At 41.0% G+C, this 138,785-nt stretch overlaps 19 protein-coding genes and 1 long non-coding RNA gene across 31 annotated transcripts in view; 4 read left to right on the top strand and 16 right to left on the bottom strand.

The window, feature by feature from the left end:
- Nucleotides 1-18,292, bottom strand: part of LOC6731634 (protein numb) — a 25,575-nt gene extending 7,283 nt beyond the window's left edge. Inside the window, exons 1-2 of one of the 2 annotated variants that reach the window (XM_016179850.3) lie at nt 17,812-18,292; nt 8,942-8,971 (exon numbers count right to left, since the gene is read on the bottom strand). The gene's annotated coding sequence lies outside the window, so the exon portion shown is untranslated. Of the gene's footprint in view, nt 1-5,705; nt 6,290-8,941; nt 8,972-17,811 lie in introns of those variants that run through there. The other variant, XM_016179851.3, reaches the window with a different exon arrangement.
- Nucleotides 14,904-15,909, top strand: LOC6731633. The gene is made up of 4 exons (XM_002078737.3): nt 14,904-15,138; nt 15,199-15,354; nt 15,430-15,597; nt 15,667-15,909. The coding sequence occupies exons 1-4, from the start codon at nt 15,076-15,078 to the stop codon at nt 15,820-15,822; spliced, it is 543 nt and encodes a 180-aa protein (XP_002078773.1). The 5' UTR covers nt 14,904-15,075; the 3' UTR covers nt 15,823-15,909.
- Nucleotides 18,293-18,572: 280 nt separating the features above from the next.
- LOC6731632 (40S ribosomal protein S28) lies at nt 18,573-19,065 on the bottom strand. The gene has a single exon (XM_002078736.4). The coding sequence runs from the start codon at nt 18,936-18,938 to the stop codon at nt 18,708-18,710; it is 231 nt and encodes a 76-aa protein (XP_002078772.1). The 5' UTR covers nt 18,939-19,065; the 3' UTR covers nt 18,573-18,707.
- Nucleotides 19,066-19,079: 14 nt separating this feature from the next.
- Nucleotides 19,080-20,530, bottom strand: LOC6731631 (cytoplasmic dynein 2 light intermediate chain 1). The gene is made up of 2 exons (XM_002078735.4): nt 20,268-20,530; nt 19,080-20,047 (listed from the first exon to the last, which is right to left on the bottom strand). Exons 1-2 carry the CDS (start codon nt 20,469-20,471, stop codon nt 19,145-19,147), a joined length of 1,107 nt encoding a protein of 368 aa, XP_002078771.1. The 5' UTR covers nt 20,472-20,530; the 3' UTR covers nt 19,080-19,144.
- Nucleotides 20,531-20,787: 257 nt separating this feature from the next.
- On the bottom strand, nt 20,788-24,558 carry LOC6731629 (vacuolar protein sorting-associated protein 54). The gene is made up of 2 exons (XM_002078733.3): nt 24,063-24,558; nt 20,788-23,699 (listed from the first exon to the last, which is right to left on the bottom strand). The coding sequence occupies exons 1-2, from the start codon at nt 24,248-24,250 to the stop codon at nt 21,065-21,067; spliced, it is 2,823 nt and encodes a 940-aa protein (XP_002078769.2). The 5' UTR covers nt 24,251-24,558; the 3' UTR covers nt 20,788-21,064.
- Nucleotides 24,559-24,873: 315 nt separating this feature from the next.
- Nucleotides 24,874-27,351, top strand: LOC6731628 (alpha-(1,3)-fucosyltransferase B). Its single transcript, XM_016178587.3, has 4 exons — nt 24,874-25,250; nt 25,524-25,930; nt 26,395-26,572; nt 26,634-27,351. Exons 1-4 carry the CDS (start codon nt 25,017-25,019, stop codon nt 27,147-27,149), a joined length of 1,335 nt encoding a protein of 444 aa, XP_016024312.1. The 5' UTR covers nt 24,874-25,016; the 3' UTR covers nt 27,150-27,351.
- Nucleotides 27,318-28,159, bottom strand: LOC27206676. Its single transcript, XM_016182482.3, has 2 exons — nt 27,590-28,159; nt 27,318-27,535 (listed from the first exon to the last, which is right to left on the bottom strand). Exon 1 carries the CDS (start codon nt 28,002-28,004, stop codon nt 27,591-27,593), a length of 414 nt encoding a protein of 137 aa, XP_016024311.1. The 5' UTR covers nt 28,005-28,159; the 3' UTR covers nt 27,318-27,535; nt 27,590.
- Nucleotides 28,160-28,185: 26 nt separating this feature from the next.
- Nucleotides 28,186-29,177, bottom strand: LOC6731627 (fat body protein 2). Its single transcript, XM_002078731.4, has 2 exons — nt 28,771-29,177; nt 28,186-28,711 (listed from the first exon to the last, which is right to left on the bottom strand). The coding sequence occupies exons 1-2, from the start codon at nt 29,092-29,094 to the stop codon at nt 28,265-28,267; spliced, it is 771 nt and encodes a 256-aa protein (XP_002078767.1). The 5' UTR covers nt 29,095-29,177; the 3' UTR covers nt 28,186-28,264.
- Nucleotides 29,178-29,671: 494 nt separating this feature from the next.
- Nucleotides 29,672-39,557, bottom strand: LOC6731626 (L-ascorbate oxidase). 2 transcript variants are annotated; one of them, XM_016179848.3, is made up of 5 exons: nt 39,416-39,557; nt 35,144-35,506; nt 32,541-32,722; nt 30,390-32,474; nt 29,672-30,324 (listed from the first exon to the last, which is right to left on the bottom strand). In XM_016179848.3, the coding sequence occupies exons 2-5, from the start codon at nt 35,355-35,357 to the stop codon at nt 29,920-29,922; spliced, it is 2,886 nt and encodes a 961-aa protein (XP_016024308.1). In that variant the 5' UTR covers nt 35,358-35,506; nt 39,416-39,557; the 3' UTR covers nt 29,672-29,919. The 2 variants fall into 2 exon arrangements, with proteins under 2 accessions (XP_016024308.1, XP_016024309.1); XM_016179849.3 differs by having other exon boundaries at nt 39,428-39,557.
- A 1,299-nt stretch (nt 39,558-40,856) lies between these two features.
- On the top strand, nt 40,857-82,509 carry LOC6731623 (potassium voltage-gated channel protein Shaw). 5 transcript variants are annotated; one of them, XM_016178590.3, is made up of 12 exons: nt 40,857-41,274; nt 49,807-50,214; nt 68,178-68,327; nt 71,214-71,346; nt 71,414-71,593; nt 71,655-72,158; nt 72,287-72,583; nt 72,708-72,917; nt 72,984-73,236; nt 74,842-75,147; nt 78,189-78,293; nt 79,374-82,509. In XM_016178590.3, exons 2-12 carry the CDS (start codon nt 50,171-50,173, stop codon nt 80,003-80,005), a joined length of 2,814 nt encoding a protein of 937 aa, XP_016024304.1. In that variant the 5' UTR covers nt 40,857-41,274; nt 49,807-50,170; the 3' UTR covers nt 80,006-82,509. The 5 variants fall into 5 exon arrangements, with proteins under 5 accessions (XP_016024304.1, XP_039154532.1, XP_016024305.1 ...); XM_039298598.2 differs by lacking the exon at nt 78,189-78,293 and having other exon boundaries at nt 40,859-41,274; nt 79,374-79,511; XM_016178591.3 differs by lacking the exon at nt 74,842-75,147 and having other exon boundaries at nt 40,860-41,274.
- Nucleotides 58,054-61,613, top strand: LOC6731625 (28 kDa heat- and acid-stable phosphoprotein). The gene is made up of 2 exons (XM_016178588.3): nt 58,054-58,229; nt 58,292-61,613. The coding sequence occupies exon 2, from the start codon at nt 58,299-58,301 to the stop codon at nt 58,872-58,874; it is 576 nt and encodes a 191-aa protein (XP_016024307.1). The 5' UTR covers nt 58,054-58,229; nt 58,292-58,298; the 3' UTR covers nt 58,875-61,613.
- On the bottom strand, nt 61,523-65,737 carry LOC6731624 (aldehyde dehydrogenase, mitochondrial). The gene is made up of 4 exons (XM_016179847.3): nt 65,253-65,737; nt 63,208-63,356; nt 63,049-63,145; nt 61,523-62,940 (listed from the first exon to the last, which is right to left on the bottom strand). Exons 1-4 carry the CDS (start codon nt 65,373-65,375, stop codon nt 61,747-61,749), a joined length of 1,563 nt encoding a protein of 520 aa, XP_016024306.1. The 5' UTR covers nt 65,376-65,737; the 3' UTR covers nt 61,523-61,746.
- Nucleotides 82,510-84,544: 2,035 nt separating the features above from the next.
- On the bottom strand, nt 84,545-85,373 carry LOC6731621. The gene has a single exon (XM_002078725.4). It carries the CDS (start codon nt 85,309-85,311, stop codon nt 84,700-84,702), a length of 612 nt encoding a protein of 203 aa, XP_002078761.1. The 5' UTR covers nt 85,312-85,373; the 3' UTR covers nt 84,545-84,699.
- Nucleotides 85,374-95,953: 10,580 nt separating this feature from the next.
- On the bottom strand, nt 95,954-97,501 carry LOC120285025. Of its 2 annotated transcripts, XR_005544258.2 has the most exons (3): nt 97,262-97,501; nt 96,483-97,125; nt 95,954-96,393 (listed from the first exon to the last, which is right to left on the bottom strand). It is a non-coding gene; the product is annotated as an uncharacterized LOC120285025 (long non-coding RNA). The 2 variants fall into 2 exon arrangements; XR_005544255.2 differs by having other exon boundaries at nt 96,483-97,501.
- Nucleotides 97,502-102,037: 4,536 nt separating this feature from the next.
- On the bottom strand, nt 102,038-102,600 carry LOC6731620. Its single transcript, XM_002078724.4, has one exon. It carries the CDS (start codon nt 102,504-102,506, stop codon nt 102,105-102,107), a length of 402 nt encoding a protein of 133 aa, XP_002078760.1. The 5' UTR covers nt 102,507-102,600; the 3' UTR covers nt 102,038-102,104.
- Nucleotides 102,601-103,095: 495 nt separating this feature from the next.
- LOC27209403 (papilin) lies at nt 103,096-103,535 on the bottom strand. The gene is made up of 2 exons (XM_016184836.3): nt 103,445-103,535; nt 103,096-103,386 (listed from the first exon to the last, which is right to left on the bottom strand). Exons 1-2 carry the CDS (start codon nt 103,515-103,517, stop codon nt 103,220-103,222), a joined length of 240 nt encoding a protein of 79 aa, XP_016024301.1. The 5' UTR covers nt 103,518-103,535; the 3' UTR covers nt 103,096-103,219.
- Nucleotides 103,536-108,652: 5,117 nt separating this feature from the next.
- LOC6731619 lies at nt 108,653-110,347 on the bottom strand. The gene has a single exon (XM_016179845.3). The coding sequence runs from the start codon at nt 110,147-110,149 to the stop codon at nt 108,833-108,835; it is 1,317 nt and encodes a 438-aa protein (XP_016024300.1). The 5' UTR covers nt 110,150-110,347; the 3' UTR covers nt 108,653-108,832.
- A 906-nt stretch (nt 110,348-111,253) lies between these two features.
- On the bottom strand, nt 111,254-119,641 carry LOC6731618 (excitatory amino acid transporter 1). 2 transcript variants are annotated; one of them, XM_016179844.3, is made up of 11 exons: nt 119,386-119,641; nt 114,912-115,244; nt 114,681-114,776; nt 114,447-114,614; nt 114,341-114,383; nt 113,619-113,661; nt 113,372-113,555; nt 113,179-113,309; nt 112,687-113,116; nt 112,535-112,631; nt 111,254-112,475 (listed from the first exon to the last, which is right to left on the bottom strand). In XM_016179844.3, the coding sequence occupies exons 2-11, from the start codon at nt 115,094-115,096 to the stop codon at nt 112,413-112,415; spliced, it is 1,440 nt and encodes a 479-aa protein (XP_016024299.1). In that variant the 5' UTR covers nt 115,097-115,244; nt 119,386-119,641; the 3' UTR covers nt 111,254-112,412. The 2 variants fall into 2 exon arrangements, with proteins under 2 accessions (XP_016024299.1, XP_016024298.1); XM_016179843.3 differs by having other exon boundaries at nt 114,912-115,216.
- A 1,532-nt stretch (nt 119,642-121,173) lies between these two features.
- LOC6731617 (cyclin-dependent kinases regulatory subunit) lies at nt 121,174-122,370 on the bottom strand. The gene is made up of 2 exons (XM_002078721.4): nt 122,009-122,370; nt 121,174-121,938 (listed from the first exon to the last, which is right to left on the bottom strand). Exons 1-2 carry the CDS (start codon nt 122,062-122,064, stop codon nt 121,770-121,772), a joined length of 225 nt encoding a protein of 74 aa, XP_002078757.1. The 5' UTR covers nt 122,065-122,370; the 3' UTR covers nt 121,174-121,769.
- A 348-nt stretch (nt 122,371-122,718) lies between these two features.
- LOC6731616 lies at nt 122,719-125,950 on the bottom strand. 4 transcript variants are annotated; one of them, XM_016179842.3, is made up of 6 exons: nt 125,157-125,297; nt 124,763-125,037; nt 124,422-124,704; nt 124,118-124,356; nt 123,343-124,041; nt 122,719-123,212 (listed from the first exon to the last, which is right to left on the bottom strand). In XM_016179842.3, exons 2-6 carry the CDS (start codon nt 125,014-125,016, stop codon nt 123,110-123,112), a joined length of 1,578 nt encoding a protein of 525 aa, XP_016024297.1. In that variant the 5' UTR covers nt 125,017-125,037; nt 125,157-125,297; the 3' UTR covers nt 122,719-123,109. The 4 variants fall into 4 exon arrangements, with proteins under 4 accessions (XP_016024297.1, XP_002078756.1, XP_039147977.1 ...); XM_002078720.4 differs by having other exon boundaries at nt 122,727-123,212; nt 124,763-125,104; nt 125,157-125,488; XM_039292043.2 differs by lacking the exons at nt 122,719-123,212; nt 123,343-124,041 and having other exon boundaries at nt 124,216-124,356; nt 124,422-124,521; nt 124,611-124,704; nt 124,763-125,104; nt 125,157-125,470.
- Nucleotides 125,951-138,785: the final 12,835 nt, after the last annotated feature.

The raw sequence follows: 138,785 nt of genomic DNA, 5'->3' as shown, positions 1-138,785 counted from the left end.
CGCATCTAAGCCCATAAATTGCAGGTTAGCCCCCACGGAGTCATATAAGTTAATTCCAATGAGCTTTTCTAAATAGTATCTGTAGCCCCCAGCAAGCAGCTCTGGGGAAAAGTGGAGAGGTATCCAGGCAGACAAACATATGGGCAACCTAAAATGTTCACCTTATAATAAATCTTCAGAGAAAACAGCTAGCATTGCTTTTTTGCCTGGTTTGTTTGGTTACTTTAAAGGAAGTGCGCAAAGAATTCGCAGCCAAAAAGCCGAAAAAGGTTTAACGCAAATAATGAGACACAGCAACAAAAGATCGCACAGCATCTGGCAAAAACTTGTGGAATCTTAAGGGAAGCATGCGATTTTTTTTCCCCCCGGTGACGCAATTTAGCTGTTCAAATTCAGAAACGTCTTCTCGTACTTAAATCCAAAAACAATGACAATGGGTATATATAGAAGCCAAGAAAGGGTAAGAATTATTTTGCTAGGATAAAAGAGTTTCTTGAACGCCGTGGGATTTCGCATGAAGGATTCTTCGATATCGAGAATCCTGGTTCGCTAGCTTGGGTTACTTTACGCACGGATGCAAAGGTATTTCACACGCTGACCCAAATGCACCCCTAAAACGTTAAAGCACTAGGAGACTGGGGGGAGGGAATTCCTATGCACCCATGTCCTATGCAGGCAAGGCAGGGTTCTAATTGCACAGGGGTTTCTGTCATTGAGCGAAATACTATAGGGTATGCTGCGCATAATTATTAGCTGTCAATTGGGCGTTGATCTGACCATTATGTCTGTGCCATACATGGTTCTATATGGGAAGTATCGAAAACTTGGCGGGGGGTGTGGGAAAAGGTAAGTGTGAGAAAAAAAAGTGACTAGGGATGCTGGCAAGATGCAAATATTAGGAAAAATGCGACTGTCTGGTAAAAAGTAACAACAAAAATCATAGTATTATTGTTTATAAAGCAGGAACACAGAAATGCATCTCAAAAAGTGCATTTCCAAGTTTATACTTATCAGAGTACAAGAAAATGGGAAATCGATATGTGGAATATGTATACATACAATCCTAACTGTTCCACCACATCCTTTAACAAAACAAACTCCAATACGAGTATTTCCAGCACAAAAACACTTGAGAGAAACCTCAAAAACCCGACGAACGGAAGTAGAAATGCAGGCACAAAAATGAAAATAAAAACAATAGGCACGCCTGCGAGCTATACACATGTGAGTTTGTGGAGCGGAGGTAGCCATATACCATCCATATACCTTATAAGAAGTGTTCTGTCCTGGCGAACACGAGACATGCAAGCGGGTCACAATTCGAAAGACTTCGAAATGTTTTGCATCTGTCGTTTGAATGCAGCCCCTGCCAGCAGTTGTTGTTCGGCTCTCTGTCTCTTTCGTTCCTTTTACCAGGATCCTGCCATATGCTCGTTGCACGTGGCGAAGGATACTCGAAGGATTCTCTGGTTAAGTGGGTAATCGGACTCGCGCACATGCCGCCGTCTGTTCTCAACATAGTGACTTCGATTTGCCACGATTTCCGAAGTTCCAGGTAGACAGACTCTTTTGGTTCGTGTCGCAACAGGACGATCGAAGATCCTTGTTATCCTTTGTTTGTTCGCCAGCCGGCAGATGCGACGGTAATTACAATCGATTTCAGCCACTTTTATGAGCGTACGATTTTTTCTGCGAACCACGCTTACAAACTTTGTTTACACTCATTATGCAAATAAATATTTCGATGACTCAACTCGCTGTTTCAAAGTTAACCGAATTTTTCGGGGAACCTGTTTCTGAGCCGTACGGCACGTTATAGCCATTAAAATATGCAATTCAATGAAGACAAGACCAAAGGTGAAAATAACAGAGAAATTTTCAACTACCAATCATTCATCCAAAGCACATTTACCATTACGCATTCATAACTCATAAAGCGAGGGAAAACCGGAGAGAAAAATCACTGGGGAATACTAAGAACTAATTTAATATGCACAAGAATGTATAATGCGTTGAAAACAAATTCCTAAGACAACTTCCACACCAAAGCTTATTTGAATTTATTCAATCCTTATGCTGAATTTGTAATGACCCTGGAAACTTGATACAAATGCCAGAAAAATATTAGATTACAAACAAGATTTTTAAAGTCACTAGTTTCCTAAGCATATATCCAAATGTTGATCTACAGCAAAGCTCGTGTAATCAAAGTACACAAGATGTAATATTTTTCTTTCCCAGACAGAGGCAAACGAAAAAAACTGGCTAAAGAGCTCTTTTATCTGACAGTTTTAAAATGGGAAAGGGATTTTTCAAAATGTGACTTTGCGATAAGCGAAAAAACAGGAGAATTTGTTTGCTTACAAGTTTCGTGGAAAGTTACGTGACATCACAAGCAACTATGTTTAGATAACTGCTAAGTTTAGACGATTATCCAACCGATTTATGGCGGTAAAGGTCGTCGCGGAGGCACCGTGGTCCAAAATCCGAGGCGATGGAAAGTCAGCCAAGCCTGACGATTTTCCAAACGGTTGTCTCCCGCTATTTTCCAGTGGCATTCTCTGCTCTGATTGTCATAGTTGGTCGTCAAATCAATTTTATGGCGCACAAAAGTGTAACCACGTTAGTTTTCTCTGTTCCCATTGTCAACGCTCTTCAACGTTGAGGCCAGGCAAATAGACATCACACGAAACAGCTGTTGGCCAATTGGTTTAGAAATTTCCGGGTGCCAGCGCCCAAAAGTAGGCAGTGCAAACACCCAATGAAAATAATCGATAGGAAACTAAACAAACAACCCACATACTTGCCAAAAGAAGCCATCCTAGTGTTTTGTGGGGGCACAGTAATACTGGGCCAAATAGTCCCCTATTTGCCTAATAAGCCAGGCGAACGAACAGGTGTGCCACGGTATTTGGAAACTTACTAGAATTTGGCGTAGGTAAATAAACGTTCTATTTCGATAGAATTTTATATCAGAGCTAAAGTAATTACATTTACGTGTACAAAGAATGACTTGTAAGTATGCAAAATAGCATTAACAATTGTTTGGAATTAGTAAAGTGGGACAATCCGAAAATAACTAAGTGTTCATATATGTAGTTATATTCCCTAAAACATTATTAGGCTTTTCAAATACTGCTTCAACTATTTAATAACTTATTCCGTATTGAAGCTGACAAGTCATTTTCTTCATAAGTAAAATTAGCTGAAATTCCTATAAATATATATTATTAGCAAATCTGACAAACTATGTAGTTTCTATTTAAGATTAATCCTTTATCAGAGCGCAACCAACTGACAGACCGGAAATTGAACTGGCTCATTAAAGGCAATAAAAAAAGAGCTAGGAACGGAAATTCGCGTAATCATATCCAAGCATGCCCTTTGACATTCTTAAGGCGCTGCGGTTTTGGGCCAACTTAGCCCAGCCAAGGCCAAGTTATTACCAAGTTGGCGTGTCGACTTAGTCGGGCCTTCGAGAGGCGAGAAAACTTCTTGGCATTAATGCGAAATGTTTGCTTTACGGCTAGTTAGCTATTGGCAGGCAAGGAAAATGTCAAGAATAAACAAACAGTTACAAACTCTCTAATACCCTTTAAGTTTCATAATTGCAAGTGGTTTTTATAAAAGAAAGAAATACAGCTAAAGGAATCTCCTTGTGTTCCCTGCCGATTTAATATTAAAATCTTTTTTTATATAAAAATTTAATATTCTATTAAAATCTGCCTGTTAATCGCCGCAGCATTTAAGTATCAACTTAATGACAAAACGTTTACATGCATAATTATCCAATTTTTTGCATTTTTAATTTCCTGCCTTAGATGCAGAATGCCAGGTGCCCCATGCCCGCTTTGTCCCGTCTCCAGAGCCAAGTTAATGGCCCAGAAGTTGAAGTTCTAGCTGGCAGCCATGACTTGGAGTTAGACTTGGTCTTGGACTTGTTCCCGTGTTCTTGACTTGTCCAACGTCTCTCTTTGTTGGCAGTTGGCTGGCTCGATGGCTGGCTGCTGCTGTTGTTAATCATCGGCGTTGCAGCATAAAAATAGAAAGGAAATTCCATGAAATTAAAGTTTTATGCAGCCACAGTCGAGGCAGCGATCAAGTTGAAGTTGAAGTTGAGGTCTAACTCCTCGCCTGAGTGTTGAACTTGCAGACCGATGGATTGCAGCTCGAGGATGGGGAGCTGGAGCTTGGAGCTGAGAGCTCGGTCTTAGCCAAACGTTTAGCGAAAGCCGCGTCTCGAAGAATGCAGTCGACTTGGCATAATCGAAAGGCATGTGAGAAAAGTTGGAGTCGGCTGGCTGGCAGCCAGCCACCAAACCGGTTTCATTCGACGCGGCTCCTCCATCCCAGAGTTGGCTCAACTCAAGTCCAACTGCACCCAGGTAGCATTATGTTCTTACTTTTTTCCTCGGCTTGTTACCAGTTTTTTTTCGTTTGTGTTTCTGGCTTTTCTTGGAATGTTCCTGAATGGTTTTTGCTGGAGCTTTTTGCCTGAAGTTTTTATGAACTGCTGAGATTTATAATCTGACCAGGCTGAGAGGCCTTGCTACCAAAAAAAAAAAAAAAGTGCAGCATAAATCAGGGAGCCCTTTGGTGGAACCTCAAGATCTTGAAGAACATTCCGAGTAAATCAAGTTGAACAGCATAATTATGCAAAGCAAAAGTATCTCATAGTTTGTGGCTGCAAAAAACTCTCTTCTGGCGAAAGCCGGGGCCAAGTTGGCATTTAATTACACTGTAATTATAATATATTTTCACCCACTCTCAGTTGGTTCCGTTCTCAGCCGCCCCAAACCAATTCATTACTCATTTCAATGGGAAATTTTCCCCATTTTCCATTTTGCCTTTGCCACTTTTCTTTTTTTTTTTTCGTTTTGTTTGTTATCGTAGTAATTTATGCAGTTGACAGTCAAATAATTTGGCACACAGTATACATTAAAATAAATTAACTTTACAAAAGTGCTGGGAAAACGTTTGTGGTAAGAATATGCGCATGCTTCGGCAGAAAGTCATTGGATTTTAAACTGAAGTGTGGGACTATATTTGAAATAGATAAAATATACTTTATATACGATCGATTTGAAAAGTTTTAGTCATGCCAAATGATTCATCTTCGGAAACGTGAGAGACTGGAGACCCGTAGAATCCAGTCAATCGTAACTTTTCAGATACATATGTATGTGCGTTCATGTGATCCAGCCAAAAGCAGCTAATTGCTAATTGTGTTTATATATTTCCTTTGTTAACCTAACCCCATCGCAATTGCTATGTTCAAGTGCAAACTGCAAAGATTTATTGAGTTTTTAGCTGGGTAATTCATTCTAAATTACTGGTAACGCTATAACCTTAATGGAAATACTCCCCCTGATTATTAAAATTATTGCCCCGAAACGTATTTTGAATACTTTAGCTTATGGCGAAGAAAAGTCTAGTATAGTTTTTCATAGTTTGAACAGCTGTTTTTAGTTTTCTATACCAATGCATATTGAAGACGTCAAAAACTGGAATTGTTACAAAAATGCATATTATGTTTTCACAAATGTCAAAGCAGCAACAACTAGCGTAAAGCTGCACAAGAATTACATATATGCAAATCTGATTTTGCACAACAAAAAACTCGTTTTGACTTGGCTTTAAATCCGAAGCTCAAGTCAAGCTCAACTTTGGCTGTTGTTACTGGTTTTTTGGGTTTAAGCATTTACCATTTATATATCGGGATCGGTTTGTATTTGAGCTGCTTTTTTTTTTTGGTATATCCCAAAGCCGAGTTTTGTTGTCAGTCTGTTTTTGTTTTGGTCACATTCGTATGTATAATTAATAAATAAATCCGGTTCGGGCCTTATATAATTTTCTTGCTCATTCAGTGTGGATTTTTGCCAACGTTTCGGTTTTAACTATTTATTAATTCCAAGAACACCTCGCACAGCACACAGCACACGGAATGTGGGGAAAATCGCGAAAACCGAAATAACGACAACGCGACACCGATTAAAACGATCCCCGTGTTAAGAGCCCGGTAAATGGATGGCTGGGATCGGCTTGGCCCAAAAGGCCTGGACTACTTAGGTGTTAACTTTCTTACTATGACCCCCCTGGAAATTGGAAATGGGTTACACTATCCCTACGCGGACATTTGGACAACCGACGACGACAGTGGGCCAAAGGCGAATGGAAGCGGAGGGAAAACGGAACGCGTTTGTCCGGCAAGCGGTAAGCGGTTAGCTCGATGCGGCGGCTCAAATTGCTCTACTGTACTGGCTGACTCTGTCCGCACGCTCAACGCCGTTTGAGTCGAGAGGAAAGAGTGCGAGCGTGCAAAGAGCGGAAGAGAGCAACAGCTGGTACAGGGTGTTTCTGTCAGTGTGTGTGCGCACTGAGAAAAGTCTTTGTCTCTTTCTTTTCAACTAAATGTGGGGAAGAGTGATCTTACTCATTTCATAGGGATTTTGAATTATAATTTTAATATAACCTATTATCCCATTATTATTAATTTAGTTTTTAATTTTATTTATTATTTTAAAAGTAATTTTTTCAGTGCACCAGTACGTTTTGTGGATTTGCTCAGTTCCATTGTGTTTATTTACTACCAACGACGACGTCGTTCTGCTTCTTCCATCTCACCTCCGCTCTGCTGTGTTTGTATTTGTTGTGATAATGATAAAACTGCGACGCGTTTCTGCAGCTTGTAGGTTTTCAAGAGTGGGAGTGAGATAGCTGCAGTTGAGCGAGCGAGAGAGGCGTTTAAGGTATCTCGGCCAGGTATAATCTCAGATGCGCTGCATTTAGTGATCGCGATTTGGTGACCGTGGCTTAAAAGATTTGCGGTCGGGACAAGTTGAAAAAGTTCTGGGAAAACACGAGCTCAATTTTATTATTTAACTCTGGGAATTTCCCAAACCGCCCAGTGCTAAGATAATTACAAAGCCGGGTAGTTCAAAAAGGACCTTTAATTGTTTTGTAATATCTCTGGCTCTCAGATTTATCCTTAACCCATGTGTGTTGGATTTAAAGTCCTGAATTGTCTTTAGTCGTATTCCTTTAACAGAAAGTGAGCGCTAAAATTCTTGAAAAATAGGTAACATAAATTACTAATTTTGCACAGGTGTAAAAATTGCAAATAGTAAGAATGATGTCTTTAAAAAGATGCGTAATGAACATTAATAATCCCGAAAAAGAGACTATCTTATATTTTCAATTTAAACATATGGATTTGAAAAAGTATTTTTTGTCTTTGAAATCAGGATTTCAGATACCCCATTGAAGTGATAGAAGGGCATTCAAAACCAGTTGGTTTCGTTGGTTCTGCAGCTGCCAGTTTTTTTCACATGGAGTATGAAGAGCGAGTGGTTTGAATGGAAATGATTATGGCACTCAAGAGAGTCATCAAAGAGAGTTACCCAAGACTTGGCTATTAACAAAATGCAAGAGATGGCCAGGTGGTTATGAAATCCCAACGGACATACAAAACAAATGAAAAGAATAAAAACTGATTAACTGAACAATAATCAAGGCTCGGTAATCAATGTATTGAACTTATCGATTTGAATTAGTTGCCCAACCTAAATTCCGTGACAACAATGGCAAAATGATCGATCGAAATGCGAGAGCGGAAACCGTAGAACAAAAGAGCGCGCGATGCAAGGTCGTTCGCTCTTTAAGAGAAACTGCTGCGCTAAGAGAAACATAGATAACTCCGAAAGATAAATTCCCAAATGTGCGCGTGAGACAGTCACACAAATAGATAATAAGAGAGTTTTCAGCAATGAAACGTGCGAAAAATTGCAATGCAGCAGCGACTTTAATCCAGGTAGCCCATAAAATCAGGTAGTAAAAAGAATGGTATCAAGACTATTGGGAGCAAACCATTGCTACCTACACATGGCACCCAATCTCGCCAACATTATCGCAATTTAAATGCAGAAAAAACAAAGTGCTGCAACTGATGTATAAAGCAGACTTACACTGAGAAAAGAGATTATTATTATTATTTATATATTTCCTAGAGATATACACAAGTTATAATAGCCGTAAAAAGGTGACATAAAATTTTCGAACTTTTTCGAGTTTGGGAAAAATCACTCAAAAGGTGACTATTATTTTCCAAATTAACCAAAATAAGTTATGAATTCATTTACTTTAAACACAAGAAGATGTTAGTAATATAAAGCTTGACTCCATTACATTAAAATTACAAAAAATAATGCCTTTTTTCCGTGTGTTAAATGTGTTAAAGCCATTACAGCCATTACTCGACACTTTTAGATAAACCATAATGAAAACAGCTAGCACTGAATGGGGAGACCCCAGATCCCAGACAAAACCACCCACCTCCCATCACAGAATGAACCGACAAAAGATAATGCCAGACCATGGGGTAAGGGGAAAAAGGAAGAAGAAGCGGCATGGGGGAAATAGGGAAATGGCCATAAGCTGAGAAATCAATGTCAGTCAATGGGGCTGCGGGGCAGACAAAAGCCACATGTGCAACCTAATCAAAATTTCAATCAAAATGCGCAAAATGCCGCAGTGAAAGGCTCACAAATGGCAACAAATAGTTTGGCATGAGTAATCCAAACCAATACAATTGCCTCGAATTGAACCCAATCTGGCCTGTAATTGCGATTAAGAAGCCAATTACTCATACAAATTGCTGGGTCAATTGTTAAGGATTTCCATTTTGCAGACAAGAAGATTAACAAATCAATTCTTGGGCAATAATTGAAATAATTTTGCGACAATTCGAAAGGGGGTGATGAATAATCGATTATACCAATGTTTTGATAATCGAGATTGAAGGTATATTAACTCGGATGATTTAATCCCATTTTGTTTTGTATAGCTGTTTCAGGAAAAATTGTTAAAAATATAAAAATATATTACAGAAAATAATTGTTTCGTTCTCTCTCTCTCGTTGTATTAAATATTTTAAATTGCTTACCTTGTATTAGTTTAAGGTGCCTTGAAAAAGCTGAAATGAAAACAAGATTCTTTATTATAAATAGAGTATTAAAACATTAAAGTTATTATTAAAGCTGCTGTTTCCGTTACAAAATTTTAAAAATGCTTTTAAGCTGGCAATGCTTGAACTCAAGTCTCTCTTAAAAGAAACTTAAGAGCCTGCTTACAACCAAGTACACACACATGCACATTCACACTTGGGCACTCAGCTGACAATGTCAGTGACGTTTATAAAAAGTTCCCACGGTCATTAGGGTCATGATAGCTGCAACATATTTAGTCTCGTGTTCGCAATTTGTTTTTAATTTAAAACTGCATGTATGTGTTTGGCCAAGTAAATGTTAGCATGTATGTGTTTGGCCAAGTAAATGTTAGCATGTGTGCTTTTAGCCTAGGGCTTATGTTCGTTTCTTGAGTACGTTCTTGAGACGTCGCCGAGCTGAGCCGCAAACTTGAGTGGCTCGAGGGCTTAAAAGCTTTGTCGGGCAGGTGAAAGAGCTTTTTGAATGCTAAGCTCGGCTTGCGGTTGAATGAACTGAAGCTTAAAGTGATTTAAAGTTATTGCACTGAGAACAAAAAGTATACGATCACAAGGTAATATTAATAATAAATAATATTAAATATTTATAATAAAAACCGCATTATATTAGGTCATCATTAAATCCGTTTAATAATAACCCTAATAACTAATAACCCTACTTATTTATCTTTTATTGATAATTTATTTGCTTTGGCGAACTTTCTAACCAATGTTATTTTAAGCCGATAAAAAGTGGTTTACTTTGGCTGATTGCATCTCCCCGTTCTTTATCAATTTCGTCTCCCACAGGGCCACATTGTAGGGGTCCTTAATTTTCCAGGGGTTGACAGCTAACCGAGTCCTAAAAAAATTAAACTCACAAATTTCACGCCCAACCAATTAGCCTAGGGTTGCTCACGCCCTCTCAACCACCCCCTTTTCAACTATATTTCCGCCCACTTTCCCCTGGCGATGCGAACTGAATTTTCAAGTGTTCCTGGGACAAGGTTGCAGATGCAATTAAAAAGCATTTAACGGATTAGAGGCAATAAAGAGAGGATTGCAATAAAAATATAGAATAAATACCAGCATTAGAGGACACCGAAACCTTGAAGGGGTGAGCACCACCGTGTGAACCAAACACGATTTTATTGGAATTTAATTTAATAATAGTGCACAGCCAGTTGGAAATGCCAGTGAAAATATTTCAGACTAAGTCCGTTGCGAATAAATTCCGAGCACTTTTCTCGGCTATTCCCATGGCTGCTAATTAATTTTCCGATTCTGTTGAAGACCTCAGGTATTTGTATGTATATAAAGTCATTAAGATTTGTGTTTCAAGACCAATTTAGCTTAATGTCTTTTCGGCAATATTAAGCAAGCTGACTTTCGCCCATTTGGTCGAAAGTGAAATGACGCTCCAAGTCCCCATTGGCCATAACTATAAATATATCAATTGTGGCTCAGCTCTCGCTTAGCCATTACGCATCCAATTTGTTGGCGCATCATCAACTTCATGGCTTCGCCTTCAGATTTCCCCCTCCCTCCACCCATTGCCACACAAATGGCACCTAAAGTGTGTGTAATGCAATTCCATTTTACAGCATTTCTTCATCAGAAGATACTCCTCCGTTTCTTTTTTCTTTTTTTCTTCTACTCTTTCTTCTCTGCAAATGGACGGAGTCATGCGCCGGCAATTTGGAACGATTCCAGTGGACTCCGGGCTGCCATGTCTGGTGTCCAATTGTCCTCCCTGCTCCATTCGCGGCTCAGAGCTCACTGGATGCAGATGCAGTTGCAGTTGCATATGGAGATCCAGATGCAGACACAGAATGCTGACGACGACCGCGAACTCCAATTGGAACGTGCCCGTTTAGTTTTCCTCAGCACGGTTTCAGATGCTAAAATTGCATTAATGCAATTCGTTTTTTTGTTCTGGTTTGCAGAACGTCCGTTTTCCCCCTCGTGACGTCCGTTTTTATTTGGGGAAAAGGGGCGAAAAGTGCCAGTCGAATGTCAAATTTTGTGTATTTTCAGACGGAAGACTTGAATTCTGGGAAACTGTTTAAAGTGATGCTGTTTAACTCGGAAAAATTAGAGAAAGTGTCTAGTTAATCTGAAGCATGCCATTTGTAATTTTTAAGTTACTAATACTAAGACTAGCATTGGTACTTTGTTTAGCAATCGACTATTTATTGAAGGTGTAAGCTGTTTTTTCTTTTCTTGCATTTCCTGCTTTGCCGTTTAATTGCTATTAAAGATAATCGGCTTATCACCTTATTCCAGTTAAGGAACGCAACGTGTAGCCGCAACAGTTATACAACGGATGGTGCTAAATTTCGAGCCCCCGCAAGTCAATCAATAAGGCAAATGGCATGGCATCCAAGTCGGGCCTCCACCTCAAGGCGTGGCACTTCTGTTGATTGGTGTTCCCTGTTTTCGTGGGGCATGCCACAAGATTAATGAGGAACATTGAAACGCCTAAACTTGTTTTAGACCACGCCGAAATCGACACCCCCGCAAAAGTGCCAGCGACAGCAAACATATAGTATAGTGTAGTATATATAGTAGTAGTTGTGCAATTGCGCTAATCCGCCATCCAGCTGGCGACCATAAACCAAAGGCCGTCGGGCACTTAATGAGGCGCAGTCCTCCTCGTTCTGAAAGCCATAGCTTCTATCTTCTACTGTCTGGTGGATTTTCCTCCGCGTTTTCCATCCGACAATCGACCACGCCAAAGACGTTTCCTTGGCCAACGCAAATATCAACATAGTACATTCATTTGTTGTTGCTTGCTTTTGGTTGGTATTATTGCTTTTATTATTGTTGGCTCTGTGCGGTTTTGGCTTTTTCAATTGCACTTGAGGTGCTTCTCATCCTCTTCGTCATCATCAGCTAGCACACACACACACCTTGAAGGTGGGAAAACAATAATAATAAGACTAAGCATAATAAAAGCCGGATGTCCATTAAAGTTCCTCTCTGCAGAACTGCTGAAACTCAATATTTTTTCTTGTTGCCTGTGGGTTGATTGTGTTCTGTATCTGTATCCGTACATATATGTATACCCTTGGGTGTGTGGGTGTTTTAAATTTGCTGCCTCTCATCTCTGGAATTGCTTTTTCGGGATTGAACTGCTCACCAAACGGAGCAGGAATTAAATTCAGCTCAAGGACTGCAGGTAACGAATAAGGTGGAATTGATTGAAATTGATTGCCTGGATAAAGTTCGGAAAAGTTCTGTAAGTGCTGAAGAAATCAAAAGCAGGCACGCAGATATATAACTTGTTGGCTGTGGTAAGTATTTTTTTGGTTTGTGGTTAAAATCTACGAGTTGTTGAGGCAGGCAAAAGGTTTTTAATGTTATTTTAAGAAACACATATTTTAGAAATTTAAATTTGGCTTAAAACGAAGCAACCCTATTTAACCAAAATGAGTAAAGGTACAGACATTTGTTCGCACGCCCACGATATGAGATTTCTAAGAATTCCCACGGGAACTTTGGGCAGAACACGCGCCATGTCCTGATTCGCAAGCCACCGCCAACTTCTCCGCTCTCCTTCCTTTCTCCAGAGAAAAAGCTGTTCTCAGCATATACACTTGTAGCTGGGGCATAAAGACACAAGCGCCTGGCGCGGCAACGCTTAAGGATAATGTGCCGCACGCTCGAGTCGGCCTACAAATGCAAAGGGAGTGTCCTTGTTAACCCAACAGTCCAGTCCAGTTCTGATCAGGCACGGGAAAATCGGCGAGGGTGCGCCGGAAATCATGCAAAAACGTGCCGAGCACGAGCCACTGAGGGAAATGAAGGAAAACTTTCCAAGTTACTGGCAATTCGTGCCTGCCGTTGACAGTTCCGCCATCTAATTGCTGCGGCTTGCTTTCGTTTTCGGGCCTCGATTCGAGCCAACAACCCCATCAATCTGTCCAAGCCGCCGCTAACTGACATATTAATTGCTCATAAAGCATAAGCAGTCACCACCAAAAATGTAATCCCCCCTGATTGGACGCCGGGGGTTGCTCGAGATATTGTGCAAAACATGCAAATTTTCCAGGCTGGGAACCAACCTATAAAGATAGCCGCATGAACTGCCTTTTGACCTAAGCCCATCGCGGCTCAAGTGTCTGTGGCATTATCCTTGCCCGCCATACAGTTGCCTTAACGCTTCGCTGCATCTTTGGCAGCGAAAGGATGACGGTCGAGGATGTGAGTGCTCCTGCTAAATTGCTCATTAGCTGGATCACGAACTAGAGAAGAGTGGCGAAATAGGAGAGGAAGTTCAGTTTGAGTTTCTACGATCCAGGAAGGACGTGAGAAGTGTTCTGCCTTGGCCACCAATCCTTTGAGGTAGGTCAGGTGTTAAGGTTTTCGATTGCCGCTTATGATGTGAAAACTGAGAACATTTAGTACAAAAACATTTCAAAATGGTAGTAACATTTTATGTATGTTTATGTATATTAATCCAACAAAGAGCACTTTTAATATCTATACTCTATTTCATGCAATTTATCTTGAGCATCCCCACCTACAAGCCAAGTGGTGGCGCAGCCATCAGCAGCTCTTTGCTGCTTTAATTGGTAAATTGTTCAGCTGATATCACAATTTAATTATCACACATTAATTGCCCGGCGAACGAAACTGCACCCAGGCACTTCGTCGTCGCCGGTAGATGTAATGGACGAAGAGCCATCTGGGAACTGCCTACAATCGAATTAAAGTTAATTTTTCATGCTCTACTAAAAGTTATGCACACTTGGCGTTTGTCACCATACATATATGTTGGGGGTGTATCCGTGGTTGATATTTTGTTGGATGAAAGGAAGGGCTGTGGATGCGATTTACGGGTGGAGCACATCCACTCTTTAAGTGGGATGTCAGTCGATGCCGCGAGGCTGTCGTGCTTGGTTGCTCATTTATGACCATGGAGCACTGGAGGAACGCATACGTATCTGCAAGATACTCGTACTCGTTCTCGGCACGCACACAGAATGCAATTGCGGGACGGATCGGAATGGAATGGAGTAGTGTGGAGTGGAGTGGAGTAGAATAGTGTGGAGTGGAGTGGAATCGGAAGTTGTGGATTCAAATCTCCGGGTAGCAGCTTTAAGTCACCTTCTGGTCGTTTGATGCTTCAGTGAGCTGCGACTGCAGTCGCTACCCATTTCCTCCGCTCACGGGGATTGCAGTTCATCGTGCTCCATGCAACTGGGTTACCTTTTCACTGGGACAGGGCACTGATTTTATTCGGTTCTGTACTCTGAACATGGTTAAGGAAGGGTCACTACGGTCATGCTTGGGGAGCAGTTAATTAGTGTTAGGCTAACTTTAAGTTTCCGCTTTAAAAAGTTGATGCAACATGCATTTTAGTACTTTTGGGTCACTTAGTTCTGGGAAGTTTTATACTATACAAATTATGTATTAACATATTGGATTTATATTTCCACGTGTCTTACTGTGATATTATTCAACTTCATTTGGTTAACCATAACATTTGCATATCGATCCGATAGCCAATCGAATTATGCTCCACTATCCTTGGCTGACATTTGCCATTACATCAGGCCTTTCTGCATTACCAATGACATATGACATTTGGATAGCGTCGCATCTGTAATATTTATGCACGTAATGCGCGCGCTGCGAATGTATCTTTGTATCTCGCAGATGCCATTACATTTACGAGCATGCCGCATGACAAAGAAGCTTTTTCCTGTCTGTCTGTCCTTCATCGTCAAAATCTTGATAAATTTCTAGACAAACAGTTTTAAGCTAGAAGCAAAATATGGTTCTTTGCATTTTAATCTGTGACCAAAAAAACTTTTTGTGGCAATGATAAGTGATGGTAAGAACAAATTTAACACGATGTCATATAATGTTTTTATATATTTTAATATTTTTCGGCGTTGTTTACCAATTAAATTAAATTACGCACGTTATTAGCCCTAATGTAAGTATTCTCTGTGCTCCTCTACTCTAATTATTATTCCATTAAAACGAAATATTTCTGATCGATCAATTTTGAAATCCAATTTTGTGTACCATAAATTTTGCCCGTGGCTAATAGATTTCAGTTCGTCAGAGTTTATCGATATAACATGATGTGCAAAAAGCTAACTTTATTATGTTCTTTACTGGTGCTTATGTTAATAGTAAAAGAGGTAAGTAACTAATATATATATATATAAAGAAATAACACATTTCAAACCCGAATATTATAGATAACACCCCGAGTGGAGTTTACGAACTTAAAGTGTAGGTCTGTGAACAAAGATTTTGCGGAATTTACGCAATGCACTCTGAAATCGATAAATCGAACATATAAATATATTTCGGGAAGGGTAACCCTGTATAAACTGCCAATTACCAAAGCACGGGTAAATATCACATATTTGTAAAACCTTTTCCGACTACTATATATATATACTATATACTATATGATAACATTTCAGGTCAACTTTGGATTGTACAAAAGGTTCAATGGTTACAGGCCATTTCTATACAATCAAACTATAGATGCGTGCCATTTTTTCAAACATCAAAAAGCAAATCCCGTAGCAAAGTATTTCTTTGACATGATTAAGGAGTTTTCCAACTTAAATCACTCCTGTCCATATAATGTATGTATATTTAAATGGTTTATGGTTATACCTATATTAACAAAAATTCACATTTCTGCCCCTCATTAGAGCGATATTATTGTGGAAAAACTTACCACCGATACGGTTAATCACCATGTTACGAAAATTCTCCCTTACCCGGAAGGTGATTACATGTTAGAGACTCATTGGATGCTAAATGATATTTTTTGCGGAGTAATTCAAGTGTATCTAACTCTGTTCTAAGTTATAAGTTACACTAATAGGCTGTCACTATTATTCATGATTTCAAATTTAGTACTCGCCAAATAAAATAACATCTGCCACCATTTATTAACATAATTTTATTATCAAATCAGATAGATAAGCACATCAACACACGAGTGAGTTATATTGGTGGATTGATTATTATCAGTAGATAATGGACATTATTTAATTAAATTTGATAAGAAAATTATTCGGAAATAAAATAATTTCCCACTAATGATAGCGTTTTATTTATTAATGCATACAATTGCGGCTGATTTAACCAATTCATCAACATTTTGTCCGTTAAGTTTCTTAATATCACACTGCCTCAATTAAAGTCATGAAAAACTCAATCTAAATGATTGATCCTATCCCAATCAAATTGCAGTTGCCTCTGAAAGGCTAAAAGCAAATAATTTGTTATGCGACAAAATTGCCATCTTAAATTATATTTGACATTTAGAAATAAATGTTGATTGCGCTTATTTTTTTCTTATTCAATTGCTTCATACACTTAATTGCCTGATCTTCACTTCACACTTTTTTGGGTGCCATTTAGTCATCCAGTGTTAATTATATTTTTTTTATTACAAATTCCAGTTTGCAGCTTCAATTAACAGATTTCTTTTCATCGGTATTTTTGGTGTATATTTGCAAAGTTCTAATTTAAACGCTTTTTCATGGTTCAATTAACATTTTCGAGTGCAAGTCATTGGCCATGCTTTATCTGTATTAATAAATATGTATGAACATATATAAGTATGTTTATATTTATATGAGCTAAGGTCGTTGTATTTGCGAAAGGCTTTTCGAAAGTAACCAATGCCAAAATGAACATAAACCAAGTAACTGAAAGGAGCTTTACTGTTACCATCAGAAATTGCCGACAGCGTGGTTTAAGGGGTCTTAATACAAATTATTATGATTAATCATCGCTCACAAATACAGGCAAGTGACTAAGGTACACAGATACGTTTTGGTTTCCACGCCCTCGGGTTAAAGGTACTAAAAAAAAAAGTTAGATTTTCGAGCGTTTGCTTTGTTCTTTTCCAGACGAAATATATCGCTTCAGGGCAATTAACATGTTTTTTCTGCTGATTCAAATTCGAAGCGTGGGCATATCCAAATTTGGCAAATAAACTCGCTTCTCTGAAGTCATAACTCCAATAATTTATTAACGAACGGGGCTAATGCGTTAAAATCAGTGTTCGAAAGCGATTTGTTGTTTTGGCGATCAAAACAAGTCGGAACTGCGATCGGGGTCAAAGGATGCAAAAAAGAACGATCAAACTGAAACGCGTGCCAGTAATGAAAAAACAAACAATGCAAGAACAATAAACACAAGAAATCCCAATAATGCTAGCGTTGCAATTCCAACAGACATAAACATCAAGAAGGAAAATCAAAAGAATTAGGAACAAGGTTGGTAAATACCCTTACACTTAAATACAATGTATGTGTGTGATTATTATCAGACATATTGCAGTATTATATTGTGCATATTCGATCTCTTGAGATCGACTCCCACTTCCACCCGTAAGAATATGAGAGTGTCGCCAATCCCACGAGTCTTCGCAAATGGCCGAGCTTATGTGCATTGGGATAGGGTATCAGATCGCGACCATATGGCGTTTGGGTCGCGTTGCCTTGGCAATGTGACAAAATGCAAATGCGGTTGCTCGGCTAACGGTAAGCTGCAGGAAAACAGTTTCTGTTCTTGATTAAATACACACACAACCAAGCCAATCACGCACACACGTTCACGAGCAGGAACAAAATCGCAGAATAATATATAAAAAAAGAGCGCCAGAAACGGAGCTCCCCGAAAGAAAATCGATAATTTGGTGTTTTGAGGTCTGTTTTTTATAGTGACCCACCAAAAAATTGGAGCAGCGCTTATTTGCTCAGCTTTCGTAGTATTAAGTAGTATATATCGTATGTATGTATGTATGTACAACGTGTGTGAAATGTATTATTCGAACTCACCTGCGATGATTTAATTGTCAAGTTATGAAGTTGGGTTGAAGCTTTTTCCACAAAACTCCGCAAGCTTAAAGCAATTTAAAAATATATTTTTGTTGTTGCCGAAAATAAAGCGGAGAGAAAAACAAACAAAGCGAGAAACTCCGTTTCGTCGGACTGATTACACAACGCACCAAACTTTACAGTGTGAAGTTGGAGACTTGGTTTTGTTTCTTTTTATTTTTTTGTGAGTAGGCCGAATCCAGCAGGTTTTAATTACAGTGTTTCAGGGCCGCAAAGCTTCTCATGTTTCTGGGCCAGCACAATTCATAATTTTCCGTACAACTCGCATTGGAGTTTCGGCCAAATAAATTGGCACCAAACAAATGGCCCACGACGCACACACACACGCAAACACACAACCGCGCGTGCACGCACACACACGACCGTCGAGAAAAAAGCGCGCAGAGCGACTGACAGCGACTGAGCTGGAAAGCGAACTGAAAACCAAACGAAGCAAACCGAAACGCCAACGGCTTGGAGCACAAGCTCCTCAAAGGCGCGAGCGAGCTGGGGAGATAGAGAGAGAGAGTGAGCACAGATTCACCCTTTATAACGGTACATTTCAAGACATATGATTGACAGTTCGCCAGCCTGCATCCCTGACATGGCGTTGCCACCCTGTGCAATTGTGCTACCCTTAGTTTAAAGTTTACCGGTTAATTGAAAAGTAGCTATTTTAAAATCGTTTTAAACTGATTTTCGCAATTAGGTAATAAAAATAATACATAATAATACTTAATTTAATAGAACAAGATTAAAGCAGTGGTTCTTTTACTATATGGTCTTTTTTCTCCATTTTATTTAAATGGCGCTCAGCATTCATTCAATTCATTAGTTCCTAGGATCTTCGTGAATTTTTAGCATATACCTTCAAAGTTGCTGTTGCTCCTGCTCGAAGATTGCCAGGTCAACTCAGTGTCCTCGAAATCCACGATATCTCCCAGGCGCACAGGTCCCTTGACTGTTCGCATGAATTGCATCTTGGGTTGATCGACCAGCTGCACACGGACTTCGGTTAGAATGCCTCGGGCTCCAATTCGATTCAGAATTTTTATGACACGAGCCTTGGAAGCGACAGGTTGGGGCATATTTTTTGACTAAGGCTTAAGGCTGTGGTAATGAATGCTGAGTTTTTTGAATTTCTACTTTTAGACCTAAAATGAGCTCCTGACACTAAAAGTACAGCTTTCTGAATATACATTTAGAGGTATCTAATTTACAATATCTAATGACAGTTTAGTTTTGGATTTATTATAATACTTTGAGGTACACATTGCATAATTCCAACAGCTTATTAAGTTTGAACACTTTCGAACTTTCCGCGCAGCAGGACATCCCTCATTAATCCTGCCAGTTCCTCGTTTTTCTGCGATCGCATCTCATCGATGAGGGACTCCTTGAAACCTGGGTCCTTGGCCGGATCGGTGGTTTCTTGTAGCTTCTGCTTCTCCAGCTGCAGCTGGGGTACTTCCACTCCGAATGTGGCTCCGATTCGCTCCACACTTTGGGCGCCAGTATCACCAATTTTCGACCAACTGTCCGTTCCAAACCAAATGCACAGTGGTTCATTGAAGTCCAGGACATGGGAGCGGAATGGATGAGCAGGACTGCCAAATCCCAAGTGGTTGATGGTGTCCCTCAGGACCTTGGCCAGCTTGGGCATCTTCTGGGAATAGAACAGCAATGCGCCACCTATGAGGTGGGCCATTGATCGCAAGCAGCGACAGGTGTGCTTCCTGATAACAGGATCGAAACCAGAAAACACATCGTACTTCCCACCGACAATAATCACTGGAAAGGGCAGTGGGTCTAGTTTCTCCACATCTTTGTTTTGCTGACCCACTCGCTCCACTGTTCGTTGTTCGAGGATTTCCCTGAGCTCTGGTGTTACCTTTTCCATCATCTGTTGCGCCGTATCCCTCAGTCCCTTGTATGCGCACTCCAAGTCCGTCCAAAATCGCTGTGGCTGGGAGAGATCTAGCATTAGGACGACGGCTAGTTGCTGCAGACCATGTGTCCGCATGGGTACTTCCAGCAATTGCTCTGCATTGTCCAGGGAGCCCAGTTCCCAAACATTCATCACCTGCGGTGACTTTCCGCTGCCAATCCGTCGTCCAAAGCTGTACTCCAGTGCTAGAGTTGGACGCGTTGCATGTTCCTCGCGATCAAAAAACTTATTAATGGCCGTCGTCTTGCCCTTAAATATTAAAAAATACAATATTTTTGATATGAAAATATTTAAAGTTGTAAGATATGTAAATGGCTTGTTTGTTTTAAAGACCTTTTATAAAATTAGTTTATTTCGAATTATTTTCCTCTATATACATATATTGTTTCAGTCCTACATTTTAGGAAGGGTATTTAGATGTTTCGAAATATAATTTTAAGTTGTTTTATAAGTTGCATCCATTGCTTACCACACACTTGCTTCCCAAGACAAGAACTGTCCGCTCTTTGGGAGTCGTTGTGGCCTCCAGTTGTCGAAGTCGCTGCTGCTCCTCCGCCAGTCGACCGGCGATGTCCTGAATGCTGGGCGTGGCATTATCGCCGCCCTCGTTTTTCTTTACAAACATTTTTTGAAGACGCTGGTGCAGGCTGTGAAAGATTAGCGGCAAGCGCATCGCAGGAAAAGGGAATTAACTAAATACTGCGGTTTGTTTTGCACTTAAAACGGTTGCTACTGGCAACTGCGACACAGTGGCAACTCTGGCCGATATCAAACTGACCGTTAGTTTCACCCCTAAGTGGCATGCATTTGAATATACATAATAATAACTTTGGTTTTGGATTTCCTTTATTTATTGGTTGTCATCTGATTAAACATTTAAATAAAAATAATCTATAACCATTTCGATGAGAAATCCAGCTAACGATCATAATAATACTAGAAAAGGAACAAGTGAATCTTTTACCGCCATTGAATTGTACGCATTGCAATTTTTTGATTATTTTCTGTTCTTTAATCATAAGCCTTTCACTGACTTTAAGCTTAAGTGTTAAAAAAGTACGCAACAAAAGAGATACATTTCCAATTTTCTTTTGCTATAGGGCGGAACATAAAAGTACAAGCAATGTACAGTGGCAAACAAGATAGACTGAATGGACGTGACAATCGCTATTGTATAAATAAAACAAGGATAACAAACAATGTTGACGAACTAGGCTGGGCGGTCGGAGGATTTCCGCGGCAACCATATGGAATACTTCGGAATGCTCAGTAGAGCCAGATCTCCTCCAGAATCCCGTTGTCTAGCTGCTCGGCGGGCAGGGCTTTCAGTGTGCGCAGCGTCTCCATGTAGAAGGTCAGCTCTGATGTCACCACCCCGTGCTGCGGACCCCCATTGTTGTTCACATTCAACTTGAGCAGTTGTTCCCGCAGCTTGTCTTTAAAGTTTCGATGAACAACGCCGTAGATTTCGTGTATCTGTGCCTCCGGCAGCACACCGGCGATGGCCTCGTGAAGTTTCACCAGGTGACGCGAGATGTGACGGAATGTCTGAGAAGGTATAGGTGGTCTGGCTTCCCAGGCATCCAGTTGAGCTGCCAATCTCTCGGATACAATTCCGTGTATCTTATTCTCGATCTCCTTGATGTGACCTTGGTAGTCCCGCTCGATGGTTTCGTATCCGCTCATCGCTTGGAAATGCTCTTTAAGTTTGGGCAGTAGCCAAAGAACTAGTTGCAGTGCTCGCGAAACCAGAGCCAGGTTGGTGCTCGTTATGGTTTTTAGCCCAGCCACTCGCATTGCTCCTGCTCCGATAATCAGTTGGCAGCTTCTTGAGTTGAAGCAGCGCAGCAGGTCCACCACATTCCTGGCGTGATAGCTGGCTAACAATGGCAACCGATGAGCACTACAACCGTACTCATACAACATTCGGATGAGCATTAGGGAAGCGCTGACCAACGTGTACGGTTGTTTTCCTTCCACCAAGAGCACTGGGTTGCCTGTTCCATTGCTTATCAGATTGCCCATCTCCGGTTTGGCATAGTCCCCGGCGGCCATACGTTCGATTATTCTTTGAAACTCGTGGGGAATGTCTACTTGGCGCCATCGCTCCTGATCCAGGAGTAAGGACAACTTCTGCTTTCGTTCGGAATGGAATCGTTGAGCGTATCGGGAGGCTTGGACTTTGAGGGCCAGCTGGAGGGGCACACTGGCCACTCCACAAATGCTCCTTGTTGTCTCGCCAAACTGATCCACAATCTCAGACAGTTGGAAAAGCTCTTGCTCACTAGCTGAGCTCCTTTCCAGGCTCTGAGGGGACACAATGTTGGCACAACGCTCATGGCAGTAGTGGCAGACGGCTTGAAGGAGTTGTTGCAATTGGTTTTTTAGTTGCTCATGGTGTCCAGGACTCAAAAAGGCTTCTGAATCTATCAGATTCACTGCGTCCTGGGCTCCCACAGCTGCGTCCGCTGTTTGCTGCATTATACCGACTACAGTTTTGATTCTTTCGAGAATGGAAACCAAAGCTTGGCTGGAACGCTGGAGCAGAGCAATCCATTCGGGAAGGGTGAGCTCTAAAGCCTGCTCTCCGTGGCCCGTTAAACTGATCTCCTGATCGCTGTCACTCCGCGCCAACACCTCAATCAGAAGCTGTTTTATGATGGCTCGAATGGTGGCAATGGCTTCTTGTTGGTAAGCCTGGACAAAGGAGAAGTTCTGCTTGCGCAACAGGCCCATCACAATAGCTACGAGTTTATCCTCCTCGGCGCAAACGCTGTCGGTTTCCCGGAGGGCATCCGTTAACGGTCGATTTAGATCGGCAGCAGCATAGCGTTCGAATTCCGTGGTAAGCATTTTGTCAATAAGCTTTTCCATTTCACTGAGCTGCATTGGCAGGTGCTTAAAGCAGTGAATGCCAAGGAGTTCGGCGGAAAGTATTTCCTGCGTGGTGCCTATCAAATCCAATGCTGCCACATAGTCCTGGGTGCCCAGTAGGAGCTGCAGCATCGGTTGCGTCTTGTGTACGGTGGCCATCAGTCGGAGTTTATCTAGTGTGAGGTTATAGTGCTGTCTTCTTTGGGCGAAACGCAGCACTTTGAAGCTGTCTACAACCGAGTGGCTGTGGAGTTCGGCCAGAGCTGCCCTCAACTGACGTACTTGGTCTGCCGCCTGCTCCATCTCAGCCAAGATCGCATGCTGCGTGGTCATGGCATGAAAGAACGCAGCCGATTTCTGCGATACCTGTTGCGCTATTTTAACTTCCACCATGTCCAGGTAGTGACTCAGCTGTTCCTGCAGCTGACGCCCAGTTTGCTGATGACTTTCCGGACTGGAAGCCGATGTTTGCATGTAATTAGGAAATACCTGTTTAAAGGTTGCCGGGTGATGAAGCTGCAGCTGCGATTTCAGAAAGATCTCGGGCACAGAACTCAAGTGTGTTGGTGTCTGACCACCACTTCCCGGTCCAGGTGCTCCTTGTGCTCCATTCTCCAGCGGTTTATCACGCTCCAGTTGCTGCTGCCGCCGCTCATGCCAACGATATCGCTTCCCTATGCTGCCCAGATACACGGAAAAATCCGCATGGGTTATATCTGGCAATCGGGGTGATGGAGGCACATGACTCCGTTCCACAAAATGCTCGCCCCACTTTTTGGTAAACAAATTGCTCTGCTTTCCTCGCGAGGGATCGTTGAGCACCGCTGGCAGGTTTTGGGCTGCCGAGTAGACTCCCCATTCGGGAGGCATTTCGCGCGTGTGCTGATTGACATGGTACTTGGCGACGTGGGCGTCGTAGTCGCGATCTGAGACTCCGTCCAGTGGAAGCGAGGCACATACTCCATTGAAGCCATAGCGGCACACGAATGAGCCACCCTCCCGGGTACAGTGACGATTTCGCAGGTGACTGTAATGCGTAATGAGAGCATTTATTAAAACAGCTTTAAAAGATCTGAGTAACATTAATGATTCAATATTCTACTAAATTCCAATTGAATTTGCAACCCATTCAATTATCTTTAAAATTACATAGTTACACAGAAAGAAGTTATATTGTTTTTCGGTCGCACTTTTGGAAAATCTCAACGTTACATCTCGTTTGTGAGTTCGTCTGTAGCTATACAATTTTAATTATTTCTACCTGTCTGTGCAATTTACCTGGCATTTATCGTTTCAACTCATACATGCATATAAAGTTAAGATAAAAATGGTATTGACTCGTAAGGCTGCTCAAAGTTCTAATATATGGAAAGATTTGGACGGCACTCACTTGACGAAGTCGCTGATGCTCTTGAAGTGCTCCCGGGTGCAGTAGTAGCAGCTCTGCCAGCTGGGCGCCACTCCTCCGGCGACTCCACCGCCACTAGCCGTCGATAGCTTTCTGATACCCGAGTTCCCTGCTGCCGGTCCAGTATCAACGGACGTGGCGGCACCTCCGGCGGATCTTGTCGTGGCCATAACACATGCTCTGCGTTTAGAGTGCCGCACCGTATGGTTTCCCCGGTGGTTCACCTGCTCCCAATCGTTGACGTGTTATGTCAATGTTTGTTTTCTACCTTCGCTCGTCTGCCTTTCTTGCCAGATGTTGCATTTTGGTCGCTCCGCAATAAGTCCACTTTGGTTGGCTGTTCTCTAGCCTTGGAATGGGCACATTTCGTTCGATCTATGCGTGTTTCTGTTGCTTCTGCGGTCGCTTAATTGAGCAATTGTAAGTGGAACAATATTATGACGAAGTGCAGTGTTGTAAAACAGCGGCGGACTGGATGGCAGCTGGCCAGGGCTGGAAACGGTCAAGCGCTCGATGCTGCTCGAAATTAAAATATGTAAGTCATTAATTTTAACAGAAAATAAAAATAGTGGTATATGCTTAGTTTATTTATTTAATCTAATTTTAAAATCTAGAACAAAAAATATAAAATTAAAAGGAAATTTAAGTTGAATTATAATTATAGGTTTTTAATTATATTAAACATTTATATAAAACTCTTTTATTTTTTAAATAAAAATGTTAATTCAATTCCATGGCATACAATCGTATCGTGCAAGTCGTGTCTCCAAAATACACACGTTACCCAACACTGCATCGGAGCTAAATCAGCTGACGACTGACAGTTGAAATTGGGGCACTCGAGCGAAATTGCGGCGCACCGGCTTTTTGAATCTTTTCGAAGTTGTGCAGCGAATAATTTTGATTATCTAGCTACTAAGAACTGCAAAGATAATCATGCGACTGGCACAACGTTACGGGATTGCACTGGTTGCGCTGCTACTGGTTGGGGCGACCGTATTGTTCTTCTGGTCGGAAAATATGATGATCTTCGACAACACCCAGTTCAACAGTCCTGTGGAGCTGGTCTGGTGGTCCAGGGATATGTCCTGGAATTACGACGAGCAGCGCCAGTGCGGAATTCATACTTGCCGCATCACCAACAAGCGGAGCCGCCGTCCATTGGCCCGGGTTCGTTTCAAATGCCAAAAGTCTAGATTTCTTTTTGTTTCACATCCGGCAGAAATGATAAGAATTGGATTGGGGATAATAATAATGTAGGGCTCAAATTATTTGATATACTGTGCCATTGTTCTGTGAATAATGTAAAAACATAGCTTAGACTGATTCTAACTGAGAAATGCATAGAACTACAGATAAATTCGCTTGCTTCAGTAAGATATGTAATTGTAGATTCACTGTAATTTGATATAAGAATAATGGAGTCTCTTAAATTTTTCACAGGGCGTCCTGTTTTACGGCTCAAACATAAAGACGGGAGACTTTCCCCTGCCTCGGAGCAAGCACCAAGTCTGGGCCCTGCTGCATGAAGAATCACCAAGGAACACCCCTTTTGTGTCCAATAAAGAGTTCCTTCGCCACTTCCACTTCACATCCACGTTTAGCCGCTACAGCAACTTGCCGCTGACTACGATGTACTTGCCCAGTGGCGAGGCGCTCACCTCGAAGGATTACTACGTTACGTTTGGCGGCAAGTCGAGGTACGGATACCGTCCACCCACATCGGTGGTGTTCCTCCAAAGCGACTGCGACACGATGTCTGGAAGAGAGGACTACGTAAAGGAACTGATGAAACATCTTCCGATCGATTCCTACGGCAGCTGCCTGCGGAACAGAGATCTGCCAGAGAGGCAAGTAGGCTACTCCATTTGTGTCCTATTTATAATCGCAAACATTTTACTCACTCATATCAAACACACATACTACATCACTTGGAACACTATCCTTCTAAAATTCCTTTGCCATCATGACATCACCAAGTGCCAACGAGCTTCCCAAGATCTGTTGTGCAGAGTGCTGGGTGCAGTTGTACGGCTCCCTGCCGTGTCGCCATTGCAATCCTCAAATGGGCAACGTTTCTAACCAACGAATCGCACCCAGAGAATGCTGCTGTCATCAGGGAAATCATAACAATGTACAAGAACCTACTTTCTGTGATGACGATTCAATAATGGAGTCTCAAAATAGTTCCAACTATTCTGACCAAGATAGCAGCGGAAAATGCAGATGCAATTCATGTCGAGCTGGGAAAAACTAATATTTAATTTGCAATCGAATCGTAAAAATTGTTCAATGTCTATTGATTTTGTTTTAGCTTGCAGAAGGATTACTTGAATAATCTATATTCACCGGAGTTGCTTCGTTTCCTGTCCGAATACAAGTTCATGATTGCCATTGAGAACGCTGCCTGTCCGGATTATATTACCGAAAAGTTTTGGCGTCCTTTGATAATGGGAGTAATTCCAATTTACTTTGGCTCACCCACCATAAAAGTAAGTTCATATTCCAAATATAATTTTCACAATTTCAAATTACATTCTACAAACATTGCAGGACTGGGAACCGAATAATAAATCTGCAATTTTTGTAAACGACTTTCAAAATCCCCAGGCATTGGTAAAGTATCTCAATAAGTTGGCGGATAACCAAGAGCTGTACGATTCGTACCGCCAACACAAACTAAATCGGCGCAACCCCATTTCCAACAAAAAGCTGCTCCACAACCTTGTCACGCGCCAGTACCACATGGGTGATTCATCTCCGGGAGCATCTCTCTTTGAGAAGTTCGAGTGTGCCGTGTGCTACCATGTAATCAACACGGCCAGGAACGTGAGGGCCGACTCGCGTCATTACAACTGTCCCCTGGAACCGGTGTATGCTAAGATGGAGGGTCAGAAAATTCCTCAGAATGTCGCGGATTGGCGAGCCGCGATGGAGGTAGGCCAGTGCCAAGCTAAAATACTCGATGAGTTCTTCCGTCGAAACATCGGCTTCAACGATGCTGAGTTTGATGCTGAGCTCAATCGGCGGATTGAGGGAAACAATTGCAGTAATAGTTCCAATACTTAATTTGAAAAATACGTTATGCTGTAATCATACAGATTTTGCCATGTGATAATAATGATAATAATTTACAATAAGCTGCCTTTTCTGGTATTTACAATGTAAATATACCTCACACAGGTCTTTATTTTCCTATTCAATTTAATTGAAAACTCTTGTACACAGTATAAGACAATAGCTCAATAAATATTTTATTTATAAGAGTCAATGATTCTGATGAAAGACTTAAATTTCCATTGATTCTTCTTCTGGAGGTTCCCATTTCATTCATTCATTCATTGCAAATGATTCCAATGATGGGTACTTTGTTCTCAAAAGAAGGCGCCTCTGTTACATCTTTCATCTCTACTATGCAAGGTTGGAATGCGGTTCCAATATCGTACGTCAGATGCCTAAGAATAAAAGTTTCCGCTATAATAAGTTTTAATTGCATTATAATTACTTACATTACTGAATTACAGCATTTATCGCAGCCTTTTCGAACTTTCGATTCGGTTTTCTTCCTAACCTGATCATCTCTCTTAGAATGACAGCCTTATAGAGAAAGGGCTCTGAAGACATCAATAAAATTTGTTTCTTTACAAACGGAGTGAATGGTTTTTTCGTAGATGCTAGAGACCTTTTAAAGCCATTAATTAGCTTTCTGTGAGAACTATTCCTTTTCCTTTTTATTTGACTATGCCGTTTTCGAAGATTGCTTATTTTTGAGGTCGGAGCATTTGAGGTAACGTCCTCCAAGCCACAAGAATTCAGTTTGTCCTGAACCTCGTTTTGAGAAACTTTGAATAGGCATCCTTTTGTGGAAACTGCGACGCCACAGCTAATGCATCGACTTGTATATGGAAACGTATAATTCGGCATTGTTAAGTTGCAAATTTTGAACCAATAAAAATATATAAAAATATTTATTGGTAGTAAGACGATCTCAATGGAAACACAAATTTTGTTAGATTTCAGTTCTACTCTCTACACAGAATCGTTATAAAATACTTGCTGATAAGAAATATTTGTAAATGGTTGCTAGATTAAACAGGAAACCAACTGCGAGGCTTAATATTTCCATATATTTTTCAAATGATTAAACATAACACACACATTTAATAATCGCTCAACTAAGCCATTTACATCTGCCAGTGCATCGTGGGCATAACCTCCTTCAGCTGGCCCATGTTGACAATCCACATGCTGCCGTTCTTCATCATCTCCATTGCGTGGATCATTTGCATGGCTGCCTCCTCGGGCATTTGGCGCTTGGCGCTCTCGATGGCCTCCACCATGGACTCGGAGTGGTGCCAGGTAACGTTGTCGCGCAGGTTCATCATCATCTCGCTGTTGGTGAGTCCGGGGCACATGGCCATGAACATGACGCCGGTCTTCTGGTAGATCATTTTGTCGCCCATGGAGCGGGTGAATCCGAGGATGCCGTGCATGGCAGCGGCGTAGACGGCAAATGCGGGCGCTGGTTCCAGGCCATAGACAGAGGACATGTTAACCACCATGCCACCCATGCCCATCTGTGTCTTGTCCATGTAGGGGATGGCCATCATGGTCGAGTGGATCATGCCAGTCTGAGGGAAGGTACTATTAGTTGAGATACCAATCAATAATTTAATTATCTATTCCTTACCAGATTCATGCCCATCGTAGTCTCCACATCCTTGTCGAGCAGGACACCCTCGCCATTGATCATCACATCAATGTGTCCCATCATTTGACCCATTTTCTTCATCGCCTGGTCTATCGACATCCTTTCCATGAGGTTCATTTGCATGAAGACCACTTTCACGGACGGATTAATGGCCTGCAGCTTCTTCATCATCTCAACGTTCTCCATGCGATGCATAATGCCCATCATCTTGACGTCCTTCTGCATCAGCTGCATCATCATCTGCCATCCAATGCCGCTGAAGCTGCCCACGTAGACAACATTCTTACCGGTCCAGTCAAACATTTTTGCTTGGGGTTAAGTATTTGGGGTTTAGGTGGCTTGGATTGTGATGTGATGAGTGACTAACTCTGTCTGATGTTAAGCTAGTAGGTGGCTGCTCTTATATAACACCACCAGATGCACCGCTTCCAGATGTCCAGCGCATTTAATATAATGACTTTATTCGAATTGCAATAACATCGCCATAATTTCGGCTATCTTCACCGGGTCAACGGGTGAAGATCAGGTCCCTGTCCATTCCTGATACTTTGAGTTGGAAAAGACGACAACAAGACCGCCACCAGCTGTTGCCAGTAGCGACCAGATAAGACAGCCATCGACGACGAGGGCGTTGGCTGGTTCAGCTGATCTCCAGCCACCTGACGACATATCAATCTTTCGACTGGGTTCCTCATTATAAACTTGTAGAATTTGCCGAATACATTGTTGCAATAATTAGGAACATTTGCATCAGATTTATTTTACGTTCTTTATATATATTAAAGTTAAAATTTCATTTTCAATATATATCTTTGAGAGCATGCAAATTTTACACTCATGATTATAAGTTTCTACCTCTTCATTACAAACACCAAAAATCTTACAAAAACATTTATATATTTATTTAAATGACTTATTTAAACATTTTCTTAGACAATCACAGATGCTTATGCTACAACGATGCGAATATATGTATATGTGTGGAATATGTACAGGTGCCGGACAACAAATATATTTCTACATCAATCAAAATCAATTTGATCTACACGATCTTTCCTAATCTTCAATAAATAATCTCTAAATTTCGTTTGGCAAGTTTGGATTGTGCTCTCTTTTGAAGGCCTGCTCTTATCGATAGATTTTCACTAGCATAAAACTTATCATCAATGTAATCAATGTGGGTTCCAGACCCGATCCACCGCCTCCTGTATTTGGGGGAGTAGCTGTTATGGGCTTGCTGGATCCCGAATCTTCCGTAGTTCCTTCATCAGATCTCATGTCTGGATTGTAATCTCCGCAGGTGGGAAAGTTCTCTGGCACCGGAACCATTTGATCGTCGTTACCCACTTTGAAGACCAGAGCCATACCGATCTCGGCATGGAATTCGATGTGGCAATGGAAAAGCCAATAGCCCGGATTAGAGGCCTCGAATCTGATGATGGTATAGCCTCCATCTGGAATAGTAACTGTATCCTTCACGGGGGGATTGTCCAGATTCCGCTTGAGTAGATTGAACTGATCCAATTGTTTTATCTTGAGAAGATAAATAGTTACAGGTTAAATAAATATGTTTTATTTTCATTGAGGAAGTTACTAACCATTTCAACGGTGACGTTCTCGCCCAAACGCTCCAATCCCATGACTCTGAAGGCGTTTCCATGCAAATGAAAGGGATGATTGGCATAGTATTGGAATCCCTCATCCACGATGATCATCTCGACCACGGCGCCCAATGGTACCTGCAGCACATGATGACACTTGCAGAACTCCTGGCGACAATCGATACCCTGATCCATTAGGCTCGTTTCGTTACAGAAGTCCGAGTCCTTTAGCTGACTTCTCGAAGGTAGCATTGCTAGCGAAGGAAACTTTAAGGTAATATGATTCAGTTGAGGGGTGTACAGGCGGTTCTGCTGGGTCATCTCCATGTCCATGGCATAAAGATCTTTATCGTGAAAGTCGGGGTTATTCTTAGTATAGAAATCGTAGTAGATGAAAAACTTGTAGTCCGCTTCCGGTTTCAGTGTATCGTGATCGATGCCCGAGACATGATCATAGATGGGCAGAGCCCTCATTTCTGCAACGGTTTTGGTGTCCGGGTAACCAGGGCCCCGGTTCATCACATTCAGTTCAATGCCCTCAGCCTTGTGGCCGTAACTCAATTCCGCAGTAGGCTCTTCATCTGGAGCTCCCTCATAGCGAAGGATGGCCACTTGAAAGGCGGAGGTAAAGACTTCGCTGCAGTCCATCAAACCCTTAAGTCGAATCCAATAGTTTCCCACCTCGAGATTGGCATTGAGCACAAAATCAAATCGCTCACCGGAATAGGTAACTATAGAGCCCACGTCCATTGCCTCAATATCAAAGCCATCCGAGTTTATGGCTGTCAAGTTATGACCGTCAATAGAAACCACAATCGGACAGTTTAGATATTCCGCGTTTATAATCCTGAAGCGGTAACGAAAACCTCTTCGCACTGTGTAAATCTGATGGGGAACCAGTTCCAAGGGTATCTCATTCAAATTACCCCTCTTTTGGCGGGAATTCACGGGAAATAGTTTGGTGGTATTAGTTTTAGCCAATCGAGCTTGTCTCGGTAGTGTCTGAACGAAGTCCACCTGGGACTTGGGCAATGGCTCCACGGGTTGGGTAGTCCTCTCCTCAGCTCTGCGATGAGCTTGCTTCGCTTCCGCCCAAATGCGATTGTAGTAACGTCCCTTGCCGTTAACGAGCAGGTTGTGGGGCTTATTATCACCTCGGGAGTGATGATGATAGGAAAATATGCTGGCACCCGTGTCGTGTATCCAATCCTGGACAATCATCACATGCTCGCTGAGGTCAAAGTCGTAGAGTCCTCCGTGTGGTTCGGCTGTCTTTGGTTTTCGGATGATCAAGGCACCGAAAACTCCATCACCTCGCTGCATGCCAGTGTGCGAGTGCCAGAAGTGAGTGCCGGAGAGATCGGCTGGAAAGGAATACCTGAAGGTCGCATGTGGAGTAATTGGACACTGAGTGATGTGAGGTACACCATCCATATAGGGGGTCTTCTTCTGGTGCAGACCATGCCAGTGAATCGATGTGCTCTCACCCAACAAATGATTCTTCACATCGACCACTATTTCATCGCCCTCACAGACTTCAATCGCTGGTCCGGGCATCATCCGATTGACCACAGTGATACTACGCTCTAAACCATCGCCCATGACACAGTGTGGTCGGGAGCAATCTGTAAGATTCCGTGGGCAATCGTAGCAGGCTTTGGAAAAGGTCTGGTACCATTCCACCACAAACTTGTAGCGACAGGTCATGGGTTCGGCTCCCACTTGGCAATCCCGATTGCAGGGATGGTTCCGATACCATTCGGCTGTCCAAATATCATCTGTGCTCTCCGCTACATTGTCCTGCAGCTCCTCAATCCTGGCCGTTTGGAGGGGCCTGCAGTAGGGACAGCAGTTTCGCTCCTCCAATCTTGAAGCTGGACAATCTTCAGTCAGAGCCGGACAATTTCTCTTGTATGTATTCATTACAATCTGTCCATTATCCAGACGTCCACATTCGATGAGCGTGCAATCGGCATCATTGTGCCATGATTCACCCACCGCATACAGGGTGTGGTTGTGTTGACAGTGAGTCCTTACACACTCCCCGCAGCAACTGCCTTCGACACTACGCAGCTCGGAACCCTAATAATGCAAAGACACAAGGACAGGATGATAATATGGCAGGTATAGGACTTGGTGGTCACTTACCACTTCACAGTAGAACTCATTGCAATCGACTTGGGTGACCACAATATGCGCCTGTGGATCCTTGGCCACACCAGCTGCACAGGAATACACCAAACATGGATCCTTTGAGGCAAACCACACTGCGCCAATCTCCTTTCGATAGGTGGTGTTGTACTCCTGATACAGGCAGATGGTATTATCATCTAAGTTAAGAAAAAATTCAATAATTCTATTATCAAAATATAAAACACAATTTCCAAAGTACAATTTTTAAAGGATAATAACATAAGAGGATGTTCTTTTAAATGATTTGTAACATTTGAATCATTCCATGTTAAAATTTTTTCAAGATCTTATTCAGCTTTGTTCTTGCTTACCCTGGTAAACAATTGCTTAATCTCAAGCAAATATAATTCACTGGGGGTCATAATCAAAGAAAGCCGAACAAATACAAACAGTTTGAGACCAAAACACTTTCTTTAGTCTTTTTTTTTTTGCGGCTTATCACGCGCCTGAGATTTGCAATTTATAGCTCACTTAATGGAATGCATGGCTTAGTTTCACACTTGGGTATTCCCACATATGTACTGATTTCAAAGACCTATTATTAGTTCATAAATGTTCACAACGTGTGCTAATTGTCTGGCCCCAGGTGCCTTGAACTCTGAATCACATATATTGGTAGACATGTGCGAATAATAATGAAAGTGAGAATTACTATGGATGTTATGACTTAGTTCTCACAATACAAGGCAAACCGGTTCTTCAGGTATATTTTTAATGTGTGCATTGCATTCCAAATTAAATTATTGTTAAATATTACATTTTGTTTTCATTATTTTTTTTTATGAATTATTTTAAATTGGCAGTATGTGTCAGCTTATGTCTACTGAAATTGTTAATAAATATTTTCTTTCAACAGTTTCAGATTAATTGTATTCACATTCTCTAGCAAAATTAAATAAATATTATCGTCAAGTGTCGACACTTGTATGTAAATTAGTGCACAAGCATTCAAGAAGGCAATAAAGTGCACATAAAATGCCTTCAAGATCCGGATCAACGGGGACAACCTGGCCTATAAGGTAGTGGATTATAATTTTCCCTTCGCCAATGCGAAATGATTCAGCATGAGCTTGCTATTAGATATTGTCGGCGAATGTATAGAAAATTTCAAGTGTTCGCTTAATCTTCATAGACTCCGCCATAGGCTCATAAAGATTTCTGGTCATGAAAACGGTTTAACCAAGTTTAACAAAAGGAAAATATTTCGTAGTTCTAATCAACAGCGCGTAGCAATGAAAACAATGGCCATAGGCCAATCGGAAAATCACTGCTAAAAATACACTCACATTAATAAACAATTGACTTTACGACACGGAATTGTGATTAAATACCAGATAAGCTGATAAGCTTGTTCAGTTTCCAAGAAGCACTATTTGAAAATGAAAGAAATGTGATATTTCATTTTCGTAATGTACGTGTAATAGCTGTCATCACCTTAACACCTTTTTAATTTATTACAATCTGAAGTTCGCGTGCTGTCAATCTAGTTTAATAAATCACTCAAAATGTTACCTGCTCATTATTTACATGTTTTGCTTTATAATTTATAGGTACAGCTTACAAAAATTTGTTGCATATCTTTTGAGATGCTGTTCAATAAGAGCACCGACTTTAAAACCACTTTAATAAGAAGACACATTATTCATGAATGAATCAACAGTTTGGATGTGGAGTGAAATATGAGCTCTAGGCATATGGGACTTCGGCTCATCCAGATCCTGTTTGGGATTCCTTATATTTTGCCCTTTTTTCCAGGAGAAAAGGGAGACTGGGCGATGTCAGCAGCTGTTTGGCATATAAATTATATTGCGAGTATATACGACTGCTGCACGTACATCGCACATATAGCCAACTCCGTTAGGCGGATGTCTGTCAGTTGAGCATTAAGGCCGCGTTTATTGACTGCTTTTCGGCGAGTGAGTGTGTGTGTTTGTGTGTGTGTGAGAGGGGGTGGGGGCAGCGGCACTGGGCTGCATCGTTTATTGGCTCGTTATGGCCATTATTATGATTGCCTCCCTGCCTGCCAGCCGACATTTGTTTTAACCATCAAGCACTCGCTTGATTATTTGCCGGACTTACGCAAATTCACATGCCAGGTGGGCAGATACTTATTTTTCGCATGTGAGTGGCAATCGCTGTTTACATTGTCTAAAGGAAATACACTTGCATGTACACTTCAGTTTTGCTTGGTGTTAATGCTTATGTAGGCATTAATTTGGCCAAGGTCGTTGGGCGTTAATTGCCACGTGAAGCTTCTGACGCTTTACATGGGCCTCAAGTTTAATGGACATAAACGGTAGTCGTGGGTAATTTTCAAACAATAAGTCACAAAAAGCTTGCTTTAGTAGAGTTAAAAATATGAATTTCAAATATACATACAAATAGTATATCCAATAAATTTGTCTAAAACCTTCTCGTAAAAAATTTAAATAGGCTTATCAATTATAATTCAAAATAATTTTATGTATCTGACTAATCAGAAAAAAAATGTATTAAACAAAAATCAAAATCCAAAATTTTCAAAAATCAGATTTTTTATATTTGGTGCATCAACTCACCTGCTGATTCGCCTACAGTTTGCAAGCCACTGGCGTAGCTCACAAACTGCAGCAGCGCTGTTAAGAGTACTGTTATCCGAGCTAACTCTGCTAATCTGCTGTTGACAACCGGCATTTTGCTGTTGAATCTGCTTGGCCTTTTCGATGTTTTTGTTTGCGTTGTTGTTGTCGTTGTCGGCTGGCTCATTTGGTCATAATTATGGCTTACGCTCATTCAATTTGAGGTTATTGTTTTGGTTTTTATCACAATTGTTGCTGGCTGGATTTTATTTTTTGTTGGCTTCGCTTGTCTTTTATTGAATATTTTCGGAGCTATTTTGTATGGTTATGCGGAAGTTGTTGTTGATTTTTACCACAAATTGCCTGCAAATGGGACGTATGAAATAGCCATTGACTATTATTAGTACAAATTGTGGCTTCAATCACACTTAATATTGTTATTATATGTATTTATTCAGCTGGTGACTCCGGCATTTAAATTCGAATTTTATTGGAGTACATATTTCTTATTGCCCAATTGAATTTGTCTTGTTTGGCAGATGGTCTTGTTGTTTGTTAATAAAACGAGTTGGTCTGGTGGTAAAGATGTTATATTATTTTTTATTGGAGTCAATTCTGATGTATGCATATGGCAAAAAGAAAGGCGTTGCTCCGTTTCAAGGTAAGTTAAGAGTCTAAAGAGCATTAATGATTGTGAAAAAAGTTGAAATGAATTCAAATATTTTAAATATTTTTTTTAGTTTTTATATATATATTATATATTAACACAGCACTTTGATGCATTTATAATAAATTGATTCTATTATAGAGCTTTTAGTTATTTCCATTCAATCCTTATTAATTTCCCTGCTTAATCGAATTTCATCTAATAAACACTAACAATTACACAAATGATGTTTTCCTTCTTATTGCCAAACACAATCAATGGAAATATTCTCTAACCCTATAACCACATTAGCCTGGCATCCTGTATTGACCTCGTCGCCCGAAAGAATGGAGCACGCACATGGCCCAAAAGGGCAAACATATGAGGGTATATATTGTATATTAAGTTAAGTATGATTTACGGCCCGACTGTAAATATCACTCATACGCTCTGTGGTGCTGGGCGAGACTGGTTGGCTATTGCTTTTGGTCCTATCAGCACATGGCCAGCAAGTTGAATCGCCGGCTCAACTCAAGACGGTCACACACACTCACAAAGCACGTACGAATTTAATTAATTAGCACGCTGTTCCTTAAACACACACACACACACACACACACAGACACATACACAGGCACACACACACAGGCAAAAGCTCACGTCCGCTGTCCAGAAGCCAAAGTCCGTTGGAGCCTCACACATAAAGAAAACTGCGCATAAATTATGAAAAGCAAAAGAAAAGCACAAACGGTTGCGGGGCGGAAAATACGAAAGAAATGACTCAAGACATTTTTCATATACATCAAGTTGTGTTTATGCTTCAATTTTCTTGGCAGAATGCTCAATGCGGAAATTATACTTCAAAATAGGGTTTATTGCAACATTCAACTGGTTTGTTTCAAGTAAATAAAATTAATATTATCTTTATTAATTGGTTTAAGAACGGTTTCATTTATGTATATTATTCAAGTTTATATTTCAATCTTACTTTAATACTTTTATAGAGTATTCATACGTAAGTCAATGAAAAATGTGCAGAACTGCCTTCATTGTCTATCCACTTCGTGCTTTTTGGCAACACTTAAAGCATCTTGAAGATTTATGTGCTGCGAGTACCTTAAGGGCCAACAGGATCTAACGCACTTCCGTTAATTAGGAACTAAGTACCCAGCTACATGGCACTTTATTTAAGTCAAAGCAAAAACAACGTTAGAATCCCCAAAATTAAAAACCTATTAAAAAGATCTAATCACTTAATGAGCCATAACATTTTTTTATAAACTGTGCTGCTAGCCGGAACTAAAAGATTAATTAGTGATGGAGTCTTGGCTCGGCTAAATGAGCAATAAATCAACTTTCAATATTATTTGTTCGATGTTGGATGCTCACTTATTTCTAATTACAAATCTTAAGTGAATCTGATCGGCATTTATGCGATATGAGTCAATGGATAGATGTCTGGTTCTTTTTGACAAGTGTACAATCACTTTAATTAACATGCCTCTTGGATTCTGAAGTGCAAAAGTCACATGGGATGTCGGATTACTCATATGGGTTAAAGGCTTAGATTTGATTCGAGCTGTCAATAAAAATCCCACAGGGGTATTCCCGGAAAACATACACATTGAAATGTAATTTTACTCTTTTCATTTTCGATGACTTCATTGATATTTATTTATTCTTTTTGCATATTTCATTTTAGCGTAGGGTTTCTGTTCCACTTGAATGACTACGATATCTGGAGATCCCCACACAATTTACATTTTAGATCTTGAGAAACTAGAACAATGAAAACATTAGGTGACGAAACCTAAGGACAGAATTCCCCATTAATTAATTATTAATTATTTACACTGTAAGGTTACTTTATTAAATTGAAATATTTTTTATTTAAATATAAACAAAGTACTTGACAGAATTGTACACTCACAACCAATGGTATTATTTTCCCAAGTCTTTCATTTTTTGTGAATGCATTCTGTTGTCCCTTTTTTTACCCTTCACTAAAGTTAATCAGATTAAGTTTTATTGTTCATTTATTTGATGGCCAATTTCTTTCTACCAACATGAAATTTCTCTGGCAATCAATCAGAAAACGATGTTATGCAAAGTTTGCTTTTATAATTTTTTTGCCTCGGAATTTTGTGTGGTTTTTGTTGCTGTATGGAAAGGTACTACCAAATCACACGTTCGTAAAAAGTTGCATAATGCCCAAAATGTTTTTCGCTTCACGTTTTTACATATAATTATCGGGCTTGTTTATTGTAATTTGATTTGATTTATTTAAGACCCTTTTTATGCGAGCATCTCCACTTATTTTGACAGCAATTAGCTGATGCTGCGCCAGCTGCTTGACCGCATTTTCGATCATTTTGTTGGCCATATACATATATACATAGTATGTTGGGGTAGGCAACGAACGACCAAGTGAAATGCGATAAAATCATGGCAAAAGCGGAGATGGAGTGGAAGATTTTTAATCGGCTTATCTCAGGTCCGGCGTTACGATGGCCAATTGGTGTTCCCGTTTTCTCCCTGGGAAAACCCCCCACGCATGAACTTTGAGCCGGGTTCTTGCCAATACACCTCCAATTCCAATTCCAAGCCATGGTCAGCCGGTTTGCCCGGCGAACCAGTCTTTTCCCAGCTATTTTTAGTTACAAGCCACAACCAAAACAAAAAAACGAAATCAAAACAAACTTTGTTCGTTGCTCGAAGCGAGCTACGTGCCGACTTGAAAAAATGAAAACAAATGGAAAACAAAAGCCCAAACCTTTTTTTTTTGTTTGCTTGGAATTATTAGGAAAAAAAAAAAACATTCGGCAGTAATTTATGAATTGCGAATCATGATGTATTTCAAAGATTAATCTTGAGGGCCTTTTCTTGCTGCTGATTAGAATCTCTACGGGTAAATGAATGGAGCAATTATTTTTCGTGTTGCTATGCCTGACCAGTCAAGAAACAATTTATGGTGGTCTTCTCAATGTCAAGGCCGTTTGTAAATGGTCAAGAGGCGGAGGAAGTGGAAACTGTTCAAGCGTCGAATGGAAGTTTCCCATTGTTTGTTGAAACAAGAAGCGAAACACTTATTAAGACCAGGTTATTAAATCAGGATAATAAAAAAGTTGTTTTAATCTTATGACATATATTAGATCAGCTTAAAATGTCTCACTTGCCAATCAAGCAAATTCCTTCAACAAATTCTTCTTCAAGGCTTGATATTTTGATATTTTGAAAACACATCAATAAAATGCAATGATTTCATATTCAAAAAGTAAGATTTCGCCACAATTTTCATCGGTGATAATACGGTTGTGTTATATCAAAGTTTCTGTTTATAAAATGTTTATGGAATACACTTAAAACATTTATGGGCTACGTGAATTGTGTTAGTCGGTGTGCGTTGAAGTTCGGGCTCGCTGGCCGTTTTATCCCAGCAAGTTAATTCACTTATCACACGACTCTGGGCATTATGATGATATCACAAAATACTATTTGCTTAGCACCGACGCGACCGAATTTTATTGCCTTCAGATTAGGGTCTGGTTTGTATTTCGTTCGGAACCCAATCACTCAAGGAAAAGTCAGGGGCAAAGTCCTTAGAAAAACTAGGGATATCTTCTTGCCGTTATATTAACCATCTGCTAGAGATGCGCACCGCTCGCCGTTTGAACCACAACTAACGCGATTCGAATGCAACTAAGTCGCTTTTGAAGATAGCCAACGGCGCGCCGAAGAAAACGCGCTAAAACTGAGTGTGATTTTAGCCCAGTTCGACCCTTTTGGCCCGCTCGTTGCGACCGCTTCGGCAGGTGATAACGGCCCGAAACGATCGGCTAAGAGAGAGCCAGGTGGGCGATCGTAAGAGAGGCAGAGAGTGTGCGCGCGCTTCCGTCGTCGTAATTAACCCGCCGTTGTTGGCCATGTTAACAACTCGGTACTAGGCATTCGGCTAACAGAGATCTCGTGCGGTTATCTCCGTTGATTGGCCAAATGTTAAGAGCTCCTCTCAGAAGCTGCCGACATCTTGCTTCCGTGTCTTGATTAGAATTCGACACATTTCTCTACGCCTGTATCACCTGGTGCTACTCCCCGTTTTTCGGAAGATAATGTCGTTCTTTGCATTTATTAAAATCTGTCCAGCATATTTGCATTGATATTTTAATTTTAACTACCGCTGGTTGCGCTGCTCTGTGCTTGTTCGTTTTGATTGGTTTTTTTCTGAATTTTTAATAAGCCCCGCAACTATTATTGGAATGTAGTTGTCATGGTAAGGAAACTGGATTTCTCTCCAGATTGCTACTTGAATTGAAGTTGATTGCTACCTGATATTGCCAATGCCGTTAAATAGAATATTAATTCAACGTTTGGTGTCAACGATATTTTCAGCATGCTTGCGCAGTTTGTTGAACTTGGTGCATTCATATATATTTTAGCAAATTCGCTTGCGTTGAAATTTCCATTTTTAATCAATTATAAAAAGATTCTTTAAGGATTTTATTAAATATTTTCTATATTTTATATCATAAATGGTTTAATACCATTTGTTTATCAATTTTAAAGGCTGAAGTAGGTTCAAACTCAAACACTTAAATATAAAATCTCCTGAGTTTATTAAACTCCTTTATATGCCTACTGAATTTAATTAATAAAGATACATTTTGGATTTATGAGACATTTATGGCCGAATATGTTTAAAAATGCATTGTCTCTTATCAAATTGAAAATATAAATACTGGAATTATGAATAAATGTTCAATAAGTAAGCCGATTCTGAATGAAATATTTTAAATGCTATTATTATTTTTACAGAAGCCAATTACATGCTTATTTAACTTTCTTTATGAGGATAAGCAGACAAATTTTTCTCAGTGCCATGGCGAATTTTACTCACCACACTTGGCAAAAGAGATTGAGAGGCAAAAGCTCCGCTCTCCCTCTTTCGGCAACTTCATCCGGCAGCATCCTGTCAATGGTCCTCGCGAAGGCTCCCCGAACTCATGGTACCCGAGGCCACGAAGGCTCACTACGGATAGTAGTACTACAGCATGTCCTTTTGGCAGGCTGCGCACCGCGTTCAGTTTTCCGCATTGGTGTCGGTTTCGGTTTCAGTTCGCTTGTGGACGTGCGTGCGGCAAGAACCTGCTGGAAAAGCCTCGGAACGGACCTGGTTAATGGTTAACGGTTTTGGCCACTGATTCCTGGTAACTGGCTAGTGTGGCGGACAGACGGCAGGATCTGTGGATTGCTGCGAATGTGCCAATATGTCAGCGCCGCGTATGTGGGTGTGTGAGTGAGTGTGTGGGTGTGAGACAGTGTCCTTGGGCGGACTAACAGGTTCCCCGTCTTCCCAAGTGTTAAAGTGCGGCCAAAAGTTTTTCGTGGTAAAAAAAATACGATAAAAAGTCTCAAATCTGCTGTCGCCTCTGATTTAAGCTGAAAGTTTGCCCAAAGGATTAAAAAAGCCATTTCGGACTTGTCATAGGTAAGTTTTCTAGCTTGTTTGGGTTTTTTAACCGATGCTTGTATTTTTTTTTTTTTTTTTTTTGAAAACTGTCGCCTTTGTTTGTCAGCCCGAACTTTATTGTCATCCCCTAAAATTCTTTTAGTGGCTACTGTGTAGGTTTTTTGCACTACCATGGGGACCCATAAAGTAAATCAGCTAAAACGTAGGTGGCCCTTTGTGCCGACTTTAATTTATTTTGGTCTCCGATGAGCCCAACTTTCTATGCAGAGATAATCTATAGTAATGGCATCTGGTGTCTGTTAGTTATGACATGTTAAAATTAGCAGTCCATGTGGAATACAATTATTGCTAAAAGTTTGGAGATTAAATAAACTTTTTCAGGGCTTTAAACCAAAGAGATAAGTCTTACATAAGCTAAAGTGCTCTTTTCAACAGAATTTTAAGACATTTAAAGCAAAAAAGGGCACCTATTTCATATTTACACTTCATTTCACAAAGAGGTTTAAATAACTAATGCACCTAAATTTTTTGTTTGCCTTTAAACAAACCCTATAGGGTTGTGCAGTTGGGGAATACCCCATTCTCTGTATCACTTTATCTTCCCCTTTTCATAGTATTGTAGTTTTCGGTGTTGGCCAGCGGCAAAAAGGTTTAATTTATGGTCCTTTCAGATTGGCCCAATGCCCACGATACATTTGCGAGACACTTTTTCAGTGCCGAAAACTTTTTTGTTTACTGTCAACTTCGGTGACATTTTATGTGGACCACGCCAGGATCAGGCAGACACCATGACCAATAAACATAAACAGAAAATAGTCGCAAGTGTTGAACAAAAAAGCCGTAAAAAGCCGCCAAGAAGTGCCAGTTAACTTTCCTCACATTCATCAAAGCCTTCTTCTTTATGCGAGATGCGTGCGGGCAATGAAAATCCTTTATACTTCGTAATTGAGTTATGAGGTTCTATCAAAAAACAAAAACAAGAGTTAAACAACGTACACTACTTAACTACCAACCGAGTCCCAGAATTACAGATACACTAATTAAATGGTATATGGTAAAATCATAGAAATTACGCATATATATATAAAAATACATTTTTTTGCAAAATGTGACAGTGAAAATTTATATTAATAGAGGGCTTAAAAACATAGAGGATATGATTTAGAAATTCAAGAAATATTGTTTAAGGAAATAAATTATGCTTAGCCTGCAAATAATTTAATTTTTTCCTTAAGATGGATTACAGTTTTAATTGAAATAAATACATTTACAATATTTTCTGAAAGCAGACAACTTTTTGCTGTGTAAAACAGACATCACAGACATTCAAACCGGGGAGAGTAAATTACTGAAAAAGGATATAAAACAAAGCAGGAGACAGCCACGAGAGAGAGTGAGGCAGACACGAGAAATGTAATTAAGGCGACAGAAGGAGATGACAAAACACGGGGAGGGGGCGCGGGGTATTGGCCATAAAACATGTACGCAAACAAAAATTAAGGCATAAACTACAATTGTTCAGATTATTGCACGTCGTGAGCTTTATGCAGCGGACAACGAGGACTTGAGGACTGAGGACTCGTTTTGCAAACGAGTGGGAATACGGCGAATGCGATGTCCTTTAATGGCTTTTCGCCTGCTTTATAATTTCGCAATTGTCATTGTCGTCACTGGCATGTAATTTGGTTTTATCGAACTGCGATTTGCCTTTTGTTCTTCTCTCTCCGTTTATCGTTCGGTGTGCCAGCTGAAGTGTTGTTCTACGGCAAACGGGGCGTATACGCAATATGAATAATTTATGCCTAAATTGGAAAATGACTCGTAAACAAATAAAATTCTAATTGCAGGGAAGTCACTCGATGAAAATGGCTTGCGGCGGTTCAGAGTTCAGGCAAAGTGGTAACCGAGTTTTTTGACCCAAAAACGGTAACCATACAATTCTACCATTTCAATTTTTAATCAATACATTTTTACACTTCCTATGATTTAATACCACATTTCTCTATTAAAATATACTTTTAAATATTGCATTAACTTTTAATGGTTATTGACATAACCCATTAACTTGGTGTATTGCGTGCTTGATGTCACTCATTCGATCCATTAAGTGCTGTACTTTCACAGCATTGTATAATAAATTTCCCTCCTCGCATAAAATAAAAAACAAGTTCCTTTTTCCTTACCCACTTATTTATATATTAGCAATCCGAAAAGTTACTTTGGCTCAAAACCATAAGTTTTGCGAATTAATTTATGCCAAAAGCAAATGTTGAACTTACTTAAAGCCGCAAAAACTTTCAAGACCTTCATTGATTAAAACGGGATAAAGTTACCCAAATTAAAAAGTTTCAACCGCCTTCATTTAGCCGACTGCATAAACGAAAGATATTGGCGAACAGGTTTTGAAAAATGCCACTAAAGGTAAACTTCAGTGCTCGGGATGGAGAGTGGTTAGGAAAATGCGACCAAAAGCGTTTGCAATGAAATTCCAAGAAAATGCCAGGCAAGAGTGGCTAGAAAAATGTTTCCTTTGGCTGCCTGCGGGGACAGGCGGCCATCAACGGGGGACTCCCCTCACTTCATGTGGGCGGCGAATGGGTGGCGCAAAAGGGGACCTCGAACCCCTCGGGTATCGTATCGAAAAAGGAGCTGGGGGCCTGTCATCGACAACAGCTGCTGCTGCTGCTGCTTTCATGTCTGTGACCTACTGACTTGTGTAGCCTACTTTCCGGCGCTCATTCCCACTCCTTTTTGCACGCTCCTGCGGAAGCTGCGCTTAATGACATCCACGGCCTTGCTGCATTTTTGCCGACCAGCCCTCACCCGCCTCGAATTCTCTGGCACTGACGTTGACACAATTAAGAGCATGAAAAATACTTTGAAAATTTAATTAAACAGCCCGCCATTGACGTCACCACATAACCGAGTTCGTCTTAAGTATGTGGACTCCTTGTCGCTCCGAGAAATGCGTTTTCACGCATCCAACTCCACGGCACTTGTCATTTGTCATGTGCTCGTGATCTCATCGATGTCTTTTTCGGTCTGATTGCCATTCCGCATGACTTAATGTCGCTTCGATAAGAATTCCCAGGTCTTCGAATGCTATTTGCACGCTTGGTTATACAAAATGTGTCAGGAAATGATAGGGTTGATAGCGAACGACAAGCGGCAATCATTTCGCAGATCATTTCTGGGCGAGTTACGTAAAAATGTGACTAATAGTTTTGCAGTTCTTTTGTCATTTTTATTACAAACACTTCTAAAAGCAATTGAACCTTGAAATTCAAATGGCAATCAAGCGCTGTGGTTTAGTTTACATACGTAAAGCAGGAAACACGGACTTGTGTAAACAATTTAACAAAATCCAATACACGAATTTCGACAGAAAACAAATTATTTAACCTGAAATCTCGACACGTGATGCAAACACACGTGTCGTTCACAGGCAGAGAAAATGGGCATGGAAAGTCCCTGCCAAAATGTAATTTAAGTCTGTAAAACATTTACTTTATGGCAAATAAAATGTACTGCCATGGGTGAGTGGGTGTGTTTGCCTTGGGTTTGCAGGCAAACATGTTTGCTTTTAATTAAAGGCCAGCAGGGACATTCGCCGAGCCAGAAACAGAAGCAAAAACTAAGCAAGATTTTGCCAGCCGAGCCAAATTGCCATATCCCATGGGAATGTAATGAAATATTTTTCAATATACTCGAGATGCAGTGCGAAACTAGTGCAAATAAATGGGTCGCGTATTTGTGCATATTGCACTCACATTATTTATGTGAATTTCATATTCTATTATGTGCGATAAGTGCTGAATGAAAAGGATGTAGTAGTTCCTCAGACAGCCAATGCCGCTCGACGTCCTTACACTTTGGCTGGTGCTTAGTTCAAATATTTTTGCATGTCAAACATCAGAAAGGGGGAAATTTTTCAGTTTTACGTTTGCATTCAACACGGAATAACTGAGAAAAAGTAATGGTGGGGATTTTCAGAGAAAAGCAAGCACTAAAATGAGTTTCATACGTGTGCTGTGTGTGTATGTAAGCTATTTCTGGGCCATCCTCTTCAAGAACTCCGAGGCAGTTGAAGAGATTTGCAAAAGTTGTGCAAAACTAAAACACTGCCAAGTGGAGCCGGGCTATAACTGCCAATGCGAGTTGACTGATGTGATGGTTTTCCACAAAAAAAAAAGTAGAAGTAGAAGTATGGCTGGGAAATCAAAAGGAAAACATAAATTTCACTCTGTGCTGACAGCTGCTGCGGATGCCGATAATAAATCTTTTGGCTATGATTTCGCTTCTCTAGTTTTTTTCAACTGAAATTTCATGGCAGAAGTTGTTGCGAAAATTATTCTTCAATTGATACATTTCTCAGTTCGAACTGGTCAAAAAGTTTTTGTTTCTAGTATTTAATTTGAAATGTTTATTTTTCTTTTCAATTGATAAGCAATTAGCCAGTGATGTGTGCATTAGTTTTATGCCTGGCTTTTATGTTTTTCTTTTTGACGCAATTCAGAAAATTCAGTGCATATTTGATTAAATTTTTAAATGAAAAAGCATTCTTTAAATTTAACGGGTAAATAAATAAATGTGGTGTTGAAATCGGAATGGCATATCTAAACATCTCATGCTCATTTCGCACTGCTCCTCTGGTCTAATTATTTATGCATCTGTCAAACATATTTCATATGCATAAAAGTTAGGGCTTGGCTGGGAGGAATAACAAATGGCATAAATTACAATTCAATTTCTTATGGCCTATTATTTAATGCCTGACAGGGGGAGGATATCCTGGAAGCAGCCACGCCCACACCAGGCCTGCGCGTTGGAGGCGTGGTCCTGGAGAGCCATAAAGTTGGAGCTGCCGCCGAATAGTAATCATATTTTCGGGACTAAAAGCAAGCAGTACAGCAAACACGTTGGGGATAATCCCATTCGGTACAGGCCAATGATTTCAAATGCGCTGCATGACGTTGCCAACCCCCCCCCTTTTTCCTCCCCTCCCCCGCTTATTCATAATTCGATTTTTCACGATTTTCCCGAAAGTCCCTGGGATGTACATCTACTTAGGCGCCCCATTTGCTGAGTTGCTTTTTGCCTTGGCCAATGTTTTTGCGATTACGTGGGGCTCCTTTCCTTTTGTCCTCCAGGATATTGTGGAGTTGGTCAGACAAACGAATTATGTATTTCTTGCTATTATCATGGGCCAATGCTCTTTTTGCTTCCATGTCGGATTATTGAGGCTCTCTCCTCTATTGTCCTGAGCAAGTCCTTGGACCCTTTGTTGTGCCTTTTTTACACACAGAAAAAAAGGACTTGCGCTTAAGTACAATATCAATTTGATGAGTAAGTTATTTTTTGGGTGCAGTGTTATAAAACTACTTTTTATATATTTGGCTTGCATAATGAAAATATAAAATATTTTTTGAAAGTAATAAATTATAGGGCAATGTGCATTTGTAAAACTTGTTCGAATTGTGTTCAAGCGTCTGTTTGATTTTTATACTTTTCTATTTTAGTTCGCCAACTTTTTAAAAACATTTTCACTTCAGGGAACTTTTGCTTGAAACTGATAAATAATGCATTTCGAGGCAGGCAGTCACAAACAATAAACTGAAGCTAGATTGTTTGGCATTTGGCTGGATTCCTCCTGCAAGCAACCAAGTCAGATACAGTTTTTCTTCCTATTTACAACAATCATTTGCAATCAAGTTTCATATGCAATAGCCGAGAATAGTACCGAATTTCTTCGAATATTATATATGAAATTGATTGCGACAAACATAATATGAAAAGTAATGAAAATAATCATTAGGAAACATTAGGTTGATGCATAGATATTCGACAGCTAGTGGGAAAGGATTTCATCTTAAAGTCTTGAAGCTATTTTCCAATATGCGAGAAAGGAAGAAGGACTACTGCTTTCTCCGAACTTTATGCTCGCCAACAACCCCCATTTGTTGCCCCATTTTTGCGCCATTTTTGCACCATTTTTGGCTCTTGGCTCTGGTTATTTCCGCTCCGGACAATTGGACAATGGCCGGACTGACCTTGTCCGCAGCAGTTTTCCCGCGACGCCGAAGGAGCCCGCTTCCTGGCCATTGATTTTCACCATCATCGCCATCAGCAGCATTGCCGGCCCCTTGCATCCCTAATTTACAAGGAAAACGCAACTCGATTTATGGTTCTGTGTGTTGCCATTTGCTGCACTCTTCATTTGCACATTATTTCGCTGCAGCGAAAGGGAAACGTTTTGTTTGACCCGAAACTTTTTCTATTTAGTTTCGCCGTAGTTTTGTTTTCAGAGAAACTTTTCCTTTTGCCTTCCCATTTCGAACTGAGTTTTCTGTGTTTTTTTTTTTGCGCTGTGGGCAGCATTGTTTCGGATTTTCTCTTGTTTTCCCGCTGGCACTAACCCATACTCGCATTGAGATTCAGATTTAGATTGCGACTCGAAGTCAGCGTTATCTGCGTCCATTTGCAGTGCTCCATTTTCTTGTTTTTGCTTTCAGGGGGTTGTTTTAACCATTGGGTTAATGTGGCGTATGAGTGACGTGGCGTTAATGCAATTAAAATGGATATTTTGTGTAGTGCAAACATTCAATTTATTCTGGCCATTTATTCATATTAACATGTTTGCATAAGCGAAATGAAAATTTTTACAGATTAACCATCTGTTTTGCTTATGATTGCGATTTTTATCAATCCAAAAGTTTTTTACTGCATGGAAGGTCTTAAAATTATACAATAAATAAATAAGCTTTTTGAATGCTTTTAAACTATTGTTTAAATTCAAGCATCTTAAATACATTTTAAAGCAGTTGCCTTACAATTAGACTATCTTTATGTAACTCTTCGCTTTTCAATTGTTTGAAAATACAACCGACAAACAAATTTGACATCCCCGAAGGCAGTTAAACCAATCGCTTCCATCACAACACGAAATTGGCAAAAACTTATTATTCACTTTAGCACACATTTGCACAGGAGACTCTAAGGGAAACGAGCAAGGGACTTGATAGGACCCATCCTCGAACATGCCGGGCCTCACTGAGCAAGTGATTGATTTTGGGGAGTCAGTGGATCCTTGGTCCTTGGAGGCGGAGACAGCGAAGTGCCACTAGCAGGCGGTGCAGCTGTGAAGTGGGAATATAAGAGGATGGGGGCATGAAGGGATGGGGGCTGGTGAATTGAGGATGGTGGATTGGGGAACAGGAGGCCGTGGCCCAAAGACAAAGCGCGAACTGAAAGCACTCAACGATGAGGAGCTGCTCCTGTCAATCCTCGGCGGCGGTAGCCACTTAATGAATGGAAAGTCTCTCTAAACGCCGCCGAGATTGATGACGCACTTGATGCTGGCCCAGCTGCTCACTCGGAATCTCATTCCGACTGCAAGTCGTACTCTCTGTCGAGTGTCCTTTTTATATAGTCAGTCAGTAAGTCAGTCAGTCAGTTAGTCAGGCAGTCGGTTGGTTGATCGGTGGAGTGGTCTTGTCGCTACCTCTTCTCTGTTCCCTTTTCTCCATTCTGACTTTTGTGCGCTCGTCGCACTTAACCAACATTTTGTCATTTTGACAGCGAACACATGGCCCCGGCTTCCTCCTCGCGAGTCCTGGCCCAAATGCTGCTTAAGTGCGGCCAAGTAAAAAATTTGCATACTCAGCGAAAGCGACCGAAACGAACAAAAAAAAAAAACAGCGAAGCCACTATAGCGTATATATAGAAATTTTCAATGCAGGTCTGTCTTCTTATCTGGCCACATCATTTCGGCCATAAAACTGCCGCAGTGATGGGGCACAACGCTTTTCTTGATTTTCTCGAACCTTTCACTTTTTTTGAGTGCTGTGTGTTTAGCTTCACTGTTAATTTTGTGAATTTCACGGAGCTTTCAAGTGGCGCTGAGTTGCGTCTTTCATTATATAACGTATTTTTTGAATTGCTGCAACTTAATATTGTATTTTCATAGCAAAATGTTACCAATTATATGTATTGTATTTTTAATAAATTATAATGACATCCTGGGGGTCAAAATGGAATTTTAATTAATCACAATTCACATGATATACCAAAAATAATAGATAATATTGTGCTACTATCAAGGTGAAGTGAAATACCCGTGGCTATTATATTTTCATTTGGCCTGATGGATTTGTTCAAATGAAAAACCTTCGAAATGTCTTAATTCAAGGCAAAAATGTATAATCCACAAATAATTCCAACTATTCTGCAACTAAAATTCCAATTAAAGTTGAAATCTGATGGTGCTTCCTTGGCGAAATACTTGAGAAATTCCGTGCAACAAAAATATCTAATTAAATTTGCGTTTGTCAAAGGCAAATAGTTTCGATGCTGGCGCACTTTTGCGCAACTGGGATTATGCCTCAAGTATTTGCATGTACATAAAATGCATTTTACATATAAATAAGTTTGAGCGTGTGTGTGTCTTTGGGGCACACAACGCATAGCTGCACAAATATTAACCGAATCTCGGTATGCATATTACTCTACTAAAGTCCTTGGGATCCATTTTGTTTCCTTTTTTACTTACAGTCAAAGGACAACGAGGTGCCGTGGGCCAAATGTGTATAAGGACTATGGAAAGGGAGAAGTGAGGCAGAGCTAAAACCATAAACCCAAACGAACAAGCTTAGTTCTGAGTGCAAAAAACACAAGAGGAAGAGGAAGTGCATCCTGCGCCCAAGTCTAATTAGAAGGCAACAGATTGCTCATACGCCGTGTGGATCGCGAGTGCTTTAGTGTCCGTGTATACATAAGTACATATGTGTGTGACAGCATTTTGTAAAATCTAAAACATAAAAATACTGAAAGCTTAAGTTTTTGTTCGATTTGCTGGCGGGCCGTCGAATAATTAGTTTGGCATGCGGCTGCTGTTGCCACAACTGTTGCATGCAACATGGATGGCGAAAATCGGATCATACTCAATGTAGGCGGAATAAGGTGAGTTTGTTTAATCCAATTAAAAAGCTTTAAATGCAATGCATAAGAATAAACTTTAACTTTACCTTTGAACTTTAACTACAACTTTAATTTTGAACATCAAATACAATATCAGCAATATTTGCATGCATGTAAATAAGTAATAAACGCGTGCCTCTCTGGAATATACAAAAATCAATAGAAATTTATTTTGTTTCATTTGGTTTCAAGGTTTCTTGCTTACATGGGGCAACACATAGACACATTGTTTATATTTATCTTAGGCATTGCCAAATCACGTAGCACATCCTGTTGATTTAATATATTCGCCATATTTGGCTAGTCGTAGAAACACATTGGCATTCAATCCAATTTTGGGCCATCGATAGCGTGTTTTTGTTGGACAGGATATTGGGCCAGGATAGTTCCCATGTACTTCCGTCATTATTTGGGCATTGTTGTGATTACGCCTGGCGAAACAATGGAAGCGATACGAACTCTGTTATCCTTGCCAACAATATGAAAGGGAAAAAGTAAGAAAAACAAAATAGGGCTAGTAAAGTTGTTCACAATTTGTGTTACAACAGGAAATGTTGACTCTTGTGTTTGTGTGTCATACAGTTTCGGTTTGAGTTTCTGTATGTACTTTTATGTAAATAACTGACTGTGCTGTGGCTTTGAGTTGTAAGCCCCATTATCAGCATCGTCATCGGGACCATCAGCATCATCATCGTCAACATGATTTTCGTGTGTGGCTGTGCTTTTTTGGGGATTTTTATACATATTTATATGTACATACATATGTATACCTCCCTCGACTTGGTCCCTTGTCTGCTTGAGCGCACTTTTCTGGCTGAGAGCATTTATCCAGCTGCAGATTTTCGGGCCTAGTTAATAATTTATGATTCCGTTAATGGCCAATGTGAGAGGGGCGATTAAGAGAAAAGTCCCTGGATATTATTCTGTTGCTTTTCTCGAATTTTTCTTTTCGGCAATTTTCGCGTTTTCAATTAGATTTGTATGTTTTTTTTTCTCCTCACTGAACAACATGTTTTTGAAACCAGTTTAACCCTTACAAAGCGAGTTAATTTTATTGCTGGCAACATATTTTTACCGCTCGGTTAACCGCACTTTGCAAAATTAACAATGCAATTGCAATTGCATCATCATGGTATAAATTCTATTTCACTGCGTTTTTTTTCCTCTTCAACCGCAGTTGAAGACCACAAAAAAGAGAATGAAATATCAACAGAGAGTAGAAAATTGTGGCAAAATACATTCTTGCGTGGGCGAACAATCCACATTCAAATCCACCACGCCCATAAAGCAAAGCCATTAAATTGACACATTTCTTTAAAAAAAATATATATAAAATATACTGTGGCTTACAAAGAATCACTTGAATGTGGCGTCATCGGGCGGTTTGTGGGTAAAACACTAAAATACTGCACTTGTGTAGTAATTTAAAGCCTTGCTAAAAAGAAAAAAACTTTTAATTAGCGAGAGGAAAAACACATATACAAAATTCGAAATCCAATTTTATAATCAAGCTGAACAAAGAAATACAAAGTATAGTTGAGTTAAGCAAATCAGAATATTGGTAAACTGTTAACTAAAAACATATTTACATATTTACATAGAGAGCACGTTATTGATTTCACTTTTTTTCCCAGTGGACAGCTACAAAATCAGTCCGTTACAGCTGCAAAAAAAAAAATATACGTACATAAATCTCAAACCGACATTTGCCATATAAATGGATGAAAGCTTTGGTTTCGGTCTCGCTTAAAGGACTGTGGACTGCAATAGCTGCGAAACGGGTGGAAAAGTGGGAGTTGTAATATGTCGCACTACTAGAATGCTTGTTTAAGTCCTGTCTGTGCTGTGTGTGTGTGTGTGCGATGGCATCCTTTTAGACCATACACACTTCTGTAGCATACTTATGCGGGCCAAGCAGGCTGACTGGCATCACGCTGTCAGCTCGCCGACGTTTTTAGCACAAATAATACATACGAGCATTGTTCGTGTAAGCATTAAATAGAATACATTGCAGTGCGACTACATGTATGTATGTATGTATATTTGGTCCTAAGTTGTTTGCTATTTTCCCAAGTTTCACATTCAGATACCCACAGTTGTCACCTTAAAGGGAACACGATGTAAATGCGCTTAAAATATTTGTGGCTCAGCGAAGCGGGAAATCAGGTTAAGTTTGGTCGGCTTGTGCAAAACAAGGTAAAGTGCGAATCACTATTTAGAAATTCGTCAAGGTGAGTGGCATATGATCCTTATTAGGTACTGATAATCCACAGCAGCCCATACTCGATGCTTCGTGTGCATAATTTGCATACACCTATGAATGTAGTTGGTCGGGAATCCAATTAGAGATGGTATTCAAATGAGGCTTATGTTTGCAAATCAATAGCCCTGCCAATATTACACATTAAGTTAGCAGTTGGAATTGCAGCAGCTCATTTGGATTATTTGCCTTTAAATTGTACAAATTTCGCCAAAAATATAATTTAATGTTAATTGCTTAGTTGATAAAGCGCACATAGTATTAAACATCTTATATTGCGCCTAAAAACATTAATTCAAGTGGGATTAATGTATTAACTATTTGTCATATATTGTAAATATTTTATGATTTTGTAATATAAAACACGGATTATTTTTTGGATAACATGTGTATAATTTTTTTCTATTCTATTAATTCATTTAATTACAGTTCAATTTATAATTATTTAATATTTAACAAATGTATAAGTTAACAATATATATAAAATGCATAATTTTAACTGTAGAACTGGTGTTTTCAATACATATTCTTCCGTCAACTTTAATCATGACTGGCATAAAAAGCTTTTTATTTAGCCCAATAATAATAATAAATTGTATGTATTCCGTCAAGTTCTCATCGGCATCTGGATGTGTGATGATTATCATTGTGATTACGCGGCGTTTTTAGTCATAAAGGGAGGAGAGGAGAGGAGCAAATATTGTATGGGCACTGGCTTGGGAATTGCTCGGTTTAAGGATGGGCGACTCCCAGATCCTGGTGCTCATCAACGCAGACAATTGCGCACTGATTGTATCTTTGATTCACGCACACATACGCGAGCAGAAGGACTCACACACACACTGGCAGTAAAGTTGCCACTGTGTGGTTGCCTTTCAACACAAATACATTATACTTAGTGCCGCTGGTTGTTTGCTTGTGATGCTGCGTATTTCCGCTGCCATTTTCTCCTCGCCATTGTCGGGACTTTCACTGCTTTCTCTGCCCTCAGTGAAAGCCCTCTTCAATCTCACGCCATTGTGTGCGAATTAAACGAAATGGCTAATGAAAAGTTTAACAGTCAATAAATAAGGCGGGCTGCGACATCAAACACCACAGGATCTGCTCCTGTCCTCTGAATAGAAGATAAATGTTGACTGATTCCCATTCATTAACGTTGTTCTGAAAAGCTTAAATTTGTTTAAGGGACTAAGCTAAATGCTGGCCTGGGGAGAAATCGGATTTAAAAATTAAATAAAACCAATAAAACTGAAATCTAAAATAAAGTTTTTAGGAAATACAAAAGCAATCAAAATGTGTACTTAACATCTGAAGCTTATCCCTTGCAAAATGACATCATTCTGCTCCTAATTGGCCAATTAACTTCGATATCGACTTTGTGGAATTACTTTTTAATTGCAATTAATGCCAAGAAAAATGTCTCATTGTCCCGCTGCTGCAAAGCGGAACAAATAAGTGGAAGGGCGCTGTGGAGGATGACAAATTGCTGACAAGCATTCTGCGGCATTTGCTGCAGCACAATAAAAAACTAAAAAAGTCAGCTGTGAAAAAGAATAAGTGAAGGCAGAAGTGAAATGCAAATGCTCGTGCCGGTTTTACTGCTCAAGTAGCCGCTTAGAGGCAAGTGCCAAAGACAATGGCCAAAAGCGAGTGCTCCCGCCTCGCTCTTTCTCACACTCACACACACACGCACACACTAAGGACCTGCGTGTTGCAGGAAAAGCTGGAAAAGCTGACAAAACCACGGCAAGCAACGAGAACAACAATTTAAAATCAACAGCTGCGCGTGTCCTGACAGAAGGAGCACGAAAAAAGTTGAAGTAGCGACTCGAAATGCTTGCCATTCTTATTCTGTGTTTGCCTTTGTTTAAATAGCCAAGTTAAGGGGACGTGGCTGGGCGGAAATGGCAAAGTAATAAATAAATTTCCTGCTCTTTTGCTGTTTTATGTTTGGACCGCTTTATTGCGGCTTCGTCTGCAGCGCCTAACGCTTCATTAACTTTTTGGCTTTTAATATACTCGGCCAGACCCGAAATTTCCGCCTTCCGCCCCCAATCATCTGCCGCCCCCATTAACCCCCATGTCCATACCCATTGGTGTTGTTGTCACTCAGCCAGGCGTTCATCGTGGTCTCCTGCTGACTGCAGGAGTCCACGGCCACGAAATTGGAAAACATTTTTGGTTTCTTTTTCGCTTGTTTTTTGGTGTTTTCTCTTTTTTGAAACTTCAGCGAAAAAAAGGGCCATAAAATAAATAAACACTGAAAACGAAACGAATACCGCCTACGGTCTATACAAAAACAAAAAAATTAAAAAACAAAAACCGCCACTTTAACCCTTTTGGGTGTCGAGGTGTGAGATTTAGTGACACTTTAGCTGGCGGGTATCTTTCGAGTGCCAGGCGCATCAGAAGAAGTTTTCATCCAAAGAATCCAGAGTCATGAAGGTTTAAAGTCACTGATTCATTTGCTGTGGTAGGAATATTCGAACTACTTTTTTTGAAGGATTTTATGATAAAATAAACATAATAAACATAAAACCATAGTTTATATTATTTTGCTTAGAAAACATCCCATTTTTTTAGGTATTGATTTGAAATAACTTATAATTGGATTAGAGACTATATCAAACAAACGTACTCCTTTAGTTTCTAACCATTTAAACTGTGATACTTTGAATACCCCTCACCACCAATATTTCAAAAGCTCACTTCAACTACACTCATTTAATTTGCCTAAGTTTCTTTAAGAGATTCAGCCATCCTAAAGTTGTGAAAGTTGTTTTGAAGTTAAATAAACTATATAAACTGAGACTGAATTCAGTGGCTCAATTCAAGAACTAACAAAGGGCAACTCAACTCATGGGTTAACTCCGTGCTCGTGCATTCGAATGTGTGTGTTTGAGTGTGCGTGTGTGTGTGTGCGTACTCGAGTGCGTTGAATGGTGTGTTTATATGCGGGGAACCATTTTTTTTAACCCAACACAAAACAACGAGACAGCAAGCAAGACCGAGCTCAAAAAATGAACAGAACCACAAAATCATATTGTAAGCCTTGTCAGTTGGCACACGCTTAGAAACACGCAGTCATGCAGAGAAAGAAAAAAAGACAGGCACTTAAATGGGAGCCAAAATAAAATCAAATTGTATGATTAAAAATATTTTAATATCAAAAATATTTGGATTTAAAGATGACAATTATTTTTGTTTTCGAAGAAACACAATTTATTTTGTTAACTCAAATTTAGTTGCCACTTTAAAAGGCAGCTAATATTTTTCTCTGTGCACACATGCGAGTATCTCTAGCTATTTCTATGCGTCCTTGTGCCAGGACTTCCGCTTCCCTTCACCCGTCGCTTATGCGTGTGTTATTTTAACAGCAATTTTAATGAAGCGCGAAACCGTTGAAATACAATTTGTAAAGCTGAGGGGCGCTGGATAAGGATGTGGATGCGAGGTCCTGTCGGAGCGCTAGCGCAAAAACAAACTCAGAAATGTTTGGCAAAGGGAAGGCGAGACGATGGCCGAGGGAATATATCTGTTTGGGCCAGGTCTTTTTCAGCCTCTGGTAGCGCCAAATAAAAATGGCTTGCAAACGCGTTTTGGCTGGGGCTTTTGTGTTACTTTGTGACTCGCGAACGCGTTTTGTTCGCGAGTTTGTGCGAGTTAATTAAAAAGGGTTTTACAATCAGCGCACAAAGGTCTCCCCGGGGGCTGGGGTTTCCGTTGCCAAAGGAGAAAGTCTTCATATATTTCAATGTAATTTCGCCTAGGTCATGGGGCGCATTAGGAGTTATGGCTAAATTTGTTTTGTCGGCAGTCCCTTCATAAAGAACGCCAGGGCGTTGCTATATTTTCAATTTAAGCTTTTCGGAAGAATTTCTTGGTGTTTTATTGGGCAGAGCAAAATAAGCCATTTTAAGGCTATTATTTTACTGTACTTAAACGAGGCGCAAAATTAAATGCAATTTCGTATTTAATGGTGAGGTAGGTAAGTAACAGCTAATATTATGTGCTGCATTATTTAAAACATTAAACTAGTAGCAATAACTAGTCCATATATCTTATTGGTTGATTTTAATAGCTAGACATAAAACTGGTGTCTTATACTGCCTTGGATAAAAGCAAATTTAGCTGGCCAATTTAAGTTCGACTTTAAAGAGTGCCATAAACACTTTTGCGGCTTCTAAGTGGTTTCTGCTTGTGTTCCGCAAACACAAAAGTGTTGTTCCTTTGAAGCAGCGCAGCTTGTTGTTGCCATACTCTAGCTACCAAAGGACATTTTTCCTTCCACGTTATCGCTCATTTTTGCCTTCTTTTCAAACCCGAGCGTTGTTTGCTTTGTGTTGGCCATGTTAGCTGTTTTTAGCGTCTAGTGCATCGCGGCTGCCTGAGCAAATATTTGAGCTAGTTAATAGCCAAGAGCTATGGCGATGGCGATGCACTGCCTGGCAACTCATCAGCCTCGCCAGCGTCTCGTCTGGCATTTGTGGCGCCCCCGGCATGCCCAGAAGATTCCGAGCGGAGTGGGCCCCGGCCCAAATGGGGTATATGAACATAAACGTGTTCGCTGAAGGGGCAAGGGGTACCCAGCCAGCCCATCATCAATGGCTCTCCTCACGCCAATGCGCAATACACTTCCACTTTATGCACATTTCCGGACTAGCGAGGCAAACAAAAAAATGAGTGACGGGGCCACAGACGAAAAGAAACGAGCCAGATGGTATTCTCCAGTTCTCGGATATCTAGGTACCTGGTAGATGCCAAAAGCCCAATGACATAATTTATATAAAACAGTAACTATCTGGGCCATAATAAAGAGAATAACGTAAAGAAACGTACTTATGGTAAAAATACAATCAGAATTTTATGATTTTTCATAAAAATAACTAAAGATTTCTTTATTATTTTACAAAATGCACACTCTTTTAAAGCAAAAACGAGTGAAAACCCTTGTCGAATAGCGATTACAGGGTACGAGAACACTGATGTTGCCGCCCTCGTGTGTGACATGTGTACCAGGGGGCGTGGCCAGGGGGCGCACGCGGAAATGGCATTGCATTCGGCAAACAACAAAAGGCCTGCAACAGTCGGCGAATTCTTAGAACCAGACGAGCTGGTTGTCGAGCAGTCGGATGATGTGTGGAAACGTTTCCATTTGAAGTGGCATCAAAGCCATCATCGTTTTCCCTTTTGTTGCAGCAATGGAAGCTCCTGCTGCTGCTATCGTTGCAACAGAATGTTGCTGGTGTGGCAGGATTACAAAGTTCCACCTTATTGACTGCAACAGCATTTTTGCGCATTTTCACGCTATTGCCGTTGATGGCGTGAAAATCGATGGCATCTGCGGCGACCAAATCCGACAAATGCGGGTTACAATGAATTTTTAATTACTGGCTTGATTTGGGCAGTGGATGAGGTCTATTAAGAGGCTTAAAATAAAATAGCCAATCGATATTGACGCAGACATGGTTCAGCTATTTTTAACTATTCACATCGGTGTGTTCGCTGCATTTCCATTACTGTTTCAGTGTTAAAAAAATAGAAAAGCACCACATGACTTTTAATTCAAAACATTTCTGGAGGGAAGACAACAAAGTGTGTTTGAGCAGCTATTGGAACTTTATTTTCAAGCAGATATCACATTTCTATCTGATTTTCTACGGCTCTGTGCAGTTGTGCTTATAGTTGTTTAAGCCACGTGCTATTAAAAGTCTTATTAGAAAGGCATAAACAAACCGTAAGTTTAACTTTGCCTCGTGCAAAAACCAGCAGAAAATACAAACTTAAGATAATCCATAGGATCATCATGCCACGAGGAAAGTACGCAAGCTACAAGGGTCGCACTCGCCAGTTCACCTCTCCCGAGGAACTGCGCCAGAAGTCAGAGGACGATTACGACCAGGTCAGCGGCTCTGGGTCAGATAGCGATGATAAAGAAGCAGCCAGGAAGGCCAAGTCATCCTCCTCCATAGCAAAGGATGGCGCCTTGCAAAAAGCGACTCGCAATCAGAAGTCCTCGTCAGATGAGGTGGACAGTTCTTCCGAGGAAGAAACCGAATCTCGTGTTGCCAAAAAGGGCGTGGCTGCACTCATTGAAATCGATAATCCCAACCGGGTGCCAAATAAGGGGCCACAAAAGATGTCAGCCATTATGCTCGATCCTGCCAAGACGGGGCCATCCCGCCGTGATCGAGAGCAGGACAAGGATCAGAGTGCTCGCAAGCGTTACGAGAAACTCCACGTCGCTGGAAAAACCACCGAGGCTATGGCCGACTTGGCCAGGCTGGCTCTGATCCGAAAGCAGCGCGAAGAGACCGCTGCCAGGCGTGAAGCGGAGAAGAAGGCAGCCAATGTGGTCACCAAGAAGCCTTTTGCCAAGTAGAGAATCCATCTCATAAAGCTTCCATTCCCCCAACGGGAATGAATAAATAAATAAAACAATTGCAAGAAATATGTGTGAAAGGGGCTGAAGTTAATTATTTATTTAGCAATCATTCCAAATTTTTAAATTTTTTTAAAGCGGTCTTTTATAAATTCAAATTATACCAAAATAAACCCCTTGTATCATATTTTCTATATTATATGCTGCGTACTCTCTTTTCGCGCCACATTTCGATTTATTTATTTTCTACATTATATCCCTACTCGACTAGACCATTTTGCATTTAGCGATTTTTTTTTCACAGTTATCGCTTTTAATCCCACAGTGCGTAAATCGCATTATGGCCATAGAATGTGTCAGTGAGAGCATTTAGCCTGCTTAACGGAGGTAATAGGCCAACAACGAAGGGAAATCGCTTGGTTGACGCGGGTGGTGTGAGGCAGTGGGCTTCGGGGCAAAATGCTGACACATCTGGTCTGAAAACTGGATCGTTGGCACTTTATTGGGTTAAGTGCGATGCAATTGCGTGGCTGAGTGAGTTGAACGCAATTTGATTTTTCACTTATGGGTACTTGCGATTTTCCAGCGATATGCGAGCGATTTTTAAATCGCGCCAAATGGGAAATATGCGCTGCATAATTTTGGGCTTTGACAATTTAAGTTATCTTCAAACATTTTTTATACTTGTTTACAGTGCTAATGACTGTAGAGCTTTTTGTTTACCCTCCTTCGCATTCTATTCGCCTTTTTTATAAGCCAACGAAATGTTTTTCTTTATTTGCCCAGTTGGCTTATCTGCGCCGTGTCCATGGCATTTTCCGGCTAATGATCAAAGTGCTGGCATCTCTACGATGTCCCATTGGGAGTTGTTACTTTTCTTCGAATATTTTCCCCTTTTTTGACAGCCCTTGGCCACTGAACATCGCAATGTAATCGAGTGTAGACACAGCGATAAAGTTAAATGGCAAGGACGAAAAAAAGTGCCTGCAAATTGGCCAATGTGGCGGATAGCTGTTTTTTTTTGGGCCGTGCTCTTTTGGCGGCTTTCGCAATGGAGTGCTTGTGCTGAATTATAGTTTTGGCGGTGCAGGATAATTAAAGTACGGCTGCAGTTTATAACGTTCCTGGTGAAAAATGATTTTCAATTATGTTCCGCATTCGAGCCTGAACTAAGAACTACAACGCTCGAGCGCACCTGTGCACGCGCCTCAATGCGCACGGCTGCGCTTTTGGCAATCATCATTCCGTCTCCATATCCTTCGATCCCCGCAGCCACCACTCTCTTGACTAAAATCCTGTGCCCGTCGCCGTTAGTTGCCCTTTTTCCGAGTTGGCCACCTGCCATTTTTGGGGTATTAAAATTGCCCATGGATCATTTGCAATTTTAACAGTTTTTCCAGTCTCTCCCTATTGCTTCTTTGTTCTATACTCGAATATGAATGGTTGCCATCAAGCGAAAATCAATTTAAAATATTTGGTCCAGAAAAAAAGCATCTAGCCAAAATACGAAATACAAGCGGTAAAATAAAATAATTGCGTATACGCCGTGGGGGCTTAGTGATTTTTGCTGGTTTTTCCGTTCAATACGAAAAGGTGGCACAAATTGAATTAGGTTTGAAGCGCCTGCAAACGGAATGCAAAATACATTTTTGTTTCATACAAGTTTGCACTCTACGGTAAATACAAGCCGATATGAAATATTTAACCTCATAATTCAAACACGCTTGGCAATATATCCAGTTAAATTCAAAACAAACATTAAAATTTCTAGTTAAATTGAATCGATTTCTTAAATTAAATTTTTTTCCGCAAGACCGCAAATAAGATTCTGGACTCTTGCCGCAACGTAAGTGACATTTTCAAAGCTAGGCAATAAGCAAAACAAATAAACACTTGCACTTTGGCCTTTGGTCATCACAAAAATTGAAATACAAATTTTAAATAAATTGCATACAAATGCGCTTATTCAATTTCGAAAACAACAAAGTGGAAAATAAGAGAACAAGTTTTCCACTAACCGCAAAGCACTTGACACGCTCAGCTGCTGTCCAATCTAATGGACAACTTTTTCCATTTTTTGTTTTGCCATGATGTCGGATGAAAAACGACCCGATGTGTCTGTGTAAGTTTGAGTACGTCCTGATATGTAAGCCTGAGTCCCCCAGAAATCCACACACAGATTCAAACACAAACACACACACACACTCAGGCATTCGAGGCTAAAACAAAACGATGGAAAATGCCAATAAATGCAAATAAATGTAAGCTTATTTCTCCTAGATGGACGAGCTAGTTCCCTGAGCTCCGTGTGCTGGCTGCTCACTTTATCCATTCGCTCTTGGCTCTATGCTAAACCAATCAATGTTTCGTGCAGTGTAAGCTGTGAGCAAGTATCTGTGCGCTTGTTTGTCCTATCTCAGTGTTGTGGGATAAGCAAAATAATGACATTCAGTTCAGAGTGTGCTATAAACAAAGCCAAGAATCTATTGGCAAACATTGGAATTACACATAAAACTCTATAGGGCAAAGGGGGGAGTAAGATAGAACGTAGAAATAAAACAACTTTTGAATTGTCTGACCAGGTCCCTGCACTGATTTATAGCTGCATTACATATGTACTAGATAAGAACAAAATAAAAAAAACCTTATTTAAAAACTACAAGTTTCGCAAAATCTTTATTTCACAATAGAAATGTACACTTAAACAGAACTAACCGAATGGAAAAAATACAAAAACTGGCCGTAGGTATATCAAACAGATGTATTTAAAACTATGTTCTTTATAGAGATGTTGATTATCGCCGGAATTTAGAGCACCTAAATAGGGCGAACCATATTAAGCGTCCCTCTTGGAGGAAATATCTGGTCCTTCTTAGGAGTTCTTCTGGGCAACCTTGACGATGACGCTCTTCACCTCCGTGTAGTTGGACAGAGCATACTCTCCGTTCTCGCGTCCATGGCCGGACATCTTGTAGCCACCGAATGGAGCCTGGGCAGCGAGGACATTGTAGGTGTTTACCCACACAGTTCCGGCACGCAGGCCACCCACAATGTAGTTGGCCTTGTCCAGATCCTTGGTGAAAACGGCGGCGGCCAATCCGTACTCGGAGTTGTTAGCCCGCTCGATGACCTCATCCAGTTTCTTGAAGCGGATCAGCTGCTGAACCGGTCCAAAGATCTCCTCCCTGGCAATGGTCATATCATCCTGGACATCGGCGAACACCGTGGGCTGGACGAAGTAGCCGGGTAGGCCTTCTGGGCGACTGCCACCGGCGACCAACTTAGCGCCCTGTTTCTTGCCTGTTTTGATCATTCCAAGAATCTTTTCCATCTGCTCCTCGTTCACCTGAGGACCTTGCTCAGTGTTCAGATCAAAGGGATTGCCCACGGTGCGCTTCTTAGCCCGCTCCGCGCTGCGCTCGACAAACTCATCGTAGATCTTGTCCTCCACGAAAGTACGAGATCCCGCACAGCAGCACTGGCCCATGTTAAAGAACAGACCAAAGTGAGCCGTCTCGACGGCGTAGTCCATATCGGTGTCAGACAGAATAATGTTCGGCGACTTGCCTCCCAACTCCAGTGTCACTCTCTTCAGGTTGGTATTTCCCGATGCGAGTTGGATAAGCTTGCCCACATCGGTGGAACCGGTGAAGGCCACCTTATCCACATCACAGTGGTTTGCCAAGGCAGCGCCAGCAGTTCCGAATCCGGGAACCACATTGACCACACCTTCGGGGAAGCCAGCCTCCTTCACCAACTGGGCAATGTACAGAGCAGTCAAACTGGTCTGCTCAGCGGGCTTTAGCACAATGGTGTTGCCGGTAGCCAGAGCGGGACCCAGTTTCCAGGCCATCATCAGGATGGGGAAGTTCCAGGGAATGATCTGGCCGCACACGCCCACGGGTTCGTGGCGGGTGTAAGTGAAGAAATCTCCGTCCATGGGAATGGTCTTGCCATGGTTCTTGTCCGCCCATCCAGCAAAGTAGCGCAGGTTCTTGATGGCAGTCGGGAGATCCACGTTGTAGGACATGCTGTAGGGCTTGCCGTTGTCGAGGGTCTCCAGACTCTGTCGGAAAATTTAAATTGATTAGCATATAAGTATATATAAACTATCTTAATATTCTAATCTTCCAACCAAGGATCTTGAATATTTAAAATATTTGTTGATACTTACGGCAAGATAGACCTGATCGCGTTCCATGAGATCAGCCAGGCGGTAGAGCAGACGACCCCGCTCCGAGGCATCCATGCGACGCCATGGAGATCCCAACCTAGTGATCATGGAGTGGTCATTAATAAAAAATGTGGTTTTATATCCAAATTGCACACTCACTTGAATGCATTGCGGGCAGCCTGGACGGCAATATCGATATCTTCCTTATCAGCACACTGGATTTCGGCGATGACTTCCGCTGTGGTCGGATTGATGGTCTCAAATATTTTGCCCGACTTGCTCTTGTGCCACTCGTTGTTGATAAACACCTGCAATAAATAGTTAACAGCTTCATTTAGTGCCATATCATATCCACAATCTCTTCTATTGAATTCATTTGTATTTTACATCGTTTTGTTGGAGTGACAAACAAGCAGCCACTCCTCTATATGATAAGCACTTGACTGCTGTTATTTGTTATTATTGGCTGCCGTGCGTGTTGTTCCTCTATCGCAATCGACGGATTGTTCAGTTCGCATGACCACCTGAATCTGGCAATCCCCCAGTCCGGGTAATCTGAAACGTTTACCGGCTAACTGATTAAAATTGAAACGAAGTGAGCCCTCGCGTCCAACCCCTCACGTCATCCTATTTTATACAGCATTTTTATTTCTTTTTGTTCTTATTTTTGCATACATCTACTTTTGAATTTCACAATGTGCTTGTGCGAATATAAAACTTTCCACCAGACATAGCAAAATATAAACATAGCGACGACGCACGTGTGCATAGTTTTCGGGGGTCTGGCTAGACGAGTCTAATACTGGTTCGATTAGGGAACCCAATCTTATAAGTGTGCCATGTTATCGGCCCCAGTAAAGACCCCCAAAATAATAGGGCTGCCGGTGATAAGAAGTGGAAATTGCCTATGGTAACAAATACAATAAGATAAATCAAGAGATTAGAATGTTTGTGGAGCGCGAGACATTATGGGCTGATATTTCTTGTTATGAAAGCAGATTCTTAGATTCTGGCAAATGTATAAGTACTATAATGGTTGCATAATGTGCAATTCACAGAATATAGACAAATGCTCAATTATTGTAAATTTTAAATAAGTTGCTTCGGGCTTAACATTGATATGTTTTACACATGCATATGTGTATGACTGTTATTTGCTATTCTAAGCCAATTTAATAGCAATGCAAATTTTAATTTTAAACTTTAAAAACAATATATTGCTGCATATTTGAAAATCAAATTTCTTTTGCAAAATTATTTATTATATAAAAATTTGTAGGAACTTCCTTGTTTCTGGACAATTTAAGAACGATATAAGCTAGCACGATAGAAGTTTCTTTTAAGATTAAAAAATTCTAGAATATAAATAAACTTATAAAAACCGTGCATATTGAATAATCAAGTTTTTTTCTGGTAAAATTTTTATTATATACCAACTGCTCTAGTTTCACTGGATCGCAGTGAACATCTGGATAAAAACCACATTTGGCTCGCCTCCTAACCGCAATTCCCTCTCAATTAAATCGAACGAACGCTAGTTTTAATTGGTGACACTAAAGATAAAAAATGACAATGGTTAAATTTATGCAAATTTCCCCAGAGAAGAAATAAAAGCGCGAGGCGAAGAGAAGAATAAATGATGAGAATTTGCGGCAAACAAATTTTTTGTTTTGCGTGTGCGAGCGCCACTGACGTAACAAAGAAACCGGGTATGGCAAACAACGAGAGAAGCAGAAGCAGAAATAACAACAAATATAGCCGGCGAACTACATATGCGCTTGTTTTTGCTTTTTCGATATCGCCTTTGTATATTTATTTTAGTCGCCGGTCTTTCGATTCGCTTAGGCAGCCTAATCCCCTACAATCCCCTACATCTGGCGATAAACATTTGGTGTACGTGATCTGAATGCGGTGAGACTCGCTGATTTGCCAATTTCTTTTCGTTAAAACCGAAATGGGGAAACCTACACTGGAGAACCTAAAAACTGGATTCGCATATGTAGGGTATTTGAGGAGGGGCTCTGGGGCGATAACAGCTGCAGTTGCCCGCCTCAAGGTCAGCTCAAAAACAAGTCGAATGCTTACTTTCCCGTTGAGTTCTTCACTCAGATTGCAAGTGCGATTGCTACAAATGCCGCCATTTATTTATAATGCTTTTCACTACTTATTTTATTTTTCGGATTTGAGTTAGGATTAGGACTTACCCCGGTGTAGAGGATATCGGGCGTGGTCTGTGGCTGCGGGAGGGAGGAGTAGTTCGCAACAGCTGCTGCGAAGTTCTTGGTCTGGGAACGCAGCAGGGCACCGGTCTTCAAAACGCGCAGCATTTTGAATAGATTTTTTTTATACTTTTCCGGATAGAAAAACTAGAGGAAAGTACTGAGAGCGCAAAACTAGAACTGCGTCTTAATTGTTCAGCGGTCGACGGACAACTGAAACGGTTTCGCAGCTTTGCCGCTCGCGAAAACTACGTTGGAATATTTAAGTGCCTAGAGGAGAACTCGCGCCACGCCACAAGTGCTGTCAGAAGAACATAGCCAAAAATAGCTACATATGGTCGCTCTTATCTAAAAGATCATTAATAAGAGAACAAAGAACAGTAACGAAATTTAGACCGAAAATTTATAAATTTTTTTTTAATTTAAAATAAATAAAACATTTCTGACCTAACTGTTTGAACTGATATACACAGCTGGCTTTATAACTTAAAAGAAATTCCACTATGTATACCTTGTAGCAATATAGTAATTAAAAGCTAGTTTGCCAACACTGATAAGTGCTGATAAAGTCAGAGCGAGATAGCTACTGAATAATCTCTTCAATAGGGAAACCAGAAAGAGAGGGCAATCAATAACAAAGAGTCTTAAAAACAATAACTAAAAGTACTTGAATAAAATTGCATTTGCATGTGGAGATTTCATTATGCCGGGGTTGGGGTTATTATAATATTGTTTATCTCGTTGCGGTACTCTTTAGTAATTTATGAAACTATAGATACATTTGTAGCTTATTTGGCAAACATCCACGGTATAAAGTATCATACGATTTCGCTTGAATGAAAAATATTCCAGAACTTTGTGTTTTTCTTTAGAATGACTAGCTATTTTTTTAATTTCACGACGAGAGGAAATGAATTTAAAACCAAATGATATAGTAACATCTAAACAGTTATCAGGCCAATCAATCAATGAGCTTTATAATTTGTATTCACAATTATATTATATAACTTATGGAACAGAATGCGACAGATTGTTAGCTATTAACTAGCACGACTTTAATTGTAATAATAATTAAGGTGTTATTATTTATTTTGGTACGCTATAATAAATTTCTGTAATTTATTTGCGCAAAAGTTATTGAATTAAAGTCATGCATTAGTGAAATGTCCGAAATCGTGCGTTTATTATTGATCCTTACTTTTATTTTTATTATGCTGCCTGTTTCTCTTCATTATTTTGCTGACTTCTCAACGTTTTCATCCCTTCAATGAGCACTCGCATAATAAAAATGGCTATAGCATACTTTTCGGCTGTCAGCCGAAAATTACAAGCACAAAATTGATGAGCGAAAAGAGGACGAAATTTATTTCAACATAATTCATTAAATGCGATTTAGGTCAATTTGTCAAAATCTTTCGAAATTTATTTCACTCGTAAATTGAAAGCTCAGCGTTGGCTGTCAAGAGAATCACGCATACGCATCGTTGGCCAAAACAGGCGTACGAAACCAATCACAGTCGGGAAAACTAATTCAATACCATATGCAACTGAAATGGAGGCTGAGTAAACATTTGGTCGCTTCCGCCGGCTCCATTCCCCTCGATTTTCCCTCCGGAGGGGCCAATTACCAACGCCGAACCGCCCGAATAAACTTTAATGGCAATTGTTATGCGGCGTAGCCGGTTATATTGATGATTCTGCTGTCGCTGCGGTTGCTGTCCTCAGCTGCATGAAATATTTAATAACCGAGAGTAAACAGTTTGGCGTAAAAAATAAATTGCATTCGGACAGCTCGGCTCAGGCGCACGCACTTAAATGCCATCATTGATGGCTGATTGCTGGACGCAGGCACCACGTATAGTATGTATATGTGGGTTATAAATGCGAAAATGAAATTTACAACAATTTGTTGGAAATTACTTTCAATTGAATTTAATTACGCCTGGTGGGAGTCGATGTCGCTCCTTGCGCTTGGACAATTTTATGGATGATTACGTAAATTAAGTTTGGCTTGTGTGTGGTGGTATGATACTTGTGTGTAGAGCAGAGGTGGGAATATAATTAACACACGTAATATTTGTGTTTCCTGGGAAATGAAATTGAACTGGCCAGAGGGAAATGTACAATGTTTTGATTTCATAATATAAATGAGAGGAAGATTAATCTTATTCCACACGAATTAAATCATTTTATTTCTGTGGCTTAAGAAAGTTAATTTAAGAATGTCATTTAATATGATAAAACATGTGAATTTTAACTTAAGCCTACACAAAGTAGTTATTGAAACAAAATCGACAAAGTGGAACACTAAAAGCATTTTCCCACACCACAGCGGTCGAATATTCAAATTATAAGAACGTAATAAATTGACTTTTGTTTGGTCAGCTAAAATCAACAAACGTCAAAAAGGCTGAAGGGAAATCCATCAATTTTGTGCGGTAATGATCTCTGTCAAAGGTCAAATCAAACAAAGGAAATCCTAGACCAAAATCTACGTGACCCACTTAGGACCTTGGCCAGAACCATAACCAACAAACCCTAATGCTTTATGCTTTTGGCACACAATGTAAAAAAAAGGGGAGGGAGCAAAAAAAAAGGAAGATCCGCGTAGAGCCATGGAAAAATATAAGCGAAATGTATGCAAATGGCTTATGGCTGGACTTTGCTTACACTTGCTTCACCCTTTCCCTTTCCCTCTGGCATTGCTCCACCTTTTTTTATCGCTCACTTGTTCGGAGAGTCGGGTTTTATGGCTCGATATAATGGTAACAGAACGGTCAAGCGGTCGGTGGATAGTTATGGCATGAGTAATTTGTTAAGTTATTAGCCCCGTAAGCCGGTAGTGTATAATCACATGCCTGCTAACTTATCAGATAATTTGGTAAACAACAATTATGGTCTTTATTGCAGATATGAAACCTACAAGGCCACGCTCAAGAAAATCCCCGCAACACGTCTATCCCGACTGACCGAAGCCCTGGCCAACTACGATCCGGTGCTCAATGAATACTTTTTTGATCGCCACCCCGGGGTCTTCACCCAAATCCTCAACTATTACAGGTGAGTGTCCAGCTGCTGAGACGGTCTAATTAGGCAGCTAAAAGCCATTGAGACGTGCACTGACTGTGAATGTGGACTGGGGGCCTTAAGCATGGTAATTACCTCATTTAGTTCATTCGGATGAAGGGAGCAAGGTGGACAGTTTGCTGGGAAAATTCTACCTTTGGCATTTCAATTTTTGCTCTTCTCGGCAATAATTGCCCTGATTAATGTGAAAGTATATCAACAGTCAGTTATCGTTATAGATTGCTTGATGAATAAACAAACTAATATTTTAATTGTTGCCACTGGAGCTGAACGAACTTGCAGCGGCCATTAATCTAAAGTTTTTCACCAGCAAAGTTTATCCAGCGTTTTTCGGGGTCATTAGCGGGCTCATTTATCTTTGCCGTGAGCTGAGCTGAGTTGAGGTGTTGTCCGCTGGCCCGTTGCGATGACTTAAGTTGTTTAAAATTAATGAAAGTTTGTTTTGCTCATCGCCCATTCCCGTCTCCGTCCGCACCTGGAGCTGCATCTGCAGAATGAGTTGTTTTCGCATAAAACAACGCTGTCAGCAGCCCACGGTCTTTCATCTCCATTGATTGGGCAGGAACGTTCGTTACCCCATTTTCCCGAGCACCCATGGCTCTAGGGGCTTTGGCCAAACAGTTTTCCAACTCAATTAACCGGGCACCGACGGCCAGGAAAATGGTGTCAAAGAAGGGCAACAGAAGGAAAAACACTGCAACATCCCGCGTTGATTGGAAATGAAACTGAGTCCCTCCAGGGGGTGTGGTTACAGCTGGGGGTCCTTCGGAAAACCCACCCTCCTTGGGGAATATATAATCAAATTATGCACGCACCAAATGCTCCAGACACTTTGTGTGCAAAGATTTTATATAGATAAGCTGTAGACGATGCAAAAATGCAGTAAAATAACAAAGCAAAATGCGGGCTGAAATTGTTATTTATCGCCTATATAAAAATTGAAATTTATGCCATTGGTTGGGAAATGCAAAAAAAAAATTCTTTTTAAATTATTTGGATTACTATTTATTTACACAAATTTCTTTTAATTTTGCTGAGAAATTAATGGAAGTTCTTTGGAGTTATTGGTAAAGTCTGTAAGAGTTGAAATACAAGATAAACCAAAATCTATTAAATCATAAGCCGTATAGTAACTTCCCCATATCAATTCCTCATGCAGTTATCCAATCGACATAATTATTTATGCACATTTAAACGCGGAGGCTCTTTTTTCGCCTGATCGGCTCACGAGCTTGTTGAGGTCAGCTATAAATATTGATTGCACCGGTTGCACGCTGCGTATGCGTAATATTTGTTATGCACACTTGATGAAGGAAAATGGCGAAGAAATGCACAGGTGGAGGATTAAGAGAGAATGGAAGTGATTTCATCGAAACGTAATTTGAGGACGCGAAAAATATATAAATGGTGGAAAAGCGGCATAAAAAGTTGACCGAATTGCGGGCTTTATTGGGGAAAACCAATTACCAATCCACGTGGTAGTACGTGGGGGGATCGATCGAAAAGCCATGACAATGACTGCAGCGCGATTTAAAAGATTAAATGTAGAGTATGAGCCATAAGATGGGTATGGATGCGAATACAAAATGCCCTTTGTTTCGGAAAATGCTAAGAAAATGCTCGCAGACAAATCGACATTTTCACCCTTATAGTTCCCGAGATCTCGAAGTTCAGGCGAACAGACTTGGCTATTGATCCTGATCAAGGATATATGAATATATTTTTTAAAAGCTTTCAAAATTCAGAAGGACATTGCTTGATTTTTTTTTTGACTTGTCAGTGCTGGAAGATCAGGATCGATAAATAAAAACGGTGATTGGCATGTTCAGAAACATGAGCGTTGCGTAGCGAAATAGTCTCCTATTTTCCTACATTTTATAATATTTTTTTCAAGGAATTCATGGTGGAAAATTATTTTAAGCTGCATAAAAGCTCGGTCAGCACACGAGATGAAAAAGTTGGACCAAATATGTTGGGAACCATCACGGAAAAAGGATTGTCAGGATGGCCGCACGTTTGTGCATATGTGTGTGTGTGTGGGGGGTGGAATGGGTGGTAAGTGAAGATATCATCCAAAAATAAAACCAGGCAAGGACTCGCCCCCGCACTCGGCGACTGTCCGGCAGCTGATATGGCATTACAAGTTGGCCAACAACTGTGGACAAGGACGATCCCTCCCCATATTTTTTTGGAACTCCCTCGCAGCCATTTACTGCAATTTGAGCACACACTTACATACACACACACACAGTGAATGCATCACAAATTGTTGTTAGCCAAGAGAATGGAACAATGGCCAAGGCAGCATTATGAATATGCCAAGTGTCGGAGAAGGGGGTCAAGAGGTGGGTGTGGAATGGCCATGTCGGTTTCTTCTTTTTACCAGGTGCATGCAATGCATATCCACACATTTGCCAACCATGCATATAAAAGTGATATCCCTCTACCATCACCGACTTTCAGTTGCGCAATTTGCAGCCACATTTCCAGACGTGCCTTTTTGGCCATAATATTATTCGGTCTGATGTCTAATCCCTCTGCATGCTTGGCAAAGTCCATGAATTTGTTTTGACTGGTCGAGAGAGTCCAAAATGGGAATCCTTGATGTAGAAAGCATTTAGTCAAAGGTTAGTTATGCCATAATTGCTGTGTCTTAATGAGATTCTACGCAAACGAGGCATCTTCAGTTTGAATATTTTGGGAACGAAGACTTTTGGAGTTTGCGGACCACTTGCTCAGTTTATTCAATTTATGATCCAACTTCTTGACAAAAAACCTTTAAGACAAATAGCAAAATATATATATGAAAGGATTCTGTTATATAATTGAGTTATTTCATTTTCTATTTCGTTGAATTAGAACTGGAAAACTGCACTATCCAACTGACGTGTGTGGCCCGCTTTTCGAGGAAGAGCTGGAATTCTGGGGACTCGACTCAAATCAGGTAGAACCTTGCTGTTGGTCAACATATAGCATACATCGCGATACGCAAGTAAGTTGTGACACAATTCAATTCAGTGATTAAGACTTGAAATACTCAATTGGAAAATCTTCCCTAGAACACCTTAGCCATATTAGATAAGCTAGATATTGAAAATGAGAAGCCCACGGAGGAGCAGATAGCTCGTCTATTTGGCTTTGAGGAGGCACTGAGCAACGGCGAGCTCAACTGCTGGCAGCGTATAAAACCCAAGATCTGGGCCATGTTCGATGAGCCATCCAGCTCCACGGGTGCCAAGGTGGGTCTTAAATGATTCCTAATAAATATGCTTTCTGATTACTGATGATATTTCTTTACAGATCGTTGCTGGCATGTCGGTTTTCTTTATATTTGTTTCTGTGATATCATTCTGCCTGAAGACCCATCCTGGCTTTCGTGTCGATCTGCCCTCCGGAGCCCACGATGCCCACGGACCAGGTGCGGGTGGTCCACCCCACGGACACGATCCCATGGGAGAACCACCGCAGACCCATCAGTACCATCAGCACAGCATCACGCCGCCCAGCGGCAGCATCGGACCCACCTTTCGTGTCACAAACTACACGAGCTACAGCAGCGGCAACTTTACCGCTCCTGGCCAGGCCACGCCCATTGCCACCATTAAGGGCGGCCAGCGGCAGCGACTGAAACGGAATATCAACGGAAGTATCCTGAACGAGTTCATCGAAGAGAAGATATTGGGCCACAATGGGAGGAGAAAACACGGATGGATTGAGACCTATGGGCAGCCACACGAGGCCTTCTTCTACGTGGAATTGGTCTGCAACGTCTGGTTCTTCATCGAGGTCATCATTAGGCTGATTGTGAGTAATCGCCAGAAGAATATTCTAGTATTTACATTAGCTCTTATAGATAATCTTTATAATCTTGGAAATTGTAATACATGAGTTTTCTGGTGGAACATTCTTAACAAGGATATTGTTTGCTTTAGGTCTCCCCCAATTTGTGGCAGTTCATAAAATCGCCGGTGAATATCATTGATTTTACGGCCACCTTGAGCTTTTACACGGACGTAATGCAGCGTATGGGTGAATATACGGGTCTTCTGGAGGCCTTTTCCATCGTTAGGATTATGCGACTGTTCAAGCTGACTCGCCATTCACCGGGCCTGAGAATCCTCATCCACACATTCAAGGCTTCGGCCAAGGAGCTTACTCTGTTGGTGTTCTTCCTCGTCCTGGGCATAGTGTTCTTCGCCAGTTTGGCGTACTATGCGGAGAAGTTGCAGGTGAGGTTTAATTAAATTCTTATTGTTATGTAAAGAGCTCATTAGTAGTAAGTTGTTAAATCGATCAATTGCGACAATTATATACATTTACATTATATACATTTCATTTAATGTTTTTCCTTAGGACAATCCGGACAACCAGTTCAAGAGCATACCTTTGGGTCTGTGGTGGGCCATCGTGACCATGACCACCGTGGGATATGGCGATGTGGCGCCCAAAACCTATCCGGGCATGTTTGTGGGTGCCCTCTGTGCTCTGGCCGGTGTGCTGACCATTGCCCTGCCCGTGCCCGTCATCGTTAGCAACTTCTCCATGTTCTACTCCCACACTCAGGTTTGCCTGCTTCTGGCCAGCTATTTACCTCTTTTGGCTAACATGGCTTAACGTTCCTATTCCCAGGCTCGCTCCAAGCTGCCCAAGAAGCGACGACGTGTTCTGCCCGTGGAGCAGCCGCGCCGCAAGAGGGAGCCCACCGCTCCGCATCGCGGAAGGACGAACGCCATCAAACAGACGCCACCCACTGGGCCGGGATTGGTGGCCGGTGGCGTGGGTCCAGTGGGAGCAGGCGGGGCGGGACTCGGTGGCCATGCGGTGGGTCATCCCGCTGCAGGGGCGCCAATGTTTAAGGACGCATTCGGCGGTGCCAAAATCGGTGAGTACTGCAACCTGCTTCATCTATACCCGCTACTCGCACAAACTAAAATTGCCAGAAATGTTAATTAAGTGCATGACAATCAAATTTGGTTTTGAGCAAGTGTAAATATTATTTTTTTCTCACGGTAACTACAACAAACATATTTTAATTCAAAACAAACACAGCATTTTCAAAGCATAATTTTGGTTACTCAAAAAAAAAAAAAAATTTGTAATGAGTGTAAATATGGTTCTTAATAATACGTATACGTAATATTTTACAAAATAATGATCGGGCGAGTATAGGGTATTATTACGGTCGGAGTTTTCGACTTTCCATCACTTTTCTGCCTCTTTCTGTCACTTTCAAATTGTATTGAATATTACTTTTTGTTTTATTGCTTTTTCGGCCTGCAGATATTTAGAGCAGTCCCAGTGCTACAGACTAATACGCACACACACACATGCAGCATACATAACACAGATACTCACACACACACACAGATACTGGCTTCTGGTTTGCTTTCGCCTCGCTGTTGGGGCCTGAATTAATTTCATTCAATTTCTTGTTTAATTATTTTATTATTTATGCACCCTTCACTGGGCGAGTCAGCTGTTATTTAGCATTTAGTATTCCCCGGGGTGCTGCCGACCCCCAGAATCTCCCACCACCCACGCCACTGGGGACTTCATGTGGTAAATTTCCATTTTACTGATTATTCAAAAGCATTGAAGGCAGGACTTTCGCCACATGCGAGTGGCCTGGATGCTGCTGAGGCTGCAAACCCCGGGGGCCGAGAGACTTAAGTGGATATATGCACTCGAGCGGGGACATGATTTCCCATTATCCTCAGCTCCCAGCAGCTGCAATTGCACAGCAATTTCGGACTCACCAAGGGTTATAAATTTAATGTCGTACGAGGATTTATAATCGCTTCGGGTTTCCTTAATGCCCACAATTCCAGCTAGTGGATATTGGCCCTTTCTTGGTTAACTTTGACGTGCTACTAAGTTCATTAATGTTGACTTGAGATTATCCTGATTATTTATGATCTTTGTAGGCGCAAGCCTCCGGGGAAAGCAAATAATAATTAAACATTTTACTAAAGATGGACAAATACATACATTGTAAATACATAAATAAGCTTAGCTTCCTTCTGAAAGATTTCAAGACAGAAAATAATAATTTCAGTATTTTAATAATTTTCTAATTTTATACCATGTCACAGATCTCAACGAATTATAAATGTATTTTATTTAAGCTTGAACCTTTGTTTGAATTAAAAATTTGTATAATTACTTTAATCATGTGTAATAAATTGTGCTTTACGTATACACCCATTCGAAATGTTTTTTTTATAAATAAGAACCCTTTCCTTTTGGGGGCTTTTCCAAATTATAAGCGGCTTAAATTTAATTTTGGCTGCCCTCATTTATTCGAAATTGATGTTGCTGCATATGGTTCTAAAATGAATTTATTCCTTTTTTTGTTCCTTAATGTTTGTCAAATGTATTTGTAACTGTTACATTTTGTGTGTGTTGGTGTAACAACATGTAATCGAATGCGTGTGTTGTATATGTGTATCCGAATGCAAATGCATCCGTCCGCCGGTCGGAAATCCAGGCACCGTGAACGTGAACGGCGTCAATGTCATTGGCCTGCATCCTGCGCAAAGGACGACGACCACGATGGCGATGGCGATGAATGAGGCGGACCCGACGCCGATGTCGGCGTTGACCTACCAAGTGCCTATGCTCCAACCCACGCCCCCGGCCGCCCAGAGTCACGGCCACGCCCATGGCCACGCCCACGGCCTTGGCCCAGCGTCGGCGGCGATGACGTCATCGGCATCGCTAACAGGCTCAGCTGCCTCAGCAGCCGTTGCCACAGCCGCCGCAGCCGCCCCCGCCGGCCCCTCGTTCATCAGTTGTAAGTGTTGTCCCGTCTTGTGCCCTTCTGTCTATCCGTCTATCTGTACATCCCCCTACTTTCTACTTTCTCCGTCCACCGCCCCTTCTCTTCGACCCCTTTGTCTTTGTCTTGGCATGCTGCACGTGCACAAATGTTTGTTAACCATTTGCAGAAATTTCTTTATATGCCCGTGAAAGCACTGAGAAAAATATGCACCAGTACTTCTTTTATTTCGAAAAATATTTATTTAATGAAGATAGAAGATACACTTTGTCGAAAGAACTTAACTAACAGAGCTACAAAAATGTTTAAGGTCTTTTTAATTGTATCCTTTTAAGTAATTTGTTTATTTTAAGACGGTTAATACAGGCAGTATAGAAGAAGCAGACTTTTAATATTTAAACAATTAAGTCAAATAATAAATTTCAAATAAAGCCCTCGGTGTTATTCTCTTTTATAGTCTGTGTAGGGTATTCTTATGCGTCTGGAACAATTAGTCATTTGAGTGTGGAAACCATCTTCTTGTTGTCGTTGCCCTCAGCTTGTTAAAATTTATCGCATGCTATAAATTTCACCCGAGTGCTATAACTTTGTCACTGCGAGAGTTAGTCAATAAAAGAGATTGCAACAAACACAAAACGGGCAAAGGGAAAACTTTTTATGTTTATTTGCATATTAAAAGCTTTTTGCAAATTCTTTTTATATTCGGCATTTAACTTTAATTACAATTTTATTATGCTAGGCGAAAATCCTTTTTATGTCATATTTCAAAAAGGCCAAACCGGCGCAAACACTCTATATGCTCTCGCCCACACTAAAGCACTCGAACATATATAGAAATAAAGTTCATTTATCGTCAAACAAATTGAAAAACTTTTTCCATTTGCTCGCCAGTCCGCCAAAGTGCTGGAAAATAGCCCGACTCATAAACGTGAAAAAATTGAAAATAAAGTGTAAAAATATGAGAAAGAAAAACCTGTCGAAAAATGTATAATGAAAAGAACCGGTTCAAGAAAATTTCCCCATGATGTGCATTTTAATTAAAGCCACAAGAGCTCAAGTGTGCAAGCTCAAATCTCGACTTTTCTTTTTTCTTTTGTCCAGGAAAAATGAGGACCTACTCAAATGGGAAAACGGAAGGCAGTTTGCGGCTCTCAAGGCGATTAATTTCTTGAGCCAGTTGTGAGGTTGTGGAAAGCGAAAGAATAAAGAATTTTAGTCCAAAAGTTGAAAGTTGCTTAGTTGAACTTACTCGGATGTTGGATACTCAGGACAAAAGGGCAGGGGTCTCTGAGAGAAAGTGTTAAAAGAAAAAGGAACCATAAATGCTAATTCGAAAAGCTGATGAAAGTTTTAAGTTGTAGTTATACACGGAAAGGGTCGGGACTCAAAGTTTAATATGATGGGGAATTGATTGCTGGGCATAAAAACTTCACTTTTTCAATTACATCGAATTATTACATTTAATATAAAAAATCCCTTAATAAGAAGTTTTCATAGGTAAAGGTTTCGTTCTACTATAAATTTTAAATTCAAAGATTTATAAAATACCTTTTAATATTATATTTATTTTACCTTCGCAATCTATACACAAAAAACTTAGGTGTCAGTTAAGAAATGTTTTTAAGATGCTCTAAGAAAAGTATTTATTAATTGTTTTCTTTGTTGTTTTGCGGCTGCTATTTTAAGAGCAGTTCACACGTAGCGAAACATTTTATAAGCCGCTTGGAAAAATGCAACTGGCCCCATTTTTCCGCTAAAAAAGGCAATGAGAAAAAAGAGTTGCATACTTTGGCACGTTCCGAGTTCCGGGGCAAATGAAATTTCTCTGTTTGCCGGAAATGCAGGAGCGGTGACATTTGACGCGGCTCCTGTTTACCACCCAGTTTTTTTACTTTCCCAAGCTGCTTTGCATTATGCCGAGGTGCGGCAAAGTCGAGGGGGCAATGCTTTTGCTACCCACTTTCGGATGCAAATTGCAGGGCACAAAAATAGCAACTAAATCATTAGCAGGCCAAGTGGCTGCTGGTGCTACAGGGTTACTTCTGCGATCCTGTAGTGGTCATTTACCAGAAACACACCCGTGTACTGAAAGGACGGCCAAACGCTTGAACAATTTATGGCCACAGTGGGCCAAGAGTGAATGCCAACGGCCAGGAATTGGTCAGGAATTTCAATTAAGGCAGTGGGCGCCAATGCCCACTCACCTGAAGGCATCTGTGTCTGTGGAAAAATCCCAACCCATTCCTGACCGAGCCTCACCTGCTGAAATTTCATTTTGTTCTTCGCACCGCCGAGTGCTCCGGGAGTACGGGCAAATTAATTTTAATATTTAAATTTGTTGCACCAGCTCAAATACAAAGTGCAAGAGTAAACCAATTTTCACGGTAACAACTTCTCAACGACTGTCAATTATAGTTAAAAGTTTGTCTGAAGAGACGCTCCTTTGAAGGATTTTCTATTGGTACACTTAATGGTGTTTCTTAGAAAAATATATGTTCAGAATGTCAGAATGATTCGTTGTCTATACCTACGTATTTATTGCCCGATAAATGTATTTATTTGAATGCCTGTTACCTTATAAGTTGCCTTTAAGCCAACGTATATAAATTTATTTTTCTTCGAAACTGTTTGCCTAAAGTTGGTTTGTAAATAAAATTTTCCCATTTTGCAATTATGGATAGTTAAAAGTTGTCAAGTGCCTGTTGATGGAAATGCTAAAGTTGTATATTTTATGCGAGTGTATTTATCTATAGAATTATTAAAAATGATTTCGCAACTTTTCACTTTTTTCTTGTGCCTTGCCGCCAACTTTTTTATCAGTACGCTATGTAGAAGAAATTTTTAGCTGCGTGTGGTTTTTAAAGTTTTGTAAAGCAAGCTCCCACCATCTTGGGTTTTCCATTTCCTTCTTCGTTTTTTCCTTGCTTTCGTGTTTGTTTTCTTTTCGGTTATTTTGGGGAAAACTTTGGCCCTGGCTCGGCCACCGTTACATTGTTTGCTCCGACGGCACTAACGCATTTTCCCGGCTTTTCCGGCCGCCTCCTCTGACTTTGCAGCGGACTACTTGAGCGTGCCGGCGGTGCAGAGCCTCCAGCCGCGGGCGGCGACGACTGGCCACGACTTCATGCTGCCGCTCCAGCCAAAACTTCTGGGCCCCCTGGGTGAGTTGATGATGGGATTCCTCCTCGCCTCCTCGTTCTGCCATCACTCTCCGCCTCCAGCCGGGGGTTTTACCCCATCCGACCACGTTAGTTGAAAGTTTTGCGGACAGATAATTGCGGGGCGGGTGTGAGGTGCGGAGGCGATGGCGGCGGAAAAGGTGATACCAACGCAGTTGAACCCACTTGTAACCACACACATAGTTTGAGAGCCATTGTATGGCCAGGACAATGGTGCTTGTCAGGTCGAGGGCAGGGTGTCACCGGAAAGTTTTCACACCCTTCCGAAGCCACTGCACTCTCAAATACGCAGAGCTTGGGATCGGGGAGTATGCCCTAATCTGTTTAATTAATTTTAGTAACAAGCACTTACTGGGGATTTTTAAAATTTGATTAACTGTCTAACTTTTTAGTCTCGCAATTTTGCTTGAAACGAAATCTGTTTCAGTTTAAAGAGCTTAAAACAAAAAAACAAATAACAAGAGTTTAAGTTTGAAAATCCTCTTAAATTTTGAAATCAGAAAATATTTTAAACTTATTTTATTCGTTTTTATGTTATTTCTCCCTAAACATAACTGCATTAAAATAGGGCTTTAATATAGTTTTGTGAAATTTAAGTACTATTTAAAGTGTTGGTTTAGGAATTTCGAATCATATAAAACGATATTGTTGATTAGAATGCATAGCTGCAAATTTGTATGCAGCGGATTGGCAGACTCGCAAATACTCAATACGACAATCAGCTTATTTTTCAATTTAATTAATTGGATTTTACGAAACGTCCACGTAGCGCCCCCATGGGCACATGCACATTTTCATTTGAGAGCAGGGTAGCGAATACTTCTACTCCCGCATCATCCCATTTGCAAAACCCCAGGACAGTGGGAAGCGGAAGTGATGGGGGACGCGAAGTGCTGGCTCATTCACTTGAGGCCCTCACAGATGCCTGCACAATGTGGAGGCGATAAACCAATCGCCGACATGTCCTCGAATGCACTTCCGCTTCCGTGTCCGCATCCTTCAGATACTTTGCAATCTGAAGTGTTTATAGTTGCCATCTCTTCTGCTTTCTCCACTCGACAGAACGCAAGGATCAGCATCCGCTGCAACTGACTGCCCACAATTTGGCCTCGGACACGCACCAGCTGATGTACTCGGGCCACGCCCACTCGCAGCACAAGGTGGGCGGTGGGGCAGCGGTGCTGAATGTGCCGCCCACGTTGAGCATGTCGCACACCCAGATGCCCCCCGGAATCGCCAGCATGGGTCAGCGGACGCCCAATCTGAGTTTCCGGCCCGCTCACGGGGCGTCCTCCCAGGTGGCCACTCTCCAGCAGCCCATTCCGCACTCCCATGCCTGCCACGCCTCCACGAACTGCAACATCAAGATTTCGGTTGCCTCCGCCGGCATTTCGGTGGGATGTCCGGATGAGTTTCGGACTCCCAAGGTGACGCTGCTGGACGATCTCAGCGACGATGTCAACTCCTCGACGGATGACTGCGGGGACTGTTGTCTGGTGGACGACAGCGATACCTACGAGGGCACCACCATCAACAATGGTCCAAGTGGCCAGGAGAACGGAACGGAAGCCATTGGCCTGGACGATGGCCTTCTGGATAACGATGGGGAGGATGAGGAGGACGGCGAGGGCAGCGGCGTGGGCGGGGATAGCGGCGATAGTCTCGGAGGGATCTACATTGGTCCCAGGCATTGATTGCCGGACATTAGCTGGGATTTCCGCAACTGAAACGGACTTACCAACTTCTGACAGTACTGCCTAAAACAGCTCCAAAACTGCGGTAAAAGTAGGGAAAAGGATTAAAGTTTGAAAGCTTTCTAGAGTATGTATAATGTGAATGAATGGTTTAAAGCAGTGTGCTATCCTAACCTTACTGCTGAATGCAACTTTATCTGGCTAAAAAGGAACATTCTTACGAACTTTAAAGCCAAGGTCAATCATACACAAGCCCTTGTCCAATTTCATTGCCATTGGTCACTTAAACTTTCCGTACCTCTATTACTTTTATCAAATTCAGCTAATGCAGTTATTCCAAAGTTCTTTATTTCTGTAATCTTCTTAAGAAACATATAAAAGTTAAGGTCGTGGCCAAGTAAATACTTTAAGTTCGAATGTCATAGGAATTAAGAATAGCAAAGTTGGCTAAGTGTTTTCAAACGTCCACTTAAGTGAAACTATTAGAAAAATCATGTTTAATGGTATCAGAGATTTTAAAGTCGTAACGAAGAGTTCTTAATGCTTATTTCAAAGTTTTCGAAAAGAAGATTGTGAAGATCACTGCCTCTACATTTGTAAACTTTTCAAATTAACTTTTACGGCACTGAGATAATTATCCATTAATTTTAAGACGGGACACATACAGTTCGCAACCATTTATCAGCACTTTTAATCAATCTTTGCGCTCTACTTACACCATGCTATAAACAACATTCCTTGTCCGGCCAAGACAAACATCCGTAACATTTGTATCAGTGTCCTTATAACTGTCATGTTGACAACTGTCATTGGCAGCGTGCATGGAGGATTGTTTGCGTGCGTGTGTGTGTGCAGCCGGGCACGTCCTGGCAAGGTCCTGCAAACAAAGGAAGAGTGAGTCTGCAAATGGACGGGGGTCAGAAGAGGAGGAGCTACCCGCATACAAGGCAAACATATCGTCCACATAAATGTGACCACTTGTGTGCAGACAGTCAGAGATAGAGCACCACCCACTTTCGCCATTTCCCAAGCACTCCCATTTTCCTGTCCCGTCAAGGTGTTTATTGTGCAAATCTTGGGGCAAGAATTGCATGGCCAACTATAAATTCCCACACTTGACTCTCACGCTCCGTTTGCCGGATCAGTCCCTGAATCATGGCCAAAAAGTGTCATCGGGCTTGTTTATCTGACACATTGACTGCCACCATTTCAATGAACTGGCGAGCAAAAACTGTGTCGACAAGACGCACACAAAAGGCGACGACAGCCAAAAACTAAAACGGCGACGACATTCGTGTCCTTGCTCTCCTGACCCATCCCATTCCATACCATCCGATCCTTACAGCCGCCCACTTCCACCCAGCGCGATGGCGGTTTGTGTGGTTGACCTTGTAAATAGTTTTTTGGGGGTCGCTGTGTTAAGTTTTCACTCTTCGACATTTATTTCCATAAATGTTAATTGATTTATGCATGGATGCTGAAAAATGAATAAGCTGAACGCAAGGAAATGTAAATATTTGGCCATGACGGTCAAGAACTAACCAAATGAAAACGAAACTGAACATAAAGAAAGACAGTAGCAAACATATTTGACTTTAAATAAGGTTCAATGGTAATTTTTGGTCCAATATTTATAGTTTTTGATGTGCTAAAAACGATTAACAAAATGACGAACAATTTTGATTCAGATTCTTAGGTAAGGAGGGGCTTTAGAAGTACAAAGCTACTTAAACCACAGCTTCTTGTAAGTCTAGGTGGAAAATAGATGGAAATGTAGATTTAAATAGATATCATGCCCAAACAATGAGGTGAGGGAGGTGATTCCAATTAGTCAGTAAAGTAAAATCCGCTGGTCTGAATGTGCGTCGTTCTAAATTAAATCTTTATTAATTAGCTAATCTCTGATAAAAAGTTAAATAATTGCCTAATTGTTGTGTAAGGGTATTCCCGGATTCGGCTTGCCGATTACACCTTTTTTCTCATTAAGATATGGATTCATTACTTTAAATTGTATAAGAGAAATGTTGCTTTAACTGTTCAATTTAGAAAAACACATATTTTCTTATATTACAAAACAAAAATTTGGTGTTGCGAAAATTCCGAAGAGTATATAAATATGTATTGTTAATTCGTAACACACTTTTTAAATAAAGGTTACATTTAAATACTTTTACATAATCTTAAATGAGAAAGGAAATGAAATGATATAAAAGATACTGCTCGTTGAAATAAGATTGTTTCAATAGGAATATAGTTAGTTTAAAAAACACAAGTGAGATACTAAACTAATATTAAACTTTTGCCTAGCAAATAACTAAGTTTAGACCGGTCAATGCAGAAAAAATATTGCATACAGAAGAAATAAATCCTTTTGAAAGAAATCACCCACCATAGACAGGAAACAAGAACCCGGCTGAAAGTAAATTAAAAGAATTTTGGAAGCATAATCTGTGTGTATATAGATAATCTCAAGAACAACCTAAATTTCATTAGTTAAATGTCGAGAGCAGTGAAAAAACATTTCTACAATATTTACTGTAAGTAAAGTGTCAAAAACAAAAGGAAAACCAAAACTGTTTACAAGCAAAGCGAATTTTTAATTGTTGAAAAAATGAGATCCGGAAAAAGTAAACGATAAATAAGCAAATAAAAATGTGGTGTGCAAAGAAAAATTAAATTTTAACAAAAATAAAAATTCTTTGAAAAAGCACTTAATATTTCAATGATTTCTGCACAAGACCATCAACATCACCACACGTTTTTCAGCCAAACCAAAACACGTACCGCATTTTATGCTAATCAAAGCGGGACGAGAGGAAAATTCAATTTTGGGACCGCCCAAACATAAGCCACGGACAGGATTTTTAATTTAAAAGGGCCAGCACGAGGCACTTCCATACATACGCAATCCCAGACCAAATGCGAATCCGACTCCCACTCACATTTCATTTGGTCGGGCCATAAACAGAGGATCAGCTTCGAGGCCGCCCTCATAAGGCCATTTAGGTTGAAATTTATGCTTGCCACCTCTGCAGTAAAATGGGCCAAAAAACACGGCCAAAAAATACCAGCGGGCCCTTAGAAATGGGAAACTGCAAGTGATGGCGTCTAATATAGACACTTAACCACTTACAACCAGGCCAACACACACACACACACTCATACAACTTACACACTCCCTCGTACGATTTTGATACACGTACACGCAGTTGGCACATCAAAGCGCAAATCCATTAGGCCTTAAGCGGAGTCAGGTGCCGAACTATGCGGGCGAAAATCGAGTTTGTAAAAGGTGTCTGGATGCTCTGCTGCATTCTTTTGAAAAAGGTAAGAACTTTTAATATTCTTAATCAGCAGTCTTCCGAAGTTTTTGTTTTCTAGGGCTTCAACTTTTGAGGATCCTTAATATTTTATATTTTTCCCTAACGCACAGAGAACTTAGTAATGTTCCATTTCCTTATCCCAGAGAAAGGGTATCAAGTAAAATCCCACGCCTGGCATTGAAGCGGGCAAAGGAAATCACAAAACCAGCTACGTGAGTCCGCTGCAAAGGCGAAGAGCTTATCTGCAGCGCAGGTTTCCGGAGTCCCAGGAGTGTGCTGCGGCTGTACGGCGAGAAAAACATACGGATACGGGAGAGCCGTTCATAAGCGTGGTAAGATTAATGAGCACCACCTGCCTGCAGACAAATTAGATGGCATAATTCAGCGTGACCCGCCCACGGAACATATTCCTCGCGCTCATTCTTTGGCGCAGGATGTGATGGTGGTTGGATGGGTGGGGTGGCGTGGTCTTCTCATAGGTGTGGCGTAGATCCCCCATCGTTAAGTGCTGGCAAATTTATGCAAAATAAATTATTTGCCAGTTTCAAACATGCAGGAACAACGAAGAAAGTAAGTGAAAGCTGAGTTAAAGCGAGGAAATGGAGCCGACCCATCTCCCAATGGAATCCAGCATAAGCTGCTGATTTATGCCTGACTTGATAAAATGTCGCATATCCGGTTCCGTCTTTTCTCAGTGCCAGCAAAATGAAATACAATTTCTTTGCTTTCCCCGTCTGCTCTGCCTACATTTCTGGGAAATGGCATAGACATTTGGGGTTGGGAAGCAGCGATAAAAGCCAGAAGAAGTAATCAAAGTTAGCATATGGCGTCTATTGCTGCCTAGAAATGCACGGCAATCTCCAAATGTTTTCCCTGATTGTCTGCAACTCGTCTGACACTCCCATTTTTATTCATTTTCAGCTGTCTTCTTGTGTGTATTCGGGTGTGCTCTTGCGTTCTGTGAGTGTTTCTTATGGCCACGCACACAGCGAGGGGTGTGGCCGACGGGGCGTATGAGAAATGCTTCTTTCGATGAATAATCGGAACATCTTATTCTGTTTTTTTTCGGGGTGGTCATGAACTTTTCATCAACACAATGCCAGCATTACAAGTGTAATAACTTGTCAAATAATGGTTGCCATTTATTATTAAGTTAAAAGACGATTTGAAATAGCACATTTAATATATTTTTAATTTATATTTCAATACTAAGTTTCAATCGAATTTATCAAAACTTGCGCAATTTTAATAATATAAGAATAAGTTCTGTATTAATTGCCAGAAAGAAATCATAGTTCTAGGAAAGAGTAAAACATCTCATTATCAGCAAAATATCCAAATGCATAAAAACGACCGTCGATGATTTCCGTATTAGTCACTGCTATATTCATCCGACTCAGAATACTCACAAGGTGTCATTTGGCATTGTCTCGCCCTATTGGCTAATTGGCACATAGTTAATGCCCGGCGCTTGGCCTTCATATTCATTTGGATATAGCAGCGGAACATCCGCCAGGATACGCCCAATGTAGTTCTCAGCTTGCAGGAAAACTTCCTTATGTAGTACATGCTGTCGGTGGCTTCAAGGACGTACCACAGCACCGCTCCGCTTATCGAGCTGGTAATTAGTCCTGAAAGCCAATATACAGAAGGCGAGGGACGACAGCTACATTGCATCAAACGTACGAGCTCGTTCGTCAGGCTGAACAGAAACTTTTCCAAGCTACACCAAATTATGACGGTGCCCAGCTCGGTCAGGAAAACGGAGGCCACAATCTCAATCAGGATGCGCCAGTAGCCGGACATGTGCATAAATCGTCGAGGATATATTTTGGTGTCCCACAGGAAAAAAAACGTGGCACCCAGGAATATCCAGCTGGCCAAATTTGGAGCCGCCGAACAGCGATCCTGCGGCTGAGCGAAAAAAAAGTAGCAGCCCAACAGTTGCAAAAGGGCCGCCAGGCCCACTGCCAGGATTTCCATTTTGTTTTTTAAAATTCTTTCCAAAAAAAAATAGCTTATCAAATTTATGGGATTTGAAAGAAAACTAGATTTTACTATGTGTTCCAGTTTGTAACTGCTGAACTATGCAGGGAATTGAAAAACACAGCTTAAAGCAATATAGTTAATGAAATTAATACTCCACTTTTAAATGAACTAATCAATATTCATTTGCCGATCTGTGCCACGTATTCATTGGATAAAGGCCAATAGCTCGATGAAGTACCTTTAAGTGCAAATTTCCCCACTTGCTTTAACATGATTGACAATCCCTAGGTAATTAGCATGCTCCAATCAACAGCAGGATCCAAAGCGTCAGACGAAACCCCCTTCAAAGAGGAGCTCATTGCAATTAATTAGTGTTTGTCAGCCCATACAAATCGGCACACACTCAGCCGGGCGGACTCAACACACACAATGTGTGGCAGGCCTTGACAGAAAATTAGTTTACCGACCCGCCCACTAATAGTCGCCCTATTACCAGCTTATCTAAAATCGGTCGACAGACAGACGGCGCAGGCAGCCATCCAAAAAAGTGCCAGCAAATTAACATAACATTTACCGCAATTAATCAAAATTAAATCGGCCCCATCTTCCCCAGCTCCACAGATGGCCATGTCAATGAACCGCATGAACAGCCCAGCTACACAGTACCCCCCAAAAGTCAGCTAACAACCTCTGTCTCCGACTTTTCGTTGGTAACTTGGCTGGGTGGTAGATGAATGGCTACCTGGCGGCCCACTGTGAACTTGAATCTATCAAAACCATTGGCATCGGCTAAGTGAAAGTGGCTGGATTTGACAGGGAGAACAGGGAGACCTTTTTGCCACGGGCTACGGGATGTGCTACAGTGGGTTGATCGGGGTTAAGCCATGTTATTTGAAAGTCCATGCTTGAGTAAGAATCAGGGATTGACCTTAAAATCGTCTCTTAAGGAATGATAATATAAAAAGGGATAAAAAATGTTTTAAAGTTATATAAGTATTTCGTACCACTGTTCGGAAACATTCACACACATTAAGCCCACTGATGAAGAGGGTTCATTGTTGTCGGGAATAGGGTCCTGTTGTGCGTGTTCGGGTTCAACGTCTATTTAAAAATTGATTTGTTGTTATTTACATGCGACATTATTTATTTGGGATATCTTTTTAAGCGAATTTATGCCAGCACGCGATAATGGTGTGTCCTTCAGGACAGCTTGCCGCTGTCGAAAATCCAATTTGTAAGTGTCACTGACAGTTTTTGGGCATAGAGCAATTTTTTCATTGGTGATTTCTCCAGTGAAGCGAGAATCACAGTTGATTTCGGATGCAACAAGTTGGCGTGGGGCAGGATTCGAAATGACTGGAGGTGTCACAGCATGACTTTGGTTATTGTATTCGGGGCCAAAATACAAGGATGTGTTCATTTGGGTGGATAGTGATGGAGATAGGAGCAGGGAAAGTCGGAAAGGCGCCAGTAATTGAAGGCATTTGGGTGGAAAAATCAATCAAAATTGTGTTCTTGACATTTGAACGGGTTGGGTGAGGTTGTTATTTGGCGCTATGGAAATTACGTTTGATAAGATAATTATTTTAAAAATCTTCCATGCGGAAGACCACATAAATATTTAAGTTGAACTTTAAAAACGAGTAAGCCAGTAAGCAGCATTGCTGATAAAAAGGTCAAATGAATAATTAATATAAATGTGCATTCATTGTGGAATATTCTCGTGTCATCATTGATCCCCAAAAAAATCCAGCGAAGGGAAGCACTTTTTTTCCAATTAAATAATAAATCTCTCCAGGAAGCTGTAATGACTGCAATTAAGGGTAAGCAACTGCAAAATGTCTGGGGAAAATAATTTGCACTTCCGCGACCTGTTCGCACCTCTCAGTCCTCCACGGGCTGTGGCAGGAAGCCATGAGCAGTTGGGAGCAGACAGACACGCAGGTAAGTCGGGCACTTAAAATTTTATATAATTTCGCACGTGAAACTTTAATGAACTCTTCTCACTCACTACACACACGCACGCAAATTAATATGGGCCAAAATGGAGGAATAGTTGGTCAGAGATTGAGTTCGCATAGGATGCCCAGCGGCAAAGTGGGAATATGAAAGCAACTACGGTACGGATCTCAATTCTGCATTTACTTAGGCTCAAACTTTTGAAATTGCTTTTATGGATGTTTGTTGATGAGGTTTGTTTATTCTTAACTATGCTTGGTAATTATAATTCAAATGCATATACTGTTCTTATTTCATATAATATTACCTTTTCCACTTTGCTTTTAGTCAACTAAGCCACTGATCCACCGCATTGGCATTAAAAAGTGTTTAATATAGAGTGAAGAGTAATCTGGTGGCACACCAAACTATTGGTTTCAGGGTCTGCCCAGGCAACCAAATGCATTGTGTGCAGTCCTCTTGCAGGAAGTGGGTGTACCAAGGGGCCGGAAACATGTGGCAACCAGGTTCTGTTGAAGATGCCAGCAGCAACAACCAGCTTGGCTTGTCAAATCGTGCGCGTAAAAGTTTTAGCCATGAAAAGTTTTCAGCTGCTACCTGAAAGTTATTTTTTGTTGCAGATTACATGCACGTTTCCCGTCGTGGATACTTACCATATAACCCAAGAGTTTATGAATTGGTCTGCCCCCTAAATTCTCATAGTCAATAGGGAAAGGTACATTTTATTAAGTTGCAAGTACTATGTGGGTAGTATCGAAGTTCTCGTTTCCTAATATTTATTCGCATTAAATATAGATTTTACATACTTATCATAGGTAATAGAACTTAATTATAACCCCAACCCTTTTGGATTTGCGTCTTATATACCCTACATACCTAGCAAGCATGAGCTGGTGTAGCAACAAAGTTGTCTGTCATGAGCTGCATGTTGCACACGTGTCAGGCGGCAACAAGGAAGCCAGTATCGGGCAAAAGGAGCTGCATTGGGGGGCTTTTTACGTGACGCTGGCGTAGCGACTTGTCAAAGGCAGTGCCATCAGATCCGCTGTTCCAGCTTCCACTTCCAGTCCCCACATCAGTTACACCGTGCTCCTCCCTGGGGACAAATTGAATTCGTTGGAATTGTTGCAACTCTGTGGCATTCGAAATGCGGACAGCCGGCGGCTGGCACTGCGGCAGTTGGCGATTTGTTTGTGTGTCGTTTTGGTGCAGGCATCGCTTGATTTGCATTTCGTTCCGCACCGCTTTTCCCACTTTCACTCGCCCAGCTCCGTCTGCCGTTGAAAATCACGCTAATTGTCGTGGACCAGTGCACACCGAAAATCACGAAAATTTCGAGTCGAAAAACGAACTATTCTTTTAAGCCAACTTAAAGTATTTATATGTGCCATGGATCAAGTTCTTTGACTTTTAAGATATGGGGAGGACAAGTACAAAGTTTACTAATGGTTAAAGTTTGCTTTAATTAAGTGTAAGTGATTCCTAATAGTAAAAATAAAATAGAGATTGTAAAACCATATCCAATCATGCTAATAATGTTATAGGAAATTATATTGTTCCAAAAATATTTAACTGCAATTTTCCGTATAATACCCTGTTTTTAAATCTCCTGTGATACATCTTTTCTCCCTGTGTACTTAGGCGCAATGCAGCTTTTCGCGCAAGGGAAGGACAATCTCTTAGATCGGTCTGCTGAAATTTGCATTAATTGAAATGCAGAAAGTCAATGAGGCTTGAATTCAGAAGGAGTACAACGGCGAGGTTTTGCGTATACCTAATTTGCAATATAGTTTTAGATGGGACATTCTAAGTTTTAGAGTTGTTTCACTTAAAGCATTGCAAGAGTAGCTGCCAAAAAGCAGCCGCAGGATTCTTACTTTGTGATGCAAATCTGAAAACTCTTTGTAAGCTGAACCACCAATCTTCCCCCACCAGAGTGCTGCCAAAGTCGAGGCTCTAGTCCTGTTTGGTGACAAGCCACAAACACAAACAAAAGTCAATGCTCGCAGCTATTAGGAGAACAACAACACGGCCAGAATAAACAGCGCTCCTCGTCACTTTCGCCCCTCTCCATCACCCGTTCCCCGGAAGTGCAGCCAGTCCTGCCAAATGAAGGATGAACACAATGACAGTGTCTGCTGGTGTCCGCCAGATGTCCTTCCTCCCACAAACAAAAAACACCTTGCATAATTTATAAGCATTTCCATTTGCTGCAGCAAAGGATTAGAGGGGAAAATGCCGAAAAACTGAGCTGCCTCATGACCTGCGACATTTGCATTTCAACGCAGTTTCAACACGCTCATGAGCAGCAAATGACAACGCGGAAAAAAGCCGGGAGCAACGAAGGGAAAAGGACTTCATTTCCATCTGTCCTGCGGTCGAGCGACTCCTAATGAGCGCATTTTAAGCTGGATAGTCGTGGTGTTTAGGTCAGCTAATTTAAAGCATTAGGAAAATGAATGCACTCTACAATTTCATGAGTTGATTAAGGAGGGATTAATATGCAGTTTATGGATTTTATGCATCAACCCTAAGTGGATTCATATATTTTTATTTAATAGAGAAATACCCGATTGCTCTCCAAATGAAAATTGTATAAATATAATTGGCACTGGAAAACTTGTGAATTTCTTAAGCACTAGAAAAGTCGGATCGAAAATAAGCCTGAGCACTCTCAATCTTCCTTAACGACAAACTGAACTTTCTTTTCTATGACTCTCGAGATATCCTGTCCCCATGTGTTACTTTGACCTAGGCAAACATTTCAATTAGATCAGCTTTGCCAAGGCAACAAATTTTAAATTGTTTTGTCAGCCGGATTCAAACTTGATAAATGCCAAACTGTCGAAAGTGTTTTGCCGACGGAATGGTCTGACGTTGAAAGCATTTAAAACACGATTTTCACATTTACTTTCCAATTTTGCAATGTTATTGCCTTTGCTGGTCTCCACCAGTTGAGTTTGCCCCCTGGCTTTTCCCCTTTTCCCTGCCTTTTCGACCTACTTGTCTGACAATGGCGACATATTGGGGAAAAGTGTCTAGGCAAGGCAAGAATTGAATCACACTCCATGGGGCCTCAGATTCGATTAAGTTAAATCGAATTTTTTGGTTTTGGTTTTGCCGATAACAACATCAACTAAGTCAGTGAGCCACGATGGCTGCGGTCCCGGAAAAAGGAGGGTGGAGTGTCTGGAATCCTTGCCTGTGGCCAAGTTCCATTCTTATTCTTTGCGAGCATAAACAAGATTTATATCGGCAATAAAATATTTCACGCTCCAGCGAAACTCAACTAAGAGCGCACACCTTTATAAGTGGGAGTGTAAGGACTCGCAGGACCTCGAAGTATACCCTCGCGAACTTGTCACATTTTTGAGGAATGTTCTCGGGCATGTGGCTTCATCAAAGAAGTGTAGATAATCTGTCATGCCAATACAAAATCTTGTGGCAGACACTTAAAGGGCTGGATAAAAGGAAAGAACAGGTAATGGGGTGAAAATAATTGTTTGCTGGAGGTGTGGCTAATTGAAAAAGTTAGGCTATCCAAGTTTATAAGAACTCAGGCAAACCACATCTCGCCGGGGAAACAAGCTGACGAAATCAAATCAAATTCTTTACGCAAAATTAAAGTACTGTGTTAAAAAGCAGAAACAAATAAATAAATGAAGGTTTATGTTATTTTGTGATAAAAAAAAGCTGTTTCAAAGCTCTGGCAATGTTCCAGAATCCTGTCTAGCAGTTCCATCATCCGCCAGGCCCAATTGGGGCCTCCACCTCCGGAGCTCACATGGCTTGTTGGAGCTTTTGTTATTGTTATCAAGCAAATAGGCTGACTTATAGTCCGCCTCCTGTTCCTTTTGTGTCGTGTTGTCTTGTCTGTTGCATGTACAAACAATTTAATGCCCGGGATAACAAGTCTGCCGCACACGAGCGCACTTCGGCACGCAGCAAGTCACATACCATGGAGCACCTGGATGCCAGGATGCGGGGAAACAGGATTCAGCCGGGCAGGACATGGCAACGGGTTAACCCAACGTGCAACTCGCTCCTTGCGGCTCCGCGTGTGTAAATCCGCTTTTGCCCTTAAATTTCTAATGGTTTTATAAGTTGGTCCCTATGCACTTGAGACACTCGCAGCAAAGCTCTTATATCAATGAGATATAATATTTTATCAATTCAATCACATCGCATTGTGAGTAAGGTTCACTGTTAATGAAGGGTTTAAAAATATGAGTTACTTTTATAATTTATGCCCGCTTAAGTATTTTTTGCAGTGTAAATGGATTGGTGTGGGAGAGCACCTGCAGCTTTGGACGTTGTGGACACTCCACGTTGTTATCATTAGGACGACGCTTGTTGGCTATTTGCTTGACTTTACCACCGTGACTGCTACTTTCCTGTTCCGCCTCCGGCTTTCCCGCTTTTCCACTTTCCTCCTCGGGCATAAGTCAGGCATTAAGTTTGTTTTCTCTTTTAATGACTGAACCGAGGAAAACAGAACTGACTGGACCGCACTGCATCCAGTCTCCGGAGCGGTTGTCCTGGTCATGACAATTAGTGAATCATTTGTGCCACAGATAACTGGGCTTACCTGATTAGACTCTGTTAATTGCTGACATCACAGCGTGTTTGTGGTCATCGGAAGGTCCGGTGGCTGCATCGGTCTTATCTGACCGGCAATTAATGCGCCGGAATTGCCAAATTGATTGTCAGCCGGCGGCACTTTCAGAAAGTTTTACCCTAATGCCGGTTTGAGTGCTCTAATGCCCAGTCATGTGATTTCAGGCCATGCAATTATACGAATATTGAGCTAATTTACGGTACCGGTTATTTGGCCAATTGGCAAGGCGATTCATGAAACTATAGCTACCTTTATTAAACGTTGTTTAAAGTATTAGCTTAAAAAGGATTTTTTTTAAATTAACTATTGTTGAGTTCAATAGAACGACATGAGGGAACGAGTCTTTAAATTAAGGTATTACAAGTAAGCATCACAAGTATGCCTTGGTTGTGTGGACAGGAAATGGCAATTGGAGTCAGTCCAACTTCTACTGCTCTCAGCATCTCTTAAAAATGAGTTTCCCTACACTTAGGGCGCATGCTCACCTTAAAACAGGCAGTAATCTCTCGGAAGCTGCAATGGGAAAAGCTTTCATATCCTAGGCAGACCCAACTGAACTGGGCTAATGCAAACATCTGGGTCCCCCAGAAAAGGACCTGTACCAACACCCAGACTGTTAAACCAAGCCGGCTTTCAAACTATGCGGAGTTATTAAATGCTATGCGAAAAGTTTAATTGAAAATGCCGTCGCGTTACCCGCGGGAATCGCTTAAGCAGACTATGGGATTTTTGGGAAAAGCAGTAAGCAGGCTTTTGGGAGTAAATTGGACGTCCTTAAATGAGCGCAATTGAAGGCAATTTAACGATTTTGGACTGCTGCTAAATTTGCATAACTGTATTTAACATTTAAATGGTTTCCATTCCTCGGCAGTCATGCATAAGTGTTTCGTCTCTCATGAAGTTGCTCTTAAATATTTGACCTGACGACCACAGACACTACTTTGCATGTAATTGAATAGGGAAATAAATATCCTTGACATCTAATGGATAGGAATGGAAACCTTAGCCTTTCACTGGTAATTTGTGCCCCGTTGCATCTAAAATCCGACGGCTTACAAGGCTGGCCGCATATATTACGTATACGCAGCGATGGCAAGATGTTAATGCCATTTCCAGATAGACATGGGGAAAGTATATGCACATTCTAACTACCTTTACCGTGTTACCTGTATCCTCCTGCAGTCCAATCCGACTGCCTCTGCTGTTGACAACTTCGGTGACAGTTTGCCGAGTCGTTTGGCTCCCCGGCTTTTCTTCTTGTGGAGCGACTTTTGCTTTCCGTGTTATTCTCTTTCTGCCACTCGAATGCCCCGCGGCATTGCGCACATTTCCATCTTAAGTATTTTTATAGCTAATGGCCCTTTTAGCTTAATATCAACACACAAGTGACACCGCCCCGAGCATTTTCATGCGAGCGAGACACACACGGGCGGAAGGGAACGAGAATTTTAAAATTTTTATGTGTTTTCATAACGATTTTTATGCCTGTCTCAGGCTGGGCCATTGACTCCTTCCAAAGGGGGAAAAAGGCAGGTCGTTTCCTGTGCCAACGCCACCTGTTATCAATTGATTTTTGTGTGCCTGCCAATTGCCAGAGATGCGTGACGCAAAGGAGAAATGAAAAAAAAAAAAACAAAAAATAATTCAGGGAAAACCGAATGGCGAGTGCCTGGTGATACAATTTAAGGGACACGCTCTTCCTGATATCTTTCCTCTTTTTTGGGGGACTGCAAACTCAATTTCCCATTTCCCGCCGAGCCCACCTCAAAGTTCAGCCAGTGCAAGAACAACAGACCGAACAAGTTGCACAGTTGTTGATTGACATGCCAGTGGTGCTGACTGAGTACGACTCACACTCACACCGCCCTCTGTACCACACTGCGTATACATTATCTATGCCCTGGCATGCAGCATAAGCGCTCAAAGTCCTGGCTCTCTGTGTGTGAGCCGAAAATGGTTATTGTTATGTCGAGACCCGCACACACACAGGATGTTCCCCCAGCTGTTGGTTGTATGGTTACTTACTGACAGGGGGGGAAGAGGAGATCGGTCCTTTGACACCGAACAAAACGCATGGTCCTGGATTTGGGTTCGATTCTACACTGGACAACTTGACCCTTAAGCCAGCCAAATTAGATGGCATATTGCGTCACCCACCCCGATGACCAATTAAGTTTTAAGTTGAAGTAATTTACCAGTCATTACGGAAGTGTCGTGGGACACGAAAATCTATATATGTACATCAGATAGTAGTGCCCTGCTGCTGTGATATGTAATGCAAAACAAATTGCCCCTAATGCTGGCGCCCTTTTTTCGCATTTTTCCCTAACATTTTCCCCAAGAACGATGCAGTTTTTCCTGCAAACTATTTTGCATATTTTTACAATTTTCATGCTGATAAAAGTGCTCTGTTGGAGCAGTTCGCTCGTTGCCCTTTTTTACCCTACGTTAGTTATACTGTGAATTGATTTAATGACTTAAACGGTTTTAGTTTAAATTATTTAATTGTTTCTGTTAAGCTCCGCTCCTTCCACAGTTGCAGTTGCTGTTGCACTGTTAATTGATTTAAATTATTTAGCGGTCAGTGGATTTTTATTTCTCTGAACGAATGGAGCATATGAAGCACTCAACCATTTAAAATTGAAAACGGAAACGCAGATAAATAAGCGGAAAAATCGTTATGCTAAGGTTAATCAATTAATTAACTACCCATACCTATGTCACTTTGGACACGTCGCTTTAAATATTCGCTAAACTTCATTGCACACACATAACACATTAACTTAGGTGAAAGTCATTCAATTAGGAATGTCTGAGAAAAAACTTCTGATATCTGACATTGTCAAACTGTCAAAGTTCTAATGGGGCGTGTAAAGCTGTGAATGTGTCAGTTTCCAGGTCACACCCACGAATTCCCACGAATATCCATGGAATGCCCATATATATTTGCCCATAATTATGGGAACAGATGCATTAAAGCTGCTTAGTCCGGGTCGTGACCCTACATCCCTAAATATGCTTTAAATTTCATTTTTATTATCATAAATGCTTTTTTGTGTCCCTTTCATGGTTGGGATCTGTTCGGCTCGGCAGTGTGCGGGTAAAGTTATCACAGATGCGCAGCCATTTGCAAAGAGAGGCAAACTTTCACATATTCAGGGAAAGGACAACAGGCACACACACATACGCAAACGGACACACATATCCTGCGAATGAGATTTGGGTTTTATGGCCTTTTGCTGTTAGCCGCGGCATGTTGCTTCTGTCTGTTTGTCTGTTTGCCATCTCTTGTTGGTTAATTTACATTTTCTTGGTAATTAAAATGTGTCTTTACAGCACCCAACCCCATTCGGTGGCACCAATCGAGCCGAGCGGAGCTGGGGTGGAAACTCATTTACATAATTATGTGTGGCAATTTCCAAGATTTTTCTGCCACAACCATTCAAGTTGCCGCAATTATTGCGAGTGCGAGAATAAATTTATTAGTATTGCTCTTTATTCACACATTGTAAATGTTGGTTTTGCCTCTTCTTTCATTCCTAATTGCTAACACACATTTGCATATTATTAACCAATTAATTTTAATATTTAATGATTCGAGGTTCTTGTTCAGCTGATTATAATTTCCTTTTACAATTGAAGTGCTTGCATGTACTGTTATACTTGTAGTAAATTCAATAAAATATTACTCTTTAATAGTCCCTATCTCAAACTCTTTGTTAATTTAAATTTTAAATCCCTGGAAGTGGTTTTTATTTGACATGATGTTTATTTATTTTCGCTTTACGCTTGTGCTTCAGATATCGATTGTTGTACTTTAATTTATGCGAGTTTCAGCCAAGTGATTTTCAATAAATTATGCATTGAATGAAATTATTATTTATGATTTGGGGAAATTGCAATTAACATGATAATAGGCCACATAATTAAGAGTAGTAGTTCGCTAGGAACAAACTAGTTTGGCATCCAGCTTCCTGGAGTTCAATGAAAAACACCAGTAATTGGATTTCTGCCCAATAAAAACTAATTAAATTTTCGAGTAATTAAAAAAAGGTCCGCTGCAGACTGTAATCTTTTTTAATTTAAAGTCAAAAAACAAATGTATATATTTTTAGCCAAATAGAAAGCCTAAAAGTGAATGAAATCATTACACGGCCTGTGTGATTTTCCACTCAAAGCATGTGCGAAGTCAATGGGCAGCAACATAAGTCAACACTAAAGCCGGCAAATAATGAAAAGAAATGGCCAGAGACTGCTAACTGGTCCAAGTCCAAAACAAAGGACCAACCTACACTCCAACCAGGCGGAAGTGAGCTCCTTGTTGCCCCATTCCTGGCAGCCAAGTGGCATTAGAGGCGCTTAGCAGCCACGTTCCGAGTAATCCGCGTGCCAGCCGGGGGACCGGAATCTATTTGGGAAAACCCAAGGAAACGGAGGAAATTCCCAGCTCTAATTATTGACAGCAACAGAAGGTGATGGCGGAGGGTTGAAGGACCGCGCTGCTCAAAGGAACAATTAGGAATGAAGCTCTGTTAGGACTGTAAAGTTCTGGTCACAGTGAAGCCAACTTTAAAGGACCCACACTTACAATTTCTATTTTATTTCCCCTGTCCAACGGCACTCTGCATCCTGTTTTTCTTATTGTCCTTCCTCTATCAATGCATTGAAAAATGTTGCCAATTAAACGGTTCAAGTTTTCTGCTTTCTATCTTTTGTTTGCAGAACGCCTCAGTTGGGTAATTTTTAATTTGTAGCAAATCATTTTTTATGTAGATGTCCAAATCCTCGAGGATACCAAGGAGTCCTTGGAGGGCAATTAGAAATTGTTTGCCTATCTTTTGCTGTTGGTTTTCTTGCTAGCATCGAAAAAGTTTTGGCATCAAGAAACAGTCCGTAGGAAAATATTAATGGTTGGCAATAATTTCCAAGTTGAGCCCCTCTTATGAATTTCATTCGGTTTTAATGATCACATCTCCGGTTTAGTAGATACACAGAACGGAAAACATGAAAATATATGCTTTTAATATGAGAAGTAATAAAGGCCTCAAATAAAATATTCTTATTCACCTATAAATGTCAAAAGTCAAAGGTTCCGGCTGTTGGGAACCCCTAGGAAACATTTAAATTGTTGGTAAATTATAGCTTGAAATTTCATTGGCGAACTTTTAAGGGAACAGCGGAGAGAATGGGAAACCATCCAAGTATTAGACAGCCAATTAAATAGGAATTGCCTTGGGCAGCAATGAAAAAGTTGCGAAAATGGGGAAATTGTTTAGAGTTAGAGAAACGGAAATCTAATTATGTATGAACAAAGCGGACGCAAATGGACAGCCAATTTGTGCACACATTCTTTTTGCCATATTTAACCTGAAGGAGTCTCGAGTCCTGCTTCGATATTCAAACATTTTTTTCGGTTGGCTCTTTGTCTTCTTCTCTTCGTCAAGTTAATGCAAAATGAAATATATTTTTATTTTTTATTGAAAGCCTGCGCACATAAATCGCAAAGGAGCGGGAGCAAAGAGATTGAGCCAAGCACTTCACAGGATAAAATCGAATTGTCGATAAACTTAGGGAGGGAATATAAATGGTGAGATGGCATAATTTCGCCTCCGAGAAGAACTAATTTCAGATTCAGCACACACGTCGATGATATACAGACTTAGGATACCTCATCTAATCCATTTATCTTCATTATAACGTGAAATTATTCGTAGTTTCCAGCAAATGGTATAGACAGATATTTCAATTTCTGCTTAATGAATCTAATGGTACCTAACAAATTAGTGAGGTGACTGCAATCTATTTATATGTATCAGAAAATATTAAATTTGTGACTTTATAAAAATTGCCAAAATTAAACTCTTTACTCGCTTTAAGATATTTGCTGACTGGAGAACTTTAACTTTGATTCATGGAAAACGAAGGCAAAAACCTTGCTAGCTTGTTGCATCTTTTGTCCAAAGCCAAAACAATTTAAGCTTGTACTTAAGCCCGTTCAACAAACAATGGACTTAAAGCAGAGTTTTCGGATATAAGTGGCCATTGAGTTTTGAAATATTTAAAGACCACAAGAGCAGCTTCGAAGTTCCTGGCGAGAGTTTCGGAGTTGAGCCTTCGCTCAACAACTGCTTATTAAATGTCTCTGGCAGGACGAAAGTGGGCGGGAAGGTAAACACCTTGGCCACGCCCAGTTTTACGGCCTCTACGTGGGCTGGGCACTGAGCAGGCTTTTATTGGCCGATGGGTGAGGGGAGACATGGGAAACGTAAAAAGGATTCCCTCGGCGAAAGCAGCTTTATAAGAAGTTGATTTTGTCTGCACTTGGCCTTTCGGAATTTCTATGTATTTGTTTTACAGGCCAAAAAAGAAAGTGAAAGCTGAATGGGCGGGCGGCTGAGCGGGTTGAAAATGCCCGAATGAAACCAATTGAAAATTTATTTGCTTTCATAAATGAAATTGAAAATGATTTTCCCGGACTGAGTTGGGTTCAGTTTTCCGTTTCCGCCCTCGGTATTCTCGCCATTTGCAGTCCGGGAATCTAATTGGTTGCGAACAGCAACGATATGTGAAATATTTATGGCCGAAGTCCCGACAGTCGGTTGTGGTTAATGGAAACTGAACGGGAATGGCAATATCCAGGCCATTCGTATTTTCATTAGCACTTGGCTATTTCCCAATATCACGTGGCATTTGATATGCCCGTATACCGGTTATAAGTGCGCACAACGATTTATAAATGTATGCTGTTTGCCTACGCGTTATAATTTGAATAGCTTAAAATAGCATTTAAGCGGCATAAAACAGAATGTGAAAAACAATTGCTTATCTGTTTTCTATACCGGTCTGCATAATGGTGGATTCTTAAATTATACAAACACTTCTGTGTTTGCCTAATATAATAAGCTGTAAATATTTCATTAATTTTTCATCTACTTCAGAGAATCTATAATCATATTAGATAACAATGGAGACACCTGCGAAGCCAGCTTTTCACCGCCAGCCGCATCGATTCTTATCCCATTTCCATTGTAAACTTCGAGGACATTTTCCCCTTCGCTGGCTTTGACTTTAAAAACCGCAGTCGATGGCCTTCGCCCCCGGCCGACAGCCTTCAACATCAATTCTCGAAACGAAACATAAAACTTTTTCCTATGAATAAAGATGGTCGAAGTGGTGGGCGGTGGGTGGGGTTTTAACCAACAACCGATATCAGTATAATATAACAACATAACTTTCTGAACTTTATGAGCGCCGATTGCTGTTGTCATTTCACTTGGCTGCCGTTAATGTTGCTCCTTGTTGTGGTTGTTGCCGCTTTTCATCCTGCGGCAAAAGTTGAAGAAGTTTCGAGCGCGGTTGCTGAACAAATTTTGTCTTTTGATTTCGCTTGGAAAAACAGAAAGCAGAAATGTACAGGACTCGCAGAGTCTACCTCACATTCTAAAATGTTGATGCTGATTTGTTGTGGTTGCCCCTGTCGCTTGTTGTTTGCATTGTGGTAGGGCTTGCCCCAATATTTACATCTAAATATCGATTTAGAGTGTCAATATCATATCGCATTCCTCGTTCACCCGCATTGCCCCCACCTGTAATTAATCACATTTGCATGCGGATTGGGTTTCACTTATTATGCACACAGAAACACCCACAGAATGCTGTCACCACATGGAACAATGGTCCTTTTTCATGTGGATTTTACTCTGACAGTTTTGCTGAAATCCGATGCGGCACAGATGCGTTTGCGTGGGCCACACTTTTGTGGGTGACTGTGCTCCATATGGCTCATTGCCTGATTTGATTGATCCAACTGGTGACACCTCTCTGGGGGATTAGCTCGGGGTAAAATCGGAGCAAAAAGGGGGGGATCCGGCTTTTCGCAGCTGTGTCGCACAATTGTCTAAAATGTCATATATAAATATTTGTTCGGTTCCTGTTTGCATTACGTTTTCGGGTTTCTAATAAACATGGCGCTTGGAAAGCTGGCAGAAATTGCGACGGTAAATCGAGCAGCTGGGGGCGTGTCACGTTTTCTGTATTTGCATTGAGACAACAGGACGAACAGGATACACATACACACTGGAACACACTGCCATTCTACTGATGGTTTATAGATGCTGCTCCTGTTGCTAATGTTTGCACTCTGACCCGGAATTGTTTCTGGTTTGCATTAATTACATTGTCAATAGATTTGAGCTTAGAAGGGCGTTTATGTGTGTGTCCTGCTTTGTCTAGTTAATGAACTGAATGCACTTGTGGGGGTTTGGCCATTTATAGGGGCCTGGAGCTTGATAAGCCTCCTTGTGTCACAATAGGCAAAACAATACTATTTTGCGTTTAAAGTTTCCGTGTATTTATATTCGTATAATTAATGAGTTGTAGGAAGGAAACTCTTTTAATTCAACATAGACCTTTCGGTACATAGAGTAATATACCTTGGTTAGTTGTGCTAAATATTAATATTTGGTTATTATAAATTTATAAATCCTCAAGGATTACCTCTTTCCGTGTTTCGTTTCATCCCTTGACTAAAGAACCAAATGAAATTATAAATGTTTTTGGTTGTTTGCAGCCATAAAAGCTGAAAAATCGCACGCTGCCAGCCGTGCGTATACGTAATACCCTCATAAATGCAATCCCGCTGCTCTTGGCGGGAAATAAACATCGCGCAGCGTTCACTCCTACAAATCCTTCAAAAATCCAACTTAAGCCGGCACAAACACACTTGCACCGACACACATATAAGCACGGGGAGAGTATATAGGAGCGGGTACAGGACATACATTAATGTATCAATGGCTTATTGAAAGAACATGGAACTCGACTACATCCCCATATAAATAACTTTACTCGACATTCCTCCCCCGTTTTATTGGATCTGAGTACCTGTTCAAATTGAAATTCAATGCCAGCCCATTGGCAGGCTTACCGTGTCCCCTTGTACGATAAGGCTGTTACGGTTTAGGGACAGTCGATGCTCTATGAATAATAATAAAAATATATAAGGAATATGGTTTATTAAATAATTAATAAGTAACAATTACCAAATGGAAAAGGCCATGATGCCATAGGAATGCGATTAAAAATATGTGGAATTTTAACAATAAGGAACAAAGGCAACGAGGACTTCATCTGTGCAGGATGTCCAGCAACGCGAAATATATTCTCGAAGGAGTCGGAGTTCAAAAGCAAGTGTCTGACCTGAGTTCGAAAAGTAAATAGTAACATTTAATGCCCCCTCAGGGCGACTGTCTATTGTGTTCCACAAAATAAAAGTTTCTAGCTGCCGTAAAGTTTCTGCCGTTTCCCGCTTCAGCCGGGAATATGATTTGTCTGCAAAGTTGAAATAGATTTTTCAACAATTTTCGGTAAGCCCGGCGCTATGCAAATGAACTGCCGTCGAGTTTTGATTTATGCTGATGAAAATTGAGTTGCCGAACAAAATATTATTTTGTTTTTTCGACCACTGCAACGGGCTCGGTGATAATATATAGGCTTGAAATCTGGCACCCAGAAAATGCATTGTGTATTGTAGGCTCATGGTCCGCACACATGGCGTATGCTTAATCAGCCATCAGGATGGTAGGGCTGTGCCACCCTGTTGTATCAACTAGAGCTACCACGCCCCGTTCCGCCCCCGCAATTCAATCAGAACGTGGCTGGTATCCTTCGATACCGTTGTGGCCGGCACCACTTAATATGCAGGTCCTGACACAAATTAAAACCCGGCAATACACAGCGACTAGTACAGTAGCTGGAAAACTCGGCGTTATTGTGTGTTTGCTTGCTGTCGGTTATTAGATTTTCCGACAACAGACAAACTTCACTTGTCGCTGCATCACATGTTAGCAGTAGCCGTGCTGTCGCCTTGTTTCCTTTTTCCGCTTTCCCGCTTTTTCCCATCCGTTTCCCGTTTTCGACAGCATTGTCTGCGAGCGTGTGTGCAGGGGAATTAAATTCATTAGCAATTTGCACGCCAACAAGCGGGTGAAAAGTGCATCCCAACTGACGCAAAACAACAGATTCGCATCCGTGAACCCATTGACAGAACAGACTGACACGAGGAGCGTTTTCGAATGGCAACCTTTTGCAGCACTTTCACTTTGTACACTGAAATATACCCAAATATAACGTAAAACCCACAAATGCAATGCTTCAAACTGTATTTAAACTGACAAAAATGGTAACAGCAATCGCATGCATTTTGAGCAACCTATCGCTTGAAGCTTAGGCTCTCAGCTGGGGAACAAAAGGCTTTAATGTGATCGCAGTCCCGTCTACCCAGTGCCATATCCGAGTGATAGTCGATCGGATAGACTATGGGCTGGCGATCAATACGCCACAAAGTCGGTTCTGACAGGACCTCAACGTCGGTATCCAACTTTACGTCGCACCTGCCCGCATACGAGGTGAACCTCTTCGGCTTGTGGACTCGATTATAGGGGTCTTTGAAATAATCCCTGTAGTCCTGGCACTCCAAGTAGAACCTATCAACTCCCCGCACTGCGGAGTAGTCCAATACTTTCAGTCCAGGCTTATCGCAATTGAAGATGGAAAGGCGGTGTATCCGGCTACTCTTGGACACATTCCACATGTCCACCTCTGGAATAAGCATCTTTATCACAGAATGATCAGCAATTGGGTATTTTTTAAAAAATTAAATATATTGAATTTTATGTGATAGGTGTTTATCGAACTGGAGTGTGTAGTAAAGTGACTTATAAAATAAAAAAATCATAGATCAAGGCTTGCTAGACTCTTAAAAAAGAAAATGAATTCATGGAAGAAAACGAAACATAATAAAATCTAGTCACTGAGCTAGCGTTCTTAGTAAACCCATAAGGGAACTGCACTAAAGGCAATCTAAGGAAACAATTTGTTTTCTGCTAACCGGATTGACTTTATTACAATAAGGATGAAAAGAGTGAGGGGTGATGTTGAGTGTACACGAGCATGGCAGCAAACTAAACAGAAAGCCATTGATCCATTAACTGGACGCCTTCGTGCCACAGAAACAGAAACTCAATCAATCAGTGCTCGGTTGCCCAGACTTTGTTTGTCCACACATAGGCAAAGTTGGAAAAGTACAACCACGGGTAACCAGGGAAATGGGCAATCGGGTCAGAGGAAAACGTCGCCTGCCATCAATTAGCTGGGCTGTGTTTACTCAATTGTCTGCCATAAACAACAGACGCATACGAAGCTTGTCTGAATTAATTAATACTCTTATTACGCATACGACTCGTGGTACAGACATAATTACATACAATCAATTGCCTTTCCTTCACCAACGAACTGGTGGGTTGGTCAGTAAAATAATACGTCATATCAACAGGTATTTTCGCACTCGCTTTTCGAATCAAATATGTTTTTCGTATCTGGGCATCCAAAGAAATCTATTTCCACACACTTTCGGTGAATCTTGTCAAAGGTCCATTTGTCCTCGGGAGGTTTTCGGCAAGCCCCACCATTACTTCTGGGATCATTACACTTGGCTATAAAAAATTAGGTTTTAAGTAATTAAATATTAATTAATCTATTTAGTTATTGTACCAGGATTATAGCCAACGACATTTTGACATTGTAAGGCACAAAAGATAACAACTGACAGTGACAGAAGCTTCATGTTCTTTGTTTGATGGCCTCAGTTAAGATTTTCAATGTTTCTAAAAATGCACGCTTTATATTACCGAAAAATTCGAATTTCATGCACTAACTTCTTTGAAAATCGAAAGACGTTGAAGGTCGTATTTTTATTATTATTTCAAATCAGAATTGTCACAACAAATAATTCGATTGACTTGGATTATTAACCTTCTTAATCAATTCCTGAGTAATTTATTAATCCAATTATCGCATGGACTGACACTTGATAGATGGTCCATGGGGAAAGTTAGAAGGAAATGTGAGAATATATTCACAATAAGCCATTTAGTCATTGATTGATTTAACCCTAGATTCGCGACAGACACTTTTGGCCAGGCACCCACTTCAAAGGTCCTCTTAATGGGAAAGCAGGTTCTAGATCGCAGGCCCCGGCTTGTTCCCCAACTCATTCCGTAAACTACGTCGATGGCAGCTTTATATGTTCAAACATAAATCATGCATGAATGTGGCAGAAAACTGATTCAAGTGGACTGGGAGCGGAGGCACTGGCGTACACAACTTTGTGCAAACTCCGACGAACAACAGGCGGTGGCAAATTGCCCAACAAATCAATCAAATACATCTGACAGATCCTGGAGGAGTCGAGGAAAAGTTAGGATGCTCCACAGGACATGTAAATGAAAGCAGGATGAAAACGAACGGCTCTGGGCTGCCATTAAAGTGGCTTGTCGAATGGTCCGGCCAACGCCGATGACCGGACATGATGGCCAATGATGCGGTTCGATTATTTAGGCCTTGATCAAAGTTTTAAGTTGCAAAGTTGAAGAGAGAGACGTCCCGATTAAATATTCATCCTCAACCCTGAACCTAAAATCATTATTTGAGCCCTTGATATGAAAAGGTCTGAAGAACACTTAATTATATCCTAAATTTCCTTAAAGTTACACTTAAATGTCAAGTGTACGCCATGTGTGCGATAAATTCATAAATTCTGGGTATTTTAATTTCATATTTATTATCCAACACAATAATGTTCTCATTAATTTTCTACCTACTTTGCATTCGCCGCGGGCGTCAACATTAGCATTGAAACAAATTATTCCAGCTCAAGTGAATTCAACTTCCAATCGACTTCATTATGCCACCTGCTCCTTCAGAGTGGAGGCCATAGATTCTGCCACCTGCTCATCTGGTTCTGGATCCACCTCTGCAGTCTCAACTTTAATTGCCAGGACTGCTCCTACATTTTTCCAACATTTCCCCCTCGTATTTACTTTGCCTTTTGCAATTTTCCTCCTTCAACCTTTAACCTGGCCCTCTGCGTCTTGGCGCTTGTTTATTTTTCTGTGAGACTGCGCATATTTTGCCTCCAAATTAATTGTTGACATTTGCATCAAAAAATAAGAAACAGAAACATTTGTTTCTGCGGGCCTGTAGACGGGTTAAGCAAGTCTTTTAATTCCCTTATTTGAGCAAGGTAGTCTGATTTTGGTTTTCGCTTTGCTTTGAGGTAATCGAAATCTCGGTATAGAGATGGATAATTTGAATGTGCAATTGGAAAGTCATGAAAGACTTTATTAAAGTTGTAAGTACTTTCTTATCATTTGCCTACCAAGGGTATGACCACAGTCGTTCTCGCAGAAGACCTTATTCTTATTAATTGGGTGAAGACTGTAAGAAATGTTATTTGATTTGTTTGTATCCAGTTGGTTAAGTGAGCATTTGCGCAATTTGATTGTGTTGTGGAAATGGTGCGATACAGAATTAATTGCGCTCAGATTGAGGAACTAATTTAGCTCACTTTGTACAAACTTTTTTTTGGCTTTAATATAGAGAGAAACGGAAATGAGAATAATATATAATAATAAATGTTAAAAGGACATTATCATACAAATGAGATTGATATAATCATCATATAAAATTCTATAAATCTGAGATAAGGAGAATCGAACTTATAAAATCGATGCCGCAATACTTTCAAGTTAATTCCAGTTTGACACCCGACTGTCTAGGAACGTCATGGGTATGTATAAATATATTATAATCTTATTTAAAATCACATGTGCTACATGCAAGTGCATACCTGCCCTTGAGTGACCGGTAAAATCTCCGCAAATATCGATACGTAAACATTTTATATGAGAACTTTTTCAGAACTGTGGAAAAACTGCTAGCATAAAAAATGAATCTGCATAGAACGACTTCCTTTCCGGACATGAACCAAAAAACCTGTCGCCTCTGAGCCAAAATAGCTCCCTGCCCACCTCATTATTCACCAAATGCATTACACAAATTGTTCGTTTATGGCAGGGCAAAGGGAGAAACTCAACCGAAAACCGCACATAAAAACTATTACGCCGACCTCCAGGTTCCCGGCGCAGGCAAACAGTTTGTCTCCGTAGCCCGTTTCCTGGCCAAAGGTGGAACATCTGTCAGCGGCATTCGGGCGCGTCGTTCAGCTCAGACATGTGGGCGACAAACGGACATTTTGGCAACATTCTGTGGCACAACTGCAGGCTGAAAAGGAGCTGGGCGATGTGTTAATTGCAACTGGCTGGATACCTTTTAGTTTCACTTCACATATGTTACATTGGAGATCGGTTCTGAATACCGTACAGATGTTTCTTCAGTTCGCCAAATCATAAGTTACCTTAATAATATTAATACAATATTGCGTTTAATAACTATTAGTTTTATAAGCAACTTTAACAATTTTTCATTACCACTGTAGCACTTTAGAAAGTGATATACCCTCGACGCCCCATGAACAGTTGGTACCAAAAAATCGCATCGAAAACTAGCTGACAAACATGTTCCACTCATGCGGATAGACAGGAGCAGGAACACGGACAGGGACATGTCCCACTCCCATAAACGGATTGACATTTCAATCTCTGGTGGAATAGGGTTCCATTGGGTGAGATTTGTGCATTCTCCACCTCTTGAGCATCGCTTTATCGTCTTATTTCGTGCATATTTCACAAATTGCATCCGTTTGTCGCATTTGGCAGCCATATTGCATAGCTAAACAACTTCCGCCTGACTGATTGTGAGTCAATTACAAAATTGCATTTTCCCCCAAGGGGTTACCAAAACCCCCAGTCCTTTAATACCACACCACACCATCACCCAGCTGCACATCCACTCGAAACATCCTCCCAGCAGTCGCGCTTTTAGTTTTGCTTGCTCGGAGTTTCGTTCATTAGGCCAAAGATGCTGGTAACTTTTTCTGGTTAAGTGGCTTACAAAATGGCTGCAAATATGTAGCAGCTTGTATTTTTCTCAGCGAAAGTTTGGGTTAGCATTTGCATATGTACATAACATACTTGGCCAGTTTAAAATAAAAAAGAGAAGGGCGCTTTGAATATATATTTCAGAATTATCTGAATTTGTTTGTTGATGCCCAGAAATTGAATCTACAATTCATAAAATGTTAAATAGTAGAAACTTTTTGGTTACGGTTACATACTATGTTATGTTTGCTAATGAGTAAACCAAGTATAAAACCATATTATACCTTGTTTTGGGATCACATGTTTCTCTGAATAGGGTTCAAATTCGAAGCTGAACTTGGAATATGGCACAGGATTCACCCAACGAACCATGAGTTGGACGTCCCTCCCTATTCTTATGAAAACCATTAGCAGCTTCCACGTGGAGTGACCCAAACTAGCTCGGTAAAAATTGCTTGACCCTCTGGACGCAGCGAAGATTTGCGGCCAAGGCACGTAGGGCGAATAAATTTTGTATGACATTGCCGGGCATTCCGAATCCCCGACTTCTCGGATGGAGAACAGGGAATGAGGTGGCTGCCATCAAAGTAGCGCAAATTTGTAACGGTAATTTAGCCCGGGCGTCCACCGGATTTCAGTTTTGGAGCTGGAGCTGGAGCTGTAGCTGTAGCTGGAGATGAGACTGCTAAGTAGCCGGGACCATATTTCACGCAAGGACTGCAAAACAGACATGGCCACGCCCAGTTGGTAAGCACATCCCCTTAGGGGAATCGCCCACAACCGGCCGCCCCATCCATTAGATGGCAAATTGAATTAAATGTAAAAATCTTTTGCACGCAATTGAGAAATGGAAAAGTGCAAAATAAATTTATAGACATAAATATGAAAAGAGGAAGCGGCGAAATACTTTTCAGGACTTTTTACGACTTCCATAGAAATTAAAATGCCATTTAATGCTGCCAGAATATAAATTAAATGGCCGCATTTCGTTGGCGTTTTATGTTCATTGCCAGGGGTTCGGACTTAAACTCGACGGAGCGATTTGCCGGTAAATTGAATTGGCATAAAGACAAACTGAGAGTCCTGCCCAAAACCAACGACTGTCTCAGTTTGTGTGTACCAGCCAGGCAATTGAGTCCTGTCTCCCGTTTTATAGCTGCAGATTTATCCTCGACGCAAATCTGCAATTCGACCGGAGTCAAAAACCGTGCGATCTGTTCTATAGTTCAGATTGGGAGCCCACTTTGTTGCCAATTGTTTATGCCGTTTAAATTTGTTATGCCCATTTGATGTCTCTTTGTGGTTTTATGGCCAAACTTTTATTTATGTGTTTCCCTTGCTTGAGTTTTCGTTCGCGCCAATTGCATTTGATTAGATTTTGTTTGGTTTGTTGGGTAATCAAAATTGAGTCTGAAATGGAATAGGAAATGGGGATACCTAAGTATAAATTGATTTCCTATGTTAAAGTCATCTTAGTTTAAAAGTAAATATGATAAAGCAGTTAACAACAGTGAAGTATTGAACTTGATATAGTCTTGTAGGCAATTATTTCATTTACTAAACTTTTGAAATGCCAACACACAAATATGATATAAACAGCAATCTATGTTAAAGTCGCTTTTTCTTTCTAAATGTAGCAAACTTATTCCCTTTTAATAATTTTACTCTTAAAGGACTTCCTTCTCCGGGTGCCTTGAATATAATTACAGTTTCATTTCCGTACCACCTAGAAGTGAGAATTTGGCAAGCAAACTTGACACAAATGGAAACACGTGCCGCAAAGGGCCACGTTCTCCAATGAGGGCCATTTTGCTTGCAAATTGCAGAAAACATCTTTGAATGTAGTATTACGTCATAAATGACGTCATTGAAAATAAAGTACGAAAATAAGACAGTTGTAAATAATTCATTCAACTTTAAATTAAAAGATTTTTGCACTGTCGTGTATTAAGAATATAGTTCGTATCTCAACATAAGAAAACAAAGGCATATGATTACGATGAATACAACAAAAGGATGCACATCGTTTTCTCAACTGAGATAAGCATAAATTCCTGAATACTGATGGACATATACGTATGAAATTGCCCACTTTCTGTCACTACCGCATCATTTTGATGCCCATGTAGACACCGAAGGCCATGCAGCAGCAGAAGAAGCTGCAGCGCAGCTTTTCCGGGTCGAGTTTTCCTTGACGATCGCAGCAGAGCAGGTGGAAGATGTGCCGGCAGAAGCCCACCCAGGATCGGGATCCTCGCGCTATTTGAGCGTCTTCCAGCACCTCCTCCTCGCTATCATCGCGGAGCTCCACCCTGCCCATCAACTCCAGCATACCGTCATCCGCACGCGAAGGTGCCTCGCTCAGGTAGTTGATGGTCTTCAACTCACGCTCCTGCAGCAGATCCTGCTCGGTGGTCCGCTCCGCCTCCGGAATTCGCTCATCTCCCGCCTTCGCCCTCCACTGCCACCACCAGCTGAAGCGGGGCTTCGAATCCACCGATGGTGCAGTCCGTGCCATTGGCACTTGGCTTTCGAACTCGTGATAAACACTCGATAGGCTAAGGAAACTCTTGTAGTCTCGTAGTTCATGTTGGGATTCCGCACCATTGATCTGTCTCTGAAGTTCCCGAAAGCTGAAGGGATACGGATAGGAGTCTTGGTGACTAAGGTCCTTCCTCTCAACTTCCTGGTCTTCATCCTCTGAAGCACCAGACAGCGTATCCGGTTCACGGTCAGAGGTGGAAGGATTTCCGGCACTATCTTCATCGGAATATTCTTGATAATCTTCTTCATATTCATCAGGGTGAAATTTATGCGTGTTCGTGCCATCGAACACTGGCCCATCCTGGAAGCACACGGGCGCGTTCTCCGTTTCTCCTCCCTGAAAACGCTTTATGGAGTTGGTAATCAATGACCTGATATCCCTGGCAGCCCCCAGGGAAAAGGGCATCTTGAAACCCAGGAAATTATTACCAGAATTTTCAGTATTTTCGTTGTTCATCCTGTTCTGCTGGCTCCAACAAACGTTCTGACGCGGCTCGAGCACCGGGTCAGTACGCTCCCGACGAGTTTGGATATTCCAGCTGGGCGGAGGTGGGCTTCTCAAATTGGTTCGCGGAGATGGCCAGTAAGTTTGCGGTGGCATGGGTTGGTAATAGTTCTGCGGAGGCGGAACTTGGGCGCTGTTCGCGGAACTTTTCATGTTGCACTCCAGGACAAACTGTTGTTGAGCTCGATACTTGGCCCGCACAGTGATCATTGCTATATGAAGCTTGCGCTCTGCCATGCGTCTATTTTGTAAATTGATGGGACCCAGAGTGAGCCCGTGGTTTTTGCACATGGTGCTCAGTTGGGCATCTGTAAGGCGCTGGATATCCTGATAGATGGGACGATCTCTAGTGGCATCATTGATTAGCATGGCTAAAGATTGTCCTTAGAGTTCCGTGCTTAGCTGCTGCTGCTGTAGCGCATAGTTTGGGCAATGGGCATTCACCAGGAATTTTGGGAGTATCTAACTTCAGTCAAATATTTAAGCCGTTTTCAAAAATTTTGGGTTTATCTAATAATAAATGCTGTCAAGTATGCTAGGTCCAACTTGCCTGATGGGTTTTTCTAGGACAATGCTAAAACACAATAATTCAAAACTTTTTACGCTGCGCAAACAAAGAAGCTAGTGAAGTCGAAAGAAGAAAAAGTTGAGAAATCATCGAAATATACTTTTGCTTCGTTGGCTCTTTGTTTTATTTTATTATATTTTTTTGTTTTGACAACCTGCCTGCATATCCTTGCTACCCCAGTGGCAAGGATTCTGTCCCCCTTTGATGGCGCCCAATTTTATATTTGGGGAGCATTGTTTTCTGTTATGGTCCTTTTATTTTCTTTAGGGGCAGTTACTTTTTGGAGAAGGGTTCGTCAGAGCAACAGAAGTACATGCAGATGGGACACTAAATACTTAGATCAAAAGGATGGTAACTTTAAAGGCAAAACTGAAGTCAACAGTTGCCTAACCAAATTGTTTTTCGAAAATGTTAAATTTTTAGCACCAGTTAATTTAAACTGTAGTTTGTAAAATAGCAGGTAATGTTTCAAAACAAACATAATTTCAGGATAGCATTTCAAACAGCACGTACATAAATTTGTAAACTAAAAAAGAAAAAAAAGAGCAAAACTATTTTTTTTTTGTTCTTAATTATTAATATTTTTGAAGTATATTTTTTATTCCAGTTTCGATTATTTTATTAAATGCGCCATCTGTGCAAAATCAAATGCAAACTACTAAAAGCTTTAATTCAATGGTTTGTAAGCTTGCCAAAGCTCTAACTAATTTTAGAACCATCGAAACAACACATTTAATTCATTTAAAATTTGAATGATATACGAAATTAGCCATATCGTTAACTCTTATCAGCCAATAAATGCCTCAAGTATAATGTAGTCTATAAGATATGAAACAGGTCAAATCGAAATGAAACTGCACCCATTTTTGAGAATCCAAATACCTTAAGTTAAAATGCTTGAAAAGTTCGTTTAATATTCATAAAGATTTATTAGTAAACATATATTTAGACTACGCACAACTACAAACATTTTGGTGATTCGTAACCTAAAAAATTCTCCTTTTTGGCTGAAAGCATGGCAAACATTCAAGTATTTAATTAGTTTTATTGATTTTGTATTTATTCATTATTTGGTTGATTTCTGCAAAGATGTGACCTAATTTATGTTAGTTTTAATAATATTTTATAAATAATTCGTTACTCGTATAAATTGACTGTATGTGTGATTGCAGCACTCTATTATTGTCATCCAAGAATTCGGTTTCCACGCTTTAAATATAAATATTTCCATAAAGTTTTATGTATGTATACTTAAGCTATTAAGTATTTACAAAGCTCAACTATGAACACGAACTTGTAACGGCATTTGAAATTGTGGTATGATTTTAATTGGTTTTCGGTTTTGTTGTCACCTATTAGTGTGTTAATTTATCTGTGTTCTATTGTTAAATATTTGTCTTTTTTAATTATTTTGTTTCGCTTTGCTATGTCAAAAAGTTATAGAATATGGTTTAACAAATACTAGATACGAATCTCAACAATTTGCGACCTAATCAAATGCAATTGCTTAAAGTTGGGATTGCTTGCTTGGAATTTAACTAATTTTACTCTTCAATTTTAATACTAATCATAGGGAGAATGTAATGCAAATTTGAACTCAATTTAATATAATTATATTTAAAAATTATGTACACCTTGAAAGTATCCCTAATTTAGGCGATAAATGTTATGTTTTCATCTTAAATCTTATTGCTGTTCTCGCTGTTTTTCGATATTTTCATTTTGGAAAAAACAAACTATTTAACGAATGTGTCACTTAAATTCGTTTCTGGCTTAGTACTTGTACTCTGGCAGATATCTGTCCTCTGCCGGAGGAGCTGCTTCAAATTGATCAATCTGAAAATTAGATACGACTTGGTCACCCAAAATAACTCGCAAACAAACGTGATGACTCCTTCCCAGCCCTGATTCAATACGATCCTGCGACGATCCTTAAAACTCCTCGTCATCGTCGTCGTAGTCATCGCTATCGCTATCGTTGCTGGGCAGGATGTGGAAACAGGCCCACAGCCGGGACATGTCCACTCATCGTTTGCGGTTATAGGCGCCAAGCGAAGACTGCCTTCATTCCTTCATCTCGTGGCCATTGGGGCCCAGCTCGAGGAGCTCATGGGGCTCGGCATTCAGCTGAAGACAAAAATGAATAAGAGTGATGCAAATTTGGGAAAGACATGCTTCAAACTCACCCTATCCACGCTGGCCAGATCATTCTTCGACAGATGGTTAACCAAAATAGTGCCAAGAGCATCGCACATCACATTAATGGTGGTGCGGAAGCGATCCCTGAAATTACAGTGTGTTATTATAAAATCCTTTGATTCAAAATCTTCCGACTTACAGTAGCCAATCGACGGCTATGATGAGGGACACATCCTTCGGCTCCAAGCCCACTGTGTCCAGCACCATGACCATGGTGACGAGTCCGGCCTGCGGAATTCCAGCTGCTCCAATCGATGCCGCCGTGGCTGTTATACTGACAGCCACAATGGTGCCGAAGGAATAGCTCATCTCACGGTATTGGGCGATGAACAGAGCAGCCACAGCCTCATAGAGAGCTGTTCCGTCCATGTTAATAGTGGCACCCACGGGAATGACAAAGCGAGTGACCCGCGGATCGATGCCCATGTTGTCCAAGCATTTGATGGTCAGCGGCATGGTGGCCGAGCTGGAACCTGTTCCAAATGCAGTGGCCAGGACCTGACTAAGCTTGGCAATATAGCGGTACGGGAGACGTCGGGTGCCCAGGAAGAAGATCACCGCAATCGTACCTGAAATTAGAATATATTAAAATTTTTAATTTGAATCATTGTTTATGGTGTTCCTAACTTACCAAAACCGTGAAGGAATAGACCTATCATGACCGTTATGAAATACCATCCTAATGACTGAATCGTCGCTGCTATCGATTCCATCTCAATGATCTTGGCGGCTATCAGGAAGGCAACACCCAGCGGGGAAATCCTAAAGAAATCAATAATCGTTTTCTTAAATTCTTTTTGATATGTAAATTGATCTCGAGTTACCAAATAACCCATGAGGTGATGGTCATCATTGCCTCACTCAGTGTGGTGAAGAAGTCCTGCAGCAGTTGTCCCTTCTCCCGCATTCTTCCAATGGTGGTACCTAGGATGACACTGAACATCACGAGACCCAGGACATTAGAACCCTCGCGCTGAGCCGACTTGAACTCCCAGTTTTCCATGGGCTCTATGTAGGAGAATATAGGAATAAGTTTCACGATGAGTTTATGATGCGAATGTGGGAACTTACGTGCTGGGCTAATGCTAGTGTTCTCATAGATCTCAGTGCGGTGCTAAAATGGAGCAGGTGTAAATAGATTATATATACATTTATATGGATTTTTAACAATATCAAAAACAGTAGTTCGAGAAAAAATATATACATAAGGTGAAAAAATCGTCGCATCATTCACCATCCGTTGCGATTTGGCAGACTTTTTCGTTATCTGTTTTATAAAATGGTAGAATCTGAACAAGCGAAATTGTGGCTTGTCTGTTATTTTCCTTCATTGAGTCAACAATAATCTAATTGGGCGCATGAATATTCATTCGGTTGCCTACACCTACACCAACATCCACTCTCATATGCATATAATTATGGAGGTACAATGTCCACATATCTGCCGCAGGCCGAGCTAAGTACTTTGATTCAATTTGCGTCTGGGGCCTCCTAAACCGTGTTGATAGGACCGCTTCCCTCTCTCGCTCGCTCCCGATTCGCAGTCGCACATGCGATAATTGAAATTTAAGCACTGACACTCACTCACACCGGCTAGCACTTGTGTGAAATCCCCCTACTTGAAGCTGGATTGTAATTGAAATTGTGGTATCCCTATCATGTCAGTTTTGATTATGTGTCGCGCTTTGTTTCAATCAAAATCTCGCCAAACCGCAAAGAATTGAATAATTGCTACCGTTGCTTTCGCCGTTCAACAGTGCGTATGAACGATTCGCCTTGGATCAGAGTCTTACCTGGAACATGGTCGACTGAATGATGTTGTCCGTGAACATGTTTCTATTGGGGTATAAATAAAATGAGTCAGAAGGCGGGTTCAGTTACCGGCAGATCCCCACATACCGCACCAGATCCATAAGCGTGTCTGGGGTGAGCACCTTGGATGCCTTATCAATGCTCTCCGTCTGGGTCTCCACGATCTTGGCTCCCTGGCCGGGACGCAGTGTGGTCACCAGACATATTCCCAGAATCACGGCCGATATGGTGGTCACAAAGTAGTACGTAATGGCTCTGGAGGGATTTAAATTCCATTTTATCTGGGCTATCTAAGTTCATACAGTTTTCTAATTAACTTACCTGGTGGCAATCTTGCTGGACATGCTCAGATCGAGTCCACCAATGGCACTGGTGATTGATGAGACCAAAAGCGGCACAATCAAACATTTCAGCATTCTAAAAATATATGTTATTTATTTTAGTGATCTATATCAATAATTAGGCGAAGGTAACTTTTTGATTTATAGTTCCTATACTAATTCATTAATCTGATCCATCTAAGATGAATTTAGCTGACTTCTTCTTACTCACCGCAAGAAAATCTCGCCGGGGAAGGATATGTACATGATCTCTCTCTTCGACCATTCGCCCGTGCTATTTTTGATGATGAAGCCGATGAGTCCACCCACGAACACACCGATAACGGTGGCCATGGTGAGGACATTCTCCTGCATGAAAGCCTTGAACTTGCCGCCATCCTGTTTGGGTCGCGTCATGGTGACGATCCTTGGATTGGTTCAGGGCCTGGACAACCCTGGGTCCTGCTGGAAACCCCTTTTTACGTACTCTTAAGCACGATTGGCAGTCAATGCGTCGTCTAAGCCTATCTGCTCTCTCTAATATAAAGGGAAATAAAAGGATGTCCTGTGAAAAATAAAGTATTTTCATAGTTATTGTTATATTAGAATCTATTTGTATCGTAAGAGTACCTTAGTTACACCGATCTATATGCAATTTCAAGTTTTCTATATATGATCAAACCGTAAAACTAGTTCCAGATGTTTTCAAGGGGTTAAACAGTAGTGCTTCCTCCTCACCGGGCGACCAGTGATCGACGACTGAGCTTTCGCACAAAGCAAATATTTACAACCCCAAAACGAGTCAATTTGGGCAGCTGGGCTTTTGTGATTTATGCACACATCTAACCCCTAACCCCTTACCTCTGACCCTCATTCCACGGTATCCGAGGGGTGTTACTTTTGACACGAAGCCGGACGGATGTTGTTCAGTGTTCGGTTGGATTTGTTACGGAATATTTTTCAGAACGCTTTTCAAGCGGAAAGGGCGGAAGCGAGAGCTTGATGCTGGAAATTCTAACAAATAAAACTAACACAATGCAAAGAAGTTTACGCTGAATATTAGCACTCATTTAGCATTGACACTCCGGCCAATTATGCACAAATGTGCGAAAACAGCAAACAGTTTCCCAGAAGAATGCAGCTCAATTAATCGATGCACTGCGACTGGGAAACGTGTCAAACTAATAAATTTACATAAACGATCGAATAATGAAAACAAATTTAATGCCTTAACTGGGTGCAAGGGCGACAAGCGAGGCGACGACGGTGATCAGCGATCCAGATAGATCCGATGGAGTCCGATTGCGACTTCAAATTGACACCGTTTGCATCATGGCCATCACAATATCCTCTCAATTGGGATACGCCGCTGGCAATTTGGGATTAATCATAGAATCTTGGCCATTCGAAATTGCTTAGCCAATTGTATAGCAATTGACGAGCAGACAGCGAGAGATTGAGATGGCAGTCAACACTTTTGAATAGCAATCCTGAACTGGGGAGGTGACTAACAAGTGACTGAGATCTCTTAGTTACATCCAATGCAATAAAAGTCAACGGTTCGCATCTGACGACATGAAAATTTACACAAATAGCTAAATATACCATATGTCTAGTGTGCACTCGCTATTGCAAAATATTTATATTAAATAAATTAGTAGATTTTAAAAGATTTTTAGATTTTTAATAAATTTGTACTTAAAAATGAAATACTGTGTAAACTTTAGCTTGACAGATTTTAGCAGTTGGCTGGCCCTTGTGTGGGTGTAACCAACACAGGGTACCAACCGAATGGACTGCACCACCAGTGAGATCACTGATCACAATTGTCTGGGTGCTCCACACCCTTTGGGTGGCCGACGCGATGATAATGCCATTATGTGTCCGATGTTCTCGGCTCCGTCGGCGTTCGGTATCTGTGGTTCGCCTAATTGATGTAACTACAGAACAGTCCAGAAACTGAAACCGATTCTGAGTGGATGATTGGCATGTGCCCAGGTCGTTTGTTGGATGGCATCAGGGGACAGGTGGCGGAGTGGGGTGGGCTTTTCACTGATATGGAAACCTTTTGGCGGCCTGAACTGTGTTTAGTGGCTGCAGTGAGCTGTGTCGAAGCATTTGAGAGCAAGAGGTGTTTATCGGAATAGTTTAATTTGCGAAACGTTTAAGTTGGACACTTCGAGTGAGAAGGCGGCTGTACAGATAAGAATTAAATTTATTAAATTTAGCGGAACTTGAGTGGAATGCACTTGTCATGCAGTTGCACTCGTGCCCAACTAAATTTATTTACTAAGCCGTGTTTCAGTTGTATTAAATTGTCGTTGTTTACATTAATGCATGCACTATTTATTCATATTTTTTCTATTTTGAACTTGACCGTGAATGAGTCTGTCTACATACAGACGTGGGCAGAAATTGTGTTCTATGTAAATATTTGTAATTTGTTAAAATGGTGTGATAGTTGCATTGAATTTCAATTGCAGCGGAAGTTTCATTGATCACTCAAGTTCATTGATGAAAGGATGGGTTTCACACTGAACGGAAGTTAGACCGTCGATGCAGAAGTCATCATAATTAATGGGAATTTAAAACCCAATTTAGCATTTACCACAGCGCGATCGTGGGTGAACTTGAACTTGTCTTCATTAGCGAAATTATAAAACACCCAGCTGCAGTTGATTGGACCTATCTATGATCGTTGGCCAGAACTATTTTTCATAAAGTCTCAAGTAAATCATTTTGTTTTCTGTTTCAGAAATATTTTGCCTGGTATAGTATATATGGGAATCATTTCTTTGCCATATATGATTGGCAGACAGTTTACATGATCACAAATGCCGTACACATTTATTATTGTTGATAGTCAAACACAAATGTATACCCAGGGATGCATACTAATTAACGCGCTAGACTATGACTTATATAACATATGTAGAAGTACTTTTACTACTTTGCTAATTAATGCAATGCAAACTGAATTCAGAGCCCATGTGCGAGGGGCAGCAAATTCATTGTCAATGCAAATTGATTTGCATTTCGCGGGGGTTCGATCGGACAAAGGGGGTTTATGAGGGGCAGATGCCTGACCCACCCACTTGTCTTTGATGTGAGGAAATTTTCTAATAAATTGCCTGAGGAAAACCAGTTAAAGCTGATCTGAGCCCAACTAAAAATCAGTAGTATGTTTGTGCTATAAAAGCAATTATCACCGTTTATTGGATGTATATATGTTAGACAACGCTATGAGTTTATTTACTGTTTCATGGAAAAGTGTAATTACCAAATTTGACCACTAAAAATCTTTATATATATATATATCAATAAATGTTAGAAATATAAGTAAATATGACGGAAAGTTTTGATATTTAAAGGGTGTTTTTAATAAAGGAAAACTAGATGTCAGTTTATTGAAAACTACCTTCAGTTGGTTTTATATGATTAGGAATCTAATCGAAAACATATATTAAATGCTTTTTACCTACATACGTTTAATACACTGCATGACGCTATAATCTCGACTCATCCGACAGCCCTTGTCGTTATAATCTATAGACTGAATGTCTGACTATCTCAAAACAGCAGCTAGACGCTTCCATCCAGATTTAGCTTATCAAGATCATTATGGTTCCGCAAAATGAAGAATAAAAAGTGCAAAAGCACGCGGGTAAAATTCCAGATAATCATTAATCGTAAATTGGAGATTTGGCATATTAATGGGTTTTTTAAATATTTTTCCACGCGCCCGGTTTATGAGCGTTTTTTATTTAGGTGAGAAAATTTAGGCAAATGCGCGAGGGAAGATTTAAAAATTCGCAAACATTTTACATATAATAATATAATTACACCTTCTTAATACGATGTATTTTCCTCATTTTCTCATTATTATGGCGAGAGAGCAGATAAACTATTTTGGTGCATCGCACTTTGTGTGCTAAAAATAAAAAGAATTAAAACCAAAGCGAAACATATGCACATAAACCGTGGTAACAGTTTGACACGCCTCTGTCTATGCAAAAGTGGGTGGGCGTTATACCAAGGTTATTCGGGAGGTTGTTCAGCGTCTTATCAGCCATAGAAATCGGAAATTATTCACGCTTCTCCCTTGGCTCTCAAGAAGAGTAAATCGATTAGATGACAAGTAAATAAATACTGGACGGGAAGCACACTGCGTCTCATCCTCTTGCAAGTTCAGAGAGCCTATAAGCAATAATTTGCGGATCGAAATTCCCCACTAGGATATGTTCCTTATTTTCACACGGTTATCATATATAAAGAACATTTTTCTAAGATTTTAGCTGTGCCATCTAACAGTGATTTCTCAAATATGTTACGGCTTTGTAAGTAAATGAACTAAGGTGTCATAAAAAAATTAATAACATGAATAAATAAAATTTAAAATATGTTTTGGCACACATTTACTACGCCACCGCAAGAATTTAGAAATTTAATTGCTTACAGGGTAGCAAAACAGCGACTAAATACTCATTACCCGGCAACAAAAAGCGTTTCCTCTCACAAGAGACACTCACTTGGAAGCAAATATAAATATTGAAAACACTAACGTAAATTCTCTTGAGTTATTTGAAGGATTTCACAATATGATATTCAAGGCAGAGGATTTCTTTATGTCAAGTTTACAGATTTCTTTAAATATCGGATATAGTCTGATAGCTTGATTATCTGCCAGCAATCACCGTAGAACTTACAAGCAAAGTTATTCACATGTGCCGCAGGCTGGGAACAACTCCCGACGTATTCAAGAACCCTTCAGGCGCGAGCCCTAATCGAAACGGGGGAGGATCGGAGGAGCGCGTGGTCCCGAGCACGCGGCTAAATGGCAACTGACTTCTGATCAGGCAGTGATCCCACACACCGATTCCGAATCCGATTTCTGACGATGTGGTCTGGTCGGCTCTGCTAGCAGCGGCAGTAGAACCTGACTCGTCGGTTTGTAAAACAGTACTAGAAACTAAATCGAAATCAAATTCGAAATATAGCAAGCTACCGCGCAAATTGCACGCTGGCAGCGACGGCGACGTCGGCATCCGAGTTGCGGGTGTGTGTGCTGCTGCTGCCGAGGGTTGACTTTCATTCATCAAAAGCCGCTGCTTCTGCCGACTGCGCTGCCTTTGGCCCATCGCATTTCACGTAACGCATACGCAGCGTTGGCCGCGTAATTTGTCGCGCCTTGTTTCGCTCTGCCGGGCTGGGAGGAGTGCAATGAAAGGAACTCATTATGGTAGTTCCAGTTACTGGGCTTCAACTTTCGATTATTTCCTTTCCATTAGTGGCTGCATTGTGCGGACACTGCACTGATCATCCTCGCATTGTGGGCAATGGCAATCAGGGGATTTTCCGGCCGCTTCAAGGTCTTCCTCTGCTCTAGATGAAAGAAAGCGAGATTCTTTTTAGATCTGGTTTATTATTATGTCATAACTTGCTCGCTCTATAAGTGGGTCAAGTTTGTGCATTACCCAATCCAGCAATGATTACACCTCATAATTTCAAAAAGATCGTGACAAACAACCCCGAAAAAGCGGGAACAATGGGCATAGCCATGGACTACTTGAACCTGATTGAGTACACCGGGAATACAATGGCCAGAATCTAAGGGAACCAGCAAGAATGTGGAACCGAGTCCTAGGCTGACCCAAAGAATGTTAGTCGAGCGTTTCCGGTTTCATATTCGTACCACAATAAATATCATTGGCAGAAATAAAGCAATAAAAATCAGCAGCAGCATCATCACAGCTGCAGCTGCCTTTGATCTGCTTCAATTCGATTTGCCTTGGGGGCCAGTTCCAGTTCCATGCTGGTGGGAAATGAGTGTGGTATGCTCAAACTGCGGAAGAGCAGGCCGGAGGATGGGATGCTGCTAAGTGGCGGGCCACAGTTGACAGCGATTGCCGTAGTCCCTAAACGTGGCAGCCGGGCATTTGGACTCCCCAGCCCACTGGATCTGCCCCTTCGGATGGGTCAGCGCTGGTTCATGTGGAGAGGTGAGGTGCTGCCATGGGCACAGTACACACATTCGGACCGGAACTGTCGATCTTCATTTTTGACACTGGAAATTTCACAAGTCACACACCAGCGAAGATTGTTGAGGTTGGAAATTGCACGCCAATCGGGTTGCTATGTTGTGGTATATAAATAACTGAATAATTAGATTCTGGTCGGTGTTGATGGACCCAAGTTAATTCAGAAAATGCCTCGTAATGAGGATGAGCCTTTGGTGGGGGGCCTAAGAAGCGGTCGAGTTAGGACAAGCTCTAGCCAATCCGAATTGATTAAAATATATATCTAGATAGCTGGGAAGATACAGTAAACAAAACTTTGTTCTAATAACAAGGCGATTGCGTATATTGTTTACTTACTCGATTTGAAACGAAGCTCACGATCGAAATATACGAATACTTCTCACTCACAATTATATGCTGGCTTGCGTTTCTCTATAACCATTTGTAACCCAAAACTTGATAAGAGAAACATAAAGATTTAATCGATTAGGGAAAACTTCAAGCAATCAACGCTTCAAGCCTCTCCATACATTAAACATATTTATTTTAAGTTTATTATATTATGTGTATTATTGATTAAGAATTTCAAGATCACAAATCAGATTTCATTTAAGCTTATAAGAAGTGAGCAAAATTCTTCTTTTCGCTTCCGTTTCGAAATGGCAACATGGTAAAATTCGTGGGAGCTTGAGGAATAATTAAGAAACGCTGCCTCAGAAATATCTCCCAGCACTAAGGTGTACGAAAATGGCAAACTTATCATTAGCTTTAGGTGCTATATAAATAGAAGGGGATAATGCGGGGCAAACATGTTAAAAAGAGAGTATTACAAAGCACAAACAGCACAAACAATAAGTAGTTCCTAGGGGATTCCTGAGTACCTATGATAATGATGATGATGATGTTGTTGATGTTTGTGCAACAGTTGGTTGTTTGGCAGCAACCACCACCACCGCCAATACAGAATATCGGCAGCAGCTGCCGGATATATAGGTATGTGCTACAGGCTATGTGGTTTCGAAGTATGTGTATCTGATGCAGTTGTTGTTGCTACTGCTGCTACCGCCGGTTATCTAATCCGTTTTGGGTCGCCGAAACAGGAGGATGTGAGGCTCCGGCTTATGGATCATGTAGTGGATCCATCCGCGCGACTGCTGCACGCCAATTGATCTCCACTCGGCCTCCGTCATCAGATGGGTCTTGGGCACCATTTTGACCAGCTCCTTTGGCAAAACCACATGTCTGCGGGATGAGGGTATTTTACAGTTGCTTCTCTGCGTCCAACTGGTCGCGGGATCAAGGCGGCACTCACCTGTACTCGAACTGCTCATCGTAATACTTGTCGGAGTAGTAAATATCCTTGCTCATCGTGTCCGCGCCTGGAAATTCCAGGAATTTCGATGCAATGGAAAGGCGAAGTGCGCGCTGTGGAACTTGGCGTCTCTTTTTTGGACCGTCGAAGGCGGCTCCTGCGGATTCGATGTCGCAACTGTCCCCGTGGTGCTGAATCAATAGGAAAACACTGCAATTGCTTTTTAGGTACCAACTTCTCGGTTTTTATCACAATTTAGGTTGATTTATGTACTGGAATTTACGTTTGGTTTGGAAATTTTTTAAATCAAGTGACGCGCTAGAGAAAAGTGTGGCCGTATTAATAGAATTGAAAAATACCATTTTTTCTTGAAATACAATTTCAGCGCTCTCGCTAAATAAGGGTTATGCACTCGCTATAAATGGGGTGTGACAAGGATAAAGAGTGACCGCTTGGTCAAATCAAAAAAAAAATAAAAATACCAAGCGCGGGAAGTTCAAATTTTTAAGTTATCAAACATGTGTACTAATAACAAATGTAAATTCGATAAAATTCGATAAAAAAGGTTAAAAGCTATTTTATTTGCATTTATATTTATTTATAGTATTTTATTATTATTTATTTATTATACCGGATGCTAATGCTAAAGCTATTATTGTTTTAAATAAATATTTACTGTCAAAGAAATCCGTTTATATATATAACAGCTTGCCCAGTGCAACCTCGACTTACCATACCTAAAAATTGCGAATATTAAGATACTTAATGGGCGAACATTTGATCACTTGAAAGCTTTCCGTACAAACTAAAAGCAAGTGTTGAGATATAAATACTCTCGTAAAATTGTCTGACCATTGCTATTAAACTCCCCAAACGGCCACGCCCACTGTCTGCGTGAAAAGCCCTAAAAGGCCGTATGCAGACACATAAATTCGGCAGCATTTTCGGCGTCGGCTTTCAACTCGTGCGAAATCTTACATAAATTTCCGGCGCGGACAACCCACAACGAAGTGGAGAGCATCGCGGGACCAGGAAAACCAAGGATACGAATTGCAGGAGGGTCGATGAAGGTAGAATGCATTTATGTAACGGAGGGAACACCTAATGGTTGCGTTCGTAGTACTGCGCCGGAATAAAGACCCAGTTCTTGGCCAAGTCGTTGATGGCCTCCTGCATCAGTCGGGACAGCAGATCCATGATGTGACTGGAAGTAAGGAATCAATTAATATTTCCAATAAATTATTTGAATTATGATTTAAGGGTATTTTAAAATCAAAAACCAGTAGATATTAAGTAACACCCTAATAGACTCCGTTTTTCCCACGAAAACTTACTTTCGATCAATTTCCGATGCTGCCTCCAGGGGAGTCGTCTTATCCGGGGACACCACTTGCTCGTAGGTCTTGACCACCTTCTGCCGCTTGCGTTCGCCATTGATTCGCATGAACTTGGACTTGCTGAGGTACTTCCAGAAGAGCTTCTCGAAAATGGTGATCCGCTGGTCAATGGCCATGCTGAGCTCGATGATCTCGTTCGGATTGAGTTTGTTCTTGGCCACCAGTCGGGAGATCAGCTCCTTGCGCTCGGCCTCTTTGCGCTGCTCCTCGGTGTTCGGTGCAGGTGTCGATGGTCCGTCACCCGAGCCGTTGCCTCTCCTGGCTTCCCCTGGACCAACTTGACTACAGGGTTCTGGTCCAGCCGTGGGGTCGATTCTATCGCCCGGTTCCACCTCCTCAGAGTCCAGAGCGGGCTTAATAGTGGTGCGGATGTTCAGGTGCAGATAAACGTGCTCCACGTAGCTGTCCTCTTTCCATTTGGGATCGTCGATGGACTCCACCTCCTCCAGCTCCTGCTTTGCTATGATGGTGGCGCGATCAAGGATGCGGTGCACCTCCAGCACGATGGGAACGCGGCGGAAGTGGACCAGTCGGTCAAACACCGTCACTCTGATCTCGCACAGCTTCGAGTGATGGCCCTTGAGCCGGAAAATAGGCGGGTTGAACACAACCGCAAAAAAATCGTTGATTATGTAGCTGCAAAAGGTAAGTAAATGAAATTGGAGCTTTGGCTTTCTGGATCAAATGGGTGCCACATCTATATTTAGCCTACCTCTGCCATCGGAACTCCATGCATTGCTGTCCGTAGTTATGGACATTGACGAGCTGCGTCCGATCTTCACGCAGGCAGACTTCGAAGTTCACTCTATTAGGGTAGATGACGTGCAGGAAGTCGACGCATTCTCGCTCCTTCAAGGGCATGTCCGTCTGCTCCTTCTCGTCAGTCAGCACGCCTCGTGCTTTAATTTTGTAGCGAGCCTTGGTATTTTCATAAGTTAAGACAATTTCCGCCTGAGTGATATATAAATTATAGCTTATAGAGAAAAATGTCTGGTAACATATATATGGGGGGTAACCTCATTTTCGTAGTCCAGTGGTCGATAGTCCACCAGGAGGGGCCACACACTCTGTCGAGGCACGGTGAGATTCATATTGAGCAGCTTGAGGCCACGATCCCTTGAAGCAAACGAGAATGACAAGTGTGACATCGTGATATTTTGGACCCACAACGGCTGCGTTATATGGTAAAAGCTTTTTATGTTTACCGGCAGCAGCTCTTTAGTGAGTAGACACTTTTCGGGGTCGAAGGACGAGATCTCCAGATGAAAATGCCATAGAAACTTGCGATTGTCTTCAGTGCTGAATAATGAAATCATATTTCATTACATACCACTTTCTTCCAACTGTATTCACTTACTGAACTTCGTAGGTGAGCAGGTGTTCGCCGTACAAGAAGAAATAGGCCGTTACGGTGAGGGCCACCACCTCATCTGGCTTGATAGACAGGATCTCCTGGCTGATGTGGAGCAGTCTGCGGTGTGGGCAGTGGAAGAGCTGGCGGAACTGGTTGAATCCGACTTGGGTCTGCAGCGGCTGGCATTGACAGTTTTGGATACGCTTTAGAGTCAACTTGGCGTTCGCGGCCGATAGATTACGGATCCAGAAGACCATTTTCAGGGGATGACTGTGGATCTGGCGAATAGGGATCTTGAATGTATGCTCATGCTCTATGCGGTTCGAACGCAGCTTCCGATTCAAGCTGCGCATAGGTTAATGGTTATAGCCTCGACGCAACTTAGTATCCTTCTCACCTGGTTATTTCAAAGCTCTCCCAGTAGAAGATCTTCAGGATGGGCGGTCGAATGACAGTCAGATTGTCCACCATCAGCTTCTGGTAGATGGCCGGAGGTTTAAACGTCCCACATGGCTTTCGAACTGGAACCGAAGGGGAAACTTCTTCCATCTTCAACTATAAAATATATACTCTTCTGCAGACCGATAGTTAAATATTTTATAGTAAACTGTTCACTAAATTATTTTTGACCTGACATAAAAATCTCCACAAAACATTCTCACTTCTTTAAATTATAAAGGTCCCGCGACTATACTACTCGTATATCAATAACAGTGGTCCAACTTTTTTATCTGAAAGATTCTTATTTAGGTAATATCTGTGGTATTTTTCATACATTATTTATCCATACCGTTAGTTGGGGGTGCCCCTGCTTGGCCAAAATGCAAAAACCATAGCCATGAAATGCAAAGCGAGAACGCGAGTGGGCGCCCATGCTCACTGTACACCTGTGCGTATGTGTGTTCCTCGATAATCCTGCGTACAATTCGTTTTTGTTTGTGAATTGACAAAGTGCCAAAGGCCAAGTGGGCGGTCGGCAGAAAAAGAGCAAGAAAAAGACATTAGTGTCACAGTGGAAAACAAACCTCCTGCCGAGAGCCGAGTTCCAGCACACACGCACACCACTACTTGCCCCGCTGTGTTGGTGTGTGTGTGCGTGTTCAGGTGAGTGTCCTTGCACGTGTGTGCGACTGCAGTTGAGCTTCATCGAGAAAACATCGTTTACAGTTAGTGCGCTGACAGTAGCAAAGGTGAAAGACCAACAGCAATTATTGTACAGTGGAGCCTCTGAAAATGAGTCGTGAAGAGGTACGAAACTATTGAATAGGATTTACTTAAAGCTGACGCCATTGACTAAAAATTAAATATTTGTAAACTCAGCAGCACATAAACCAATTAATTATCATATTATTAATACCTCTGCTTTAACTATTTAATAGTATTTTTGTTGATTCTTGATTAATGATTATTGATTTTTGCACACATGTATGGTAATTTAGATGTAGATTAATTCGAACTTATCATTTAAACGAAATGCAATTTAATTTCCCCACAAATCGCATGCATATTCACATAAGATAAGCAGTTTTTTTTCTGTTGTCCATTCTCTGACAAGCCAATTGGTATTTGCATATTTTAAAAATTTGCACTATTAAGCTGTTTCCATTTTTTGTTCTTCTGAAACCATATCAATTGCGGTTGGTTGTGATTCGCACTTAATGTCCACTGTCCTGACAGCAGCTACAACCTGTGTGCATCAATCACAACCTTTGACAGTGTCGCTGCCACGCTTATCAGTCATGTCCTTGTCCTTCACCCCCTCTCCATCGCCATCATCAGCAATCTGGCGTAACAATGGTGGAAAATGGTCTATGACCAGAATACAGAACTGCAGGAATCCCAGAATGAAAAGGCAGCTGCAATTGTCGCCGCCTTTCCATCTTGTTCCTCATTGCCGAGTCCTTTTGCCAGAGGGAAATTATCCTGCGAGTGTTCCAGTCGGTTGCCACCGTTGCATTTCGCTCAAACCGTTCCAGCTCCAAACGTTTCAGCTCAATTCCTCTGCGAGGACCAACTTTATGTTTTAAGCAAATATTTTGTATCCTTTTTTGTGTTGATGTTGTATGAACTGTTGACCAGCGACAACTTGTTGGCCAATTGTTGCGGTTAGACTTTGCGATGCCTGTGGTTTTTGAGGATGTTCGGTTGAGGGGTAGTACCAGCCTCTTGATGGCTCAGTCAACTCCTTGAAAGTGTCGCTGGCTGTGCATAATTATGGCTTAATTTGCAGCTTCAAGCAGGCCCAACTAATTACTACAGCAAACTTCCCTCTTCGCCACGTACTTTTTTCGGCCAAGAGCACATGGCAATTAAAAACTTTTTATGCAAGACATTTTTTACATTCCCCCAGGTAAAACTTTATACACAGTTCCTGAAATTTCCGCAGCTATTGTAGTTCCTCCCAATCTCCTCCTTCGGCTGTCGCCCTTCATAATTGAAAATCACTTAGAGCGTGAAACGGGGAAAAACATTTTCTTAGTTAAAGGTAGGAGAAAAGGGGGCGAAATTGGGGACAGGGGATCTTCTCCAGAATAAGCTGTGATAAACTACTTAAGCCCGATTAAGTGACTTTCGAAGGAACTTAACAATTTACTTAAAGCTGCTAAATAATTGAGTTTTTAATGTATTTATTTTAATGATTATAGCTCTATTTTATAAGTTAGTTAAGTTTTGTAAGCTTCTTTAGCTCCTTCAATAATATTATTTTAATAAGCTTAAAATGTATCTTTTTTACATTCATGTGGTTTCGAATGTGTTGGACTGAATCCAAGGGGTTTTCCAAGCAACAAAAGGTTAGATAGCCGCTTTGGGGAGGTACCATTCAATGGGGGCGCGGCAGTCACTGACACTCAACATCCGCTCTTGCCATTTTCATGCAAAAGTGGGCGGCTGAAAATGAGGAGGGGAAAGCGCCAGAAGAGCAAGAATTGCCAAGCCACAAAACAAAGCAATACAATGTGGGTGGGGAATTTTTGGGGTAGGGCGAGGCAGAGGCGCTTCTGTTGCTGCTGTGGCTGCTGCAAACAATTATTGTTATTCCAATTGAAATGCAGCGTTCACCGAGCGCCTCAACCTTCGTTCACCAATCTCTGGCCCCCAGCTTTCCCCCCTTCAACAGCAGTCCTGTGGCCTTTGTAGAATTGCTATCAAAATTATACACCTTGCAGCAATGAAGGGGGCACAGGGGTATGTCGAGTTCATTGTAATGCAAATTACGTATACGCCATGGTGGAACTGCAAACTGGACGAAGCTCCCGGCATTCCCCTCCCCTCCTGGTTCCTCTTGTTTAAATTCGACCATGTGTGCGTGCATATTTTCGACCTTTTTTCATTGTCAGCGCTGGAAAAGTAATAATAATAAAAATATGAGTTCCTTTTGAGCTGGCCAGGTGCAAATGTCGATTTAAGAAGGGTTAGGACAATGCACGGAGCCATAATGGGATTAACCAGTGTGGAAGATAATCGCATATGCATGTGCGCAATTGCGGCCTTGTCTTGGCCTTAAACTAAACCTGTTTGCATCAAAGTCAATCCTGCTTAATGTCCGAAATTGCCCCACTTAATCATCCAAATAAGTTTAGCTCAAAAACTTTGCCCAGTGTCCAGAGAACCAGAGGAAATGCAACATTTTGCAGCAGGAAATGCAGCCGAGTAACTTTTCCCGGAGAGCCGAGTGGGCGGTGCGGAACCGGTGGGCCAGTGTCAATTCAAGGGCCAGGAAGTTGTCGCATTTAAATGGGAAAACTTCAACACACAAAATGGATACACAAATACCAGAAATGTTCCCAATGGCAGCCCAACCAAATTGTAAATGCTAACGACTGATAACAGCAAATGGACACAGCTTAGTGGGTCGTAGAGTGGTCCGCTTTTCCAGCCTTGGACCGCAAACCGGAAACGGAAACCGCATCCGCCACGCCATCGCTGTCATCATCACCACCATCATTGTCGTCATCGACATGGGAGATCCTTTTCCTCTGACAGCGACTCGGAGTCTCTTTCCCATATGCAGATCCCGGACACACACGGGAATAACTGTACCTTTACAGCTGGGCCTGCTTGCTTTTCCGTTTTTCCAGCTCTTTTCACATACACCGCAAGGCGCTTTGTTCGTCCCCTCTCCTTTTACCCAGTCAATTGTCTGTAAAAGCCGCGAAGGGGATATGCATTTCAAGTCGGTACTTATTGTTTGCGGCAGTGGTTTTATGATTAAAGAACGACATTTAAACAACTAAACAACTAATTAAAGATAATCATAGTGGAATCACTAAAGCTGTAGCATTGAATATGGCTTTAAATTATTTCCTTTATTTTACTACTATTGATTAATTTATAAATAAACGAAACATGTTTTGCCTACTAATGATAGCCCGCCTTTCCGTTACTTATCCAAAAAATATGGTTGGAACAGATGCATGATTACATATGGTAAGAGCATATCTTTCCTGACGTTACGTGTTTGAACAACATTTCCAAAAGAAACTTTTTACTTTGGGCCTTTCACATTTGAGAACTGGGCGAACACGAATTGTGTATACCCCTTAATTAGTAATGTTACTATTACACAGCTAGTACAACAAACAGAACTACACTCTTAACTAGATTTGATTGCAATTTTCAATCATAAAGATACAAAAAATGGCTTTAAAAATATGAGAATTTGTTTAAAGCTCCCGTTTGTACTTTTATTTACGTTTGGTTAGTTCGCTTGGTAGTTGGTACTCAACTGCAATGGCAACTGGCGAGGACCGACAAAAAATATTCGCTCTGAATATTTAATTGTGCGCGTTCCATGCATTTATCTCGCTTGCCGCACACACTCGCACTCGTGCACGCACACAACAGAAAGTGGGAGTGCATGTGTGTGTGGGGGGCGTGGCTTTTGAGTTGGTTTGTTGCGGTTGCATATTTGCGGCTCTTTGGGGTCTTTTCGATTTTCGAAATGCGCTTTTAGTTTGCAGTTTGTTGTTTGCATTTCTTTGGGCTCCTGGAGCTTGTTGTCTGTTGTCCTTTTTTTCTGCGCCGTATCCTGCTGTTGTTTGTCTTTTTACGCCAAAAACCTGGCAACTGTATAAATACAAATTTCTCAGTTATTTTTCCTTTTTTGGTCTGTCTCTTTTTTGTCTGCATGAGTTTGTGGGATTGTGGCATACTTTTTGGCTCTTTTTAGCTTAACTTATGTATATTCTGGATGCTTCGGCTTACCATATTGACATGCAAATTCTGTGGGTTCAGACTTTGTCATTGTAGTTTTTGCATTCAGCTTTGATGTCATCAATGCTGCAAGAAGATAAAAACGATTTTTCGATTTGCTTATCACTTAAATTTTATCTGAAATCAACTTAAGGCAATTCCTAGTTTAGCATGATTGAATGTATCCATATTTCAAAACATACTTCCATGTACTGTTTTAGTGATATAATCACCTTCATCATCTTCAGTATATACTAGTTAAGACCAACATTTGGTGAGTTTAAATCAATTTAATCTAACTAACTCATTTTCCTATCCCACTTTTGCATGTTAATGAGTAATAGCAATAACGTAATCAGGACATAACATGCCACAAGCAACATAAATCTACCGAAGTCGCCCATTACCCACAGAAACCGATGGCATATTTGAAATATTTCGGAAAATGGGAAACAAATCAACATAATTCGGTTTGTTTCCCGTGGTCAGAAGCTAATTTGTTTCCTTGTTACGGCAGTAATTCTCACACAACTCTATTTTACATATTTGAAAGGGTTGCGGGTATAGAGGAAATATTAATTAAAATTATATCGAAATTTCCAAAATTTCCGTGTATAATTGTCGGAGATTAAATTTCAGCCGTGCATTTCCCACAACGGTAAGGTGAGAATTATCCTTTAGGCCATCATTTCGGTATTAATTAAGCGCAACTAATGCATTTTACACGCTATGGGTGGAGGGACGTGACTAAACTGCTTTTCTGTACTGCAGCTTCATTAAAACGAATATAAATCAATTAAATGGATTATAAGCTTAACTTTCACATGCAACACACCATAGCCATTGCCTTCTGTTTGTCTTTTTTTTGTCGCATTCCTGCACATAACCTGGCTTATGATTTTTATGGCCCAAAAGACATTACGTGGCTGTAGCTTAAGGCTTACCTTTAACACGTATATGGGTGTGGGCATCGCAGCCGAAGGTTCATGGCCCCTAAAATGATTAATTACGACCATTTGGACCTTTGGCCATTGCCTTGCCAAACAATAATGCAATTTTCCCTACCAGTAACGTCATTATCGTCATCCTAAAAATTTCCATTCGGTTGACTTGTGCTGTTGTGAGATAAGCCTTAAATTTAGTTCTCAAATTGCAATCTCTGATTTAATGCCAGGAAGTTCAGCAGATTTAATCGAATAGAATTTAAAATATGTTTTTAAGGCAGTGAGCTAGTTTACAAACTATACACTTCAATCCTTTAAAAATGGCAAATGCTTAATTATACTGTTTAAAAAGCATACATTTACGAAATACAAAAATGTGTTACTCCATTAAATTTCTTGAAATTGTATGTCTTCCTTTCCTAGACGGTAATTAGAGTTCACAAATATTTCCGTTTGGTTGCTTCAAACATATTTCAAAACAATTTACGTGTCTGTCCAAAAAATTCTACTAATGAGCAAACTCTCATCGCCTTGCGCAACTCAATTCACAGTCGTTGTCATGCATACGAAAAACATTATTAAGAGTGGGCCACTGAACCACCGCACCACTCAACCACAAGTGTCCCATCAGCTAGTCATGGGCTCTGGAAGAAGGAAACCAAACAATTTATCTCCCAGTAAATTTGGCGCAACACAACTGTCGGGGCAACCAAACTGCCTCGAAGTTTCGTAATTGGGGCGGGAGCAAGGTGCCGACCAGGACATTGTTGTCGCCGTTGTAACCAAATGTCAACAGGCATTAAATTAAAATACCGTAAAAATATAAACCAGAAGATGGCGCAATCAGCCACCCGAATGACTCCACAGATTTGGGGGTTGGGTGCCAGCAACAGCTGTCTGCTGATGGGTTGAACTCCGCCCACATGCGAATTCATATCGCTCATACGCCCTGTGCACCGCCCCTGCTCCACACGCATTAGCCATTTTCCTTGGCCTTGGCTGCGTGAGTCGGTGGCTCGTTTATGCTCGTTAGACATGCGAGATGAGTGGATAACTTTTCCTCGAGAGCCGCTCGACGGCGAAACGGGGGCTTGAGAAATTGGAATAATATTTATAATTATTATGTAGGAGGAAATTACATTTTGGGGCCGGCGTTTTGAATATTTTTCCCCTTGATGATGGGTCTAAATTGAAAATGCCTTGAGCCAAGAGGAAAATGAGGTCGTTAATAATATGATATTATTTACAAGTGGAAAGTTAAAAAAAATGGTATGCCCCAATTCAAATTCAAAATTGGGGTATCTATGACTATGAATTCAGTAATGATATAGAATTGGTCACACGATTACTTTCCATGCCCAATCTTTTTACATTTTAAGCGTTAATAGCTCAATTTTTTTAAAAACAATGTCTGCTGGAATTTATTTTTCTCGCATGGGAGCTCGCAACACTGGCACGGTAATTGTCTCCGCTAATGTTAACTGACAGAATCCGTTACGCTCTGTTAAATCTCTAAAAATTGAGAAACTCTTATTAGACGCTTAACACTAATATAAGATTATTGAAATTAATTTATTATATTTAAAACATATATTAATTTATTAATTTTAGTACCAAAGCAATCAGAAGGCTATAACTTACCGGGTGAAATTTTAAAATAGGAGAGAGAGCGCCTTATAAAAGTTGGAAAATCCTATTAACAGAATGTTCTCTGCTATAAAAATGTTAGTTCCAGGACACGTTTTGCTTTTGCTTTTCTGTCCGACATTGCGGCGACTTTAAATGCTCTCTGTTTTCTGCTGCCCGCTTTCTCTGCTTTCCCTTCGCAGCTTCTTTGTTGTCTAGTTTTTCATGCGCTCGTTTTTGTTGGCTTAGAAGCTACTTAAAGTAATAAGCGAGTTCGTCCCCTTATTTTAGAGCCAGCCGTAAAGCGGGAAATTTCAAATAAGGCAGTAAGACAAAGGCTGCAAGGGCGGAGCATGCAACGACTTGAAATTACAGACATAAAAAAATAAAACTCCGGATAAAAAAATATAGAAATCGCAACCCGATGAAAAGGGTCCACCCGGAGATATCCAACAAGCTGTCAAATCTGTTTAGGAAACTTCGACTTTCAATTCTACCCAATCAAAATGCAAACCGCTTGAGAGCATCAGTAGGTGTTTCATGCCCCGAATCACCCCGTGATTTTCAGTCAATTTGCGAATTACGGCTTTACCTGCCCAAGGCAACTGTTGACCAGCTCCGTCCTGTTTCTGTCCATTTCCTGCCTACCTATTTTCCTTTTCCCACTAACCGAGTGAGAAGAGCTTTCTCCCGTTTGCGAAAAGGTCAATGTGCCTGCAAGGAGAATAAGGACCCTTGGGGCAGGCTTAAGACTCAGTCTAAAAATATACATAATCGAAGTGGCTTACCTAGGTTTGACTTTTCACAAAACAGACAAGAAGGGAAGTAACATAAAAAAAGAGGTATGAAGTCCATTGTGCAATTAAATTAATGGCCATTCTCAAACAAATTTATTTTGTTTGCTGGACTTCAAATATTTATAATGGAATTTAATCCACAGATGGATTGCAGTCGTTAGGGTTTAAAGAAAACCTATTTAGCTTTTAAGCATTTAAGCTATTTTTGAAGTGGAGGGAACTTCTGTATGTATATTTTAATATTAAAAATCCTGAAGTTCCCGCCAAAGTCCACAACCCGTTAATTTATCTTGGTTTTCGAAGAACCAACTGCCACATCCATTTGCTAATTACATTTGGGCTTCGGCATGGCTGCCGCAGCTCGCAGAGAAAGTGCAACAGATATGCAAAATAGCTTTAATGCTGGCATGTTCGGCGTGACTGGCCACGCCCCCCGCCCGAACCGAGCAAACATTTGAGGCGCCAAAAAGTATGCAACACTACAGAAGCCCTATGCCCTATGTTGACTGCCGTGGGTTGGCTGAGTTGACACGCTTCTAGGACACTCCCCTTTTCCCCTTCTCTTTGGCCCTTACACTGCCACCCCCTCACCATCCGCTCCCCACCACGCTGAATTGTGGGGCATGTGAAGTACTTGAAAGTATCTGGCTCCTTGGGCAAACATTTTGCACTACACTGGCAGGGGAGCGATGGGTAGTGTTAATCTGAGGGCGTTCCCATAGATGCCTTCCCCGAAAGAGATACAACTTTTCAGTTTGTTAACAGGAAACATAGCAACTTTCGCTAACTTTGTATGTCAACAAATCGCTTAGATAACCGTTGACTGCACGATGTTTAATAAAAATTGGGATATTTATTAATTGTTAAACTTTCCACGTTTAGGTTTGAAGAGACTTCTCCAAAAATGTACCTATATTAAACAATAAAAGAAGACCTATTTCGATTTTTCGTTTTCGTCTTCGGTTTAAATTTTGTATCCAGAAATCAGGACACATGGCTGATAATAGAAAAAACTGTATTTTCGTGGTGAAAACTACTAGAAATGGCTTTTGGGACCATCTCCTCTGAGTCTGCGAGGCTTGAATTCCCCTAATGGCCACTTGGAGACCCCACAAAAAAAAAGAGGAAAAAAAGAAATACCACTAATGCCATCCGCACACACGTGCACGTTGCTGTTGAGACAATCGGGCAACAAGCGGCAAACTGGCAGCGCTCGAGCTCGTTTTTTATGGGCACTTAATTGGCGCCAACGAGACCATGGCCCACCCACTGGCTCGAATCAATGGCTATTGATTGATACCCGTTCCGCATTTCCTCCCAATTCCCCGGACCGCATACCCCACGGCTCCGCCCAGTTGATCGAAGTGAGATTTGTCGTCAGCAAGGTCAGTTCTAGCCGCTGACTTGGCCCATACGCTGCGGGTCAGGGCCTCCATTGCCAGCCAAGTTAATAAATATGAATGCGCCGGCCCCCGCCATTAGGTGCAGTCTTTTCGACGGGATTTTTCCGACGACTTCATAGACAGTGCATCACTGTCAGCGCCAGCTGCTCGTGGCGTAGTGCGGCCAAAAACATTATATAAACCACTTTGCTGAATTTACGGAATTTCGGGGCTCACATTTTTAGACAGATTTTTCGAACGGAGGGACAAGAAGGTAAATTTGACGTGCGCTGATTGCCTGACAAATTGTTCTGCCCTCTTCTGATTGATGGAAGGATAAAATAGGGAGTGTCCGCTGCATACGCTGGACTCGGCTTAGTAATGGTCATTCGATGGTCATTCTATTAATAATAACATCAAAATTTAAGAAATTTTAGGTAGTTCTACAAATAGATAGATTAATAAACTAATAATAACATGGTCAATTTATTAATCATTGTATGTATTTGTATTTTAAACATGTACTTATGTATATTTTTATTGAAGATAATACATTCTCTCAATTGAATATTTAAGGAAACTACACTTCATCATATTTAATATTTAATTATGCATAATATATTATTCATTAAATGGAGGTGTATACATAACTAAACTTTCCTTAAACCTAATAGAATGTCCATTATAAATTACTATTCTCCGTACACTCCGGCATTTATAGTGCGGACTCTGTGATAATACCGCGATCCAGTGGCTTTTGATTCATCCATTTTGCCGCTGGCTTTGGGTCGCAGTAATCGGCAGTTTGCTTGTGTTGTGTTTAAGTAGCGATTTAGTGGCAGCTATTGAACGGGCAGTCTTTGCTCAAGCATCAAGTTGTGTGCCAAAGGATTTGAGCGGTAAACTCTTGACCGGATGATGGGGATAACATGGTCCGTATGACACTGATCACTAAAATAATGAATTATTAATGAACAAAGTATGGGGACCATCCACCCCTGACGCTTCTCGTCTATGCTTTCCGAGATTACATAACGTCCCTTCTCCAAAAAATACCATACATCTCAGTAAACAGACTCCATTATTCGCTCTAGTAATCAGCAAAAATCTGCGCTCGTTTGCATATTTAATTCGCGAGGCCAAAATGTATAATCCGTCTGGTGAACGCTTGCCTGCCATTAAGCGCAGCCAGCGTCGGAAAAACTATGCGGGGAAAAATTAAATTGTTACCAAGAACGGAAGGAAAGGGCCAAGAAGAGCGGCTGGGACAGCAGTGGCGGCATTTCGGAATTTCCTTGCTGACTTTTCCATTCAGAGGACCGGCCGAATGGAAGAAACCGAATAGAAACGGAAAGAAAGCTACGGCAAGGCCAGGCCTTCAGCCGTCCCTTTCTGACACCACATCGCTCTCGCTCCCACTCACTCATTGTAGTCGCAAGGCGCCAAAGCAAGATAAATGGCGCAGAAGTAAACACATTTGGTGTGAAGAGTTGCGGAAAGCGGGGAAATGGGGAAAGCGGAGTCGCCTCGGAAGACCAAGAAAAATCACGAGAAGCGGCGAAACAAAGGTTGCATTGACACTGAAGGGAAATCCCCTTGAAAATGAAAACCACTAGAATATCTGGCATTTTCTTAAACACTGTTTAATACCCTATTATTATTTATTAATCTTAAGACCATAAAAAATTGACTTTTTAATGATTCAAATTAAAAATTTAATAAGCTGCTGGATATTCAAAACACAAAACCCCGAAGTAAGTAACATTCTATGTCATTTAATTTTCAGTAACTATTAAAGACATCAACAAAATTATTGAATTTAAAAAAAATAAATTATTAAGTTTACGTTCTATAATAACTTAATAATAGCAGCCAGGAAAGTAAAAGTGCGGCGAGTCCGGACGGAAAGGCGGAAAAGCACGGAGCACAGATGTTCCAGATGATGATTATGATGATGATGATGACGCCGCTCCAAATGAGCTAGACTATACAAAAGGGCCGACTAAGGAAGGGGCCGTGCCACGCCCATTTGACAAGTGTTGTGCGGCAGATTAATTTATTTTATAGCAAGTTTGTGCCATTTTTTGTGCGCCAGCACCGCTCATCGCCCGAAACTCGCATCTTGCAGCGCCCCTAAAATGGCTCGCATCATAAATAACGCACACTGAGCGCATAAATTGTCAGTTCAGGTCGGTTTTTGGTGGGACAGGTCCTGAATGTCCTGGTCCGGACCAGTCCTCCTTTGCGAGCCGGGCCTCTTTAGCGTCCTGGATAGAATTTGAATGGCGTGTGCAAAACATTAAATATGTGGAATGCTCTTTGAATTTCAATTCACATTTCGCTTTCCCTCTTTCTCTGATTTTGTGGGACAGGAGCTGAGTTGCTGGAGTTTCAATGTGCGTTTCAATGATTTATGCCTGGCATTTCTACGGAAATGCTGTTCCAGATTAGGCTAGCTGACCCGGATTTTTTTGAAAACCTCCTCGGATTGCGGAGCTATTTGGACAAATGCGAGTCAAAACTAAAAGTAAAACAAGAGCTTAACTAGAAATATCTGTTAATCACGCATTCCATCCTTTTTATTTAATTATATTTTTATGACACACCAATTATAGCGTATTTAGAAGAACTTTTATTATTCGCACTTTTCAATCAAAAATTTAATTAAATTAATGAAATCAGAAATAATGACACCGAAGGGGTGCAACTTTTTAAATTTTTTGTTGACGACAGCACTTTGAGCTAGTTTGCAGAGCTACAGTTAATAATTTTACTTTGAAGCGCTTTCATTTTTTTTAGTCTTCATCCATTCAATTCCCTTTCGGTCTTAACCATCTCTCTTTGCTGGAAACAGGGCAAAACTTTTTATGCGAACTGAACTGCTCGTGCTGAACTGTTTCAACTGCTGCCACTTTATTGCTGCGGAAGCCATTCAGGGCAGATTTGAGTCACAGGGACCCACGCACATAAGATGCTTATCCTTGGCTCTATCACATACACACACCCCCTACTTTTTCGGTTCCGCTTGCCTCGCCTCTTGGCAATCAGCTTTTACCCCTTTAGAGAAAGAGACCGGCAAGAAAATCCAAAATGAAATCCCGCTTTTAATTATATTTATACCCAAGTGGCCAATGCCAAGTAAACACACACACACGCAACCGGCATACAAACACAATCAGGCAGGCACACATACACTCACTCGGAATTAAAATCACAACCGGACTCACACACACGAACTTAGGTACTCATCCTCTGCACCTTAACCCCTTCTCCATCCAACCAAGTTAAAAGACAAACACAATAGCAAAACAACAAGAGAGAACGCTGTAGTCGAGTGACGCGACTATTAGATACCTGTTATTCAGATGGTTAAGCTAAATTGATTGAGATATAAAAGCAGCAAATCAAAGTATTTTTTAAAGCGTTTATACACCAGATTGACCTAACTGATCCTAACTAAGAATATTTAGAGGTTCGGGAATGCTACCTACTACTTGTTACATATTTTTAAACGAATCTAATAAACCCTAGTATTTTAGAGTAACGGGTGTAATAACAAAAATTGCAAATTTTTAGAAGCACAAACTTTCTATTGTTCGTGTTGCGAAACTGTGAGATAAGGAAATTTAAAATTGGTTGGGCACAATGTAAACGTTCTATCCATATATTTACTTAAGATCTTTCTTAAAAAATATGTCTGTAAAATTTTTAGCGAATATGCAGGCTGCTGTTTTTCTCTGATGAGCTAAATTGTAATATTAAATCAACAGCAAGAAGCGACCTTTAACCGTTGAGATCGATTCGGTTTTCCTTGAGCATCATTTCCCATGTTCGGCCAGTTTCGTAACCCATTTTAATCCAATTTCAGTCCGGACAATCCTTTTTGGGGCTCCTGGGCCCATTGTCAAAAGTTAATCAAATCAATGTTTGCCGCCCTGCCAGCCAGGCGCTTAGCTTAGTTACGTGTCTATTTGTTATTTGTCAATCACTAAGCTACTTCATGTGTGTCAATATGGGAGGTTGGGACCAGGCGGGATGCTGACTGATGGCCCTCGAATTTCAACCCCCAACCCTTGAGCTCTAG

The sequence above is a fragment of the Drosophila simulans genome, chromosome 2L (genome assembly GCF_016746395.2).
Source record: "Drosophila simulans strain w501 chromosome 2L, Prin_Dsim_3.1, whole genome shotgun sequence".
In the NCBI taxonomy this organism is placed as follows: domain Eukaryota; kingdom Metazoa; phylum Arthropoda; class Insecta; order Diptera; family Drosophilidae; genus Drosophila; species Drosophila simulans.
The sequence above is the reverse complement of the archived record's forward strand: the minus strand, read 5'-3'. Positions and strand labels throughout refer to the sequence as shown.

Excerpts from the sequence above, each read along its gene's own strand:
- LOC6731633 (XM_002078737.3), top strand. The coding sequence starts at position 15,076 with ATGATGTGCAAAAAGCTAACTTTATTATGTTCTTTACTGGTGCTTATG. Across the intron at positions 15,139-15,198 it reads TTATGTTAATAGTAAAAGAG|ATAACACCCCGAGTGGAGTT; the intron begins GTAAGTAACTAA and ends CGAATATTATAG. Across the intron at positions 15,598-15,666 it reads ATCACTCCTGTCCATATAAT|AGCGATATTATTGTGGAAAA; the intron begins GTATGTATATTT and ends GCCCCTCATTAG.
- LOC27209403 (XM_016184836.3), bottom strand. The coding sequence starts at position 103,517 with ATGAAGCTTCTGTCACTGTCAGTTGTTATCTTTTGTGCCTTACAATGT. Across the intron at positions 103,387-103,444 it reads TGTCGTTGGCTATAATCCTG|CCAAGTGTAATGATCCCAGA; the intron begins GTACAATAACTA and ends AATTTTTTATAG.
- LOC27206676 (XM_016182482.3), bottom strand. The coding sequence starts at position 28,004 with ATGCCGAATTATACGTTTCCATATACAAGTCGATGCATTAGCTGTGGC.
- LOC6731627 (XM_002078731.4), bottom strand. The coding sequence starts at position 29,094 with ATGTTTGACTGGACCGGTAAGAATGTTGTCTACGTGGGCAGCTTCAGC. Across the intron at positions 28,712-28,770 it reads CTACGATGGGCATGAATCTG|ACTGGCATGATCCACTCGAC; the intron begins GTAAGGAATAGA and ends ACCTTCCCTCAG.
- LOC6731617 (XM_002078721.4), bottom strand. The coding sequence starts at position 122,064 with ATGAGCAAGGATATTTACTACTCCGACAAGTATTACGATGAGCAGTTC. Across the intron at positions 121,939-122,008 it reads GATGAGCAGTTCGAGTACAG|ACATGTGGTTTTGCCAAAGG; the intron begins GTGAGTGCCGCC and ends CTCATCCCGCAG.
- LOC6731626 (XM_016179848.3), bottom strand. The coding sequence starts at position 35,357 with ATGAGCGTAAGCCATAATTATGACCAAATGAGCCAGCCGACAACGACA. Across the intron at positions 32,723-35,143 it reads AACTGTAGGCGAATCAGCAG|ATGATAATACCATCTGCCTG; the intron begins GTGAGTTGATGC and ends TTCTTAACTTAG. Across the intron at positions 32,475-32,540 it reads ATGAGTTCTACTGTGAAGTG|GGTTCCGAGCTGCGTAGTGT; the intron begins GTAAGTGACCAC and ends TTGCATTATTAG.
- LOC6731619 (XM_016179845.3), bottom strand. The coding sequence starts at position 110,149 with ATGCTAATCAATGATGCCACTAGAGATCGTCCCATCTATCAGGATATC.
- LOC6731629 (XM_002078733.3), bottom strand. The coding sequence starts at position 24,250 with ATGGCCACGACAAGATCCGCCGGAGGTGCCGCCACGTCCGTTGATACT. Across the intron at positions 23,700-24,062 it reads AGCATCAGCGACTTCGTCAA|TCACCTGCGAAATCGTCACT; the intron begins GTGAGTGCCGTC and ends TACGCATTACAG.
- LOC6731625 (XM_016178588.3), top strand. The coding sequence starts at position 58,299 with ATGCCACGAGGAAAGTACGCAAGCTACAAGGGTCGCACTCGCCAGTTC.
- LOC6731632 (XM_002078736.4), bottom strand. The coding sequence starts at position 18,938 with ATGCCCCAACCTGTCGCTTCCAAGGCTCGTGTCATAAAAATTCTGAAT.
- LOC6731621 (XM_002078725.4), bottom strand. The coding sequence starts at position 85,311 with ATGGAAATCCTGGCAGTGGGCCTGGCGGCCCTTTTGCAACTGTTGGGC.
- LOC6731618 (XM_016179844.3), bottom strand. The coding sequence starts at position 115,096 with ATGACGCGACCCAAACAGGATGGCGGCAAGTTCAAGGCTTTCATGCAG. Across the intron at positions 113,556-113,618 it reads CACTAGCATTAGCCCAGCAC|AGCCCATGGAAAACTGGGAG; the intron begins GTAAGTTCCCAC and ends TCTCCTACATAG. Across the intron at positions 112,632-112,686 it reads ATAGCCGTCGATTGGCTACT|GGATCGCTTCCGCACCACCA; the intron begins GTAAGTCGGAAG and ends CTGTAATTTCAG.
- LOC6731628 (XM_016178587.3), top strand. The coding sequence starts at position 25,017 with ATGCGACTGGCACAACGTTACGGGATTGCACTGGTTGCGCTGCTACTG. Across the intron at positions 25,931-26,394 it reads AACAGAGATCTGCCAGAGAG|CTTGCAGAAGGATTACTTGA; the intron begins GCAAGTAGGCTA and ends ATTTTGTTTTAG. Across the intron at positions 26,573-26,633 it reads TTGGCTCACCCACCATAAAA|GACTGGGAACCGAATAATAA; the intron begins GTAAGTTCATAT and ends CAAACATTGCAG.
- LOC6731624 (XM_016179847.3), bottom strand. The coding sequence starts at position 65,375 with ATGCTGCGCGTTTTGAAGACCGGTGCCCTGCTGCGTTCCCAGACCAAG. Across the intron at positions 63,146-63,207 it reads GCTGCCCGCAATGCATTCAA|GTTGGGATCTCCATGGCGTC; the intron begins GTGAGTGTGCAA and ends CATGATCACTAG. Across the intron at positions 62,941-63,048 it reads GCGATCAGGTCTATCTTGCC|AGTCTGGAGACCCTCGACAA; the intron begins GTAAGTATCAAC and ends ATTTTCCGACAG.
- LOC6731616 (XM_002078720.4), bottom strand. The coding sequence starts at position 125,308 with ATGGAAGAAGTTTCCCCTTCGGTTCCAGTTCGAAAGCCATGTGGGACG. Across the intron at positions 125,105-125,156 it reads GAGAGCTTTGAAATAACCAG|CTTGAATCGGAAGCTGCGTT; the intron begins GTGAGAAGGATA and ends ACCTATGCGCAG. Across the intron at positions 124,357-124,421 it reads CACTGGACTACGAAAATGAG|GCGGAAATTGTCTTAACTTA; the intron begins GTTACCCCCCAT and ends TATATCACTCAG.
- LOC6731623 (XM_016178590.3), top strand. The coding sequence starts at position 50,171 with ATGGATGGCGAAAATCGGATCATACTCAATGTAGGCGGAATAAG. Across the intron at positions 71,594-71,654 it reads CCAGCTCCACGGGTGCCAAG|ATCGTTGCTGGCATGTCGGT; the intron begins GTGGGTCTTAAA and ends ATTTCTTTACAG. Across the intron at positions 78,294-79,373 it reads AAAACTTCTGGGCCCCCTGG|AACGCAAGGATCAGCATCCG; the intron begins GTGAGTTGATGA and ends TCCACTCGACAG.
- LOC6731631 (XM_002078735.4), bottom strand. The coding sequence starts at position 20,471 with ATGCGCTTGCCGCTAATCTTTCACAGCCTGCACCAGCGTCTTCAAAAA. Across the intron at positions 20,048-20,267 it reads TCTTGGGAAGCAAGTGTGTG|GGCAAGACGACGGCCATTAA; the intron begins GTAAGCAATGGA and ends TTAATATTTAAG.
- LOC6731620 (XM_002078724.4), bottom strand. The coding sequence starts at position 102,506 with ATGCTTATTCCAGAGGTGGACATGTGGAATGTGTCCAAGAGTAGCCGG.